This window comes from Schistocerca piceifrons, chromosome 7 (genome assembly GCF_021461385.2).
Source record: "Schistocerca piceifrons isolate TAMUIC-IGC-003096 chromosome 7, iqSchPice1.1, whole genome shotgun sequence".
NCBI classification, from domain to species: domain Eukaryota; kingdom Metazoa; phylum Arthropoda; class Insecta; order Orthoptera; family Acrididae; genus Schistocerca; species Schistocerca piceifrons.
The window spans coordinates 29140361-29284539 of record NC_060144.1 but is presented as its reverse complement, the minus strand read 5'-3'; the positions used below and the strand labels follow the sequence as shown (position 1 = coordinate 29284539).

Sequence of the window (144179 nt, the reverse complement as noted above, 5' to 3'; positions counted from 1 at the left end):
CAAATAATCGAGGATGATTTGTGTAAGTGCTGCTTGAGAAGAAGTGATTGATACAAGAGAGGAAATCATGACAAGCTCAACAAAACATTCAGAAGGCCTATAAGAGGAAAAGAAGGGTCAATCATAGCAAGAATGGAATACACTGAGTCTGTGTAATGACTAGAAGTTATTTTGTTAATATATACTACAAAATGTTCCCTGTTCTCTCAAAGAGCAGTTGCAGTCCTCAACATTGTTAACAGATCTTTAAAGCAAATTCTGTTATTGTATTTCTTCATCATTAATAGTATTTTACCATATTTCTATAAGTGTGTTCATATTTTGTGCATTTATGTTCACAAAATGATTATTAAGTTCATTCTTTCTTTTATCCATTTATTCATTGTGCTGCGTTGATCCCATCATGAAGGTGAGGCCTGAAGGATATAGAACAAGCTAAAGTACACATTAACAAAGTGTAGCAGTTACACATAAGAAATTTTATTTCTTTATCGGTTTCAGGCACCTACTACCCTTCTTCACACAATTAGAATGTACTGTTATCCATAAGAATACAGTACCATGCTGCACACAACAGCTTATTTTTGATGCTCATTACTAATGCAATGGTCCTAACCTTATGAAGAAGTGCTCTAGGTGTCTGAGACTGCTAAAGTCATAAAATTTCTTCTGTGCAGGTGGTTGCTGATTGTTTGAACAAATATACTTACAATTGGTGAAGATAGATTAAGCACTAAATTGAAGCAGTTATTATAACCTATGTTAATCACTAACTCTTTCTTTTACATTTGCTCATTCATTTATTAGTTTCTTCACTCATTGCATTGTGCAAATATCACCAAGAACGAGAACATTCAAGGTCATGGAACAGATAGTCATATATTTACAACACACAAGCAAATCAGAGAATCTTAATGTGTACATTGCATTAATAATAAACTGTCACAACAGTGATTAATGTTATTTTATGTGTAACAGCTGCATATAATCTAATCAATTAAAATGAAAGCTCCTACTTTGAAAAAATTCTGCTGCTTCCTCAGTTATATTAAATAAAATAGTTGCTGTTTATCTCCTATTTGTACATTCATATATGCTTCGCTTTTCTGGTATTACTCAAACAAAATAATTGCCTTAACGGACAAGCCAAAACGTTATGACTGCTGCCCACCTCAAGACTGAATGCAGCGTGATGTCACTACAGACACATGAGGTGGTAAGGTAAGTATTTTAGCGGAGCAGGGGCAAATTGGGAATTGTGCAAGTGATGATACATGATGTAAGTGGGTAAAGCCACAGATAAAGAGACTTTGACAAAGAGTAAATTGTTGTTGTGTTGGCTGAAGAGCCAACACCATGTTAAGAGAGGAGGCCGAAATGCACGTGTCTTAGCTCACGCAGGCTGGTGTGAGGAGGGAAGAACTATACTGGCACGAGGTCTGGAACATGACAAGGAATGAGAGTTCAGAAATCGGACATAATTAGTTTGATACTTAACTTTAATCCATTAATGAGGAACGTCGCTTTTGACGGTACATGATTCACAATCTTATCTGTTCAGAAGACATATAGCAACTGAATATGGCGCCTTGCTAGGTTGTAGCAAATGACGTAGCTGAAGACTATGCTAAACTGTTGTCTCGGCAAATGAGAGTGTATGTAGTCAGTGAACCATCGCTAGCAAAGTCAGCTGTACAACTGGGGCGAGTGCTAGGGAGTCTCTCTAGACTAGACCTGCCGTGTGGTGGCGCTCGGTCTGCAATCACTGATAGTGGCGACACGCGGGTCCGACGTTTACTAACGGACTGCGGCCGATTTAAAGGCTACCAACTGGCAAGTGTGGTGTCTGGCAGTGACACCACAATTGTTATGGCCTGGCACCTGGGAGTGAACATCTTGGATGAGGTGAATCTGGTCAGTTATTCTCATGCTACTTTCATGAGCATTTATGGAAAGGGGTTAAAAGTCAGTGTGAGTGAGACCATAACTGTCAAACACTTCTGTATTTAGTAAAAGTTGTCAGACTACCAAAAGATACTTCTTAGTTATTTGTTAATTTGCAACTCTACTAAAGGAGTAGCCCAATAACTTGTAGAAAAATGCATAATTTATTTTTCTCTTAACGTACAGTGACTCTGACTTGGACTGAGTCCAAAATTTAATTGATAAAAATGAATTCCATTGCAAATAACATCAGCTTCCTCTAGTGTCATGGAAGTTATTCCGTGATGTTTCATTCTTCTGTATAGTATTGTTGTCACCAGCCTAGATGCATGCGCCATTACACTGATTGTGCAGTAGTTTTTGCCCTTAACTACCCTTGCTATCTTTGGATTTATGTGAATGACATTTGTCCAAAACTGATGATATGTTGCCAGTCTCATAGATTCTACATACCAGTCTGTATAGTCATTTGATTGCCATCTTCCTCAATGTTTATAGTAATTCTGATGGAATGTTGTCTACCCCCTCCACTTTATTTGATTTCAAGTCTTCCAGAGCTCTTTTAAATTCTGTCTCTTAATACTGGATTCTCTATGTCATCCCTAATGGCTTCAGTTTCTTCTTCTAACTGTCCCTTGGACATTTGGGTCATCGATGTTCCTTGGAGCAGTGTATGGCATAGAGGTCTCTTTGCCATGCTTGTGCCAATGACAAGTGCAGATCAACTGCTCTTGTCCCACACTATGCCCAAAAGAAATACCTCAGATGGAGAAACATAGCAGCAACAAAACATGATCTATAGTAACATTCATACCAAATAAAAATAATTTTAATTCTCGAGAAGGTGATCGTATGTAACTTCCAACCAACTTTCCACTGATATGAAACTCATAACACTTGTTAATTTGTTGACACGTACTACAGTATGGGAGTTTCCTAGCAACCAACTAACTCTGACTAGATATGTTATATTACTGACAAAACTAAGGAAAATTGCCTATCCTCTCAGGTGAACCCATGAGTAGGCAGCAAGATGATGTGTTATAATGCAACAGATTTAGTTTTAGTACTGGAGTATGCAATAACACCTTCTAATACACTTCTCAATACATTATATTGAATATTATGTTATATTCACCTATGACTGCATTTATTCCTCTCACATTTTTTATTCAGTATTTAACATTCTTTTGAATGCTTGAATGTTGTCTGTGTATCAAAGTTGAATGTACTATTTTAGTAACAAAACCATGAATCTGGATAAACTGAAATAGTGTATTTATGCATCTCCATTCATTTAAAACAATAAAGTTGAGTTTTAAAAAAATAGTAATTCAATTGTGTAACAGTTTCTGCATAAAATATAGAATATTATCATACAGCAAGTTCAGAAAAACACTATCAAAAAACAAAACTTGTTACTGAAATTGTAAACATACCTACAGTTATTAATGTATAACATAATGTACAAAGCAACTAATTGTATTGGAAGATGTATAAATGTTATAATTATGTAATTTAATAGAAATTTGTATAGTATAATAGCAACTGTTATACATTAATATTTTGGACAATTTTGTATAAAAAACGAATTGTCTAAGGAAACAAATAACTTCAAATGTTTATATCTGTAATGTAGAACTTACTGACACAGTCAAGTTTTTGTGAACATATAATTTCTCATAATAACATTGATAAAGCATGAGGTCTAATAATGAATTTAATATTGTGCATTTTAAATTTTTATATAAGAATGGCGTAAGGTCAAGTTAATCAGTCGTCATTAAGTTATTCATGACAGTTGTTGTTAGCCATTCACAATTACATAAAGTTATGAGAGTGTTTGCCATGGAATATTAGTTGAGCAAATATGCAGTTGAAACGAAACAAATTATATTCATGAATGTAAACATGACTTGGAAAATTTTGATAATACAAGTCTACTAGTGCATCAAGTCATTGTCTCATTCTGTAGTTTGAAAAATATGATCTGTAACTCTTGAAAAACCCCTTGACAATAATCATATTCAGTCAGATAAGTAGGTAAATTTTTGTAATCAAATGCCTTACATATATCACTTATTGAAATATTACATGCTTAATATGTTTACTTTAGATAAACTACAGCATCATTGCAGTCATGTACATTGCAGCATACTTATATTAAAATAAATTTATAGTTGACATTTTGACATGTCAAGTGATGGGTGCCAGCCACTAGCCAATCAGATCTTTCTTGAATGCCACATGATCACTGTGTTGCCTGATTTATAGGTACGTGCAGAGCTTTCCCAAGCATGTCTGGCTGCAAGCCTAGTGCTGTGCTCGTCACTGCAATCAGTCAATTACAAATTAATTTTATTTGAGGAATTGCATTATTTGATTTGCATTCATGGTGAAAGTGGTTGCCAATACATTATCTGATCAGAAGGCAATCTTCCTAGCAAAATACTAAGACAGAAAGGGACTATACATTGTTGTTGTTGTGGTCTTCAGTCCTGAGACTGGTTTGATGCAGCTCTCCATGCTACTCTATCCTGTGCAAGCTTCTTCATCTCCCAGTACCTACTGCAGCCTACATCCTTCTGAATCTGCTTAGTGTATTCATCTCTTGGTCTCCCTCTACGATTTTTACCCTCCACGCTGCCCTCCAATACTAAATTGGTGATCCCTCGATGTCTCGGAACATGTCCTACCAACCGATCCCTTCTTCTAGTCAAGTTGTGCCACAAACTCCTCCCCAATTCTATTCAATACCTCCTCATTAGTTATGTGATCTACCTATCTAATCTTCAGCATTCTTCTGTAGCACCACATTTTGAAAGCTTCTATTCTCTTCTTCTCTAAACTATTTATCGTCCGTGTTTGACTTCCATACATGGCTACACTCCATACAAACACTTTCAGAAACGACTTCCTGGCATTTAAATCTATACTCAATGCTAACAAATTTTTCTTCTTCAGAAACGTTTTCCTTGTCATTGCCAGTCTACATTTTATATCCTCTCTACTTCGACCATCATCAGTTATTTTGCTGCCCAAATAGCAAAACTCCTTTACTACTGTAAGAGTCTCATTTCCTAATCTAATTCCCTCAGCATCACCCAACTTAATTCGACTACATTCCATTATCCTCGTTTTGCTTTTGTTGATGTTCATCTTATACTCTCCTTTCAAGACACTGTCCATTCCGCTCAACTGCTCTTCCAAGTCCTTTGCTGTCTCTGACAGAATTACAATGTCATCGGCGAACCTCAAAGTTTTTATTTCTTCTCCATGGATTTTAATACCTACTCCAAACTTTTCTTTTGTTTACTTTAGTGCTCGCTCGATATACAGATTGAATAACATTGGGGATAGGCTACAACCCTGTCTCACTCCCTTCCCAACCACTGCTTCCCTTTTGTGCCCCTCGACTCTTATAACTGCCATCTGGTTTCTGTACAAATTGTAAATAGCCTTTCGCTCCCTGTATTTTACCCCTGCCACCTTTGGAATTTGAAAGAGAGTATTCCAGTCAACATTGTCAAAAGATTTCTCTATGTCTACAAATGCTAGAAACGTAGGTTTGCCTTTCATACATAGACAAGCAAAAAATTTTAACCATCAGCCACATTATACAAATTGAATCAATCATACAACTTGAGAAAGATCATGGTTGACAAAAGATGTACAATAAAGACAGCATAGGGTGTTATGATGATAAGAAATTCCTGCAAACATCTTATGATGTGCATTTTCACAGAATAGACACAACACAAATGTAGAAGTAACAGGCAGTCATTGTGTATAAGGTATTTTCAGAAAGTAAGTGTACTAGACATTTATATATTCTTTTTTTACAAATAGTATGTTTGAGAAAAATTACAAAATATTTTTGATACACTTGTTGATTATTTTTTCACATAATCATTGTCCAATTTAATGTGCGTGGTGAGCCATAGCACAAGCTTCTTTATAGCCTCCTCGAAGATCTCTCCTACCAGCTCCTTTCTCCACTTCATAACCTCTTTGTGCACCCACTCATGAGTTGAAAATTTAATTACATTCATGTCTACCTTTGGGAAGGTGAAAATATGATAATCCGAAGGCACTAAGTTGGGGTATATGGGGTTTGGTTCAAAACATCCCAATCAAATGAGTATATGGGGTTTGGTTCAAAACATCCCAATCAAATGAGTCCAAGAGTGCCTTAGTGGCTAAGGCTGTGTGGGGGGCAGGTGTTATCATGCAACAAGCACACACTTCTCATCAGCATTCCCCTCATTTTGTTTGAATGCTCCTTTTGAGTTTCTTTAGGGTCTTACAACATCATTTTGCATTGATGCTCTCCCCCTGAAGCAGAAATTGCCCCGAGGCAGAAACTGGGCGAAAATTGTGCCTTTTCGGTCCCAAGACACTGAGGTTATGATTTTTTTTGCCCAAAATTGTGGTTTTGAATTTTTTGGTAAATGGGGAATTGGCGTGATGCCACTGTGATAACTGTCTTTTTGTCTCAGGCATGTAATGTTCCAACCAGGTTTCATTTACACTCACAGTAGAGCTCAGAAAATACTCACCTTCCAATTCAAGTTGCTCAAGAAATTGAAGGGCACTGTTAACACTTATTGTTCTTGTGTTGCTCTATCAGCTGTTTTGGGACCCATCTTGTGCTTATTTTTCTGGTATCCCAGTGTTTTTGTGAGTGTCTCACATAAGAGAGTACTGGAGAGTGGTAGAAATATTGCAGAAATTTCATCCACTGTCAATCAGTGATCTTCACAAACAGTTTCCTCTATTTTTTGCATCACCTCATCAGTCAAAATGAAAGGTCTTGCAACTCCCTGGTTCATCATGAACATTTGTTCTGCCTCCACCAAACTCCCTATACCACTTAAAAACACTCATTATATTCCTAACACCTTTGCTGTAAACTGTTTCAACTTCCAAAAAAATTGTGGCAGATGTTGTTCCTTCCACAAGTAGGAAGTGGATCATAGCACATGGCTCACACATGACAGGATTTTTTACCAACATCTTCCACGCAAGTTGCCTCTACAATGTGAGAGTACATACTACTATTTTCCTGCAATGGTTGCTCTGATCAGGGAACCCCCCTCTACTAGTCAGTGTTGCCATCTCACAAAAAAACTCATTCTGTAATGGTCACAGTACACTTACTTGTTGAATATGCCTCATATTATGAAAGCTCCTAAAGTTTCCAAAACAAGAAAGTGGAAAAGCTGCCAGAGTTAACAGAAGAATGAAGAGCCATCTTGTTATAGAGAACACTCTGTAGTACAGAAATTAAGAAAGAGAGAGCTGTACTTAATCCATAGGACAAACTTTACTCAAAAGTTGAAACTCCATAACCGCCAGTAGTGTACAATTTTGATTTGCAAAAAAATTTTGGCAGATGTTATTCCTTCCGCAGGTAGGAAGTGGATCATAGCACATGGCTCACACATGACAGGATTTTATACCAACTTCTTCCACACAAGTTGCCTCTACAATGTGAGAGTACATCTACTATTTTCCTGCAATGGTTGCCCTGATCGGGGGATCCCCCTCTACTAGACAGTGTTGCCATTCCACAAAAAATCTCATTCTATAATGGTCATAGTACACTTATTTGCTGAATATAACTCGTATTATGAAAGCTCTTATCGAAAAATGAAAATATTTGTATTATTCACAAACAATAGAACACTCCAAGAATAAAGCAATAGGAATTTGAAATATAATTGAACAAGAAATAAAGATAGGCAGAGACCTGAATGAAATTCACAGCCTCGAAAATAACTGCAGTGGAAATGATAACACATTGAAATCAGTGGCCAGCAGATTCAGTGAATACTTTGTCACAGAGACAGCAAAAATTGTATCCGTTTATAAAGCTAATGATACAGATTTACTAGACATTTCATCAGATACTGGGTACACTCCAACATACATTAGTTTTAAAAAGATACAACGTCTAAGAAGACTACAAAACTAAACTGGTCATTGAGGAGTGATAATTCCATTTGCTATGATGTTTCTAGCAAAGAATGGAAATTTTGTGCTGACTTAATAGGCCACCCCTTATACTATTTTTATAATCAGTCAATGATGTAAGGCATTTTTTCTGATAAATATGCTGCAGTAGCATCCCTCTACAAAACTGAAAATAAATGCATTATGTCTGGTTAAGTCTCATTTGGCTCCATTCAGTCTTTTCAAAAGTTTTTGGGGTGTGATAGAATACTGACTTATTTTTCTGGTTGACTGCTTCTCATTTTGGCTTAAATACAGGATTCCCCATATGGTCCATAGGAAGATAGAAAAACTCCACTTGCCATGGTACTCGGACCGAGTTTAAGGTTGCCTGTCTAATTGTTTCCAGAGGTAACAAGTGTTTCATATCATTAGCAAACAAAATAAAATGCTGTCACAATCTACTTATTAAGACATATAATCTTTCATTAAAAATTTAACACAATAAATCAAGTATTACAGTTAGAAACTGTGTATATGTCTTGAGGCAGCATAACTCACCATGAACAAATTATCCAGAGTACGTTTATTGTGTATTTGAGAATGAGAGCACTGATTGACTTCCAACAAATTTTACACATAATTTCAAATCTTTACAAAACTTTTTCTCACTGACACCCCCAATAAAAGGAAAAAAAGTTTATTGCTTACCACCATTTTACTTTTCATGCAATAAAACTGCCACATTAGGCACGATGATTTGATTTATTATTTCTTTAGTGCTAACTCTGTTTGCTACTAATTTTGCAGAAGGTATACACATGCCCTACTGAAGCCACCCACAAGAATATTTCATTGTAAACACATAGTTTGGTAGAAAACTAGCTCTTCAGAAAAATGTAAATAGTTCTTAATAGCCAAAATTAATGAAACCAACATAATTAGGATTTTGTATCGTCAACCATAAATGTTTCACATACTTTATGTGAAATATTTAAAATGTTACTCCAGAAAGAAGTGCTACAGTGTACTGCAGAATGTAACTGAAAGAAACATGCAGTGAGATGAACAGAAATGACACGTTTATTCAAAACAATAATCACACTAATTCATTATGGTTCCCTAGACATTACAGAAGGTGGGACATTCTTCATAATAGTGCTTGTGATCAGAAAAGAACAGCAATGCATGCTCTGCAACATGCTCCTCAGTTGACCATGAGGTTGGTAAGGAGTTTTTGTGGTAGGGCTTTTCATTCCTCCATCAGCACTGTTGACAACAGCTAGATGGTAGTTAGCACATGCAATACACCTCTTCAGTGCATCCCACACATGCTCAATGGGATTTTAGTCACGGGAATGAGCATGCCAGTCAATTGGCCAAATATACTCTCATGCCAAGAACCGTCCCTCCTCCTATGTTGTTTAATGCAGTTGAGCATTGTCATCCATAAAAATGAAGCCAGGACTGAAGGTGTCCCTGAAAGACTCACATGGAGAAGAAGTATAGTGTTACATTAACATTGGAGGTTAGTACCCTCATGCCTCCCCACAAAATAACACTTGGACCACCAAAATGACAATTTTCGACAATGATGGATGTGTTGTTGTTGTTGTGGTCTTCAGTCCTGAGACTGGTTTGATGCATCTCTCCATGCTACTCTATCCTGTGCAAGCTTTTTCATCTCCCAGTACCTACTGCAACCTACATCCTTCTGAATCTGCTTAGTGTATTCATCTCTTGGTCTCCCTCTACGATTTTTACCCTCCACGCTGCCCTCCAATACTAAATTGGTGATCCCTTGATGCCTCAGAACATGTCCTACCAACCGATCCCTTCTTCTGGTCAAGTTGTGCCACAAACTTCTCTTCTCCCCAATCCTATTCAGTACTTCCTCATTAGTTATGTGATCTACCCATCTAATCTTCAGCATTCTTCTGTAGCACCACATTTCGAAAGCTTCTATTCTCTTCTTGTCCAAACTATTTATCGTCCATGTTTCACTTCCATACATGGCTACACTCCATACGAATACTTTCAGAAATGACTTCCTGACACTTAAATCAATACTGGATGTTAACAAATTTCTCTTCTTCAGAAACGCTTTCCTTGCCATTGCCAGCCTACATTTTATATCCTCTCTACTTCGACCATCATCAGTTATTTTGCTCCCCAAATAGCAAAACTCCTTTACTACTTTAAGTGCCTCATTTCCTAATCTAACTCCCTCAGCATCACCCGACTTAATTAGACTACATTCCATTATCCTTGTTTTGCTTTTGTTGATGTTCATCTTATATCCTCCTTTCAAGACACTGTCCATTCCATTCAACTGCTCTTCCAAGTCCTTTGCTGTCTCTGACAGAATTACAATGTCATCGGCGAACCTCAAAGTTTTTATTTCTTCTCCATGAATTTTAATACCTACTCCGAATTTTTCTTTTGTTTCCTTTACTGCTTGCTCAATATACAGATTGAACAACATCGGGGAGAGGCTACAACCCTGTCTTACTCCCTTCCCAACAACTGCTTCCCTTTCATGTCCCTCGACTCTTATAACTGCCATCTGGTTTCTGTACAAATTGTAAATAGCCTTTCGCTCCCTGTATTTTACCCCTGCCACCTTTAGAATTTGAAAGAGAGTATTCCAGTCAACATTGTCAAAAGCTTTCTCTAAGTCTACAAATGCTAGAAATGTAGGTTTGCCTTTCCTTAATCTTTCTTCTAAGATAAGTCGTAAGGTCAGTATTGCCTCACGTGTTCCAGTGTTTCTACGGAATCCAAACTGATCTTCCCCGAGGTTGGCTTCTACTAGTTTTTCCATTCGTCTGTAAAGAATTCGTGTTAGTATTTTGCAGCTGTGACTTATTAAGCTGATAGTTCGGTAATTTTCACATCTGTCAGCACCTGCTTTCTTTGGGATTGGAATTATTATATTCTTCTTGAAGTCTGAGGGTATTTCGCCTGTTTCATACATCTTGCTCACCAGATGGTAGAGTTTTGTCAGGACTGGCTCTCCCAAGGCCATCAGTAGTTCCAATGGAATGTTGTCTACTCCGGGGGCCTTGTTTCGACTCAGGTCTTTCAGTGCTCTGTCAAACTCTTCACGCAGTATCGTATCTCCCATTTCATCTTCATCTACATCCTCTTCCATTTCCATAATATTGTCCTCAAGTACATCGCCCTTGTATAGACCCTCTATATACTCCTTCCACCTTTCTGCTTTCCCTTCTTTGCTTAGAACTGGGTTTCCATCTGAGCTCTTGATATTCATACAAGTGTTTCTCCTTTCTCCAAAGGTCTCTTTAATTTTCCTGTAGGCGGTATCTATCTTACCCCTAGTGAGATAGGCCTCTACATCCTTACATTTGTCCTCTAGCCATCCCTGCTTAGCCATTTTGCACTTCCTGTCGATCTCATTTTTGAGACGTTTGTATTCCTTTTTGCCTGTTTCACTTACTGCATTTTTATATTTTCTCCTTTCATCAATCAAATTCAATATTTCTTCTGTTACCCAAGGATTTCTACTAGCCCTCGTCTTTTTGCCTACTTGATCCTCTGCTGCCTTCACTACTTCATCCCTCAAAGATGTACCCTCACAATATGAGAGTTGGGAATACCCCCAGGAATAGTGTCAAACATTATTATTTTAATGGCCCAGGTGTTATGGTTTCGGGAGGCATAATGCTACATAGACTTATTGACCTCCAAATCTGTGAACATGGTACATTCACCGGTCAATGTTATTCTGACACTGTACTCCTTTCCAAGGTGTGACTTTTCAGGGGTAAATTTGGTCTTGACTTCGTTTTTATGGATGACAATGTGTGACATCGTTGAGCAGTGCCACAGATGGGAGTATCTCTTGGAATGGAGGTTATTTAGCAAATGGGGTGGCATGTCCAACCCCCAACCTAAATCCCATTGAGCAGGTGTGGGATTCATTGACAAGACATATCACAGCACATCGACATGAACCAACTACCTTCCAGCAGATGTCAACAGCACTGGTGGAGAAATGGAATGCCCTACCACAAGAACTCCTTACCAACCTTATGTATGGAATAAGAGTGCATTGCAGAACATGCATTGCCATCCATTGTGATCATGCACCCTATTAAGAACCATGTTCCACTTTTTGTAATGTTCAGGAGACTATCCTAAATCGCAGTGGCTTCAATGTAATTATGGTCTTTGAATAAAAGTGTCATGTCTGTTCATCTCATGGCATATTTCCTTCAGTTACCTTGCATACTATATTGTAGCCATTCTTTCTATGTATTGTTCAAGTTTCATGGGGCTATGTTACTTGGCAGAGACATATTGTGTGAAAGTTACTTTGTCCTCAAGTTTCTGAGAAGCAACTATGTTGTCATCACCAGGTGTTTTGATGAATTGTTTGGGTAGGAGATGACACAGGGCTTATATCTCCTTCCCCTGTCCCTCTGACCTGGTTCTCAGAGTGTGGTCCACACTTAGTTGCCAGCGTGTGTCCAGCATTTTCTCTCCGCTACTCCTGCCAATACATGCTCCTTCTGAGATTCATGACCAGGAATGGCTGTTGGCAGTATCTCTGCTGTTGCTTTGTCTACCCCAAAGTCAGTTCATTGTGGCCTATCTCCTTCCTCTTCTTACTCAGACTAAGTGCAGTTTCCCAGGCCCTGCTACGGATGTAGCCACTATCATTTTCGATCAGCAGCTTCCATACTTTAATCTATATTGAATCTTACATCACATAACTCCAGAAGTTCAACATCTGTATCAGACCATTGTTATAGTCGCAATCCATTCCATCCAGTTCTAATAGGGAGTGTCCTATGATTGCCAACTTATGAAACTGCTGCAGTCTGGTGTGCCATTGGTGTTCACAGCTGTGATTTTCAGCAGTGTGCACCATCTCTCCGTCTGACCTATGTACATTATACCACATTGGCAGGGAATCTGGTAAACCCCAGACTTGCATAGCCTGATGCCATCCTTGACACTACCAAGCAGCGTACATGTTTTAGCTGATGACCAGAGGACTGTCTTCGGTTTGTGTTTCCGGAGTATTCATCCTGTCTTTCCAGATAATAAACCACGAAATGGATTAAATGCAATGGCTGCATCCTTCAACATTCCTCTTCCATTTCCACCTGCGATACAGTCAGTGCAGGACATAGCATCCTCAGAATTTGTGGCTCTGTGTAGTCCTTCCAGAATACTGTCCTCAGGTATTGAAGTTCTCGGTTGAGACTCTTATTGTAAGAGAGAGTGCAAGTCTTATGTTTGAATGTTTGGAGCACCCTCTTCCTCTGCACTGGATGGAGGCAGCTGTACACATGTAAGTATAGGTTGGTGTGCATCTTCTTACAGTACACACAGTAGCACAACCTGTCATCTGCTATTTGTTCTAACTAGGCATCCAGAAATGGGAGCATTCCATCTACTTTGAGTTCTACAGTACAATGGATGCTCTAGTGTATGGAATTGAAATCTATGATGAGATCCATTAGCTTGTCACTCCCATGTGGCCATATAATGAAGGTGTCATGAACATATAGTGAAAACAGGTAGGTTTCTGTTGGGATGATTTTAGGGCTTTCTACTTGAACTGTTCCCAAGACATGTTGATGACCTGTTGAAAGAGGACTCCCCTTGGGTACTCCAACCCTCTACTCATAGTAACCACCTTCATAAAGGAAGTATGTCAGCATCAAAACATGCCTTGTGTCAAATACCTGGCCAATAAGTTAGAAGGATTCTTGTAAAACCAGTCTGGTGAAAGGAGAAACAATGTCAACACTCACAAGAATGTCAGATCCCTTAGACTGAAAGTTTTTAAGGCACTCAACAAGATCCACAGATTTGGCAATATGATGTTGACATTTTTTGATGGATTGCATTTATTCCATTTTGTAGCACATCAGCTGGAAAAAAAATGATGAATGCTCTGGTAACACCAACTGAAGACTGTTTTCCACCCACCAAATAAAATATGGGCACTGTTTGGTTGTGTCAAGGATGACCTTAGACTAGGGAAGTCTGGAGTCTTACCAGATTCCCTGCCAATTTCGTATGACATACACAAATTAGATGGTGCTTCCTCTTGCAGATTGTTGCGATAAACGTCAATGGCACATTGGTAACACCAACTGAAGACTGTTTTCCACCCACCACATAAAATATGGGCACTGTTTGGTTGTGTCAAGATGACCTTAGACTAGGGAAGTCTGGAGTCTTACCAGATTCCCTGCCAATTTCGTATGACATACACAAATTAGATGGTGCTTACTCTTGCAGATTGTTGCGATAAACGTCAATGGCACATTGGAATGCAGCAGCCTAACAAGGCACACTGCCTATCAGAATTGCACAGAGTGGATTATGACCATACTAAGGTTCTGATACAGACATCTAACTTCAGGGAGTGTGTCGTTAAAGAACCTATTGAGATTTGAGAAAGGAATCGTTGATCTATCATGATAGTTGCTACATCCTTAGTAAGGTCTTTGAAAGTGCACTTTGTGTTATTGAGATTGAGGCTTGAAACTATTAGCTTTGAGCCACTTTTAGATCTGTTCAGATATCATAGGACATATGTCTGCCAAAACCGAGTTGAAATCTTTCCTTGTGTCATCAGCAGACATTAAAGTTTTTCAGCTGCCCAATAAACTCATTTGAAGATCATTTATGTAGGTTAAGAACAAGAGTGGCCCCAGTACCGATCCTGTTATGATCCCTTATTCCGAGGTTAGTTTCATGCCTGTAAACAATCAGTCAGTGAGGCCCTCTGCTTTTTGTTATGAAAATAAAACTCCATTCACATAAGAGAGATGCCATTTACACTGTAACATTTTAGTTTGCCAAAAAGAATTTTGTGATCAACATAATAAAAGGCTTTGGCAAAACCATGAAATGTACCAGCAGGATAAAATATTTCTTGTTTAGTTCTGCTAGCAGTCCATTTATGAGGTCTTATATTGCTTTCTCTATGGATGATCCTTTATGAGTGGCAAACTGTTGACAGGTTAAATGAGCCAGTATTGTACCACAGGCCATTTCCTCAAATAGGTCCATAATTAGAGGGGACTAGCATAACCCTAGATTTATAGATGGTCATTACTGCAACATATTTATTTAAATCTACCAGTAAGTAAGCCCTGATGTATTGATTGATTATGAAGATTGTTCAAAGCTAATTGTATCAACTCAGCATGACATTTTAGTATTTTGCTGCAAACACTATCACAGCCAGCAGAATTATAGTGACATTCAAAACTAATATTTGTTAGTGGTGCATGCAGAGTCTGCAGAAGTAAATTTATATTTGGCTATTTATCAGTAGGTGAAACGTCTGCTGCTGTTGTGGGGAAATATATATTGGATTTGATGGCTAATGATTTGAAAGGTCACTATTCTGCCAGAACTATTTTCTGGGGTTCAGTTCTATTTGGGTAACTGTTTTTATTTGTTTCTTGTGTAACAATGTTCTAAATTGCTTTTGCTTTATTCTTGAAGTGTGTTATGTCTTTGACAAGTATAAGAGTTCTGCTATTTAATGTCAGACTAGAGGATATTACAATACTTGAGGTAATAGAGTTTCTTCTGTATGCCAACAGTCGTGGAAAAGATCTATCCAAACGTTTTCGCGAAAGTATGCCTTCAAAGCATTCAATTTTCGCGAAAATCAAACCTGGCGCAATGTTAAATGCAGTGGTGGAGAATATTACAACAGAAACAAGTCAATTGGGCAAAGATGCTCACGTTGTGATTACTGGCGGCGGCAACAATGTATACAAAAACGAAAGCAAGACAGCCCTGCAAGGCTTCCGTAACATATTACCAAAACTATTTCAAACGAACATTGTCATCACAAATGTGCCAGTGCAACATGATTTACCACTGTGGTCGTGTGTAAACAAAGAGATTCGACACTACAATTCCGAGCTAAAGAAACTGTGTGATAAATTTAGCCATGTACATTTGATAGACTTAAGTAAGATGAGTCGTGATGAACATACAAAACATGGATTCCACTTAAATAGGAAAGGGAAGGCAAAGCTAGTTTCCCACATAAGCAAGCTGTGCGAGAAAGACAGTGTGGAGAAAGCTCCACTTGCTCTGGGCTACAACAGTGAGACTTTCTTAGAATAAAGGACCGTAATAATAGTTTTCAGGGATGTATTTCGGATATGACTGAGTCCTGTGTGCACAAAGAAAAGCCAGGCTGTGATGTAAGTGCTCATTCATTGCAGGTCAGTTCCAAAACACCGGTGTATGCAAAATGTCATAAAAAGTTTAACTCAAACAATTTTGATTCGTGCAAAATGGTAAATAAACAAGAAAGGATAACACCCTTAAAGTTAATGCACCTAAATGTGCAATATCTCAGAAACAAACTAGACATTCTACAAGTATCCATAGAGGAACACTTGCCACATGTACTAGTAATAACAGAACATGGGCTAAAATGCAGTGAAATAATATTCTATAGATTAGAAGGTTACTTACTAGCAAGTAGTTATTGTAGGCAAAACCATAAAGGTGGTGGTGTGGCAATTTATGTTAACAACGATGTAGAAGCTAAAAAAATTTCCTTTTTCGAACACCACACCAAAGAAGGATCAATTGAAATGACAGGTATTGTACTCCACAGTAATGATCTTAAGTTACCAAAGCATAAAGTGATTGGAGTATATAGGCCACGAAATGCTGATGTAATGCTGTTTATGGATAAACTTAGCAGTGTTGTTGATCAGGCCTGTTCTAATGACCTTACTATATTAGGTGACTTTAATATAGATGCAAACTCAAATAGTATAGTAAACTTGAAACTCAGTGATGTACTGACTTCATACAACCTTGCAAATATAGTGAACTCTTGACACCAGAGTGACAGACACATGTTCCACTAGAATAGATTATGCTATAATCAACAAAGATGTTATAGATAAGGTAAATTACAGTAACTTAGATTTTATTTTTCTGACCACTTCTGTCAGGTGATAGAATACAAAAATTCAGTTGTGCCTAAAATAACAAAAATTGTGCTACAGAAACGAATGCTGAATGCCTCAAATATTAATGCCCTTAAAGACAAACTAGCGAATGAGAAGTGGGATTCTGTGTACCAGGTAAAAGGGTCGGATGAGAAATGGAATGAATTCTACTCAACCCTATTGCGTCATTATGAATATAGTTGTCCAGTCAGAGAAATCCAGAAGGTAGTTAAACACTGTCAAAATGGAAGTAATCCTAGACTAAAACTCCCAACAAATCTGATTAGGCTCAGGCAGCAAGTAAATGATCTAAACCAGCTTTATAAAGCTACTACTATGCAGGTTTTCAAGGAAAAATACAATATGGCCAAGCAAACTTTTAAAACTGAAATTTTCAATTTAAGGAAGCAGATTAACAGCAAAACAATAGAACAGTCTGACAACATAAGCAAAGCATCTTGGAAACTGATTAACAAATACCGAAAAGGTCCTAACAAGATGAACATGGAGCCACTCAGCATAAAAAACCCAGATACTATATGTAATATTTTTAATAACTACTACATTAGATAGAGATCAGATGCCGTCTCACCCAGTGTACAAAATTTGAATTTGTGGAAGTGAATGAGCAGGAGGTTCGCAGGGCAATATACCTGCTAAAGAAAAAATTTTCATCTGGATGGGATGGCGTATCCAGTGCTATTACTAAAGCATGCTTAAAAGAAATTTCTAAACCTCTTACTCACCTGATTAACTGCAGCATTACAGAAAACATGTATCCAACGGTTCTAAAAATGAGTGTAGTGAAACCAGTGTATAAAAAGGGAAGTAAGGTAGAAGTCTCCAACTATAGACCAATATCATTAATTCCCACTTTTAGTAAGATATTCGAAAGCATTATCCTTTCTCAGCTAAGTGCCTTTTTCACTAAACATAAACTGCTTGTAGATTCACAGCATGGCTTCAGAAAAGAGCTAAGTACAACCACAGCAGTTACACAGTTCAGCCAAGAAGTTTACTGTCTGTTGGACCAGAAGATGCAGACTGCAAGTATATTTTTGGACCTGACAAGAGCATTTGATTCAGCAAACCATAGGGTACTTCTTAAAAAGCAAAAATCTTATAGTATTGGGGATCAAGCCATGAATCTTCTAACCATGTACCTGTTGAACTGTAAGCAAAGCCCTAAATTGTCATACAGACTAGTTAATAAAATCATGAACTCCCAGTCCACCAGTGAACCTGTATGACAAGGTGTACCACAGGGCTCAATCCTTGGACCCTTTCTCTTCCTTATATATATTAACGACATTGCACAACCCATTAACTCCCATATTGTAAGCTATGCAGATGACACGTCAATCTTATTCTATGGGAGCGAATCTAAAGAGCTAGAATCTCTTGCTACTAGTGGTGTAACAGAAGTAACAAAATACTTCAGTGATCAGGGACCCAAGGTGAATGTCACCAAATCTCAACTACTGACTTTTAAAACAGGCAGTTCTCATCATAACAAGATGAATAGTGTGTGTAATATCTCTGCAACAGAAAATGGTAACTGTAAATTCCTGGGTGTATATGTTGATGAAAATTTGCGGTGGACATGCCACATTAATTTCATATGCGGAAAATCCAGTAGTGCCATATATCTCCTTAGCCAGCTCGCAAAGATAGTTCCTAGCCAAGCACTGAAATTAGTATATTATGGAACACTTTACCCCTTTCTCAATTACGGAATTGAACTACGGGGCTGTGCAGCTGATGTACATATAAAAATACTACTACTACAGAAAAGAGCAATAAGACACATACATGGGATGGGACATAGAGATTCATGCCGTGAAGTGTTTGTGCAGCACAAATATCTGACAATATATTCTCTGCACATCTTCAAAATAGTTGTATATTTTATAAGTCAACCAACAGAAGCTATCAAAGGCAGTGATGTACATGATCACAATACTAGAACAAAGTGTAACTATTTCCGTAACAGAACAACATTAAAAATGACTGATAGAAGTCCATATATCAGTGGTTTGATTTGGTATAACGAGCTACCAAACTCTCTAAGAACGTACACGGGAAATGTTTTTAAAACAAAATTAAAATCTTTTCTAATAGAAAAATGTTTATATTCTTTTAATGAATTTTAAGATAGTGATTGTAACATAAGGCATTAGCATATCAGTTGTAATGTGATAAATGTAAAAAATAGACATAAGAAGCAACAGCTACAGAATATGGTGTATTTTATAAGTATAAATATAACCATAGTATTAAGTCTGACGCTTGCAAAAGCCATCATTACGATGGCCCCACCCAAAGAAAATGTAAATAAATAAATAACAATAACAATAAAACTTTTGACTACAGCTTGTCCTGAGAATTAGGTAGAGCAATTCTAAAACAGTCTGAAAAAATTATATTCATATTATGCACAGGGGTCAGGAGTTAAATGAAGCTGAACATGTTAAATTCTTAGGAAAGCAATTTGGCAGAAAACTATCATGGTCCTCACATACTGACTACCCGTAAAATAAATCAAACAGCCTGATATTTGCTATGTCAGTCTTAGCCAATGTAACCAGTACAGACACAAAAAATAGAGTACAACAGCTACTTTGAGGCAGTCATGAGATATGGAATTGTCTTTTGTGGAAATGCTAGCAACTTGACAAGAATATTAACCTTGTAGAAAAAAAATTGTCAGACACATTGACATCAGTACTCCGCAAGCCACCTGACAGTGTGTAACACCACTAATCTATCTCCTCCCTTCCCTGTCCCACTCTTGAATGGCACAAGGGAAGAAAGAGTGTCAGTAAGTCTCATTATTAGCCCTTAATTTCTCATCGGGGTCATTTCCAAAAACGTGTGGGAGGAAGTAATAAGTCCCAAAAAATAATGAAATTTACAAAATGTGCTTGGTACCCTACAGTTGTCAATAGGAAATTTTTGCAGTCATGACAGAGCTACAAAGAAAAATCTTCTGTGTTTATGTGCCGTCAGTCACACATTTTCAGTAAGTGCAATGGATTCCAGTAAGCAAGTACAAGAACATTTTAAAGCGTAACAGCGTATCTTTTGTTACAAAAGCTGCTGCAGGGTTTCCAATTGTAAATTGAGTGCCAGTCTGCGCTGATGTTCAGTAGATTCAAAGCATTACAGTGAAAGACTGTCAAAATAACATGGATCCTAAATTCAGAGCCTCACATGGTCGACGAGATAAGTTGAGTTTCTGCACACTGAAGGACAGTCCAAGATAATAGTATTTTGTATCATATTTCAAGGGGACAGGGCAGTGTACTTCTGAGAAAAGCAGCCACTCTTTTGCAAGAAAAGTACTGGTGTTCTGTGCAAGCTGGTTCATAAATAAATGATTTCAGAGTGACTGTGACAAACCTGTTTTTTTCCAAAGATAACTGTTAGTAGAACAAAGGATTGATTGCAGTACATAGAACAATGTCAAGTTAACTGATCCAGAGTTCTAATTTCCTTGAAGGAATTATGTTCTGTTAAGTGTAGAATTTTATCCTTATATTCAGTGATTATAGTTGCTCTGTAGAAAATCTCATCCTCAAAGAGACAGAGCTGGGTTGGTTTGTGTCATTCCAATAACAATCTACTTTATGTGCATGTTTGTCACTAGCTGGTAGTCTCAAGCTTTGCTAAAACCAACACTGATGCTAAAACTATCTTGAAAAGTTTTGGAATCTAGGAGCACTGATTCACTTATAGAACTAAGGAGGAAGACAGGTTTGAGGCACATTTGTGAAATACATGACAAGGGATTTCTCAGGAAGGTTTGTTGTGTGTCTACCATTTTGTGATGATACAGGTTACCTTTTGCATAGCAGCAAGATATTTTTCTTGTGTAGAACAAAGGTTCACCAGGCATCCTAAACACAAAGATGGTTACACAAATGTTATGATTAGTACAAAGTGTTGGGCGACATGGAACCAAAGAACCCTCAATGACAGCCAGCCCTTACTGCATGCTTCATCATATTATTATCAAGTAATTTGGATCCATGTCCTTGACAACAAACTTGTCTGAACGTTCCACCAAGTCCAATAATGACATTTTACTGACCAGCTTGTTAGACCTGTAATTCTGCTGTTCTGCACCAGTGTGTTTTACTTGCAGCTAGTGTAGATAACATGTATAGACAAGTTCTTCGAGTTGATGAATATCAAGCTTGCCAATGTATATTGTAGAGAAGCATCTCTTCAGTAGTATCAGCCAAAAACAATTATATGTGAGACAGCAGCAAATATTCTTGCCAATGATTTTTATAATGATGACTCTACATCTGGTTGTGGAATGATAATGGAATCAATGTACAATGCAAGACCAAGAAAACCTTGTTGTCCCTGCTAAGAGATCTAAATATAACTGTTCTCTCTTTCTACTTACATGACATAAATCTGTTCACAAATATTAATGGTGACACACAATATTAGTTAACCTGAAGGGCTTGGAATTAATTCCAATTTTTGCATGTAGAGCCATCCCTTTTTCTTCTTATTAGCTCAGTTTCAGTGATTTGCAGGTGATACTCTGATATGCAGAGCAAGTCTGGTTTCATTTCATCAATTCTTTCATTTTCCTGCAGAACAAGTCTGATTAAATTCCATCAATTCTTTCATTTTCCTGTGTGAGTATGAAAAGTTTGCGCTTTTTATTGGTAATGCTTCTAATTTGTTGAGAGAGGATAATAAATACATATGCTATAATATCTTTGGCTTTGTCCAAGCTGTAGTATGCTGTAGTATTTTGTTTTACTAAGATCTGAATAAATTGTAATTATATCTACTCTACAGTTCTGTCTAACAATGGAAAATCCAAGATGGAATATTATAACATTATGAAAAGGGTAGTTGCTACCCACTACATAGTGGAGATGCTGAGTCACAGATCAGCACAACAAAAAGACTGTCAAACAAAGCTTTCGGTCAAACAGGCCTTCATCAGAATTAGACAACACACACACTCATGCAAGCACAGCTCACATGCACATGATGAATTTCTCTGGTTGCCAAGGCCAGATCTGTCTTGTGGATGAATTTATCCTAAAAAACAAAGACCCAGTGAACACAATGGAAATCAGTGGGATAGAATGAATACTGCTTGGGTCAGACTGGGTCCTTCTGGCAACTAGTAGTGCATATCAGAGGCATTCAGAAGGACTATGTATGTTGCAATTGAATGAGGAGAGCTGCATCAATCACATTTATGTGTGAATGACCTTCTCCCTTGCGTGTTTTCCCAGTAACATTGTACTTAGCTTTGCGGATTGAATTAATAGTTGCCTGGATACATAATTAATACCATAATGAGGCAGCTGAATGTGTTTTATCTTCTGTTTATTAATTGAAGTAGCACCAAATTGTAACAACACTGTTCATTTGCACATTCCAAAATCATAGCATAACTTTTCATAATTTCACAAATTAAACAATGCTTGATCTTGAATTACCTAAAACTAAACACACAACTCCAAGAACCATCAACTGCCACTGCTGCTGCCACTGTGGCCACATCAGTTCAAACATGGATATGAATATAGCAATCAATATCTTATGAGGCAATGTTAGAATGATAACGTAATTGAATCTTTAATTTTTTAAAAAAGATTGATAGAGCATAATACTTCATAAAATAGAGGACATAATTTTGGTACTGGTCAGTGTATATTTTCAATCTGAAAATTAACAAAACATGTTCTGCAAACAGTCAGGCCAGAATAGCTCTTAATTATGTTTTAACTGCATAATTATTAATTGTACTATAATGTACATGAATTTTGTTTTATCTTTCAACAATATTCATCTGTCATTTCTAGGATATACAAATAAAAGAAGCAATTTCAGAAACTGATGACTTGTCAGTCTTTTCGGACTTTTCTATAAAAGTAAATTTATGTAAAATAATGAACTGCAAGTCAAAAACATGTCTACCTGACCACAAAGTAATTATGTACTCACATCCAAGTGGAAACGAGGTTGAACATGTTAGCAGTTATCTACAGAAATATCTGTTTCATATGCGATCGGTGTATCGGAATGATCACCATCCCTGGCATCCATAATTTTGTAGCGTTATCTTCTCATCTGCCATGTTACAAGCTTATCATATCACTCAAAGAATAACACAATCTTCATGCTAATGTGAGGAGTATTCTAAGCAATGTGCATGTGGCATCCTCCTACTTAACCTGTACCACCACAAAATGGTAGAGACACAACAAACCTTCCTGAGTCCCTTGTCATGTGTTTCATAAATGTGCCTCAAATCTGTCTTCCTCCCTAGTCCTGTAAGTGAGTCCATGGCATCCCAGAATGTTACACGCAGCTTGAACTGTAACTGTCTTAGACACTCCATTACAAATTATCAGTCACAATCTTTGATGAAAACCTTGATATTGTCATGTAGAAGAAGGTGTACTTAGATGAATGATGAACACTAACTTCACTTAACAATTGTTTATTCAGCACTTGCACATACAAGAGCACGCAGCAAACTGCCTCCAGCCAGAACACATACAATATATATACAGCTACAAAACACTCCAGTACAATGATTCCTAACATTTCTGGACACTTCTAGAATGTACCCGAACTGAATATAGAAATTAAAATGGTACAGTCCAGGTGAGTTTTGAACTCACAACCCTCAACAGTTTAGTATCATAACCAATACACCATGGTACTACTCAGCTTCTTCTCCGACATTGCTTCCTCCTTAAGAGAACAGCATCTTGATGTTACGTCCTCCTAGTCCAGGAACAAGTCATCGGTCCTGCATACTCTGACTCCTGATGACTGATTCTCACCCTGGTGGTAATCTTCTTAGAACTTCTTTTGCTGCTACACTCTTCATCATCTTTCTGCTTGTTGCCTGTCGCTGGAGCTTCGAATTTATCCTGGGTTGCAGGATCGTTATGGGGCTTCATTCAAAGGACGTGGACCGTATCCCTGATCTGTCGTCATCTTGTGTCAGGGTCGAAATCTTCAGCTTCATAAGTAACATCAGACAACTGTCTTACAATCTTATAAAGTCCAGAGTAGTACCTGAGGAGCTACTCAGAGATACCAACTGTCCAAATAGGAGTGAAGATCCAGACGAGGTCACCAGGCTGGTAGACAACAGGGCCGTGGCTCACATTATACCTTCAGCGATCATTTTCTTGAGCCTGCAGCGTGCGGAGTCGAGCTAACTGCTGAGTTTCCTCAGCTCTGGTTAACACCTTGCCAATGTAGTTGTTGTCCACATTATCAGGATGTAACGGAAACACAGTGACCATCGTTGTAGTCACTTCACACCCATGCACCAGGAAAAATGGTGTAAATCCTGTGCTGTCTTGTTTGGCAGTGTTGTAGGCAAATATCATGAAATGTAGAACCTCATCCTAGTTGCTCTGCTCAACATTGACAAACATTGATAGCATATCGGCCAAAGTCTTATTAAGGCGTTCAGTAAGCCTGTCAGTTTGCGGATGGTAGGCAGTTGTCGTGTGATGAGTAATGTTTGTCTCTGTCACAAGATTCAATTGAAAAACTTTCCCTTGATCTGCAATTAATAACATTGGGGCACCATGTTTTAATACAACATCTTCCACGATGAATTTGGCTACCTCGGATGCTTCGGCTGTTTTCATGGTTTGTGTAATGGCACAGCATGTCAGATAACCAGTGCAAACAATAATCCATCTCTCGCCACTAGCAGGCATTGGAAATCGTCCGAGGAGTTCAATCTCAAAACGCTGGAAAGCCATTTTGGCTAGTGGAATTGTTTGAGTCGGCCAGGTGGTTTCTGAGGAACTGCCTTTCTCCTCTGGCACTCCTGACAGTGTGACACATTGTGACGGACACTCCTAAATAAACCTGGCCAGAAAAATTTCTTGCAGATTGTATTGTAGGTCTTAACAAATCCTAAATATCTGGCCTCAGGTGTGTCATGGAATTTCTGTAGAACATATAAGAGCATGTGTTTAGGAGTCACTGGTAGCCACCTCTTTCCAAATGGATCAAAGTTTTTCTTACAAAGTAATCCATTAACTGCCTTAAATTGTCCTTTCACATCCTCTGACCAATTTAAGGCAAGCATAATTTGAGATATCTTGCCGTCCTCCTTCTGCTCAGCAGAGAGATCGTGGAGTGCAGCGAGACAGTCACTATCTTCATCAGTCTTCATGGTCTTGCACAGGGTTTCTTGAGAGACAGTCAGCATCTTGGTCTTTTGTTCCACTTTTGTACACTATGGTGTAAATGTGTGACTACGGCCTCCCGTCGGGTAAACTGTTCGCTGGGTGCAAGTCTTTCGATTTGAAGCCACTTCGGCAACTGGTGAGTTGTCCTCTTGGAATCTTAAGACCTGTCAACCAACAACTATGAATGGCCTTCCAGAGAGATACTGTCGAAATTTGCACATGGCCCAGATCACAGCAAGACATTCTCTTTCTGTAATTGAGTAGTTTCTCTCATCTTTTGTAAGTGTCCTAGAAGCATAGGCTGTAACCTTCTCTTTTCCATCTGAAATTTGCATCAGAACAGCACCGAGCCCATACCCACTGGCATCTGTGTGTAGTTTTGTAGTGCTCTCTCATCATACAGACCAAATACGTGGTCAGTCATCAGAGCTTTTCACAGCACATCGAAAGAATCTTGTTGAGCACCACCCCAGATAAATTTAGCATCAGCTTTTAACAACTCTTGGAGTGGCCTGGCTTTGATACAAAAGTCTTTGATAAAATGACGGTAATAAGAACATAATCCAAGGAAGCTCCTCACATCTCTAATACTTTTAGGAATAGGAAATTCCATTATAGATCTCACCTTTTCTGGATCTGGCCGCACACCTTCATTTCACACAAGGTGTCCAAGTATTTTGATTTCTTTTGCTCCAAAGAGACACTTTCTTGGATTAAGTTTCAGTCCACCTTGTTGGAGACACTTAAGAATGGCCCTCAGCCTTTTTATATGTTCATCAAATGTCTCTGAGAACACTATAATGTCATCTAAATAACAAAGACACATTGTCCACTTCAGGCAATGTAGAAGGCTATTGATCATCTGTTCAAAAGTTGCTGGCGCATTACACAAACTGAACACCATTACCTTAAACTCATACAGGCCCTCAGGGGTGATGAATGCAGTTTTTTCACGATCAGCCTCATCTACTTCGATTTTCCAGTATCCCGAGTACATGTCCATGGTCAAGAAAAACTCAGCCCCCTTCAGACAATCTAGAGTATCGTCAGTTTGTGGAAGAGGGTAAACGTCATTTTTAGTTATCTTATTAAGCTTCCTGTAATCAACACAAAAGTGCCAACTGCCATCCTTCTTGCTGTCAAGGACCACTGGTGATGATCACGGGCTCTGAGAAGGCTGAATGATGTCATTCTTCATCATTTTCTCTACATCGTCGTGAATTATTTGATGTTCCATTGCTGACACACGGTATGCTCTCTGGCTTATTGGTTGATGGTCTCCAGTGCTAATCTGGTGCTTCACCATCAATTTGTCTAGTTTCCTCTTCACCTGTGTATTGAAGCATTCAGAGAACTCTTGAAGAATGGCAAGTAGCTTCTTCTGTTGTTCCTTCATGAGATCTGGTGATAGTCGAGCTAGAAGATCTTGTCTCATAGTGGTAGCACTAATTTCGCCCACAGACTTGGCATGAAAGGTTTCTATGACGCTCAGCTGTTCTTCAATTAACGGCTCAGTGTTTGCTATGCACATGCATCTTGGAACGATTTGCGGTTCATGGTAACGGTTAACTATCCATAATTCACTGAATCCATTCTTAAATGAGACGATAGAGGCTGGAATGACCAAGTTATTCTTCAGTGATATGCTTCTCTTACATTCCACTACAAGATCCATGGGTTGATGCATGGCATGACACGTAACAGTTACCTTTCTAGTACTGACTGCAGGAATGATCACTTCACCCAGCATACATAGTCTCCACACACTCAGATACGCATCTTCCTGTCCACAGTGTCTTATCTCATCTAGCATAATCTTCAAGCGACCACAATCTATAATGGTCTGAGAAGCTTTCAAAAAGTCCCATCCGAGAATTATGTCATGACTACGCTCTTGTAAGATGACGAATTCTAAGGACCACATGAATGGTACATCTTCCGGTAGGTTTTACATATTTCCCATTAGCTACCTTCAGCAGAGATGTTTTGTTGTTGACAAATACAGTTTTCTGCAACTGGCGATGGTACTTCTCCAAAATGACTGAATATGATGCTCCAGATGCCACAAGAGCTTGGGCTGGTCAGCCATCCATGAGGATATTGACGTAGTTTCCTATCATTTTAGTAGTGATCAATGGCGGAGGATTTTTCTCTTCAGCACCCTCACCTCCAAGGAAGGTCCACACTTTAGTTCTCCAGGTTGTGGTGGCTAAGTGATTGGCTGGAGCTTCTAAACAGTGGTGGAGACCTTGATTGGTGTGTTGGAGAGCATCCTCTCCAGTGGCTAGCGTGCGGTGATGGTGACCTACGTCGTCCTGCACCTACATCTTGTTGTTCATCTTCATCGTCCCAGAGTTGGCGTCGGCTAAGATCTGTCTGCTGTCTTCTGGTGCAGGCATCATCAAATATCCACCACCTTTCTCAACAATAGCGCACCACATGTCCCAGTCATCCGCAGTGGAAACATACTGATTGGTTATCCTGGGTCCTCCAGATGTCAGTCTTCCTTCTGCCCAAACAGGTTCCTCATGCAGAATTGTAGGAACATAACTCTGCCTGGGTCTCGACTTTTTCACCATTTTAAAGGGAAATGAAGGACGACGGATTGGGTTCAATGTCTGTTCCACTTCCTCCCTTAAGACCTCTTGAAGTGTCTCAGTTTTTCGCTCGCCATGCAATCCAAGTGCCTTCTCAATTTCCTCTCTCACTATCTGATGAAGAACACTTGTGAAATCATTTGCTTCCTACATCACAGACATGAATACGATGTTTGGAAGCTGCTCAAATCTCTTGCGTGTAATTCTTTATTTGATGCATTGTCTCCATATACTGGCACCATTTTATGAAGTCATCTGCTGTCGAAACCTCCTTCAGAAGTAGGGCTCGATACATGTCCTCAGCAACACCCTTCATGAGATGTGCAACGTTATCTTCCTCCTTCATTCTAGGATCCACTATTTTACAAAGCTGCAAGACATCTTGAATCTTGGATGCTGTAGTTTCTCATGGATGCTATGCCCTACACTTTAATTTATCATCAGCCTTGCACTTCTGTCATTGTGTGTCGCTGAAATACTTGCGCAGTTCTGCCTGGAATACTTCCCAGCTTGTGAACTTCTCCTCATTGATCTCATATCATTGTTTGGCAGTGCCCTTCAAGTAGAAAAATATGTTAGCCAAACACACGGTGTCATCCCATATTTGGCCATACACTGATATACCTTCAGCCACTTGTTTGGATCTTGGCCATCGTCTCCAGAGAACCCAGAAGGATGTCTCATGTGGTGGCACACAGTTGGTGTCATCATAACATCCTCTTCTTCTGCTGTCTCTGGTAGATTGCGATCTGTTGAATATGGCTTGAACTCGGGTTTCTCACCAAGTAACCTGTGGCTCTGTCGTGGCCTGATGGGAGCTACTGTGTCGTCGATAATGTGCGCTATCACAAGTTCCAGTACCCAGTGCCTCCATCAGAATAATGTCACATAGAAGAAGGTGTACTTAGATGAATGATGAACACTAACTTCACTTAACAAAGGTTTATTCAGCACTTGCACATACAAGAGTGCGGAGCGAACTGCCGCCGACCAGAACACATACAGTATATATACAGCTACAGAACATTCCAGTACAATGATTCTTGATATTTGTGGATACCTCTAGAATGTACTTGAACCAAATATAGAAATTAAAATGGTACAGTCCATGTGGGTTTTAAACTCATGACCCTCCATTCAACAGTTTAGTATCATAACTGCTACACCACAGTACTACTCAGCTTCTCCTGCGACAATATATTCGCTTTTATAAATATTGTAACTTCTCATTTCATGGCATTGATATACAATCGTGAATAGAAAATAGACACTTTTGGTTGGTAATTTGAGCATTTTGTTTAAGTCTGTAATTAAGAATCATAATAGGTAAAACTAATAATGTATGATAAAAATATCAATGAAAGGGGCAACAAATTGTTTGCATCATGTTAACTGTGGCACTTTCTATAAATTATTTCCTTTGTAGACTAGTGACTGGAAAGGAATTTTACGTGATGTTAAGTTGTTGTATACCTAATATCGAAAAAGGCTCTTGGTCTTGATAACATCATTCTGGAATGGATACAAAATGGAGGTATATTCTTGAAGACTAGCCGTTTTACACTCATCCTCTTAGTTTGGGAAACTCGGGAAGCACCTGATGATTTGAAGAATACTGCCACCATCACTATCCTCAAGAAAGGTGATCACAATGTATTTGGGAACTACCATGGTATATTGCTGTTTCCAGCTGCAGATAAAGTTCTTACAAGAATTCTATTAAATCAACTCCAAATCATTTGAGAGACAATTTTACCTGAATTTCATTGTGGCTTCTGAACCTTCAGAGGCCCAACAGATATGATGTTTCTGTGCTAGACGACTCCAGAAAAAATGCAGAGAGCAACAGAGGTCTCTACATTTAGTGTTCTATGACTTGGAAAAAGCCAGCTCTGGCATGAAACACTTTGTCCTGAATGCTATGTGGAATTTGTTCAAGCTTTCCATGATGGCATATCTGGGTGGGCCCTTCATGTTAACTCTGCATCAGTTTTGTTCTCAACCACTCAGGGTTTGAAACAAATCTATGTGCTCGCTTCAATGCTCTTTGCAGTGTACATGGGTGCCAGGTTGTATGAATCATCTGCAAACAAGCAACGCATGAAGATGAAGTTTTGTTTTGATAGAGGTCTCTTCAGTCTGGCAAGACTTTATTCACAAAAAAGGACACAGGTTACCTGATGACACCACATTTCTGCTTCAAAACCTGCAAAGTTACAATAGTCAGTTGACCGCTTTAAAACTGCATGTGATCACTTTAGTCCTATCAACAATGTGAAAAAAATGAAGGTACTCACACAAACTGCCCCAGGAATAACACTCCCTGAGTTCAATATCTTCATCTTAGAAACAATACTGGAACATGTTGATCGCTTTTCATATCTTGAAAGCATCTTGTCTGAATGGTGTCCCTGTGAACAGGATGTCAATAAAAGAATGGGAGTTGCTCATGCAGCATCCAGATGTTTAATGTGCAGAGTCTTCATGAATAAAGACCTAATGATGTGTATTGAAATCCTGTTGTGCAGAGCTGTTGTCATTTCTGTGCTACTACATGGCTGTGAAACTTGACACTCTATCGCTGTGATATCAAAAAACTAGAGCACTTCCACTAACCGAAAATGAGATACATGTTGGGCATTAAGTTGGAGGGCTATGTGACCACTACTATAGTTCTGGAAAAAGCACAGCATTGAGGCAACCACCATCCCTCATCAGATGAGATGATTAGGCTATGTTCACTGCATGACTGATACCAGGCTTCCCCTCTAAATTTTTTATGGAGTACTCTGCTTTGGCCTTAGACCTCATGCAGCCCCTCTTAAGTGTTTTGACAACCATCAGAAACACATCATGAAGATGACTGGTTTAAACATACAACCATGGGAAGAATGTGCCTTGGACTGCTTACTGTGGAGGAAAACTATATGCACACTGTACACTGCAGGTATGAAGAGGCCAAGCAACAAGTAATAAAGCTCCATCAATTAAAACCCCATCCTCCTACAACCATTCACTGTAATTCATATGAGTGCATGTTTTATGGCAGGATTGGCCTGCTCAGTCATTGGAAACACATCCTTTTAAGCTGAGTCAGAATCCTTCCCTGTGCAGTAAGAAGTTATGCATTCTCGGAATGAAGCTGCAGCCAACAACGAGCTATGAAAGAGAATATTAACAAATAATTTGTAGTTTTCCACAATATGAAAGCAAATGAAATTCAAATAAAAACATCACAAATTTGTAACTAAAAGCTCATATTTGTAAAAAAACTGTGATGCAAAGAAATTTAAGTGAGATTGTTAAAGTAGTCATGACATCAAGACTGTTAAAATGTTGTAAACTAGTAATAAAATTAACTACACCTTAATACATAACAAAGATAGGAATTTTTAAAAACATAAATATTTTTGTGACCAGATGCTTTGGTATTATTTCAGTTTGTTTACTTTGTTTGGCAAACTAATTTGGCTCACATTGTCATTTCCTTGTAATTGTAAAATAAACCCCAGAGATGACATATTTGATTTAATAATATTAAAACCTGAGGACCATCCAACTTCATTTTCACTTCACAGAAGAACTGAAATTAGACTTCACAGCAGTTAACATAAAAGGGAAATGTTCATTCCCAACTTTGCATGACATGTATATAACTTATAGCAATTGCAGTGAAATATAAACACCAAGCAGAATAAATGAAAGTTATTGTTGATTAAATATTTCATAGTTTAACAATGGTAGAAAACTTAAGGAAGCAGTATGTCAACCCCTCGCTATTATTACGTGATCTTCTTTTTCGACATCATTTCCCAAAGAGCCTAATTCACATATGACACGTCTAAGCCCTGCTCTTAACTTAAAAATACTAGTTACCTGGTAATCACTTCATGTCTGACATTCCCCCCCTTGTGACTTCTACCCAGCAGTAAGACTTTCTTATTCTTCTTAAAAAATTTATACTTGCACTTAGCTCTCAACTTATGCCCTATATTGTCAGACTATTTCTGAATTTCTTGGGTTGTATGAATGCTTTTGTCCTCAGTCCCCAAAGTGCTGTAGCTATTGGACACAGCTAGATTAAAACTATCAGGTTAAGTACATCTCCTGAAGCTTTTCACTGACCTGAAAGACTTGCCTACAATCCAGTCATCTGATCTAGCTGCAACATTACTGCTGCAGACTGTGGTAGCATAACTGCCAGTTCTTCTAGTTCCTGTATAAACATTTTCTTTAAGGAAAATGTTCAAAGTTTATAGTTCAATTAATTATTTGTTTTGGGACTACTATAACATGCATGAACAACTTTGTATCCTTCTTGCACTGAACATCTTATCTTCTCTGAAACATAAGTAACTGAGGAAATGTCTTTATTCAAAATAATTGTTATTGTAAGTGCCTGGAGACGACAGTGCCCATGCATGTGTGTGAGGTGTGTGCTACTCGATCTGACGAAGAACTTTGTCTGATAGTTTATCCAACAGTCTACTTTTAAATGTACCTGTCCACTGCTCTAGGGCTCCTCTACATTGTGAATAACAGTCTATTCTGATTCTTATAGTACAGGGTTTATTCAGTAAAAGTGAGCAGTAATAATATTGTATAAAGTAGATAATTGTATAACTTGCAGAAGCCATGTTAAGGACTTTGGAATTCTTACAGTCACACCCCAAAATATTTACTCCTTGATGGTTTTGTTGCCCATGATAAAAATCATTTTCAGCTGAACTTTGGTTTACACAGCCACAATATAAGACATAAAAATAATTTTCATGTGGACTTTGCCTACTCGTCTAGCACTGACAATGGAGTTATGTACTCTCATGGGAAGACTTTCAACAAGCCCCTCTCTAACACAAGCAAGAAACTGGAAATCTGTACCAGTTAATTAAAATTAAAATATATCTAGCTAGCCATCTTTTCCACAAACTATCTTAATATCTAGGTTCGAAGATCCAAAAGTTCTGTTAACTACAGGGCAGTTAGTAGCGTTTGTTATAAAGCTGCGTGACAATTAAAGTACTGTACATAGGACTCAGTATTTACAGATGTTAGAAAATTTTTTGTTTGAAAAATAGCATTGTATTCTAGTAAATGATAAGTTATTAATAGCAGATAAACAGAAACTATATTGTAAAACTAAGAAAGCAGAAGCTTTTTTGAGACTAGCAACTTTCTTACTGATTTACTCAGTTCAGTTTAGATAGCATAAGTTAAGATAATGCTAAGCAGCACAGTAAAACTTATTGTTTATATAGTCTACAGACTAAGTTTCTATTATGTTCTTGTATTGTGCTGATGTATACCTTGACTTATTCCACATCCCTGAATGTTCTCGTTCTTACAGTACACAGTCAATGAATGAGATGTGACAAATGTTAATTCCAAATTTAATGAATTTACAACTGGGTTTCTATAAATTGTTAGAGTTGCTTACCCAAGAAAGCCCTGGATTCCGAAGCAAATCAAGATATTATGTCCTAAGAAAAGAAAATTCTTTGAAATGGTTAGGACAAACAAAAGAGCAGAACTAATTACATATTATAAGTAATACTGTGCTGAGTTAAAGAAAGTGATTAAGAAATTAAAAAAATTCTTTATAATGAGTGAAATCAATAATTCAAATAATAAAATTAAATCTGAATGGCAACAGCTAAATCTGATTTAGAAATGTGAAGACTATGTTTTTAAAGAAAACAGCCAAATAAAAAATATTGCTAATGTGTTTAATAATCACTTCCTTGAAGCAGCTCAGAAGATTGCCATGGGCTATTCATGGGATAAAGTGATAGAATATTTGCAAGGGGAAATTCCTCATTCATTCTGGCAAATTATGATTATTCCATGCACTGCCAAAGAAACTAAGAACACAATAAACTTTCTCAAAATTCAAAACTTCCATGGAGTTGACAATATCTCAAGTAAAGTACTGGTGCTAAGATACACAATGTATTCAGTCACATTTACAACACATCATTACCACAGAGGATATTTCCAGACATACTGAAATACACCACTATCAGACCTCTTACAAGAAAGGTAGTAAGTCAGATGTTAATAACTAACCAGTCTCAGTACTCATCTCCTTCTTGAAGGTACTGGAGAACATTATGCATGCAAGGACCATAACACACCTCTCTCAAAAGAAGATACTTAGTTGGTCTCAATTTGGATTTCAAAGTTGACTCTGTGCAGAATACCTCACAAATCAGATTACACATAATTTAAATTACAAAATATTGCCAACAGGTATTTTTTGTGACTTGTCGAAAGAATTTCATTGTGCAATATGCTCTATTCTCCTAGAGAAGTTCAAACATTGTGGTACAGTAGAGTGTTGATTAGCCGAACGTCAGTCAACCGAATGACCGCTTAACCGAATTGTGTACTCACTCGCACCTGTTACTCTCCCACCCTACCGTCCATCATCCCCCTCACTTAAAACCAAGTTTCCCACAGTCGTCGCCGCACTGGGCCACCGCTGGCGGAACATTGTTTCTAATGGGGCCTTCACAAGGCTCTGCTGACCAGCCAAGCCGCCAGTCGCTGTGTTTCAACAATCAGCACACTTCTGTTGGCTTGGCACTGGCAGTAGAAGTAGCAGCAGAAGAAAATTCACAAGGTATGATTGAAAATGACAAACAGAACGATATGTCCAAAATTCTCGGTATGCTAAAAGAAATAGATTGCCACGAATGTGATGAAGAAGACGTTCATGAATGGATGAATATTGATGATGCAGATCCAGGACACCAAATCATGCAGGACAGTGAGATTGTAAACGTCATCACTGATAAAGATGATGCCGCCAGCATCTCATCAATCAGTGCTCCAGAAAGTGCAGATGAAAGTATACCAACAGCTTGTGAGGCGTTCACTTGATTACATACTGCCTTGCGATGGTTTGAAACCCAAAATGAAAGTGACCAGTTTCAGATATCTGTAATGAAAAAAGGACGTGACTTAGCTGCTCGTGCCAGCCAGAGTGGCCGTGCGGTTCTGGGCGCTACAGTCTGGAACCAAGCGACCGCTACGGTCACAGGTTTGAATCCTGCCTCGGGCATGCATGTGTGTGATGTCCTTAGGTTAGTTAGGTTTAATTAATTCTGAGTTCTAGGCGACTGATGACCTCAGAAGTTAAGTCGCATAGTGCTCAGAGCCATTTTTTTTTTAGCTGCTCATAAGTGTGTAGGTTTGCTTAGACAGACCAAAATAAAGGACTTTTTTAAATGTTAATTTTGTATACTGTGTGTATTGTTCATGCAAAATGCGTATGTAATATGTATATATTTTTGTTTAATAAACTGTGTCACACTATATATTCCTACTGAAGTTGCCTTTGTATGTTACTTTGTAATACTAAAAGAGATGCCTGTTTTTATGAATAAATTTACTGTACAGTACTTCTTTTTGGCAAATAAAAATGTACAGTTCGATTATCTGAACAGACCAGTTTTCCAAACACCCATGTCCCCCAATTACTTCGGATAATCGACGCTCTACTGTATTATGAAAAGGATAGTTGTTGCTCACCATATAGCAGAGATGCTGACTAGCAGATAGACACAACAAAAAGACTGTAACAAAATGAGCTTTCAGCCACCAAGACCCTTCTGACTTCAGCTGCTAGAGACTGTGGTCATGCGTGTGTGAGTTGCATTTGCATGAGAGAGAGAGAGAGAGAGAGAGAGGGAGAGAGAGAGAGAGAGAGAGAGAGAGAGTGTGTGTGTGTGTGTGTGTGTGTGTGTGTGTGTGTGTGTGTGTGTGTGTGTGTGTTTTTGCGAAAGGCCTTGGTGGCCAAAAGCTCATTTTGTGACAGTCTTTTTGTTGTGTCTATCTGCAACTCAACATCACTGCTATGTGGTGATAGGCAACTATCCTTTCCATAATATTACTACAGTCCATCCTGGAGTTTCCATTGTCTACACATTATGGTACAAGAGATAACTTGTTTTCCGTCTGTATAACAAAAATGATGCAAAGTGTTGCATTAAGAAAATCAGGAAGTGCAATCAATAAAACCGCATCTTCTGAGTGAGAAATAATCACTACCGGTGTACCAAAGGGATGAATATTGGGCCTACTCTTGATCTTGTTGTATGTAAATGATCTTCCATCATAGATTCAAGACTCAGAAATAGTTCTCTTTGTTGGCTATGCAAGTATTATAATTAAGCCTATTTGAGTAACTTCAACACTTGAAATTGTAAATAATATTTACTTGAAAATTAATAGCTCTCTGTAAATGGACAATTACTGAACTTAGATAAAATACAATAAGCGAAATGTGAGCAATAAACATCAGTTCAAACAAGCAAAGAACAGAAGCTTTTGATATGTGCTGTTACAAAAAATGTCTTATTGGTGTAGGTTGAAGTAATTATTCAGAGATGAAGAGTCCTGCACCGGATGGACTAGTATGGAGAACTGCATCAAAGCAACAACTCAACAACCTGTCATAGACATTCACCCTTGCATGTAAAATTCTGTTCTCAACCACAGTAGAGATGCATATTCTATACAGAAATTCTTTTTACTTGTAATATTATGGTTGTGAAATTTACAGATAATCCTAAATTCATTCTTATTATTAGCCACAAATACCATATGGAATATTGGCATGTAAGTGTCAGAATATCAGGATCCCTGGACCCCCAAAGACACTTCTGCATGATGTTCATTTATTAACTGTTGAAAAAATTCTTATTCCACACTACTCTAGAATAAAACTTTATTGACCTTAGCTGCATTGCCTCAGAAGATTGTGTCCTAGGACAGTACTGAGTGAAAGTATGCAAAGTATGCCAGCAATCCTGTCTGAAGGTCAACAGTACTAATATAAAATGGAATGACCTTACAAGCTCAGTCATAGTTCTCTGATAGTGCCCTGAGAAAATGCAGTGAGTCTACAAATGATACAGCTTAGAAATCACTTTGCATCCCATCTTAGATTATTGCTCAGGTATGTAGGAATCATACAAGATGATATAAATAGAGGATACTGAACATATACAAAGAAGTGCAGCACAAATGGGCACATGGTTGTTTGACTCATGATACAATTTTACAGGAATGTTTGAAAATCTAAACTGGCAGTCTCTTGAAGACAGCAACTATTGAAAGAAATCCTACTTAAAAAGCATCCAGATCTAATATATATCAAAGAATCTAGAGATACTCATCACTGCCTGTGAATTGTTCCCATAGGAATGGGAAGAGATAATTTGACTAATTACAATACAGACAGAGGCATTTAAGCAATCTTTCCCCCTGCGCAACTGGGATTGGAAATCTTAACTTGTGATACCTTGGTAAGTGCTCTCTAACATACACTTCATAGTAATTCGCATAGTATGTATGTACATGCAGATTTACTGTTCACCTTTTAGTCCTGTCATAAATTTCTATTCTCTGCAATAAAATTAAACACCTCTTAGTTATCTGGCCTCCCCGTCCAACGATCAGCGATTCTCTGTTGCACCAAATTTCAAAAGTTTCTGTTTTAGTTTATTTGAACTGTTTATTGTCCGCTTTTCACTTCTGTACACAGCTACATGATAGGCAAATACCTTCGGAAAAAGACTTCCTAATACTTAAATTTATATTCGATATCAACGAATTTCTCTTTTTCTGAAGGACACTCTTGGAATTAGAGATGATCTAATATATATGTACTTAAGATATCCTACAGCATTTCGGAAAACATAAAAACATGTAATTGGCATGTTATTTTATATCTTTCACTACAATTTCAAAATCAATATAGTTAATATTGTACGCCTCAAAATTCTATTTCTCAGTATTCCTACAAGTTTCAGACATCCTTTTAAGTTGGATTCTATCGTCTTCTACTTTTTGAAATAATTAAAATACTGGCTACTTGTATGTACGGTTCATAATCAGTTTCATATATACCGCGTACCATTCTTCGAATTATGTCGATGTTTGGTTTTTAAGATCGATTAGCTGCAACAGTGACGCCAACCATAGACAACGAATTGATGTAACAACTGCGTTGCAGTTAAATATTAACTGTAGAAATATTTTAGCTGTTGCTTTATGACATGCAAGTGCTGGTAGAGGAAATCATTTTCAGCAGTGGTAAATGTTCTGGATTTGAGTAATACCAGCTCATGGAAGATCTAATTTCCATGTGTCCGAAATTAGGGACTACAGTTTTATCGACATAATTACATAACCTTTAAACTGACAGTAATATTCGATTCTCAGAATTTGTTAATTTTGCAAACAATTCTCATGCTGTGTTGGTAGTTGTTGTTTGTCGCAAAAAAGAAGTGTTAAGCTGTAGTCGCATGTAAGGTTTGAAACAGCTATATGATATTCATTTAATGTATGAGCGATTTAGCCCATCTGTTATGAATTTAAGAATTTCTATTACTGTGAAAAATGAATTATTGTATGGGATGCCTACATGCAGGTTAGCCGTACATTGTTTGAATTTAAGACACCTTCTCGCTGCAAACATCTAGCTGCGACTAGAGAAAATTAAGTTCATCGGATTTCACTATAGGGCTAGTTGCATTATGTAGGTTTGTTGTAACGTGCTTCCATAGTATATTCGTACAGCTGTCCGTGAGTACTAACGTCATTCTGTTCTTCACACACCTTGCTGCCAGCTTAAAGAAACGCAAAATTAACCCAAAACCAATTTCATTGCCCTTGTTAGTTTTTCGTATTTCATGTGCTCGACGTGTAGGCCGACTGATTTTCAGCAGTGATTATCGTGTTTTACTAGGAGTAAATTCATCTCATTCCGTTTTGATGTCTGAGGGGGTAAACGCAAGAAAGTGCTGGTCCATAATAGTGTATTCCGAAATATTGCGTGTTATATGCGAAGTTAGATTTGTAGTAATCATGTTAGTTGAATGCATACTTGCTAAGAAAAACCAACGGTTGAAATGTACTCTAATGGAAATTAATCTTTCTGATGTTACACTCTGGTTCAGAACTGTGGTGTCGGAATCCATAAATTAGGACAATGGTGGTAGACTTCGTTTTCCAGACTTGTAGCATATTTTACTATCACTGCTGACACACAAAAATTTATAGTTGGTTATCAGTATTGTTGACTACATGAACCGTTGTTCCATGATTGGTCAAAGTTCCACTGATACATTAGCACCGGCTATATTTTTGTTTTTATCTAGTGTTATAATGTAACTGTAACGTTCATGTACTTAGTAAACAATAATAAATTTCATAATTTCTTTATATATGTGGACAATACTAGTGGATCTTCAACACACATTAATCCCCATTCCATGTTATTGAATAGAAAACTGACACTGTTACTAAAGTTGGACAAGAAGCGTCTGTTTGATTAACTATCTGTTCATCTGTCTTTCTGCCATATCTGAGAATAGTTTCATGAGATAAAATAAGTGTGTGCACTCACAGGTGCCTTTCAGAAAAAATGCGTGGCCACATACTTGTTCTCAACACATTCACTGTAGGCCTACTGCCCTATGAAACATGACAGTAGTAACAAGATATTACAGTTCAAAAATAACAACACTCAAAAATGTGTCATCCTGAGTAAAAATATCCCTGGCACAGAATTGAAAATTGTGGAACAATTATAACGTCAAATGGGAATCTTTGCCCACTGTCGACTGATATGTATTAGAATTTTCTAAAATATATTAGTTGGTTAACGTAAATAGAACAGTTATACACATACTGATAAAGTTTGCCTTTTGAAAATAAGATTTTGTCTGTGGATGCATAGAATTTGCTACCAAATTATTTACTTGGAATATTTTTCCATTTGTTTAGATGGGCATTGAATTAATTACCAGTACCTAAAGAAATTTAGTGTAATTATAAATTGTGCAGATATTTTTAATTTTTAGATGCTCATACTTTGTAATTATCAAACTTTTCTGTAGACTGAACAATATTCATGGCACATACTTCATTGGAAACTTTTTATATTATGTTAAATAATTCTTCCATCTCTTCTTGGTAAGGGTGTCCATATGATAGTTTTTAGAGGGTGGCGGGGAGGGGGGTGGGCTCTACCTGTAGGTAGTATTAATGTTTTGAAAGGTGAATGGCTTCTTATAGACAGACATAAGAAAAACTGAAAGTTACAACTCAGTTAAAGACATACCTAACACCAACTTCTAAATCATTTTCTTGAAAAACACTTAACTACACTATATGTTTTCCTGTGTCTGTGGGGAGGGGACGGCAAGCACTCCTCCCCCCCTCCCCCTCCACCCCAGGTATGGGTCCCTTGATTCTTGGTAGATCAGTTTCTCAATTATGAATAAAAAAACACGGTATTGTGTGTGTTTTGTAGTATTAATTTATACTGTTCACCATGTTTTCAGCTTAGGTTTTATGCAGATCCCCACTCTAATTTATCTTGTGAAAACCTGAATTACTGCTGCAGTCTACATCCATTTGAGCCTCCTTACAATATTCGTGACCAGGTCATGCTCTAAAATTTTTATCCACCACACATCCTTCAATTCCCAAAGTGGCCATTCCTTGATGCCTCGATTAGTCAGTTTGTGCCATAAATTTCTTTTTTTCTCCCAGTTTCATTCAGAACCATCTCTTTAGTTGTTCAATCTACCCATCTAATCTTCAGAATTTACAGCACCACATTTCAAAAGCTTATATTCTCTTCTTGTTTGAACAGCTTATTGTACATGTTTGTCATGTACAAGGCTACAGTCCACAGAAATACTTTCAGAAAGGACTTCCTAACACTTAAATTTATATTGACTGTTCACAAATTTTTCTTTTTTAGAAATGCTTTTGTTGCTTTTTCCTGGCTGTAATTTACATCCTCTTTACTTTGGCCCACATCACTTATGTTGGGGCCCAAATAGCAACCTTCTAATACTGTGTGTGTCTAATTCCCTCAACAACACCTAATTTAACTTGGCTATGTTCCATTACTCTTGTTTAACATTTGTTGATGTTCATCTTATATTCTCTTTCCATTCTATTCAACTGCTTTTCCAATTCCTTTGCCATCTCTGACAATTACAATACCAACATCAAAGTTTTTATTTCTTCCTCCTGAACTTCAATTCCCTTTCTAAATTTCTGCATGGTTTCCTTTACTGCTTGTTAAATATTCAGATTGAATAACATTTGGGATACAATACTGTCCCACTCCTTTCTCAGTTACTACTTTCCTTTCATGTTGATGGACTTTGGTAATGGCAGTCTGTGTACTGTACAAGACGTAAATAAATATTTGCTCCCTGTGTTTTATCCGTGCTACTTTAAAAATTTCAGCGTGTAGTCCAGTCAGTATCGTCAAAAACTTTCTCTAAATCTACAAATGCTACAAAGGTTTACCTTTCTTCTACCAATCTTCTCAGATAAGACATTAGGTCAGTATTGTCTCATGTTTTTCTACATATCTCGGGAGCCCAAACTGATCTTCCCCAAGGTCTGCTTCTACCATTTTTTCTGTTCTTCTGTAAATAATTTGTGTCAGTATTTTGCAGCCATGATTTGTTAAGTTGATGGTTCAATAGTATTCAAACCTGGTAGCAAGTACCTTCTTTGGAACTGGAATTTTTACATTCGTGAAGTCTGAAGGTATGTCCTCTATCTCTTATATCATGCACACAAAGTGGAATAGTGCTGTTATGACTGGCTCTCCCAAGTCTCTCCCTGATTAAAAAGGAATGTCATCTACTACAAGGTCCTTGTTTCCACCTAAGTCTTTCAATTCCCTCTTAGATTTTCACAGTATCACATTTCCCATCTCATCTTCACCTTCTTCCTCCCCTCTTTTTTATAATATTGTCCCATATTTGTTTCCCCTATACAGACACACTACATATTTCTTTCAGCTTTTATATCTTCCTTGATTAGTACTGGTCTGCCACCGGAGCTGTTGATATTCATACAGCTGCTTCTGGTGAAGTTTTTATATACTGTAACCTCACTTTCTTCCACAGTAGCACAACATACCATACCCAAAATTACGCATTTTGGAGAGATCTTTAATGCAGTACACTAGAACTGCATAATTTCATAACTTACTAGCATAAATTTGACAGCCACCAGACTCAACGTACTAACTTTGTAAGGATTGAAATCAGGATGGTTGCTGCTTGATTTGTTTCTGTCAGCCATTCACAGTGAGTACAGGTGACACGGTCTATTCAGCCAGTCACAAGTGAGCGAAGAACCCATGATCTAGTCATCCAACCATGACTTTTCTGTCACATGATGTGAATATATACAGTTTAAGAACAAGCATATCTACGCATTGACATACAGGGTGGTCCATTGATCATGACCAGGCCGAATAACTCACGAAATAAGCATCAAACAAAAAACCACAAAGAACAAAACTTGTCTAGCTTGAAGGGGGAAACCAGATGGCGCTATGGTTGGCCCACTAGATGGCGCTGCCATAGGTCAAACGGATATCAACTGTGTTTTTTTAAATAGGAACCCCCATTTTTTATTACATATTCGTGTAGTACGTAAAGAAATATTAATGTTTTTGTTGGACCATTTTTTTTAGCTTTGTGATAGATGGCACTGTAATAGTCACAGACGTATGGCTCAAGATTTTAGACGAACAGTTGGTAACAGGTAGGTTTTTTAAATTAAAATACAGAACATAGATACGTTTGAACATTTTATTTCGGTTGTTCCAATGTAATACATGTATCTTTGTGAACTTATCATTTCTGAGAACGCATGCTGTTACAACGTGATTACCTGTAAATACCACATTAATGCAATAAATGCTCAGAATTATGTCCATCAGCCTCAATGCATTTGGCAATAAGTGTAACGACATTCCTCTCAACAGCGAGTAGTTCGCCTTCCATAATGTTCGCACATGCATTGACAATGCACTGACGCATGTTGTCAGGCGTTGTCGGTGGATCACAGTAGCAAATATCCTTCAACTTTCCCCACAGAAAGAAATCCGTAACATCAGTAGAACATTACGTAGGAAATCAGCATACATTGCACCATTTAGATAGCCATCGATGAAATGGGGGCCAATTATCCTTCCTCCCATAATGCCGCATCCATACATTAACCCGCCAATGTTGCTGATGTTCCACTTGTCACAGCCATCGTGGATTTTCCGTTGCCCAATAGTGCATATTATGCCATTGTTGGTGAATGACGCTTCGTGCATGCATGCAAAAAATATGTCATCTTCCCATAATTTCTCGTGTGCCCAGTGGCAAAACTGTACACGAAGTTCAAAGTCGTCGGCATGCAATTCCTGGTGCATATAAATATGGTACGGGTGCAATCGATGTTGATGTAGCATTCTCGACACCGACTTTTTTTAGATTCCTGATTCTGGCGCAATTTGTCTGCTACTCATGTGCGGATTAGCCGCGACAGCAGCTAAAACACCTACTTGGGCATCATTATTTTGTTGCAGGTCGTCGTTGACGTTTCAAATGTGGCTGAACATTTTCTGTTTCCTTAAATAACATAAATATCTGGCGAACGGTCCGGACACTTGGATGATGTCGTCCAGGATACCGAGCAGCGTACATAGCATGCCCATTGGGCATTTTGGTCACAATAGCCATACATCAACTTGATATCGACCTTTTCTGCAATTGGTAAACAGTCCATTTTAACATGGATAATGTATCATGAAGCAAATACCATCCGCACTGGCGGAATGTTACGTGATACCACGTACTTATACGTTTGTGACTATTACAGCCCCATCTATCACAAAGCGAAAAAAGTGGTCCAACTAAAACATTCATATTTCTTTACGTAATACATGAATATGTAATAAAAAATGAGGGTTTCTATTTTAAAAAATGCAGTTTATATCCGTTTGACCTATGGCAGCACCATTTAGGAGGCCAACCATAGCGCCATCTGGTTTCCCCCTTCAAGCTAGACGAGTTTTGTTCTTTGTAGTTTTTTCGTTTGATGCTTATTTCGTGAGATATTTGGCCCGGTCACTATCAATGGACCACCCTTATATTATGTATACAAGGTATCCCAAAAAAGATAACAACACATAGTATATTGTGCAGGAAGGCACACTAATCAGTTTTCAAGAAGGAACCCATATCTGGAAACACACGGCTTCGGCACTGGAGGGCATCAGAGTCTCAGATGGGTGTGTGTTGCACATTATGTAAATAAACCCAACATGAGTAGAACATCGAACTGTTTTCATTAAAAATAGGCTTCGAACTGTGTATCTCCTACATCAATGTCGAGTCTACATCAGCAGTGCTGAGCCTCACGCACATGAGACAGTATTTGCCTCTATCTTTGATGTATTTCAGTTGCTTTGTGGATCCTACCGTTAAGGTCTTCTGGGTCATTCCATGGTAACTCACGTTACTAAGTGATGTTTATATTAAAGTTTTGGGCAATTAACAGAAGGAAATGTTTCTATTAAATATTTTTATACCTCAAAACATACTTTATACAAAATGCTCTATAAACCTATATCACAATAATTGTTACATCACTATATGATAAATAAAATACTAAAGTCTGCTCTGTTTTATGTGAACATTTCTTGTAAGTTTTACACACAATACCAGTAGATCTTATAAGTATTTTAACAAAGTTCCAAACATTTAATCCTTAATAAAATAAATATTAAAACATATTGAACACACAAATCACATTACGACATACGGTAACTCACGTTACATTGTCACAGATAAGTCAAACTTGAAAAAAAAAAAAAACCACACACATGGGAATTTACACTTGGAGGGTACCACTTTTCTGACAAGCTTGTCTTAAGTGTAGTATATCTCATTGTTAATTTCACACCACTTCCAAAGCTTCCCATCTTTCATCATAACATCAACTATAAACTCACCATTTTCAATTTTAGTAACATTACCTGGAAAATATGAATTGTCATATTTTGCCACCACCCAGTCATCTACTTGTATATCTAGTGATTTTTCTGTTCTGTTATCGTTTTCCTCTGCAGCAGATAAAGTGGTGTGTCCTACAACTTCATTGTTATAGAGTTCCAAGTGATGAATTTTAGAAATGTTCAAGAAAGGCTTGCAGTTCTCGATTAAGGCCGAGAGATGTAGTTTTTTGCTTCTTTGGCTAAAGTCTTCTTCACCCATAAAAACTGTTGTCACATTAGAAGAAGAATTCAACAACGCTTTTACAAAATCTGTTGCATTATTTACAACACATTTCCTGCTTTTCACACGAGACCAAACTTGGCGTTTGACAGCCCTACCAATTCCATCCATTGGCCCCTTCCCATGAGAAGTTGCAAAATACTTCCATGATATTCTTTTGGCATGAATCTTGCTTAGAACTTTTATGTTGTAGTTGTTGTTGTTGTTGTTGTTGTTGTTGTGGTGGTGGTCTTCAGTCCTGAGACTGGTTTGATACAGCTCTCCATGCTACTCTATCCTGTGCAAGCTTCATTATCTCCCAGTACCTACTGCAGCCTACATCCTTCTCAATCTGCTTAGTGTATTCATCTCTTGGTCTTCCTCTACGATTTTTACCCTCCACGCTGCACTCCAGTACTAAATTGGTGATCCCTCGATGCCTCAGAACATGTCCTACCAACCGTTCCCTTCTTCTAGTCAAGTTGTGCCACAAACTCCTCTTCTCCCCAATTCTATTCAATACCTCCTCATTACTTTTGTGATCTACCCATCTAATCTTCAGAATTCTTCTGTAGCAGCACATTTCGAAAGCTTCTATTCTCTTCTTGTCCAAACTATTTATTGTCCATGTTTCACTTCCATACATGGCTACACTCCATACACATAATTTCAGAAATGACTTCCTGACACTTAAATCTATACTCGATGTTAACAAATTTCTCTTCCTCAGAAACGCTTTCATTGCCATTGCCAGTCTACATTTTATACCCTCTCTACTTCGACCATCATCAGTTATTTTGCTCCCCAAATAGCAAAACTCCTTTACTACTTTAAGTGACTCATTTCCTAATCTAATTCCCTCAGCATCACCCGACTTAATTCGACTACATTCCATTATCCTCGTTTTGCTTTTGTTTATGTTCGTCTCCTTTCAAGACACTGTCAATTCCGTTCAACTGCTCTTCCAAGTCCTTTGCTGTCTCTGACAGAATTACAATGTCATCGGCAACCTCAAAGATTTTATTTCTTCTCCCTGGATTTTAATACCTACTCCAACTTTTTCTTTCGTTTCCTTTACTGCTTGCTCAATATACAGATTGAATAACATCGGGGACAGGCTACAACCCTGTCTCACTCCCTTCCCAACCACTGCTTCCCTTTCATGCCCCTCGACTCTTATAACTACCATCTGGTTTCTGTACAAATTGTAAATAGCCTTTCGCTCCCTGTATTTTACCCCTGCCACCTTCAGAATTTGAAAGAGAGTATTCCAGTCAACATTGTCAAAAGCTTTCTCTAAGTCTACAAATGCTAGAAACGTAGGTTTGCGTTTCCTTAATCTATTTTCTAAGAAAAGTCGTAGGGTCAGTATTGCCTCACGTGTTCCAACATTTCTACAGAATCCAAACTGATCTTCCCTGAGGTCAGCTTCTACCAGTTTCTCCATTCGTCTGTCAAGAATTCGCGAAAGTATTTTGCAGCTGTGACTTCTTAAACTGATAGTTTGGTAATTTTCACATCTATCAACACTTGCTTTCTTTGGGATTGGAATTATTATATTCTTCTTGAAGTCTGAGGGAATTTCGCCTGTCTCACACATCTTGCTCGCCACACGGTAGAGTTTTGTCAGGACTGGTTCTCCCAAGGCTGGCTGTAATTCTAATGGAATGTTGTCTACTCCCAGGGCCTTGTTTCGACTTAGATCTTTCAGTGCTCTGTCAAACTCTTCACGCAGTATCATATCTCCCATTTCATCGTCATCTACATCCTCTTCCATTTCCACAATATTGTCCTCAAGAACATTGCCCCTGTATAGACCCTCTATATACTCCTTCCATCTTTCTGCTTTCCCTTCTTTGCTTAGAACTGGGTTTCCATCTAAACTCTCGATATTCCTGCAAGTGGTTCTCTTTTCTCCAAAGGTCTCTTTAATTTTTCTGTAGGTAGTATCTATCTTACCCCTCATGTCATGAGATAAGCCTCTACATCCTGACATTGTCCTCTAGCCATCCCTGCTTAGCCATTTTGTACTTCCTGTCGATCTCATTTTTGAGACGTTTGTATTCCTTTTTGCCTGCTTCATTCACTGCATTTTTGTATTTTCTCATTTCATCAATTAAATTCAGTATCTCTTCTGTTACCCAAGGATTTCTACTAGCCGTCGTCTTTTTACCTACTTGATCCTCTGCTGCCTTCACTACTTCATCCCTCAGAGCTACCCATTCTTCTTGTACTGTATTTCTTTCCCCCATTCCTGTCAATTGTTCCCTTATGCTCTCCCTGAAACTCTGTACAACCTCTGGTTTAGTCAGTTTATCAGGGCCCATCTCGTTAAATTCCCACCTTTTTGCAGTTTCTTCAGTTTTAATCTACAGGTCATAACCAATAGATTGTGGTCAGAGTCCACATCTGCCCCTGGAAATGTCTTACAATTTAAAACCTGGTTCCTAAATCTCTGTCTTACCATTATATAATCTATCTGAAACCTTCTAGTATCTCCAGGGTTCTTCCATGCATACAACCTTCTTTCATGATTCTTGAACCAAGTGTTAGCTATGATTAAGTTATGCTCTGTGCAAAATTCTATCAGGCGGCTTCCTCTTTCATTTCTTAGCACTACTCCATATTCACGTACTATGTTTCCTTCTCTTCCTTTTCCTACTGTTGAATTCCAGTCACCCATGACTGTTAAATTTTCGTCCTCTTCACTACCTGAATAATTTCTTTTATCTCATCATACGTTTCATAAATTTCTTCATCATCTGCAGAGCTAGTTGGCATATAAACTTGTACTACTGTCGTAGGCATGGGCTTCGTGTCTATCTTGGCCACAATAATGTGTTCACTATGCTGTTTGTAGTAGCTTACCTGCACTCCTATTTCTTTTTTTCATTATTAAACCTACTCCTGCATTACCCCTATTTGATTTTGTGTTTAGAACCCTGTGTTCACCTGACCAAAAGTCTTGTTCCTCCTGCCACCAAACTTCACTAATTCCCACTATATCTAACTTTAACCTATCCATTTCCCTTTTTAAATTTTCTAACGTACCTGCCCAATTAAGGGATCTGACATTCCACGCTCCAATCCGTAGAACACCAGTTTTCTTTCTCCTGATGACGACGTCCTCTTGAGTAGTCCCCGCCCGGAGATCAGAATGGGGGACTATTTTACCTCCGGAATATTTTACCCAAGAGGATGCCATCATCATTTAATCATACAGTAAAGCTGCATGCCCTTTGGAAAAATTACGGCTGTAGTTTCCCCATGCTTTCAGCCGTTCGCAGTACCACAACAGCAAGGCTGTTTTGGTTAGCGTTACAAGGCCAGATCAGCCAATCATCCAGACTGTTGCCCCTGCAACTACTGAAAAGGCTGCTGCCCCTCTTTAGGAACCATACGTTTGTCTGGCCTCTCAACAGATACCCCTCCATTGTGGTTGCATCTATGGTACAGCTATCTGTATCGTTGAGGCATGCAAGCCTCCCCACCAACGGCAAGGTCCATGGTCCATGGGGGGAGGGGGGGGGGGGGGGGAGGAACTTTTATAGTCTCTGCAATATATCTGTTTTTAAACTGGGAAGCAGGATCATCTGACCAGATTGTAACTTACCTAATATGTTCTGGTAGTTCTTCAAGAAGTCTATCAACATAGGTAATGACAGTGTTCTTTGTGTGATTCAGATTATCAGCTACCAACACATAGGGGTGAGAAGTACCTGAATGCCAAATCATGACAGTAAAAATACTAATTTGATTCTGCTGCCAATGTGCACTTTGTATATCATCTTGACTTGCACATGTAAAATTTTCAGAAATATCGATTTACATCATGGCAGTTAGCATCGCAGAAGGCAGTGATTCCTTATCACTCTGATAGTTCTTTGATTGTTCTCTCTTAAAGTAGCAGTGCTCTAAAAATTTAGGTCCCATTGTAAGAATATGATCAATAAGATTCTGTAATTTACCTTCTTCCTCTACTTCCAAAATTCTGCCATCACTCTCCTGCCACACATACCACTTCAGGCCATACTCTTGTACACCAGTACATAAATCAAGAAGTTTAGCTGCCAATAAATCTTTACATTTCATGCACTTTCCCAACCAACAATCGGCTGTAGGCTCTGCACACACACAAAATTCTGGCCAGTTACTGGTGTACTTAGCTATTTGAGGTACTATGCTATGAAGAGAGTTAACTGCACAGATGAAATTCTCATGATATCTGCAGAGACACACTGCAGTAGCCACCAGAAAGATCGCGGGAGGCGCAAGTAGAGTCCCGTCCACCAAAGGGCATGCGAGAATCCGGACACGACCTCTGCCGGCGTAACAACAACAACAACAACAACAACTGAGGCAGCACGGGCCGTGTCCAGTCAGTTAACATCGGCCATGCCTAGGACACAGTCCCGGTCTATGCTAAGTGAAGTGCTACGTAAACGTGAACAGTGTTATTACACAATTGGCGACGAGTAGGGTCGTTCTTTCGCGTGTTGGGTCGTTGTTCCGGTTTTGCAGCTTCTCCACGGCATGGAGGATTTAGTGCGGGTTTTGGTCGAGCAGCAGACAGAGCTCATGGCCACCATGAAACAAGTGCTTCCGGTGTTGCTCTCCACGCAGTCTGCTCCAGCGCCGTTCCCTCCTCCCTTTCCACCGTGTGACGAGACGGCAGAGGATTGGGACGCATATGAACATCGCCTTCGGCAGCATTTCCAGGCGTTTCATGTTGCCGATGTGGAGGTATGTCGTGCTCTCTTCTTGTCTTGGATATCTCCCTCGCTGTATCAAGCTAGGGCCGTTGCAGGAACCCTCGTCCTTGTCTTTTGACGCATTGTGTTCATTGCTGTCTTCATATTATTGCCGCCGCACGCATGTTGTGGCGGCTGGGGTCGAGTTCTATCAATGCAAGAAACAGCTCCATCAGTCTTACCGGGTTAGGGCTGCTACCCTGCACGGTCTTAGTCGCAAGTGTCATTTTGTCACGGAGCAGTCGCGAGAGTCGTATGCCCACGTTATGGTACGCGACGTCATTGTTCGTTCGGCCCCTGATAGGGAGGTCCGGCAACAGGCCCTGCAGTTAGAAGACCCTTCCCTTGAGGAAGTCCTGTCCATTGCTCAATCGTATGAAGTCTCTCATGCCGCAGGTCAACAGCTGGAATTGTGGTGCGATGTCGCGGCGGTTCAGGGCGGCGCGTCCGCGTTCACTGTGTTCGGGGTGGACGACGTGCGAGCGGTACAATCCGGCCGTTACGGCCGCTCCCGCACGGCGTGTAGACAGAATTCCGGCCGCCGGCTCTATACCTTGCAGGCGGGGGACCGGGTGGTACGTCGTCACCAAAATCAGCTACGTCCACGTTTGGGCACCCACCCTCCGACCTCTCGGACACCGGCTTCGCCATTGCCGGCACACGTGTTGGTTTCTCAGGGGACGTTACCGCCTCTCCCTGCTGTGACTCTGCTGCACTGCGATGGTTCTCAGCCTTGGCAGTCTTCAGTAGCTCCAGCACCGGCATCGCCATCGTTTGAGATGCCCCAGCGAGAACCGGCCCCCCTCGCAGGCCCGGTTTCTCAGGAGGCTGGTTCACCTGTGGTGGTCCCTTCCCCATCGTCCCCGCCACTGGGTCTTGCTCCTCCCGAGGTGGAACTGGATCGGGAGTTCGACAGCTTGTCACTCGTTCTGTCCCGGGCTCCGGTGGTGGGACGACGGGGGCCTCTTCGTGTGGGTCACTTCCAGCCGTATTCAAACGTTCCGGCTCGAGGGTTGGCAGATCCCCTCGACTCCGGCCTTCCAATGGATGTGGAGGTCATCGCTCCTGCCCGACGCTCCACCTTCCGACGCAGTGGATCACAGTGGCTTCACCCCCCGAAGGAGGAGGAGTGCAGTAGCCACCAGAAAGATCATGGGAGGCGCACATCGGCACAGCGCGTCATGGACGGTAGTTGCCGCAAGTAGAGTCCTGTCCACCAGAGGGCACACGAGAATTCGGACGCGACCTCTGCCGGTGTTACAACAACAACTCAGGCAGCACGGGCCATGCCCAGTCAGTTAACATCAGCCATGCCTAGGACACAGTCCCAGTCTATGCTAAGTGAAGTGCTACGTAAACGTAAACAGTGTTATTACACACACATTGTGTGGAAGTTTATTGGCAAGCATGACATGTTTGGGTACTAATTCTGCGAATTTACTTTTACCAACCACTTTGCCATTTTCTTTACAAAACATTGCATGGGTTTCTTTCAAAGGAAACATCCAGTGTCGTACTAGCAAGTTACTCTTACCTTTCTCATCATTTACAGTCACAACATCTTTGCGTCCAGGGGCCTGTCTGCTAATGTCATCCCTTTCATAAGATTTGCTTACTGCACTTAGTATTTCATCACTTATTTTTTGTTTAGAGATTCCTTCTACTTCTAAAGGTTCAACAAATGTATGATACAACCTTCTAATAACACATTTTTGTTTTGTGGGTGATGCTGGAAGTACACGTTTCTCTTTCGATATGGCTTTTCCCAATGAAGACCATATTTTTATATGGTGGAGAGGCAGAACTACTTGGTGTAGCTGAAGATGCTTCCTTTAGCCGCTTCATGTACTTGGCAACTCTTTCTTTAATATTCCGTTTCCTGTCTGCAGCAGTCCTTTCTTGTTCTCTTTTACTCAAAAATTTTTCCTATTCCTGCTTCTTTTTCTGGAATTTTCTCATAGTTTCCTTGTGTTTGATTTTACACTCTTCATATCTGCCTTCATCTTTCAATTTCTGCCTTCTTCTTCTCCTCATCTTTTCAGCTGCACTTACAGGCATTCTGCAAAAATTGCAAATTGTTGTAAAGTAGAAATAGCTATTCCCTATGGGATTTGGAAGGAAGATTGAAGGAATTAGAAGAAGAGGACATTAGAGGATGAGATGGATCGATGGCATCACAGAAGCAATGTGTTCCAACCTGGAAGGTCTACGGGAGAAAGTGCAAGACAGGAAAAAGTGGCGTGATTTGGTTCATGGGGTCACGAAGAGTCGGAACCGACTAAACGAATAGAGAGAGAGAGAGAGAGAGATGGGATTTGGAGATAAATATACATTAAATATGTTGAAATATATTGTTAGTTGTGTTGTATGTAATTGAGAACCAATCTGACTGCTCAAAATTATAATTAATCCTACAAACATTCTGGTAACTCATGTTACATAAATAAAGGTAACTCACATTACGTGAATTAAATATCCTATACCAGGAGAAGGCTTCCAGGAGGAAATTTATTTGAGACACCAAATTATCGGGTACACTTATGTGAAGGACAGCATGGCATATAAGTTTCTACACTTTAATGTATTTTGTGAAAATCGTTAAAAAATTGGCATTTGGTAACTCATGTTACACTTTTGGGTTAGGTTATATAAATGTTTTTGTATTTATCATGCATAAATTGTTTGCTTCTAAAAAATATACCAAAAAGAAGAAGAAGTTATGCACTTTAAAGTGATACATAAACCAAAAGAATTATTACAAATTTCATGATTTTTTTCTTTCCTTGAAATTGATCAAATCTTCTGCATGAACAAACTCAACAATATAGCCTTAAAAACAATGGCTCCCACAAGTAAATAGTAGGTTTTGGAGGGAAAAAATCAATCTTGCCAACAAAATTCAATGCCCAACCTACATATGTAACAGGGGAAAATATTTCCACAGAAAAATTAATTTTTTGATAATGATTCCTCGTTTACATGGAATGACCCTTCTGTTGATGTTATATGTGTACCATACTCCATACTCTTCATACTGCACCACAGAAAATAAGGAGTGTCACATCAGACAACCATGGTGGCTGTGGAACTGGTTCACCTGTTGGTACAGGTCAACCAGTTCCACAGCCACCATGATCACCTGATCTGACACTTCTTATTTGGTATATCCATTGACTGGTATAATGTATACGTTGGGTAGATAAAGAAATCTACTCACCAAGCAGTGGCAGGAAAACACACGCAGGCTTTGCTTGTGCAAGTTTTTGGAGCCATTGGCTCCTTCTTCCAGAAGAAGGGGTGAAGGGAAAGAAACTGGAGAGGTTTAGGAAAAGAGGTAGAGTTCGGAAAAGATACCCAGAATCTCGGGTCAGAAGAGACTTACGGACTGTAAGTCTCCCTTGACCCAGGGTTCTTCGTGACTTTTCTGAACTCTACACCTTCTCCTTTCGCATAATCTTTAGAGAATCTTACAAGTATCTCATCTGGTCCTGATACCTTTCCACTACTAAGCAATTGTAGTTGTTTTTCTATTCTGCAATCAGTTATCTCAATATCTGCCCTTTCGACATTCATACCACTATTGAGAGGAGGAACAGTGTTACGATCTTCTGTGTCGAAACAGTTTCAGAGGACGAAATTCAGTATTTTGGCCTCCTGTCTTCGATCTTCCATTTTGGGCCAGTATGGTCACTGTAAGACCCTTTGGTCTAGGGTTAGCGTCTTTCATTCGTAATCAAAATGTCTTCAGTCCTGGGTTCAAATCCTGCCGCTGCTTAAATTTTGATTAATAATCAGTATTTGCAGCGCAAGACTTCCGGCATAAGAAGTCACCCTCATTCTGGCAGCTGCCTTGTCAAAGAGGGTGGAGGAGTGGACAGAGGATCAGGGCACTCTCTTAACCTTGGGGTAGGAAACTGCCCCTAAAGGCAGAAGAATCAGCAATGATCAACAGCATGAGGGTGCAGAAGGCAATGGAAACCATTGCATTGAGGACATATAACACGTATTCACAGGACATGTTGCCTGTAATTGAAGTGTCATGATGATCTCTCCATTGGCAAAATATTCCGGAGTAGTTCCCCATTCGGATCACCGGGAGGGGGCTGCCAAGGGGGATGTTACCACGAGAAAAAGATTGAATAGCCAGCGAAAGGATAACATTGTACAAGTCGGGGTGTGGAATGTCAAAAGCTTGAACGTGGCAGGGAAACTAGAAAATCTGAAAAGGGAAATGCAAAGTCTCAGTCTAGCTATAGCAGGGGTCAGTGAAGTGAAGTGGAAAGAAGACAAGGATTTCTGGTCAGGTGAGTATAGGGTAATATCAACAGAAGCAGAAAATGGTATAACGGGAGTAGGATTTGTTATGAACTGGAAGGTAGGGCAGAAAGTGTGTTACTGTGAACAGTTCAGTGACGGGGTTGTTTTTATCAGAATCGACAGCAAACCAACACTGACAACGATAGTTCAAGTATACATGCCAATGTCACAAGCTGAAGATGAAGAGATAGAGAAAGTGCATAAGGATATTGAAAGGGTAATACAGTATGTAAAGGGGGATGAAAATCTAATAGTCATGGGGGACTGGAATGCAGTTGTAGGGGAAGAAGTAGAAGAAAAGGTTGCAGGAGAATATGGGTTTGGGACAAGGAATGAGAGAGGAGAAAGACCAATTGAGTTTTGTAACAAATTTCAACTAGTAATAGCAAATATTATGTTCAGAAATCAAAAGAGGAGGAGGTATACGTGGAAAAGACTGGGTGATATGGGAAGATTTCAGTTAGATTACATCATGTTTCATATGTTTGTTTATTAGCTGTTCAGCATGTTTACCACACAATTGGCTGTGTCAAAATACATTTTACGGATTTTATAAAAGTATAGTTGTTACTAATTTTTACATTTTACATTCATGCACATACATCTTTTTAGTTGGTAGTAATTTGTACGAAATTGCTGTTTAAATTTCGTTAAAGAATAAAATTTGCTTTTAAGTTAATTTTCTTTACCTTACTTTCTTTGCGTGCGAACTTTGTTGTAGAACCTCTCTCTTATTTACGTGTGGTAATAAAAATTTTCACTTTCAAAAGAATTACGTACATTTAAAAATTATGTGAACTCATATTAACTGATTAAGAATATTTGGTTGAAAATTAAATTCTTTACATCATTCGGCCTTGGCACACATTTTCTAAATGCAGTGGATTTTTTGTTAAATATTTTTACTGAATTCTTTCCCGGCGTTAGCTTTTGAACACGAGATTATCACTATTAGCGGAAAATGGTTAATTATTACCAAGCCGACATTTAATTATCACTGATCAAACCTACTTCGCTATACATTAAAGTTATTTGAAAGAACCAAAATTGTTAAATTTCAATGTTAACTATCCGTCTAAGAATGCACAAATGTGTAACTATTTTTTAAAATCTCCTAACACTCAGTCTCTGGATCGCTGTAAAAGCAGTGGTTGGGAAGGGAGTAAGACAGGGTTGTAGCCTCTCCCCGATGTTATTCAATCTCTATATTGAGCAAGCAGTAAAGGAAACAAAAGAAGAATTTGGAGTAGGTATTAAAATCCATGGAGAAGAAATAAAAACTTTGAGGTTCGCCGATGACATTGTAATTCTGTCAGAGACAGCAAAGGACTTGGAAGAGCAGTTGAACGGAATGGATGGTGTCTTGAAGGGAGGATATAAGATGAACATCAACAAAAGCAAAACGAGGATAATGGAATGTAGTCAAGTCGGGTGATGCTGAGGGTATTAGATTAGGAAATGAGACACTTAAAGTAGTAAAGGAGTTTTGCTATTTGGGGAGCAAAATAACTGATGATGGACGAAGTAGAGAGAATATAAAATGTAGACTGGCAATGTCAAGGAAAGCGTTTCTGAAGAAGAGAAATTTGTTAACATCGAGTATAGATTTAAGTGTCAGGAAGTTATTTCTGAAAGTATTTGTATGGAGTGTAGCCATGTATGGAAGTGAAACATGGACGGTAAATAGTTTGGACAAGAAGAGAATAGAAGCTTTTGAAATGTGGTGCTACAGAAGAATGCTGAAGATTAGATGGGTAGATCACATAACTAATGAGGAAGTATTGAATAGGATTGGGGAGAAGAGAAGTTTGTGGCACAACTTGACCAGAAGAAGGGATCGGTTGGTAGGACATGTTCTGAGGCATCAAGGGATCACCAATTTAGTATTGGAGGGCAGCGTGGAGGGTAAAAATCGTAGGGGGAGACCAAGAGATGAATACACTAAGCAGATTCAGAAGGATGTAGGTTGCAGTAGGTACTGGGAGATGAAGAAGCTTGCACAGGATAGAGTAGCATGGAGAGCTGCATCAAACCAGTCTCAGGACTGAAGACCACAACAACAACAACAATTTGTACATTTACTCATATCATCATTTTACATATACATAAATACTTATAAATACATAAACTTCTTACTAATCAGACAATTTCAGCAATAATCATTATACAGTTTACGTTCAAGAATTAATTATACGGTTTTACGCGTTTAGTTAATGGTAGTTACATTATCTCTTTGTTTATGCATTCCTTCCAAATTACTTCCAAGTTGAGTAGTATGCTTAAATTTAAAAAGGGTTAGGGTTTTGACGGACTGTGGCAGTTTATTATATAACTTTAGACTTAGGTGTTTGTGACTGTTGTGTGTCAGTGACAGCCTAGAATGCTGTATATCAAGGATGCAGTTGTTTCGATTGCTGTGCAAATGTAAATTCATTCTCTGTGTAAATTGTTGTACATTTTCTTTTACGTATATTAAGCAGTTATACATATAGAGACTTGGGAGTGTCATTATGTAATATGCTGAAGTGCTCCTTACATGTTTCTGTTGGACCCAATCCTTGTATACATCTAATTGCTTGTTTTTGCCATTTGAAGACACAGTTAGTGCCTGGTGAATTACCCCATAACTGAATCCTGTATTGTAGCTGTGACTGAAAGAATGCATAGTAGCAATGCATCAATAAACTTTTACGGACAGAATATCTTAATTTATATAGCAGGAATATTGTGTGTGCAAGTTTGCCCGTCAGATAGCTTATATGGTCATCCCTTGAGAGTTTTTGGTCTATTCCTTGTCCCAGTAGTTTGACACGGTGATTCTCTGTTTTCTGTACCTTCAGATTAAAATAAATTTCTTATGTTTTTGTGTTGTTTATACAGAACTGGTTAGCAATACACCACACCCTACATTTTTCAAAAAGATCATTATTTTTTGTTTACCACCTTTGGAGATCATGGTCATACCATCAGCATATAAAACATTTTTGCAGGCTGTGTAGTTTGAGAAATCATTAACGTAGATAATAAAGAGGAAGGGTCCAAGAACGACGGGCGCTGATAACCTCGTTGTTGTGCGCCCTAAAACACTAATAATCATCATCCAAGAATGGAGCCCTGTGGAATTCCTCTTTTAATTTTCATTAGATCTGACCTTTCATTGTTCACATACACTGTTGCCTGTTATTTAGGTATGACTTAATCAAATCAAGTGGTTTGTCTGCAGTACCATAATAGTATTTTTTTTTAAATAATTATCTCATGTGATACTGAATCAAATGCTTTGCTTAAGTCTATGAGTGTTGCACAGGTGGTCAGTTTCCTTTCAAAAGTGTCGTGGATTTCAGTTATCAGGCTTTCAATAGCTTTTATGGTCGACTGATTAGTTCTAAATCCAAACTGGCTGTCATTAAGTAATTTATTGCTCTCAAAATACGTGTAAATCTGTGTTTGTGAGCAGCTCTCTATGATTTTGGCTAGTGTAGGGACAACTGATATTGGTCTATAGTTATCTGGCATTTCTCTGTCACCCTTTTTGTATATGAGGAGTGTAACCGTAATTTTAAGGCAATCGGGGAAAATGCCATCATCAAGGATTTTATTTGCAAGGTAGAGTAGAGGAGTTCTAATTTCCTTTCTTACAAAGTTACTGAATCCATTGCAGTCTTCTGTTCTAGAGTTGTTCAACTTGTTTACAGAGTTATTTATATCTGCAGCAGTTATATTCTACTCCAGTTAAAACTTTTCTCTCTTTTATTCTGTGATTGTGAAAGAAAAACTTCTGCATCAGTTCAGTCATCACTTTTTGGTACATGGGCATTTACTGAATTTATGAAGTGTTTGTTGAGAGTGTTGCAAGTAATTGGGTTAATGATTTCTTCTTTCCCCATGTTTATCTCACTTTTGACTATGTTCCAGGCAGCTTTACGTTTGTTTTTAAGTCAGACAGACATTCCTAAATCAGATACTGGATTGTAGGGTGTACCCAGGAGCATATGTAGACTCAGATCACAATGTAATAGTGATGAAGAGTAGGCTGAAATTTAAAACAATCAGGAAGAATCAATACACAAAGAAGTGGGATATGGAAGTACTAAGGAATGACGAGATACAGTTGAAGTTCTCTTAGGCTATAGATTTCAGGGAGAGCATAAGGGAGCAATTGACAGGAATGGGGGAAATAAATACAGTAGAAGAAGAATGGGTAGCTTTGAGGGATGAAGTAGTGAAGGCAGCAGAGGATCAAATAGGTAAAAAGACGAGGGCTAGTAGAAATCCTTGGGTAACAGAAGAAATATTGAATTTAATTGATGAAAGGAGAAAATATAAAAATGCAGTAAGTGAAACAGGCAAAAAGGAATACAAACGTCTCAAAAATGAGATCGACAGGAAGTGCAAAATGGCTAAGCAGGGATGGCTAGAGGACAAATGTAAGGATGTAGAGGCTTATCTCACTAGGGGTAAGATAGATACCGCCTACAGGAAAATTAAAGAGACCTTTGGAGATAAGAGAACCACTTGTATGAATATCAAGAGCTCAGATGGAAACCCAGTTCTAAGCAAAGAAGGGAAAGCAGAAAGGTGGAAGGAGTATATAGAGGGTCTATACAAGGGCGATGTACTTGAGGACAATATTATGGAAATGGAGGAGGATGTAGATGAAGATGAAATGGGAGATACGATACTGCGTGAAGAGTTTGACAGAGCACTGAAAGACCTGAGTCGAAACAAGGCCCCTGGAGTAGACAATATTCCATTGGAACTACTGACGGCCGTGGGAGAGCCAGTCCTGACAAAACTCTACCATCTGGTGAGCAAGATGTATGAAACAGGCGAAATACCCTCAGACTTCAAGAAGAATATAATAATTCCAATCCCAAAGAAAGCAGGTGTTGACAGATGTGAAAATTACCGAACTATCAGCTTAATAAGTCACAGCTGCAAAATACTAACACGAATTCTTTACAGACGAATGGAAAAACTAGTAGAAGCCAACCTCGGGGAAGATCAGTTTGGATTCCGTAGAAACACTGGAACACGTGAGGCAATACTGACCTTACGACTTATCTTAGAAGAAAGATTAAGGAAAGGCAAACCTACGTTTCTAGCATTTGTAGACTTAGAGAAAGCTTTTGACAATGTTGACTGGAATACTCTCTTTCAAATTCTAAAGGTGGCAGGGGTAAAATACAGGGAGCGAAAGGCTATTTACAATTTGTACAGAAACCAGATGGCAGTTATAAGAGTCGAGGGACATGAAAGGGAAGCAGTGGTTGGGAAGGGAGTAAGACAGGGTTGTAGCCTCTCCCCGATGTTGTTCAATCTGTATATTGAGCAAGCAGTAAAGGAAACAAAAGAAAAATTCGGGGTAGGTATTAAAATTCATGGAGAAGAAATAAAAACTTTGAGGTTCGCCAATGACATTGTAATTCTGTCAGAGACAGCAAAGGACTTGGAAGAGCAGTTGAATGGAATGGACAGTGTCTTGAAAGGAGGATATAAGATGAACATCAACAAAAGCAAAACAAGGATAATGGAATGTAGTCTAATTAAGTCCGGTGATGCTGAGAGAATTAGATTAGGAAATGAGACACTTAAAGTAGTAAAGGAGTTTTGCTATTTGGGGAGCAAAATAACTGATGATGGTCGAAGTAGAGAGGATATAAAATGTAGGCTGGCAATGGCCAGGAAAGCGTTTCTGGAGAAGAGAAATTTGTTAACATCCAGTATTGATTTAAGTGTCAGGAAGTCATTTCTGAAAGTATTCGTATGGAGTGTAGCCATGTATGGAAGTGAAACATGGACGATAAATAGTTTGGACAAGAAGAGAATAGAAGCTTTTGAAATGTGGTGCTGCAGAAGAATGCTGAAGATTAGATGGGTAGATCACATAACTAATGAGGAGGTATTGAATAGGATTGGGGAGGAGAGAAGTTTGTGGCACAACTTGACCAGAAGAAGGGATTGGTTGGTAGGACATGTTCTGAGGCATCAAGGGATCACCAATTTAGTATTGGAGGGCAGCGTGGAGGGTAAAAATCGTAGAGGGAGACCAAGAGATGAATACACTAAGCAGATTCAGAAGGATGTAGGTTGCAGTAGGTACTGGGAGATGAAAAAGCTTGCACAGGATAGAGTAGCATGGAGAGCTGCATCAAACCAGTCTCAGGACTGAAGACCACAACAACAACAACATAGATAACAGCAGTAAGGAATAGCTCAGTAGGCAGTACAGTTGAAGAGGAGTGGACATCTCTAAAAAGGGCCATCACAGAAGTTGGCAAGGAAAACATAGGTACAAAGAAGGTAACAGTGAAGAAACCATGGGGTAACAGAAGAAATAAATCAATTGATCGATGAAAGGTGGAAGTACAAAAATGTTCCGGGAAACTCAGGAATACAGAAATACTAGTCACTGAGAAATGAAATAAATAGGAAGTGCATGGAAGCTAAGATGAAATGGCTGCAGGAAAAATGTGAAGACATCGAAAAAGAAATGATTGTCGGAAGGACAAACTCAGCATACAGGAAAGTCAAAACAACCTTCGGTGACATTAAGAGCAGGTGTGATAACATTAAGAGTGTAACGATAACTCCACTGTTAAATGCAGAGGAGAGAGCAGATAGATGGAAAGAATACACTGAAAACCTCTATGAGGAAGAATATTTGTCTGATGTGACAGAAGAAGAAACAGGAGTCGATTTAGAAGAGATAGGGGATCTAGTATTAGAATCAGAATTTAAGAGAGTTCTGGAGGACTTATGATCAAATAAGGCAGAAGGGATAGATAACATTCCGTCAGAATATTAGTTTCATAACACAGCTATTAAACCACGATGGGTCTTTCCCATCCCTTAAGACCTTACTTGGAACACACTTGCCAACAGTATATTTCACAATGCCTTTGAATTTTTTTCCATTTGTTCTCCACTTCTTCATCCTCATCACAAATATTTGATGCTGACTGCTCAGATACTCTGAAATTTGTACCCTGTCACTCTTGCTAAGCAAAATTATCTTCCTACCTTTCTTTGTAAGACCGATTGCTATAGATGCTATCACAGCCTTGGATCACTGATACCTTCCTCTATGTTAACTGATTCAGTAATTTCAGCTCTGTTTGTTGCCAGGAGGTCTAAGATTTTACCCTCACGAGTTGGTTCTCTATCTACTCAAAGTAATTTTCAGACAAGACATCCAGAACAATGCCACATGAATCCCTGTCCGTGGCACTAGTTGTGATAGCATGACACTCCTAATCTATACCTCGCAAGTTGAAGTCACCCCCTATTACAACTGCATGAGCAGGAAATTTTTTTGCAATATTCTCCAAGTTCTGTCTGAAGCGCTCTACTGCTAGAGCTCTAAACCCAGGTGGTCTATAAAAGCATCTGATTATCATTTTTGACTGATCTTTGATACTTCATCCAGATTAATTCACAATCGGATTCCGTGATACCTCGCTAGATTTTATCGAACTCTTTACTGCAATAAACACACTGCCACCATTGGTGACTAAACTATCCTTACGATAAATATTCCAATCCGAATGTATGGTTCCATTGTCTTTAACATCTGGTTTCCACCAACTTTCTGTTCCTGATACTATCTGTGCATTATAATCTTTAATAAGTAATAGTAATTTGAGACCTTTCCTTGGATGCCCCTGCAGTCTACTAAAATCATATTAACCTTTTCTGTCTCTGATCTGTGCGGACGAACATTCTCTGAGGACATTGGGGACTAATGTATCAGGCAAATAACCTGTGATCCCAAGGGAGGGTTTCTCTTACCTAAAAAAGCCCCATGTGCATGTCACGCCATACGTACTCCGCTACTGTGGTTGATGCTTCCCGTGTGTTGATAACCCTGTACTGAGCTGACAAGAAATCTTGTTCTTCCTGCCATTGCCCTTCACTAATTCGCACTATATCTAACTTCAGCCTATCCATATACCATTTTAAACTGTTTAATCCGTGTACCCATTTAAGAGATGTAACATTTGATCTGCTCCAAACCATAGAATGCCAGTTTTGTTTTTCCTGATAACATCCTCCTACATAGTTCCTGCCCATAGATCTGAATGGGGGAATTTTTTACCTCCAGAATAGTTTACCTAAGAGGTGGTTGTTATAATTTAACCATAAAGTAGAGTTACATGCCCTTGACAAAAGTAGCAACTGTAGTGTCCCCTCGCTTTGCCATTCACAGTATCAGCACAGCAAGGCCATGTTGGCTAATGTTACAAAGCCAGATCAGTCAGTCATCTACACTGTTGCCTCTGCAACTATTGAAAAGGCCACAACCCCTCATCAAGAAACACGTTTGTGTGGCCTCTCTACAGATACCGCTCTGATGTCGTTGCATGTATGGTATGTCTGTCTGTATCATTGAGGCACACAAGCTACCTTCACCGCAGCGGGATACACATTTGATAAGGGAGGGGAAACATACAAAGATTAAGCTTATCCATTACAAACAAATTTTACGAATTCTTATCGGGTTGAAGAGTGATAAATTTGGCCATACTAGTGTAAAATTCCTTGAAATTAATCAAAAGTAAATCAAGTATGTTGTAATAAAAGACACTATTGATAAGTGTCTCAAAAAAATCTTAGTGTTTTATCCAGTTTAGTTTTACTCTTGTAATTTCACCAAGCTAAGAGTACTTAGTTTTGTTTCTATTATATGTATCTTTTAGGGAACTCTCAGTTTATAATGTAACATATTGTCATTTGTAGATGGCAACAAAGTGGGGAATTGCAAGTGCAGGCAGAATCAGCCATGATTTTGTTGTTGCCTTGAACACATTGTCTCATGATGAGCACAAAGTAGTAGCTGTAGCTGCCAGGGAGTTTGAAAGAGCACAGATATTTGGAAATCATCACAAAATACCTTCTGTGTATGGATCCTATGAAGAGCTTGCGAAAGACCCAAATGTTGGTGAGTGTGCATGCCTATTTCAATATTGTTACAAAGTGCCATCTTTACCATTTATAAGCCAAGTTCCTATAAATGTAAATACATTGTGTTCTGTATGTTCCTTCATAGAGGAAGACTTTTCTGCAATATTGAATGCTTCAAAGTATACATGAAGAGAAATCTGCTATTGGGAATTTACTCTGTATGCTTGTTAATAGTCAATAATTAACTGTAACTTACTTCTTACAAAAACAGCAAATGTGGCTACCAATATTTGCTGTACCAAGTAGCTTGTAACTTGTTAGTTACATGTTCCATAGATCATTTGAATGAAGCTACTTCAGGGTGTATACGACCCGGGACAACTGGGAGATCCGGGAAAAACCCGGGAATTTTTTCATCCGGGAGAAAACCGGGAAAAACCCAGAAATTTTTGTAGGATTCCAGGAATTTTTCATTGTTTTAGTTTTTCAGTAAATTTTTGTAATTTTGACTGGTAAGAACCGATACTCTACCAAAGGATTTGTGAAGTTAATCAGCAAACAAATTTTGACAGTGGCAGAATAGCTACAGAATTCTTGATGGCCGGCCGGGGTGGCAGAGCGGTTCTAGCCGCTACAGTCTGGAACCGCACAACCGCTACGGTCGCAGGTTCGACTCCTGCCTCGGGCATGGGTGTTTGTGATGTCCATAGGTTAGTTAGGTTTAAGTAGTTCTAAGTTCTAGGGGACTGATGACCTCAGAAGTTAAGTCCCATAATGCTCAGAGCCATTTTGAATTATTGATGACAAGGTTGTTAGAACGAGGAAGGAGAAGAAACAGGGACATCACACAAATTATGGAAGAATAAGACGATTCCAAATTTTATATAATTTTTGTAATACTGCTTTTCGATCTCGTGCTTGAGAAACTGGTGCGTATGAATGAAATGTAAAAATATTTCCTAACATAAAGCTTTTTGCTTGTATTAGGCCTTATAGGTATCTGAGATTGGTACTTCGTGAATTATTCTGTCATGTTATAAAAATGACCATTTGTGCCAAAACAGTCTCGTTTATTTGGTGTGTGTTACAAACTTTCTGCAATATTAGAAAGGCCTATTTTGTTTTATCTAGCAGACAGTGACAAAATAGACGTAATCAGATCGAGAAACAACACCAGTCTTGAGTATTATTTGTATTAATAGCTTTTTCAGTATTTGGTAACGGCATTTTGATTTTTCGTGTAGCAAAACATTTGACGAACTTCGATGAAGTAACATAGTGTTGCAGAAAGGAAAGCACGCCATGTAAAGCTGTAGCAAGCTTAGAGAGAAAAAAAATGCTAGGAGCTGAGGATTGAAGAAATGTGCACTTTCTTGCTTGTCTCTTGTCGTTATTGGTTTTATGTATCCTATATTTAATTTTGTCACACAAAACAGCAAGTTATTAGCTAATAGACAATGAAGAGTGCACATTTTCTGAAGAGTTCTTGTTCTCCCGATTACAAATAATCCCATTCGCTTTTAATTACTAGATTTAAAAAAAAAAAGAGGGGCGGGCTGTCAAACGAGCCGACTAGGAGCAGGAGAGGCAACACAGGACATTTGAATTTCTACTGTCCTGTGTAGGTTTGATGGCATCCATTACAAAATCTACACGTTTCAGTTCCACAGAGCAAAATACAGTGACATGCTATAGAACAACATTGTATGAAGAGGCGTGTCACTGCACTTTGGCACACTTAAGACCAAATAGCTTGTTTTACACTTCCTCGAACACACGTTTTATGCTTCAGACTTTTCAGAAAAATGTGCACTACAAGATGAACATATTTTTGAAAACTCAATTTTTTTTTTAAGTATTGACCCGGTTCGCAAATATCATAGATCCGGGGCTGATGCACAGAGCAGTCTGAGTAATAGTGGGTAGTCTCCGCGTGACCCATGTTTACGTTTAGTGATTTTGCTGTTTCCCCTTTGTTTACTCTCACGTCAAATGAAAACAAAATGGATATATGTGGTCGGGAGCTGTCAAGTGAATTAAAATACATTAACATAATTACGGAAGGCTAAAATATATTATTAGTTTCAGATTTGATTTTATTTCCACCTTTCTGACAGTCCAGCATTACTCGCCTTGCAGAACACTGAAGTTATTTTTGTCTGTTTACTGAAGAAATTTAACTTTTATTGACCTTCACTGCAGAGGCAGTCAATGTATTTGAGACGAAATGTTTAATTCCACAGTACTGACTAGTTTCAACTGTTCGCTGCATTTCAAGTGCACGTTTTCATCTTCTAGCACGTATGGCATTGTGCCACAATAAAGAATCAAATATGGTATAATACATCTACATCTACATCCATACTCCGCAAGCCACCTGACGGTGTGTGGCGGAGGGTACCCTGAGTACCTCTATCGGTTCTCCCGTCTATTCCAGTCTCGTATTGTTCGTGGAAAGAAGGATTGTCTGTATGCTTCTGTGTGGGCTCTAATCTCTCTGATTTTATCCTCATGGTCTCTTCGCGAGATATACGTAGGAGGGAGCAATATACTGCTTGACTCTTTGGTGAAGGTATGTTCTCGAAACTTTAACAAAAGCCCGTACCGAGCTATTGAGCGTCTCTCCTGCAGAGTCTTCCACTGGAGTTTATCTATCATCTCTGTAACGGTTTCGCGATTACTAAATGATCCTGTAACGAAGTGCGCTGCTCTCCGCTGGATCTTCTCTGTCTCTTCTATCAACCCTATCTGGTATGGATCCCACACTGCTGAGCAGTATTCAAGCAGTGGGCGAACAAGTGTACTGTAACCTACTTCCTTTGTTTTCGTATTGCATTTCCTTAGGATTCTTCCAATGAACTGGTGCTCCAAGAAAATGTACATCCCAAAAACCACACTGAAAAGCTTAATATCAGGCCGAGGTCTACTTCATTGGGAATCTGGACGTACGAATGTGCACTTTAAGAATGCACTTTAAAAGTGCACATTTTAGTATGGTTCACAAAATTCCAATGATGTCTTATTTCTTTTGTGACAATGTATGATCTTCTAATGTTTTACATGTATTTACATACGGGCTTTGTATGTCATGGTAGCTGCACAAGCGCGGTGTCGCCTGTTATCTGTGCTCTCTGGCAATTGCTGAAATCAACCTATTTCTAACAGGTCTCGGGAAAATATTGCAAATGGTGGTTTGAAATGCGTTACTTTCAAAGTAAATAACCATTTACGTAAGTTGAACTATGTGCTAGAATGTACCATGAATTTCTTAAATCAAAGAGCGTTGATTTAAAAATCAATTCTTTGATGACGAGTCATTTAGAAGAATTTCGAACCCTGAAGATCATTTATGTCATTATTAAAAATTTTACTGGTATATTTGTATGATATATCTTAAAGTGTAACACGCGCAAAAAGATCAACATTACATGCAAAAGCTTAGCTTCTCTTGCAGTTTATTAACCTTAGAGACCAATTTTATGTGTGAAAGCTTTGCTTTTCTTGTAACAGAACTATGTATATATTTAAACTATTAACTTTCCCTGTTTGTGTATTTGTGCTACTTAACAGTGATGTTGCTGTTAGCTGACTACATCACTTGTCCTATGCTCTGAATACCTGCTGTCATCGGCTTGCGAGATCACGTGGCATGAGCTAAGACTAGCTTACAAAAGCGCATCGCAATCTTGATTTCAATGATTCAGAAAGTAACACGCGGTGTTTGGTGGTGATCCTATGTATACTTTCGTAATACGAAAATACGCAGTGTACATGTTGCTGTACATCAAAGATATTTCCAATACATGTCTTTTTCCCTAAGTTTTGTTTCCTAAAGTGCTGGGAAATTCTACGCCCGTATATAAAACCATAACCATTCAATGGACTGATAAGTTTTGTAGTTCCGAGGGAAAATATACCGTCGCTTAACACGGAAAAAGTGTGTTTTCACTCGGGAGAAAGCGTATTTTTAACCGGGAAATCTGGGAATTTTTTTTCCTTGTCTGTGTATACACCCTGTACTTGGTGTAGCAAATATTGGCAGCCACATTTGTGATGTGCGGCAAATCAGTTTACAGGATGTCTACCCTAACATTAATGAACATATTATTTTTTAGTCCTGAGTGCTCACTTTCGTGCAATCAGTACTTTCTTTATAACTGATGAGCTATCCCAGAAAATTATTCCATAAGATATTATTGGGTGGAAATACGTAAAATATGTCAGGAAGTTGATTTGTTTGGTTCCAAGACTAGTAATCATTTGTGGAGCAAAAGTAGCTGAAGAGAATTGTTTGAGGAGCTCAGTAATTTGCTTCTTCCAGTTCAAGTTTACATCAATATGTAAATTGAAGCATTCTACCCATTTCACTAATTGTTGGTATGACCGTTGTGCAGAAATGTATATAGTGTGTTTTCTCAAAAGTAAGGGAGAGTCCATTTTCAGAGAACCATTTAATAATTCTTTGAAAAACATTATTAGCACAAAATCTATTATTCCTAATTGAATGGAGTACTATAGCTTCTTTATGTTATTCTGAAAACCAAAATTGTCACAATTTATAATTACAAATTAAAACTGCCTCCCCTGCAGTTACAGCCAAAATAAAATCCAGGAATTATTTCATCCAGGAGAAAACCAGGAAAAAACCTGGGAATTTTTCATTTCTTTAGTTTTCAGTCAAATTTTTGTAATTTTTATTGGTAAGAATTGTTAGTATAGCAAAGAACATTACTGTATCCTGCTACTGGAGAATAACACTGCAGCAATAAAACATAAATGAGAGAAAAAATAAAACTTTATTTACAAAGGAAATGCCCCATTTACAGCAACAAAACACCATGCATGCACAAGCGTCTGCAAACAGCAGAAATGTGTCAAAGGCCTTAGGGCGAAGACTATGTAATACTTTGTAACAGTAAACTCCTTTCTATGAGCGTAACGTCACAACTGTTTACATTAGTTCCCTGTGAGCAGTTGCCAGCGGGCTCATGGTGCATGCGCAGTTGACTCGCATATGAGCCATTTCCGGCTACTTGAAGTGTGGCTGTTAACTGTATCGGCAGTGGCAGGAAGCAGCCAGATGCTAACGAGAAAAATTTTTCTCACGCACCCTGGCTGCCAGATTCGTGCATGTGCAGAGTTGTCTCAGTTGTAGTGGGGAGGGGGTTAGTCTCCACATGACCCGTGTTTGCGTTAACTGATTTCACTGTTTCCTTTTCGTTTACAGCTCCCACGTCAAATGAAAACAAAATGGATTTCTGTGGCTGGGTGCTATCAAGCGAATTAAAATACTTTCACATAATTACAGAAGGCAAAAATATCTTATTAGTTTCAGTTTTCTGATTTTATTTTATTTCCAAGTTTTTGGCAGTCGAGCATTAATCGCCTTGCAGAACAGTGAAGTCATTTTTGTCAGTTTGCTAAAGAAAATTGGCTATATTAATCTTTTCCACTTAGGCAATCAATTTATTTGAAACAAAATGTTTCATTCCACAATCTTGGCTAGTTCCAATTGTTCGCTGAATTTAAAGTGCACGCTTTCATCTTCTGCCATGTATGGCATTATGCCATAATGAAGAATCAAACATGAGATAGTACACTACTAGTACTCCAAGAAAATGTATATCCCAAAAACCACACTGAAAAGCATAATACCAGGTGGGACCTACTTAATTTTGAATCCGGACAAACCATTGTGCACTTAAAGCCGAATTATGCATTTTAGTATGGTTTAGGAAATTCCGATGCTCTTATTGACGGGAACTGTCTGCAGTGGTCCCTGGGTTTCCATTGATACCTATTCTTCCGAAAGAGACATGCTGCCCCCTAGTAACTTGTGACCGGATGTAGGCATGATCTTTCGATGTGATCAAGACCTCTTACTGTTGCCTGGCGAGGTACCTGATGGTCTGTAGCTATTGGTATGCCTCCTGGTGATGTCCCGTTTCGTTTATGGCCTAATGTAAGCTCTCTTAATGCATTATACATACAAGAATTTAGAGTCCAGAAGATCAGATATTTATGTCATTATTGTAAATTTGACTGGCACATTTGTGTTATGCATCTTAAAGTGTAACACATGCAAAAAAAGACCAATATTACGTGTGAAAGCTTAGCTTCTATTGTAGCTTATTAATCTTAAAGAACAATATTACATGTGAAAGCTTAGTCTTTCTTGTAGGTACATTAGCTGTATCAATGTACACCAGCTTCTCTTGTAGCTTATTAATCTTAAAGAGCAATATTATATGCAAAAGCTTAGTTTTTCTTGTAGCTACACTATCTGTATTAATGTACATCATTAGCTTTTCCTCTTTGTGTGTTCATGCTACTTAACAGTGATCTTGCTATTGGCTGACTACAATACACGACATATGTTCTGAATATCTGCTGTCATTGACTGGCGAGATCATGTGGCATGAGATGTGATTGGCTTATAAAAGGGAATCACAATCTCGATTTCAATGCTCCGGAAACTAATGTACTGTGTTTGGTGCAATTCAAATATGAAAATATGGAGCATATATGTTGCTGCACATCAATGGTCTTTCCAAAACTTCTCTCCCCCCCCTCCCTTTTTTAATTTTTTTTATTTATTTACTTATTTATTTATTTATTTTTATTGTCTCTCCCCCTAAAGTGCTGTGAAGTTCTACGCCAATGTGTAAAATGTTAACTTTTCAAAGGATTGATAAGTTTTACAGTTCCGACGGAAAACCTACTGTCACTTGGCACAGAAAAAGTGTATTTCTGCCCAGGAAAAAGCATATTTTTTAACTGGAATACCCAGGAAAAATCTGGTAATTTTTTTTCCTTATCCACGTATACACCCTGGGCCTCAGCTAACTCTGTGGAGCCATAACTAAACACTGAAATGACCATCACTCAAAGAGCTGTTTTCCAACACCAAAGCTTACTTGTCAGTGTTAAATTGTTGTCATTGATGGCATGATAGAGAGAGCTTAATTGAGGGAACTGCAAGCAGTTAATGCATGAATCGGTCACCTCTCATTGATGGGAACTGTCCGCAGTGGTCCCTGAGTTTCCCTTAATACCTATTCTCTCGAAAAAGACATTCTGCCCCCTAGTATATCGTGACCAGATGTAGGCACTTAGTTATTGGTATGCCTCCTGGTGATGTACTTGAAAATTCTGTGTGGCTGCTACAGACCATGTGAACAATGCTTTCTGCGACACGCACGTGCATCACAGCTGTCATGCATGTTGTGGCTGGTGCCCCTTGGTACCGTACAGTCCTCTTGCCTATTGGTGTGTCGAGGCACGGTAGGCCTCAGAGGTCTTGACAGTGTTGGAGTCTTCGCCACCTTTGGGATGGGAGGTCAGAACTGGATCTACCCCTGTTAGCGTAGGATGAGTGTCACAATGAACTGCATCTGGCCTTGGGAGGTCTTATTGTGGAAATCTGGAACTGAAGAAGGAGTTAGTGTGTCCATTGTTACATTGGATCTGTGACAGGCCTGGACTTGATTGATATGCCGGCAACAGTGGCATTCTTGCAGCAGCTGGACTTTGACAATCACATGTGTAGTCTGCCACTGCTGATGATCTTGTTCGTATAGCTGCACCTACATTGGATCCTGCAGAGAAAACCAATGCCATCCATTAATCCAAAATGGTTAAGGCACTGTTCTAGTAGTATAACATTTGAGGTACAGAAGTCCCAAAACTCTGACGGTGTAAATTGGGGGCCATTGTCAGCGACCACGGATTTTGGGATGCCTTCGAGGGCAAACAAGCAGAACAGCACCTGGATCATTGTTACTGAAGTTGTGGACTGTATGCAAAACACTAAGGGGATCCACTGCTCACATCCGCAACCAGGGGCCACATAGAGCTGAGGAATGGGCCAGCAAAATCCAAATGGAGATATGGAGATATGACCAAGGAGGGATCGTGGCACCATGGGTGTGTAATGGAAAACACCTACCGAGGCAGGATGGGGCCGCCGCTTGCTTGCTTTGAATTGTGCAACACTCCTTCACCGTTCTGGCAATATTTTGCATTGATACCCCTCCAGTAGATGTATTGCCAGGTGAGGCACTTTTTCAGAATGGTTCACAAGTGGTCATCACAGAAAAGCCAAAGAACATTATACCAGTGTGTGCTGGGAGTGAGTACCTGAGCACGGCCCAAGGCACCCTTATCAACGTAACACAACACAACACGACACAATGCAAGGATGACGCCTCATGCAGCCTGGTCCAGAAGGCTTGGAGTCTGATATGTGAGATGTTTAATGTCCGTGGCCCATCCTTGTGTTGTATAACACAAGACCTCCTGGAGGACAGGATCATTCAGCATGTGTTGTCCCATGAGATGTGTGTCAATTGGGAGATGGGCTAAGACATCTGCAGCCTCACTGTACACATGAAAACATACTTCTGGAGTCTCACTGAATTCCGGATTGTGACCAACAGGTAATTGTGATAGGAAGTTGGCATTGGTATGGACAGCATTAGGGCGATATTAAATATCACTGGCAAATCCTGAGAGAAACAGAGCACCCATTCCAGCCACTGTGCCATGTGGGTCGGTATTGTTGCTGAAGACTAGAAGAGGTGCAGTATAGATTTATGATCTCTCACGAGTGTGAAATGGCAGTCATAGATGTAATCATGGAAGCGTTTGATGCCAAAGATGATGGCCAAATCTTCCTTTTCTATTTGGCTGTGGCTCCTCTGTGTTGCCATGAGAGTCTTGGATACAAATACGATGGATCGCTCCATGCCATTCCCAGTGTGGGACGAAACTGTGCGGATATTGTAGTCAGAAGCATCAGCCGTTAACGCCAGTGGTTTCGTTGGATTGTATGCCATTAGGCAAGTAGGCTGGAAGAGGGCCTACTTCAGATCATGGAAAATATCATATTGGGAAGGCTACATCCATGGCACGTTCTTATGGAGCAAGTGGTGTAGTAGCTCCACAATGGTCACGGCATGGGAAAGTGAACCATATATAGTAGTTCAGAGTCTAGCTGGTACGCATCTGTGGAAGCCAGTAATTGTTGGTTGACAGACACGTGCTGCAGCATATGCCGTATGCCGGACGCGGTGAAGATATGTCATAACAGGGTGTATACGACCCGGGACAACCGAGAGATCCGGGAAAAACCCGGGAATTTTTTCATCCAGGAGAAAACCAGGAAAAACCTGGGATATTTTTAGAATTCCGGGAATTTATCATTGTTTTAATTTACAGTTAAAGTTTTGTAATTTTGACTGGTAAGAACTGAATCTCAAACAAAGGAACAAAGGATTTTACTGTATCCCACTACTGCAGAATAATACTTCAACAATAAAACATAAACGAAAAAAGAAAACCAAAATAACTTAAATTGCATAGGAAATGTGCCATATACAACAACAACACAGTGCTCATGCAAGTGTGTGCCAATTGAAAATGTGCCAAAAGCTTTAGGAAGACTATGCAGTGCTTCATAACAACAAATTGCCTCCAATGAGCGTGAAGTCACAACTGTTTATATTGGATTCGTTTTAGAGTTACGAGCGGGCTTGTGCGCATTCGCAGTTGAGTCACGTTTGAGTAGTAGATTCTCCCGCTTCTGGCTGCAGGAATGTGGCTGTTGGCTGTACAAGCAGTCGCAGCAAGCTGCTAGATTCGACCAGCAAAAGGGGGCATCAAATTCATATTCTTGAGGAAAAAAATTTGTTTCACAAAACGCCTAGCATCCAGTGAACGTTTGTCTATCGATTATTCATATGGTTTTGAAATGCTTCCCTGTTGGTTTTGTAACAACATTTTAAGTTGATTTCTGACTGAATCATAAGTTGACTTTTGAATGCATGCATTGTGTACGTGATGTCTCTGTCAGAAGAATCCTCGTCACATCTAGAAATAAATTTTCGCAGACAAAAGGGGGCGGGGCTATACGAGCTGAGGGAGTAAAGCTGAACGGATGAATGACAATCGCTGTCTGATTATGTGGTTGATTGGGTTTGCGAATGATCAGCATTGTTATAATTACTAGCGAAATCCATAGATTCAGACTACCAGAATGGAAATAAACGACTGACAGGAATAACAGGTGAGAAAGATTACGTATTATCTTCTCGGTGTATCCAAGAAAATGAAATTTTGACAGATCGCTACACTAGTAAGGACCAGTAGTACAGTCCCCGGCTAGCCGATATGTTCTATTCTGGAAGTAACGCGGAAAACGTTGTTCGAACACGTAATAACGCATAACCGGAAAATAATCGCGGGATAACTAAACATGTGATTCTGGCAGGGTTAGTGAAGTTGATCAGCGAACAAATTTTGACAGTGGCACCAATAGCTACCGAATTGATGACAAGATTGTTAGACCGAGGAAGGAGAAGAAATGGGGACATCACACAAATTATGGAAGAATAAGACGATTCCAAATTTTTATAAAAATTTCGTAATAATACTTTTCGATCTCGTGCTTGAGAAGCTGGTGCATATGAATGAAATGTGAAACTATTTCCTAACATAAAACTTTTTGCTTGTTGTAGGCCTAATAGGCATTTGATATTGGTACTTTGTGAGCTATATTCTGTTGTGTTATAAAAATGGCCATTTGTGCCAAAACAGTCTAGTTTATTTGGTGTGTTACAAAATTGTTGCCATATTAGAAAGGCCTATTTTGTTTTATCTAGCAGACAGTGACAAAATAAACGTAATCAGATCGAGAAACCACACCAGTCTTGGGTATTATTTGTATTAACAACTTTTTCAGTATTAGATAACGACATTTCGATTTTTCATGTAGCAAATCGTTCGACGAACTTTGATGAGGTAATAGATTCTTTCGTAGAAAGAAAAGCACGTCATGTAAAGCTGTAGCAAGATAAGAGAGAAAAAAATGCTAGGAGCTAAGTTTTGAAGAAATGGATAATTTCTTGCGTATCTCTGGTCAGTATTGGTTTTATGTATCCTATATTTAATTTTGTCGCACAAAATAGCAAGTTATTAACTAATAGGCAATAAAGACTTAAGATTTTCTGAAGCGTTGTTGTTCTCTCTATTACAAGTAATCCCATCCGCTATTAATTTCGAGATTTTTTTTTAAGAGGGCAGGCTGTCAAACCGGCCGACTGGGAGCAGGAGAGGCACCACAGGACATTTCAATTTCCACTCCCCTGAATATAGTTTGCACTGCACTTTGTCATACTTAAGACCAAATAATATGTCTTACATTTCCTCGAATACATATGTTTTATGTTTCAGACTTTTCAGAAAGATGTGCGCAACAAGATGAACATGTTTTGAAAATTCTATTTTTTTTTTAGTATTGACCTGCTTCGCAAATGTCGTAGTTCCAGGTCTGATGCACAGAGCAGTCTGAGTAATAGTGGGTAGTCTCCACGTGACCCATGTTTAGTGATTTTGCTGCTTGCCCTTCACTTACTCTCACGTCAAATGAAAACAAAACGGATATCTGTGGCCGGGAGCTATCAAGTGAATTAAAACACATTCACATAATTACGGAAGGCTGAAATATGTCATTAGTTTCAGATTTTATTTTATTTTCACCTTTATGTCATAATAAAGAACCAAATATGATATAATACAGTACTGGTGCTCCAAGAAAATTTACATCCCAAAAACCACACTGAAAAGCTTAATATCAGGTCGAGGTCTACTTCATTGGGAATCTGGACTTACGAATGTGCCCTTTAGGTATGCACTTAAAATGTGCACACTTTAATATGATTCACGAAATTCCGATGCTCTTGCAGTATCCTCTGATGTCTTGTCTTTTATGCCATAATGTATGATCTTTTAATATTTTACACGTACCTACATACAGGCTTCCTACGTCATGATACCTACCCAAGCGCGGTGTCACCTGTTATCTGCACTCTCTGGCAATTGCTGAAACGAACCTATTTCTAACAGGTCGTGGGAAAATATTGCGAATAGTGGTTTGAAAAGCGTTACTTTCAAAGTAAATATCCTTTTACCTAAGTTGAGCTATGTGCAAGAATGTACCATGAATTTATTAAACCACAGAGCGTTAGACTCTCGTTTGAAAATCAACTCTTTGATGACGAGCCATTTGGAAGAATTTCAAACCCTGAAGATCAGACATTTCTGTCATTATTAAAAATTTTACCGGCACATTTGTGTGATATATCTTTAAGTGTAACACGCGCATAAAAGATCAACAGTATATGCGAAAGCTTAGCTTCTCTTGCAGTTTGAGGCCAGTATCGTATGTGAAAGCTTTTCTTTTCTTGTAGCAACACTATGTATATTAATTTAAACTATTAACTTTCCCTGTTTGTGTGTTCGTGCTATTTAACAATGATGCTGCTGTTGGCTGACTTCATTACGTGCCCTATGCTCTGAATATCCGCTGTCATCGGCTGGCGAGATCACGTGACATGAGCTACAAACGCTTACAAAAGCGCATCGAAATCTCAGTTTCAGTGATTCGGAAAATAACATGCAGTGTTTGGTGGAATTCCAATGTATACTTTCGTAATACGAAAATACGCGGCGTACATGTAGCTGCACATAAAGATATTTCCAAAACGTGTCTTTTTTCCCTGAGTTTCGTTTTCTAAAGTGCCGGGGAATTGTACGCCCGCATATAAAACCATAACCATTCAAAGGATTGATAAGAAGAAATATACTGTCACTCGGGAGAACGTGTATTTTTAACCGGGAAAAATCGAGGAATTTTTTTTCCTTGTCCACGTATACACCCTGCATAAATACTCAACCTGGCGGATGAAAAAAGAACATTTGTCAAGGACCGCCGCTGTGAATGTGGAGAAGAGCTTGTTGAGATTCCGGACGAGATCTGCTGTATTCTTTCCAGTGACCAGAATATCACCGAGGTAGCTTATTGTCTCTGGGACATCCTTAACAAGTACATATGGAAGATTGCTGGGGCACTGGCAATGCCGAATGGAAGCTGCATATATTGTAACAATCCCAAAGGAATGTTTATGACTGCAATCTGCTGGGAGTTGGTGTCCAATGGGAGCTGGTGATAAGGATCCTGAAGATAGATTTTAATGAACACCATAACCCTCCCCCATCCCCCTCATGCTCTCCCCAGTGAGACAGGAAACAATGTCCTCATGCTTGGGAATGGGATATGCAGCATCTAAGGACTAGGTGTTCACAGTGTCCTTGAAGTTACCACAAATTTGGACAGCACCCAACAGTTTTTCCACAATCGTGATGAGGGAAGCCCATTGGCTATGCGTGACTGAAATGAAGACGCCCTTGTCCTGGAGGCATTGAAATTCCAGTTGAAGCTAATCCCAAAGAACAAACTCAACACAGCAGGCCTTAAAAATTTTTTGACCGTAGTGGGTAATTCAGTATGTGCCTGGAATCTCGAAACCCCCACCGATGACTTCTGGAACAGTGGCCCAAATTTCACTAGAAGGTCAGTGGTGTGGGGTCAGAGGCCCAGGGTGTGGACAGTTTCAGAGGTGTTGTAGATCTCAAAGCACAAGATATGGAATAAGTCTTGGCCAAGCAGTGTACAGGCTGCAGGGGACGCAACTTCCAGAATCCTCGCTGTGGTTACTGTGGCGCAAAGACGGAGTCTAATCCGAAAGCATCTTGCCATGGAAATGAGGTCATTACTAAAACTACATAACTTTGTTGTGAAGTGGCGCAGTGGAGGGGATCTGTTGATTATTGTAGTCGATGACCATGTATCAGTTTGGAAAGTGACTGGTTTGCTTACTAGCTCAACCTGTTTTGACAGCAGCTGATTAGAATGTGGGAGTATAGCATGTACCAGTGGCACATCTGGAAAATTTGGATGGGAAGGATCCCCCTGGTGTCATCCTGTGCCCAGTCCATGGACATGGAAGTGGATGAGTGACAAACTTCATCTTTGTGGCTGGACTTACCGCAGGCTGTACACGTTGCCTTATGGAAACGGCATTGGTGTTGCGGATGGGTAACAAAACATTATTTACAAGATGGAAATTGTTTGAAACGACATGTCCTGGACGGTCTTTTTCGGACTTTGACACCAACTGCTGCTGCTATGCTTCCAGTTCATGATGGAAGACAAATACCAGAGCTGGATCTTGGATGGAAGCTGCTGCTCTGACTGATTGCTCAAGAGCCTGAATGATGTGAAAACATGAGTCGAGTGACAGATCTTTGATCTTCAAGAGATCCTGCCAGAGACTTCGTCAGGTGTATGAACTAAAATCATGTTGTGGACCAGAGCTGATGCATAAGGGAGCTTGCATTGTTCGTTAACACATCGTAACCAGCATTCCTGGGAGAGACCCTAGTTAAAAATCGTGTGTTGTGCTGCAGTAATGTGTGTCTGAATGTCAAAGTAATCGGCTAAGCTTTTCTTCACTAAGTGTGGTTGCTGGGAGATGTGACTGATGACCTCAGCAGTTAAGTCCCATAGTGCTCAGAGCCATTTGCTGGGAGATGTAACTGTTGTAGCAACTGGTAGGTTGCGGGTCCCACATTGGCCATTAGAAAGCGCGCTGCTGCTGATTGCCACAGACGTTGTAAACTGCAAAATTATGTTCTAATCGGGCTTTGTAGCAGGCCCAAGGCTCAATTTTCCTGTCAAAGGGTTGAAAGGGCAGTCGTGCCGATGCACCTGAGCATAGCTGGACCCCAGGCTCCGCAGTATCTGTAGGGGCACCTTCAAAGCAAGAACATCTGGATGTGTAATGTCTACGTTCGGTGGCAGGGACATTATTTGTTCCTGATCTACCTGGAACGTGGCACACATACTCTAATCAGTTCAGTAAAATCCTCATCGCCACTGCAAAATCTGTTTATGGTTCCTAATTGAAAGAAAATCCCAGTAGGAGTGCAATAGCTTCTTTTTACCTTCCAAAAATGAAAGAAACTGCTCGTTGCAATTTATAATTACAAATTAACACCACCTCTCCTGCAAATACAACCAAAATGCAATTCTGTGGATTTGATTTCAACTAACTCCCTGGAGCCGGAAATAAACACTGAAATAACCAACACCTGAAGATCTGTTTTCCAGTGCAGAAGCCTATTTCTTAGCGTTAACTTGTCTTTATCGATGGCATGTCACCAAGGGCTTAATTGAGAGACTGCAAACAGTTGGTGCATGGATCAGCCAGTTCTCGTCGATGGGAACTGCTTGTGGTGGTCCTTGGATTTCCTTCAATAACTGTTCTCCAGAAGAGATGTGCCGCCCCCATAATAACTCGTGAACGGATGTAGTCATGGTCTTGCGATGAGACCAGGACCTCTTGCTGCTACGTGTGAGGTACCTGGGGGTCCACAGCTCTGAGAGCGCCTGCTGGTGGTATACTTGAAAATCCCTTATGGCTGCTATGGACCGAGTGAGCATTGCTTTCTGTAACACAAGCATTATAGCCGTTTTGCGTTTTTTGGCTGGTGCTCCTGGGCACCACAGCAATTAGCAATCTCTTCTGTTGCTTTCTCTGTAATTGTGTTTTTTATAACACTAGTATTGTGTGAAAAAAGTATGTTGTGCTTGCTGAATGTTAAGGGGACATCATTTACATATCTAGGGAACAGGGCTGGACCAAAAATTGAACCTTGTGATTTCTTCCCAGTCACAAAAATTTTCTCTACTTTCAACATTGTTTGAATTATTCAGCGCAATTTTTTGCATTTTGTTTGTCAAGTATGATTCAAACCAATTGTGCGTAAAGCCATCAGTTCCACAAAGCTTAAGTTTTTTCCAAGAGAGTAATATGATCTTTGCAATCATCTTCAACGGGAAAGATCACAAAAAATTCCAACTGGTGATATTTTATTATTTAAGGCTCAGGATATTTGATTAATGAATGTAGAATTGTATTCTCAGTTGAGTAGCTCTTCTGGAATCCAAGTAAATTAATTCTACTTAACTGTGAGACCACTCTAGAGCTCATCACTTTTTGAATATTTTGGAAAAAGACATTAGTAAGGAAATCAGATGATAATTACTTACTTACTTCTTGTCATCTTTCTTGTAAAGAAGGTTAACAATTGCATATTTTAAACATCCTGGAAAAATACCCTGAGTCAATGATGCATTGCATATATCACTAAGGACATTACTTATTGAATTAGAACAGCTTTTCAGAATTCTGTTTGAAATTCTATCAACAGCATATGAGATTTTGTTTTTAAAAATTTTGTAATTCTATTAGTTTCTGTGAAGGATGTTTGGTGCTATTTAAAGTTGCTTAAATTTTTGTAGACTGGTGATTTTAATGTTATTTTCTCTTGCATCGTCAATTGACCTGTTTTATCGTCTTCCTGTTACCGCAGTTAGAAAGTGAGTGTTAAAAATACTTGCCAGTTGTGAATTATCAGTCACAACATTGTCATTTAGTTTAACTTTTGTGGTTGTCCTGTCTCCCCTTTCATGATATCCCTTATAGTTTTAATTATACTGTCTGCATTATTAATTTTTGTTAGGGTGTGCATATTTCTGGAAAGTTTAAGGACTTTACTTAAAATATTACAGTACTTTTTGTAGAAGGTAAGTAACATCGGATCTTAACTTATTCTGACCTCTATTTAAATTTCCCTTTTCCTCTTATATTAAATTTTAATCCTTTTATTTATCTGTGGCTTACTAGTCTTTTAATGGACTTTCTGGGCAACTTCCTTGGATTGTACAGCTACTAAATGTGGCACAAGAGCTTTGGTTCCTCTGACTTAGCTGTTAGGTATTACCCATTGTGTTAACCATCATATTAAAACGATGACAGTGATTCTAATTGTCAAATGACTGAAGATAAATTTTCTGAAAGACAGAAACATGTGCCTCACCTGCTCACTTGAAAAAGTGGAAGTAAGCAAGTAGACACAAAACTCTAATCACACCTTACAATTTCTGGAGAGAGGGAGGGAGAGCGAATAAAGGCTTATGTTATAGGGTCACCATGGCAGTAACTTGCTAACTGCTTCTGAGTTTTGCCATGACTAATGGTGTTCTACAAAACGATCTACATTTGATTTCACTTAGTAAGACTGACAAATAATTAAAAAAAACTGTTGACGCTTCTTGCAAAGATCCAAGATTGTGTGCATGAAACAATTTTGTTAGACATGGCGTGGTAGGACTTTTTATTCCATGGCTAGAGTCTTATTGCCATAGAAAGCAATGAATCATATTACACAATCCATAAATGAAACAAAACTGAGGCTGAGACAACAATGATATTGTGTTTACAGAGTCAGTACTTGTTTCTTCTTGCACAAAGATGTGGAAAAGATGAAAACTTTTTTAGGGACTGCAACATTTGATCATATCACACGCACGCTAATTGGGGGCTTGAAGATAATCGGTATGTGGCAAACAGTTTAACAATAGATGCTATAGAATCCCACGTGATATAGATTCCCAAATAAATTTAAATGATTTATAGAGTTAATCTTAATAGTAACGTATTAACCTTCCAAAACAGCAAGGAAATGTATGTTTCATAGAACACCAGTTCAGACATCAGAAATATGTACGTAATCTACTTTAAACGGTATGCTAAATGCTAGAAGTCAGTCTCAGGGGTAAAAAGCCATATGACGCAAACAGTACTGTCTGACTGGAATCTGGGCAGTGGACATACACAAGAGAGTTGGTTGCAGCACCTGTCTTAAAACACTCACTTGGAGTATGCCTGAAGTTACTTTTATGTCCAAAGATTTCTCTTTGTTAGTAATGGCAACCTATGTTCCATTTGCTAGGAACTCTTCAGTCACAAAACTGGTATAATATTCTATAGGCTAATATTTTATTCATTAGGAGACCATTTGGAACTGAGAGTGCCTTCTGGATTTCAAGGAACACACCATGAACCCAGGTGCTGATATCTGCCTTCTGAGTCTCATGAATGAACAGAACAAGCCGAGTTGTGGTTTTTTTTTTTTTTTCAGAATCCACGTTGGTCTCGAGAAAGGTCACAGTGTGGGAGCATGAGAAGTTTTCCAAAATTCTAAAATGCACTGACATCAGCAATGTGGGCCTATAGTTTAGTGTGTCTGTTCAATAACTCTTCCTGTAAACAGGAATGACCTGCATATCTCTCCAGTCACTGGCTATGCTTTGCTCCTTCAGCAACTTCAGGTTCCGTCACCTTACCTCTCTGGAGTGATTTCAATTGATTTTGTATTATGTAGTCACATTTTTCATTATCTGCCATTTTGACATTCATGCAATGATTTAAGGGAGGAACTGTGGTGTATCTTCCTCAATGAAACAGTTGTGGAAAAAGGACTGTGGTGGTTTGGATCTTCTCTCTGTCACCCTCCATTTCAGTGTCATTATGGTCACCATGTATCTGGACAGATGACTTTGATTCATTTAGTAATTTAACACAAGACCAAAATTTCTTAGGATTTAACGGTCAAATTGGTAGGTAGAACCCTACTTTTACATTCATTGAATGCATCGCACATAGCTCTCCTTATGCTAAATTTGCCTTCATTCAGTTTCCTTTTCTTCCTCCCTCTCTGTGAGGCTTTGGCTACATTTAAAATTCCATTGAATCTCTCTTTGCTTTCAGAGTAGCTTTCTGACATGACCGTCAAACCACAGCTGGGCTTCCCCATCCCTCACAACTTTGTTCGGCACTTTTCAGTCCAAGCATATTGTACATTATTGCTTTAAACTTCGTCCATTGATACTCAACCTTTTTAATATGAGAAATGAATGTTTTGTGTTGACCACTGTGGTAATCTGCTTCTTGTCACACTTGCTAAGCCAAAACAGCTTCCTCCCTTTCCTTTGTACTGTTTATCTTCACCCAAATTATTTTGCATTCAAAATCTAAACTAACCTCGCTAAATGTTATTGTATTATTTATGGCTACAATTCCCTCAACAACCAGTGTTCACCTATCTTTTCAATATACACTCATCAGAATTTAGAATGTCATTGCTATAACATGTGGTTTCAGCCAGATTTTTGCCCCTAGTGCTATGAGAACATTAGTGCCATTTATAAGTAAGGCTAGTTCTGGAAACTTTCCATAGATGTTCTTAAGTTAACTGATACTTATGTAAAGTTTCCTTTCTCCGATTTCCTTTCTCCTTTCTTTAATTAATGGGATTTATAGTCTTCTGTGTCTGAAATCAGAATATACCTCATTGTGCAATGATGTATTTATATTGAAAAACCACATGTGCATGTCCTACATACTTTGCTACTCCAGTAGCTCCTTCCTGCATATAGTGCAGCCGGCCGAAGTGGCCGTGCGGTTAAAGGCGCTGCAGTCTGGAACCGCAAGACCGCTACGGTCGCAGGTTCGAATCCTGCCTCGGGCATGGATGTTTGTGATGTCCTTAGGTTAGTTAGGTTTAACTAGTTCTAAGTTCTAGGGGACTAATGACCTCAGCAGTTGAGTCCCATAGTGCTCAGAGCCATTTGAACCATTTTTTGCATATAGTGCACACCTGGTCTAATAAGAGGGATCTTACAATACTCCATGCAATAGCACAATAGCAGAGGTCAAGAAATCTGCATCCAAGACATCATAGCAATGTCAGAACCTTTTGTTTAAGCTTTCCACTCATACCCAAACCAGAGGACTGTAAACTGTTCTGACAGTACTACACAGTGCTAATCCTGCATGCGTGGCTAGCTCTTTTCACCCAAGCAGCCAGCCACAAATTTAGGAACCAAGGGCGACCTCTGAACCTAGTTGCCAGCCTTCATTTGTGCAGCATGAACCATGATTTGCAGTCAGGTACACCCAGTGCACTCAGTCACTGCTCCATATCTTGGACTAACCTTCTGCCATGCTAACAGTGGACACTGTTCTTCCTTCCTGACATGCTAACTATTGCCATAAAGGGACTTTTCAGTTTGATTGGCTCCAATTCCAACATGGCATCCCTTGCTGGCCTAGATGTATTTCAGCAGTGGCCAATGCCTCAAATCTGTTTTTAAGGTGTACTGGAGCAACTGTGTAGCCAACAACTACTTTCATCTTCTGCCCAAAGATTTGCATACTCACCACTGTTCACCATTCATCATCAGGTGAGTGTTGACAGGCCAGGATGAGAGAATCAGAAGCTGCTGCAATACATCTACATCTACATGACTACTCTGCAATTCACATCTAAGTGCTTGGCAGAGGGTTCATCGAACCAAAATCATACTATCTCTCTACCATTCCACTCCCGAACAGCGCGCGGGAAAAACGAACACCTAAACCATTCTGTTCGAGCTCTGATTTCTCTTAAATTTGATGATCATTCCTACCTATGTAGGTTGGGCTCAACAAAATATTTTCGCATTCGGAAGAGAAAGTTGGTGACTGAAATTTCGTAAATAGATCTCGCCGCAACAAAAAAGTCTTTGCTTCTTGACTTCCATCCCAATTCGCGTATCATATCTGCCACACTCTCTCCCCTATTACGTGATAATACAAAACGAACTGCCCTTTTTTGCACACTTTCGATGTCCTCCGTCAATCCCACCTGGTAAGGATCCCACACCGCGCAGCAATATTCTAACAGAGGACGAACAAGTGTAGTGTAAGCTGTCTCTTTAGTGGACTTGTTGCATCTTCTAAGTGTCCTGCCAATGAAACGCAACCTTTGGCTCGCCTTCCCCACAATATTATCTATGTGGTCTTTCCAACTGAAGTTGTTCGTAAGTTTTACACCCAGGTACTTAGTTGAATTGACAGCCTTGAGAATTGTACTATTTATCAAGTAATCGAATTCCAACGGATTTTTTTTGGAACTCACGTGGATCACCTCACACTTTTCGTTATTTAGCGTCAACTGCCACCTGCCACACCATACAGCAATCTTTTCTAAATCGCTTTGCAACTGATACTGGTCTTCGGATGACCTTACTAGACGGTAAATTACAGCATTATCTGCGAACAACCTAAGAGAACTGCTCAGATTGTCACCCAGGTCATTTATATAGACCAGGAACAGCAGAGGTCCCAGGACGCTTCCCTGGGGAACACCTGATATCACTTCAGTTTTACTTGATGATTTGCCGTCTATTACTACGAACTGCGAACTTCCTGACAGGAAATCATGAATCCAGTCGCACAACTGAGACGATACCCCATAGGCCCGCAGCTTGATTAGAAGTTGCTTGTGAGGAACGGTGTCAAAAGCTTTCCAGAAATCTAGAAATACGGAATCAACTTGAGATCCCCTGTTGATAGCGGCCTTTACTTCGTGCAAATAAAGAGCTAGCTGCGTTGCACAAGAACGATGTTTTCTGAAACCATGCTGATTACGTATCAATAGATCGTTCCCTTCGAGGTGATTTATAATGTTTGAATACAGTATATGCTCCAAAACCCTACTGCAAACCGACGTCAGTGATATAGGTCTGTAGTTCGATGGATTACTCCTACTACCCTTCTTAAACACTGGTGCAACCTGCGCAATTTTCCAATCTGTAAGTACAGATCTATTGGTGAGCGAGCGGTTGTATATGATTGCTAAGTAGGGAGCTATTGTATCAGCGTAATCTGAAAGGAACCTAATCGGTATACAATCTGGACCTGAAGACTTGCCCGTATCAAGCGATTTGAGTTGCTTGGCAACCCTTAAGGTATCTACTTCTAAGAAACTCATGCTAGCAGCTGTTCGTGTTTCAAATTCTGGAATATTCCATTCGTCTTCCCTGGTGAAGGAATTTCGGAAAACTGTGTTCAATAACTCCGCTTTAGCGGTACAGTCGTCGGTAACAGTGCCATCGGCACTGCACAGCAAAGGTATTCACTGCGTCTTGCCGCTTGTGTACTTTAAATACGACCAGAATTTCTTCGGATGTTCTACCAAATTTCGAGACAATGTTTCGTTGTGGAACCTATTAAAGGCATCTCGCATTGAAGTCCATGCCAAATTTCGCGCGTCTGTAAATTTTAGCCAATCTTCGGGATTTCACGTTCTTCTGAACTTCGCATGCTTTCTCCATTGCCTCTGCAACAGCGTTCGGACCTGTTTTGTGTACCACGGGGGAACAGTTCCATCTCTTACCAATTTATGAGGTATGAATCTCTCAATTGCTGTTGCTACTATATCTTTGAATTTGAGCCACATCTCGTCTACATTTACATAGTCAGTCAGGAAGGAATGGAGATTGTCTCTTAGGAAGGCTTCTAGTGACACTTTATCTGCTTTTTTAAATAAAATTATTTTGCGTTTGTTTCTGGTGGATTTGGAAAAACGGTATTGAGCCTAGCTACAACGACCTTGTGATCACTAATCCCTGTATCAGTCATGATGCTCTCTATCGGCCCTGGATTATTTGTGGCTAAGGATTCTGGGTGCTCCATAGGCACTGGAGGTGTCAGTACATTCATCTCGGTTTCCTCTGCACCACCATGGCCCAGAGCAACAGCTATGGGCAACACAGCTTCAGATTGTTTCCAGCTAGTGACCAATTCCCCTTGTATCCACACTCAACAGTTGCAGTCCCTATCCATCTGTACTGTGTGTTCATATGTACAACTTGGAATGTAACACCAACCCAGTCACTAGATACAATCTTTAAGTCCACTGCTCCACTTGTTTTTGGTTATCAAATTACACTAAAGTCAACTTGTGGTACACTGATGCTCAACAGATATGCATGTAGAATAAGTTAGCCAACAGTAGTAAACATAGTTAAATACCCAGATAATACTCATTTCTCCACAAAAAAGGCAGAGAAAAATGCTAAACTGCGAGGGTCATTCAATAAATAACTCCACCCCATTTTTCTTCCCGACCATTAACATACATAAGAAAACGTCCTTTTATTTGCTTCAAATTTGATATCTCTCTCTCTCTCTCTCTCTCTCTCTCTCTCTCTCTCTCTCTCTGTGTGTGTGTGTGTGTGTGTGTGTGTGTGTGTGTGTGTGTGTGTGTGTGAAGTTTTGAACAATTCTGACATACGAGAGAGCCATAGTTAACATCAAAATGGCGTCTACATAAGACACTTGTTCCAAGCAACTTGCTGTAATTAAATTCTTGGTTGCAGGAAAAGAATCCATGATGAACATCCATAAGTGTTTGTGTGCAGTGTATGGTAATGACACAGTTGATAGGAGCACTGCTGGGCGATGGATAGAGAGAGTTAAAACATCAGGAAGTGCAGAAAGTAAGGTACTTGATTGGCCACATTTGAGACATCCCATTACAACCACTGCTCCTGACATGGGAATCCTGCTGAAGCCATTATTCTTGCAGACCAGATTTATAAGGCCATGCATCCCCCAGCATTTGCTACCTCCTGTGCTTTGGTTGTTAATCAGCCAGTACAGAAAACCAATGCTGCTACACAAACAGAGGTAGTTTGTGTTAGCACTAGTACCTGTATTTGTCAGTGCACTTGTGCTGCTGCAATTACTTCACAGCCTACAATTCCTCTCAAAACATCAGACGAGTCTGTGGTTGCTAACATTGCAGAGCACCCAGGTCCTCAAAAGGTTCTCTGGTCCACTGTCCTGTGCTGCCACTACCACTACAACTACTACTGCTGCAGTTTTGGCTCTGAAGCCTACCCATGGCAAAAAATCAAAGGCCAACCATCCACCACTGATGGAGTTGGAAAGTAAACAGTCCAATGATGTCAATGTCATCCTATCGGACATCTCTCTTGACTCTTCGGTATAGAGCTGATGGGCCTTGATGTCGGTCTGGGCCAATCATTTTGCCCGAGGAATGAGCCCACAGCCATTAAGGAATGCCCTCCCCAATGGAAATATAGGGCGAAAGTACAACCCCACAATAGATGGTTTCCATATTACAGTGGAACATTATTGGGTTCATGACACACATAGAGGAACTGAAACTGCTAGCACTGCTATGCCCCCCTGTACCTGTGTTTAGAAGAAACACATTTTAAAGCCATTGACCCCCCTGTGCTACAGTGCTGTGCCCTTCGCCGAAAGGATGACCTGAGGACAGTGCCAAGGGAGAGGTTGCTGTGTTTGTCAATAATGTGCATCACTCTGCTACTCTCCCCCTGGCTACTGACCTGCAAGCAGTTGTTGAAATTCATGTGTGTCAGAGGATCACTATTTCCTTGCTATACCTACCTCTATTGCAAGAAGCAATAGACTCTGAGGCCCTAATAGATCTTGTGAATCAACTCTCATGACAATTTTTCCTACTGGGGACTTCAGTGCCCATCATGTCTTGTGGGGATCGACCTCTACTTGCCTTTGGGGTTTGGTTTTGGAAAGCCTCATTTTTCTTATGAGCTGTACATCCTCAGCCCAGGTATTCACACTCATTTCTGTACTACTACTGGGTCATTCTCAGCCATGTACCTCTCTTACTGCTCTCCAGCCCTCAGTTCAGTGGGAGTTCATTGATGAACTGCATTCTATTGATCATTTCCCACTCTGCATTCACATACTAGATGGAGCATTCCCTGAAGAGAAGCTACCAAAATGGATGGTCAGCAAGGCTAAATGGGTGCTATTCAGCCAGTAGGGTGTGTTTACACACTGCGAAAACGTCCAGGGATGGGTGGACCATATCACACAAGTGGTCTTTGATGCCACTGACCTATCAATCACAAAGTCCTCAAGTCGTCTTTGGAGGCAACCTGCACCTTGGTGGACAGAGGAGTCCCGTCCAGCAATGTGGAAGAGGTATGCAGCTCTTTGATGGTTCAAATTCTGCCCGATAGCAGACAACCTCATAGTCTCTCTAGTCACAAGAGCCAAGGCTTGACGGGTAATTGAGGAGAGCAAGAAAAGGTCATAGGAAGCGTTCCTAGACTCTTATCAATTGTTCTCCTTGTTCTGCTTAAGTATGGGAAGCCATCCAGAGGATTTCCAGTAAACACAGTCATTTACCAATAGCAGCAATGCTAAAACAGGGGTGTCACCAAACAATGCCTGGAGACATCGCTCAGACGCTGGCAGAGCATTTTGTGAAAACTACTGCCAGTGCCAGCCAAGATCCAGCATTTCACCGCTACCGTGCAACTGGACTTCAGCTCCCACAATTCTGAGTCTTACAACTGCCTTTTCTCCATGTTGGAAGTGGAATCAGCACTGTCTGAGACTCATGAAACTGCACCCAGTCACAATCAAACCTGGTACTGTGTGCTTTGACATTTGGCAGCAGTGTCAAAAAGTAAATACTCATCTAATGCTTTAATGTGATATGGCACTCAGGTCATTTCTCCAGCTCGTGGAGAGAGGCAATTTTGATATGTTTCCTTAAACCAGGAAAACCCTTGGTTATCAGAGTATCTCCTTAATGAGCTGTGTAGGAAGGATCCTGGAACGAATGGTTAATTGTCATCTGGTATGGTTGTTAGAGACCAGAAAATTCATTAGCCATTCTCAGTGTGGATTCTGGAGATTTCAGTCAACAGTCTGGCTTTGCTGGAAGCAGCTATTCAGCAAGCTTTCCTATGTAAACATCGCTGTATCGGCATATTCTTTGGTATCCATAAGGTGTACCATACTACTTTCAGACACTGTATTCTTGTACAGCTGCATCTATGGGACTTTTGTGACCACCTCCCCAACTTCATACGATCTTTCCCGTCTCAGCAGTTTTTTAGGATCTTGGTTGGTAACACACTGTCCGATCATTTTGAGCAGGAGAATGATGTCCCTCAGAGCAGTGTTTCCAGTGGTACCCTCTTGGCCATAGCCACAAACAGTATAATGTGCACAGTAAGGAGTCCTGTAAAGTGCTTCTTATTTGTGGACAATGTTGCGGTTTTCTGTTCCTTCTCCAGTGTTGCAACAGCAAGCCATCAGTTGCCACTTGTCACCCGTATACCATACTGTTACATGTCTCCCTGTAGCAATGCAAGGTGTGCCAAATTTGTTATAAGAGTCAGTAAATTACTCAACAGACAGTATTTTTCAGTACAGGTATTTCGTTCATTCCAAACAAGTGTCGATTTGTGACATCATCCAGACACAACTTGACTGTAATCTGGATCTGTTTTAGCAAACTAATAATTTCTCTCAGGCGATAAAATTTTATTGATTATGAAATACAAGTTCTTGAAGTTTATTCAGAATTAATGCCATAATTTATTTGTTTAATGTAAAGGTATTTTGAATTTTGTATGCATAAAAAAAGTGTGAATTTGTGTGTGGCTTTTACTCTGAGACGAGTTATCACTTAGGGTGCTAAAAGTGCGCGTGTACATTTCGCAGACCTATGTGGTGAATTTTATTTTGTGATCTTGACCCGAATGGAGAGTAAATTCAGTTTCATTTAAACTTTACATGAGATAGACACATCACATTATTACAAAAGAGTCGTTAAGCCCATTAGAGAAAAGTGAAACCTGCGCACTCGATTTGAAATACGTTACACACCAGTGTGTGATTGAGCTGTCCAGTAAATCGTGTATTATAGTTGCAAATGTGTTTGGACTTAATGCATATTTAAAGGACCAAACTAAAAAATTAGATGATAATCTTTCTGAGTGGAGAAGTTAAAAATAAGGAAATCGAAGAGAGTCAATACCACTCTTGAGTTGAAATAAGCTGAGGTAGTTAAGGAAAAGTTTCAGGCTATTAAAGATAAAGTAATTGAACAGTTAACCTAAGTGGCATAGTGAAACAAATTGTAAATTGTCAGAATTAGAACAAAAATCTTCACGAAATGTTTTGACTAAAGACCACTATTCGAAGACAGGCTTAGGAATAATAAATCCTGTAGTGAAGTAAAATGTAACTGTTGTGGGAATCCACCCAATAAATTTTGTGACTGTTATGGAAATGAAAACGACACTTTTGTCCAAAGGGGGTACTTGTCGTCTTTAAAGGTTTAGACAAGCATATTCAAAAGCAGACAGTTTCCTACCTTTTCGACTGAAAAAGATGACATCCATCCAAAAATTTTCATCAACAATTTTAAGCGTATTTTTCCTCGCAGTTGGTGTGAACATGATAATAGACTTTAATTTATCGTGTCCCAAGATCAAAGGTGAAGCAGCACTGTGGGCTGCAGAAGCAAGTGAGAATTGTAAAACACGTGCGGAGTTTGAACAACTTTTCCTAGCGAAGTACTGGTCGAGCAGCAAACACAAGAGGCTACGAAAGGTGGTGTATCAACCGGAATTTTATTATGGTAAATAAAGATCCATTAAGACAGTATTTCAAGAAGTACATTAATAAAACGAGGTACTGGAGTGATCCTACTTCCCATAGAGAAGTGATACGTATTTAAAGGAAGATAACCTATTCATATACGTTAGAAACTTACAAATGTCCCTATGACATGGAACAGTTCCTGTCCGTGGTCGATTCGGTCAATATGATACTAGAAGATGCCCAAGTATGGAATAATAATCAAATGTCTACCTCACAACGTAATAATAATAATAATAATAATAATAATAATAATAATAATAATAATAATAAAGCAACAAACCTAGGAACCAACACAACTGGATACAGATCACAAGTATACACAACATTTATTACCAGATACCCAGAATTAAAATTTTTAACAGAACAACGACTAGCTGATCAGATCCGTGTAATAATAAAAAATAACAGGATACCCCAGTCAGAATTAGAAAACATCAAACAACAAGTACAACAAATACTGGAACAAAATAATGTGCAATCAGAAGAAGAAGAAGAAAAAAATACAGTAATGGACTCAAACATCCCAGAGCAAACAAACCAAGAACAACACGCATCAATTAAACAGTCAGAGGAAAACGAAATCTTAAGACAGGCACCAGAACAAGCACAAATAGAACACGAAGTGACACACATGTTAGATATAGAAGAAAAATTTCAGCTGACATATATAGAATACAAAGCACACAAATACAGACATTAGACCATTCTTGCATAGACCGCCAAATAACCCACAAGTCGAAACAACAATAAAAACTATCAACACAATCATACACAACAAAATAAATGAAAACACAACTATGGAAGAGTTAAAACTACTGGTTTATATAGGAGCACTCACTACACTAAATATACACACTAGGCAGAGATCAGAACCAACCAACACACAGAAGAAACCCACAAAACCAGCATGGCAACACAGGCTACAGATCAGAATAGAAAGACTGAGAAAAGACATCGGACAGCTAACACAATTTATAAGAAATGAAATGTCAGAAAAAAAACGAAAAAGGTTAGGTAAAATCTCACAACAAGAAGTGATAGAGCAATTAGATGAAAAGAAGCAGAAATTACAAGCATTGGCCAAACGACTTAGAAGATACAAAAAAATTGAAAATAGAAGGAAACAAAACCACAAATTCAACACAAACCAAAAGAAATTTTACCAGACAATAGATAAAACACACATTATAATAGACAATCTACCAAACATAGAAGACATGGAACACTTCTGGAGCAACATATGGTCAAACCCGGTACAACATAACAGGCATGCACGGTGGATACAAGCAGAAACAGATACGTACAAGATGATACCACAAATGCCTGAAGTGATAATTTTGCAACATGAAGTCACCCAAGCAATCAATTCTACTCACAATTGGAAAGCCCGTGGAAAAGATAAAGTAGCAAATTTCTGGCTAAAGAAATTCACCTCAACACATTCACATCTAACTAAATTATTTATGTCTGTGTATGTGTGGATGGATATGTGTGTGTGTGCGAGTGTATACCTGTCCTTTTTTCCCCCTAAGGTAAGTCTTTCCGCTCCCGGGATTGGAATGACTCCTTACCCTCTCCCTTAAAACCCATATCCTTTTGTCTTTCCTTCTCCTTCCCTCTTTCCTGACGAGGCAACCATTGGTTGCGAAAGCTAGAATTTTGTGTGTATGTTTGTGTTTGTTTGTGTGTCTATCGACCTGCCAGCGCTTTTGTCTGGTAAGTTTCATCATCTTTCTTTTTAGATATAAATTATTTAACAGTTACATTGCAGACCCATACACATTCCCTGATACACTTACACATGCAATAACTTATCTGAAACCTAAAGATCAAGCAGACACAGCAAACCCAGCTAAATATCGCCCCATAACATGCCTACCAACAATCTACAAAATATTAACTTCAGTCATTACACAGAAATTAATGACACATACAACACAGAACAAAATTATAAATGAAGAACAAAAAGGCTGTTGCAAAGGAGCACGAGGATGTAAAGTGCAACTGATAATAGATGCAGAGGTGACATATCAAGCTAAAACTAAACAAAGGTCGCTACACTATGCATACATTGATTACCAAAAAGCTTTTGATAGGGTACCCTACTCATGGTTACTACAAATATTGGAAATATACAAAGTAGATCCTAAATTGATACAGTTCCTAAACATAGTAATGAAAAATTGGAAAACCACAATTAATATCCAAACAAATTCAAATAATATCACATCACAGCCAATACAGATTAAGCGTGGAATATACCAAGGAGACTCATTAAGTCCTTTCTGGTACTGCCCTGCTCTGAACCCACTATCCAACATGCTAAATAATACAAATTATGGATACAATATTACTGGAACATACCCACACAAAATCACACATCTGCTATACATGGATGATCTAAAACTACTGGCAGCAACAAATCAACAACTCAACCAATTACTAAAGATAACAGAAGTATTCAGCAATGATATAAATATGGCTTTTGGAACAGACAAATGTAAGAAAAATAGCATAGTCAAGGGAAAACACACTAAACAAGAAGATTACATATTGGATAACCACAGTGACTGCATAGAAGCGATGGAAAAAACAGATGCCTATAAATATCTAGGATACAGACAAAAAATAGGAATAGATAATACAAATATTAAAGAAGAACTAAAAGAAAAATATAGACAAAGACTAACAAAAATACTGAAAACAGAATTGACAGCAAGAAACAAGACAAAAGCTATAAATACTTATGCTATACCAATATTGACCTACTCATTTGGAGTAGTGAAATGGAGTAACATAGACCTAGAAGCACTCAATACACTTACACGATCACTATGCCACAAATATAGAATACATCACATACATTCAGCAACTGAAAGATTCACATTAAGCAGAAAGGAAGGATCTATCGACATAAAAAACCTACATAATGGACAGGTAGACAATTTAAGAAAATTCTTTATAGAACGAGCAGAAACTAGCAAAATACACAAAGCAATCACTCATATAAATACATCGACTACACCACTGCAATTTCATAACCACTTCTACAACCCTTTAGATCACATAACATCAACAGACACGAAGAAAGTAAATTGGAAAAAGAAAACACTACATGGCAAGCACCCGTATCATCTAACACAGCCACACATCGATCAAGACGCATCCAACACATGGCTAAGAAAAGGCAATATATACAGTGAGACGGAAGGATTCATGATTGCAATACAGGATCAAACAATAAACGCCAGATATTACAGCAAGCTTATTATTAAAGATCCCAATACCACAACAGATAAATGCAGACTTTGCAAACAACAAATAGAAACAGTAGATCACATCACAAGTGGATGTACAATACTAGCAAATACAGAATACCCCAGAAGACATGACAATGTAGCAAAAATAATACATCAACAGCTTGCCTTACAACATAAACTTATAAAACAACATGTTCCCACATACAAGTATGCACCACAAAATGTACTGGAGAATGATGAATACAAATTATACTGGAACAGAACCATTATAACAGATAAAACAACACCACATAACAAACCTTACATCATACTCACCAATAAAAAGAAGAAATTAACACAACTAATCGAAATATCCATACCCAATACAACAAATATACAAAAGAAAACAGGAGAAAAAATTGAAAAATACATCCAACTGGCTGAGGAAGTCAAGGACATGTGGCATCAGGATAAAGTTGACATTATACCAATTATACTATCAACTACAGGAGTCATACCACACAATATCCACCAGTTCATCACTGCAATACAGCTACATCCAAACCTATATATACAACTACAGAAATCTGTAATTATTGATACATGTTCAATTACCCGAAAGTTCCTAAATGCAATATAACACATACCATACAGTTAAAAGGAAGTGACGCTTGATCAAGGTCCGCGTCACTTCCCATTTTTAACCAGACTTAACGTCTGAGAAAGTAAAGAAAGAATGAATAATAATAATAATAATAATAATAATAATAATAATAATAATAATAATGACAATAATGACAACAGAGATAGAAATACTAAACCTATACTACACGCAGGAGGACAAGTGACATCTTATGGCTATAGTAAAGTCAATAATAATAATAATAATAATAATAATAATCAATATAAACGTAACACCTGTTATACTAAAGAAACCTATGGAAATAATAATAATTAGGTGAATCAGATTAATGCGGGAAAACCAAATCACAAATGCAGGCAGAATGATTCGGATAGTCAGTATGGTAATTCACGCAGACGTGATATATACCCAGAAGACAATCCTGGTAGTATACAGTCTTGGAAAGACCCATCAACACCTGAAGTTTGATGCGTAGATGCAAATATAACTCAACAAGCACAACAACCACAAGGACCGATACCACCTGGTAACGGACCAATGAAGTCGCGAAGGGAACAACTACCAAATTCCGACCACACTGTATGTATTGTTGAAGTACATGAACCACTGAATATGACATCTACCGAAAGATTAAACTAGAACCTGTCACCGAAAGCCTTCCTAGGATGACTGGAGAGGATGAGAAGGGAAGGCATTATTTTAAAGTGAATGTACTGAGGTATAATGATGATTTGGATCTAAGGGAGGAACTGATTGATGAAACAGCTTACATTTCAAATAAGTGTGGATGAATAATGCAGGCAGTAGTTCAAGCAGTAATAAATGGTATTGATGTTGAAATTTTGATTGATACTGGAGCAACTATTAGCGTAATGACGCAAGGTTGTTTTAAACAAATAAGTCGAGGAGTAAAAGTGCTTACATTTCCTGTTACTGGATGTACTGTACCTGAAGCATTTAGTGTGAAAGCGCAAAAGGTCTCAAAGCAGGCATGAGTCAACATTATAATGTGGGGGGACTTAATAGAAAGTACCTTTTTAATTGTTCCAAGAATGACCGTACCATGTGTTTAGGGTCTAGATTTTTTGTGTAATGCTGGAGCAGTCATCAATTTAAAAGAAGGAACATGTACCTTGGACTCTGAAGGTGACATTTTGACAGTCTCTATGATAAAGGGCAAAATAGTCCTGGATCAGTATTGCATGAAGTTAATGGTTAGCTATATTGGTATTGACTGTTATTTAGTTGGTGATATTTTCTATATTGAATATACTGGAGAAGAAATAAGTCAAGTTACACTCGAGGAGAAAATCTCCAAATCTGAATACCTATCTGCAAGTCAACGAGAAGATTTTTGTTGCTTGTTAAGTAATTATCTGCCCGTATTTAGCAAACGTTCTGGAATAATCAAATGTTTTCAATACTGCATTAAGACGTATCCACACCAATCTTTTTGTCGCACTTCCTATCCTGTTCCTTGGTCAAAGAGAGAGGCAGTCAAGAAAGAAATTAACAAAATGTTAGGGTGGGGAACTATAGAGCCCTCTCATTCTGAATATTGTAGCCCTTTCTTGGCAATCCCCAAAGCGAATGACATCATCAGATTAGTTCCAGATGCCAGAGAAATAAACAAAATTATTATACCGGTACAGACGAGACCTGAGAATTTGGATGAGTTAATTCAGAAATTCTGTGGTACCCGCTTCCTGACATCCCTTGATATGAGAAGTTCATTCTGGCAAACAAAAATCTCTATTGAATCTTGAAAGTATATTGCTTTTACTTTTATGGGCAGAAGTCTCCAATTCACTGTTATGCCATTTGGACTAAACATTAGTGGAGGTGTATTTATATCGGTGCTAGACACTGTACTTGGACGAGATTTGTTCGATAGTTACCTTGTATGTGGAAGACTTATTGATCACTACCGAGACGTGGTAGGAGCATCTTGATCTGCTTGAAAAAGTATTTGCGAAATTTGTTGAGTATGGAGTAACAGTAAATTTAATGAAATCATTTTCCAGAAGTCAACTGAAGTTCCTATTACATATAATTATACTGGACTGCTTTATGCCAAATCCTAAGAAAATGAGTGCTATCACAGAGTGTCCCTATCCTAAAAATAAAAAAGAATTAAAATCTTTCATGGGATTAGCCTCATTTTTTTAACCAATTTTTGCGTAATCAATTAATCAGACAAGAATGTTTATTACAGTTATTACGAAAGAACATCATGTGGAAATGGACCCCTGACTACACCCCATTGTTACATCATCCGAAACTTGAACACGATTTTTGCATTGCCACTGATGCTTCTGAAACAGGCCTAGGCACTACACTTTTCCAAATGGATGATCCGCAAGATATGAATACCATTAAGATTACAGGATTTGCAAGTAGAATGCTCTCTAAAGGTGAAAGGGCATATGTACCACAGAATTAGAGGTACTAGCTGTGGTATGGGCGCTTAAAAAGTGTAGATATGATACACACATCGATGAGAAGATTCCTAACCTGCAGTAAGCAACTTCAAGCTGTGAAACAAACAACAAATGCTGTAATCCACATTTCAAGGAAATAATCTTTATTAAACAAATTATGGAACACATTCGCTGAATAACTGGAAGAATTGCGCATTCACTTAGTTTTTCTGTTGACAAAACAATATCAGGCAAAGACACACTTGCTCCAGAGAGAATCGGAAGGCACATGGTGGAGAAGCAGAGATGATGTTACCAGCTGATACGTCATTCGACCCAACACTGTATGCGTCTCGTTTGAAAAGCAAGAAAGAAGAAGACAACCTAGCTGTCTATAGCTTCATATACGGCTCGGTGGAGGTCGCAGTTCTATCCATTTTCCATCAGAACTGGCTGCAATCCCCGCCTTGTGCAGCCAGTTGAAAGGGATTCTCACCAAATAGTAAAGTGTTGTGTAGCCAGTGTGAAGTGCATCATGTCAGAAAGTGAAATTCAAACAAATTCATTGACTTTTGGAGATTCATTTAAATGGGCAATTTCTGTTAGGCCCCCAGGCCCCCATTTACAATTATTGGTGTAAAATTTAATGTAAAGTGTGTGTTACAAAGTGTGGTATGAATCCTGGGGTGGCTGAACTAAGCTATAACAGCACAGTACACAACCCTAGCACGCTTCAGTGAATCCTGTAACGTCTTCGATCTTATTGTGACATTACAGATTGGGGGGGCAGTGTAGCGATGCGAGGGGTACCAAATTTGTTATGAAAGTCAGTAAATTACTCAACAGACAGTATTTTTCAATACAGGTATTTCGTTCATTCCAAACAAGTGTCGATTTGTGACATCATCCAGACACAACTTGACTGTAATCTGGATCCGTCTTAGCAAACTAATAATTTCTCTCAGGCGATAAAATTTTATTGATTATGAAACTAAAGTTCTTGAAGTTTATTCAGAATCAGAAATGTTTAGTTAGTAATTAAATACCATAATTTATTTGTTTAATATAAAGGTATTTTGAATTTTGTATGCATAAAAAAAAGTGTGAATTTATATGTGGCTTTTACTCTGAGAGGAGTTATCACTTCGGGTGCTAAAAGTGCGCGTGTACATTTCGCTGACCTATGTGGTGAATTTTATTTTGTGAGCTTGACCTGAATCCAGTTTCATTTAAACTTTACATGAGATAGACACATCACATTATCACAAAAGAGTCATTTAGCCCGTTAGGGAAAAGTGAAACCTGTGCGCTCAGTTTGGAATACAGTACACGCCAGTGCTGATCGAGCTGTCCAATAAATCGTGTGTAATAGTTGCAAATGTGTTTTGACTTAATACATGAAGTTAGAAATTAATTTTGAGAAAAGTGCTGATGTTTGACCAAAAAGTGAACTGAAAGTTTATTCAAAATATCGTTGTCCAGTTTTAATTGAAACACACATCACCATGTTGATTACATTGCCTAACAACACTGTAAAGCAGCTTAATTAATTCATTAGAATGATTTGCAACGAAGTACGGCCCATTACACACACAAAATGTTACAGGAAGTTTACTGACCGCATGAAAGCATGAGTGTGTTTTTCTTTCCATAAATGCCAATAAACTGGCAGTTTCAAAAGTTAAATTATGAACTGTTGTGTAACTTCATGATTGTCCGATACCACTACGGAACTTGTTGTATCGTATCTCTTCACAAGGCATCTCAAGAAGCCAGGATAAACAAGAAGAAGAAAAAGACTAAAGAAGAGGCATCGGTATACCCCTCTGTTGCACCTATTCACCCATTGTGCGCGAGCAACAAGGCCGTTTGGGATTCATGTGCTGGAGTCACTTGGAGTAGAGCAAGTCCAGCCTAAATTCCAGGGTTTTAACCATCTGCTACTGTGCACTCCTGCTTCTGTTTTTAATGCAATATTTTCTGACAATTTATATGAGCACCACAACTGTATAGCTGTCCTTACAGGTGTTCATTCATTGCTCTGTTGTTTTCTGGGATTGTGTCCTTAAGGTCCATATGACTCAAGCCTTGCTGTCTTCCATGCAGAATTATATGTGATCTTGCGGGCACTGGAGCAGATGAGATGTTCTTCCAGTGCTAAATTTCTTATCTGTTCAGAGACTCTGAGTGCCCCTCACTCTCTACAGTGTTTGTACACAGCAGATAAAGTAGTCCAGAACATACAGGATGCCCTCCTCCAACTACAATGATTGGGGAAGATGATGTCTTTCTGCTGGGTACCAGGGCACATGGGTACAAAAAGGTGGATCTAGCATCCAAGGAGGCATGTCGTGATCCTCAGCTATTTCAGTGTGCCATTCCTCTGCATGCTATAGCTTCACTGTTGAGATCCAGTGTCTTGCATCAGTGGGAAATTGAGTGGCTTGAGTAACAATAAGCTCTGACTAATACAGCCCACAGTGTGACCATGGTGTACATCCTTTCAGCCACATCAATGAGACAAGGTTCTCCTTCCTTGTCTTTGCATAGGCCACAGCCCCATGATGCATGGCTTCTTGCTCCAACGAGAGGACTGTCCAATGTTTGGTGCTTATGGCAAATAGATCCCTGTGTGTCCCATTTTATTGTACAAAAATCAAACAGTGGAAAGTCCAGGATGGAATGTAACAATATTATGAAAGGAAAGTAGCTACTCATCATATAGCAGAGATGCGGAGTTGCAGACAGGCACAACAAAAAGACTGTCACAAAGGCCTTTGTCAAAAATAGATCCCCTCCCCCCCCCCCCCCCCCCCCACACACACACACACACACACACACACACACACACACACACACACACACACACTAGGGTAGGGCGGGGGACACTTGCTGGTGGGAAGCACACAGGGATGAGATGGAGACAGGGTAGGGCAGATATGTGCAGTTGGGTGGTTAGATGGAAGGAGAGGGGGGGAGGGGGGTAGTGAGTAGTGGAAACAGAGAGAAGTAAAAAGACTGGGTGTGATGGTGGAATGAGGGCTGTGTAGTGCTGGAATGGGAACAGGAAAGGGGCTGAATGGGTGAGGACAATGACTAACAAAGGTTGAGGCCAGGAGGGTTACAGGAATGTAGGATATATTGCAGGGAAAGTTCCCACCTGCACAATTCGGAAAAGCTGGTGTTGATGGGAAGGATCCATATGGCACGGGCTGTGAAGCAGTCATTGAAAAGAAGGATGTCGTGTTGGGTGGCGTGCTGTGCAACAGGGTGGTCCACTTGTTTCTTGGCCACAGTTTGTCGGTGGCCAGTCATGCAGACAGACAGCTTGTTGGTTGTCATACCCACATAGAATGCAGCACAGTGGTTGCAATTTACCTTGTAGATCATATGACTGGTTTCACAGGTAGCCCTGCCTTTGATGGGATAGGGGATGTTTGTGACTGGACTGGAGTAGGTGATGGTTGCAGGATGTATTGGACAGGTCTTGCATCTAGGTCTGTTATACAGGGATATGAGCCATGAGGTAGGGGTTGGGAGCAGGGTTTGTGTAGGGATGGACAAATATATTGTGTAGGTTCGGTGGACGGTGGAATAGCGCTTTTTTTGGGGGGGGGGGGGGGGGGGCATAGTGGGTAGGACATTTCTCATTTCGGGGCACGATGAGGGGAACTCGAAACCCTATCAGAGAATGTAATGTAATTTTTGTTGTGCCTGTCTGTGACTCACCATCTCCGCTATATGGTGAGTAGCAACTTTCCTTTCATAACATTTTATTGGACAGTGTTTTATGTTCTGACCAGCGAGCCGCGGCAGATTTACCAATGGATCTACCATCTATTTTAAGTAATGTTCAAATGAATGTGGTTTGAGTTTTACACTTTTGTGAATTGTGCAAGTGTATTTGAGATGGGTTGATTGTGTGGTCAATTTTAGTTCATTGGTATGCAAGAATTTTAAAGGTTCTATTTGCATTCGTTTGCTTTAATGAGTGTAAGAGTGCTGAAAACCTGCCTGTTCAGCATCCATAAAACAGAGTGGCACCATTTTAAGGCACCTCCCTCTGCTGGCAGTCATGGTGACAGTGTTTTGGGATAGTGCTGAGGTCATTCTGGTGGATGTGTTGCCAAAGGGGTCAACCATTAATTCAGAGGCATGTATGAAGACAGAACAAATTCAAGAACCATTTCTGAAGTGTTGAGTGTGACAAGAATCTAAACAAAATCGTGCCTCAACACAACCATGTATGCCCACACGGAAGCCTCAGAACCAGGAAACACACTGCAGAATTGGGTTGAACATCATTGCCTCATCCAACCTGTGGCCTAGACCTGGCAACAAGAACATTCAAACTGTTTGTGCTCTGAAGGATTCTCTATGTAGAATACACTTCAAAGATGATGAGAGTGTATTTCATGCAGTGAAAACATAGATGCAAGCACAAGAAAAGAAAGTATACTGACAAGGAATTACATGCTCTCAAGCAATGCTGATGTAAGGCCACAAAAACATGATGGGAATACGTAGAAAAATAGTACATGTAAAAAGGAATATTTTTTTTATATTGTCATCAAACTCTAATGCCTAAGGACAAGCATGAACTGAGACAAAAATTGTGGAGCAGTGTTTATTGAATGGCAGTAGTAAATCCTTTGTGTAATTGAAAACTCTGCTTGCTAGCAAATGTACTCAACTCCACAATTGCTTCTTTCTTTACAAACCCATGGTGAAACTTCTGTTTCGTTCTTTTTGCAACAAATTTATCATGAGGAAATTGGCATGTTAAACTTCTTACTATCTTTATTCAATGTTTGCCATAGTTCCAGTCATTCAGTTGCTCAGAGACAGAGTTTCTTCGCAATATCATTAGTTTTCAGGGTTTTCAGAATGAAATTTTTACATTGCAGCAGTGTGTGTGCCATCTGAAACTTGCTGGCAGATTATAACTGTGTGCTGGATCGAGACTTGGAACTTGGGACCTTTGCATTTTGCAGGCAAGTCCTGTACCAGTCTACTGCGAAATGCAAAGGCCCCAAATTGAAGTCTCGATCCAGCACACAGTTTTAATCTGCCAAGAAGTCTCAGTTTCCAGAGTGTGTATCACTTCTTAGAGTTACTGGTTGCTTGGGACTTGGTCACTGACTTCTTTCTAATGTTAAGGAAACACTTTGTGTTGTAATGGTGACTGGAGCAGTCGCGGGGTTGAAGTAACGGAAAGCACTGTGGGACCAGCGGAGTGGCCCGCGAACAACAACACAACGGAAGAGGAGGGATATGACCAAAGAAGGACAGAACAAACATCGAAAAGATCGAAACAACTGAGTCACAAGAAAACCTAACAACCACGTCCACTCGTACACACAACAAGAAAGTAAATAAGCGGTCTAAGGTGAGGCGATGTGTCCAGAGACGTACGCAAGGTTACACTGGCTGGCTGAGCGAGAGACAGGCACTTATGTACTCTATCGGGGGCACCACTATTGGCCGGTGGAACCATGTGTTCCACTGTGGCGCCCTCACACTAAATGCGGGCAAAGAGGCACACGCCGCCACAGCTTACGGCACGATGGTGCAGGGACCTCTAGGGGTCTTCGACGTCCATGATGTCTGGCGGGGATTCAAATTCCATGGCACGTGGTACCAGACTTTGTGCCATAAGTTTATATTTATTGTATTATTGTTAGTCACCTTTTTTAACAGTTGCAAATCTTTTATTAATTTCTTAAGAAATTTAAGATTAATGCAATGCTAAGTGCTTATACTAACCATGATATTGGTGGGACTAAATGAAAAATACTCAGTAGTAAACTAAGGCAGATTGAGACACAAATGGAAGAGGGATGTGCCATGATGGTATCAGTTTCAACTATGTCGCAGTACTATTTCCATGCACACATCTCAAAGGTAGGGAGCATGTTGTATCACTTTTAATTATCATACCTCAACATTCTGTTCTTTTTTTCTTATGGTGCCTGAAATCTGTTACATTGGTTGTAGTAACCTGGTCTCACCCTAACAGAGGAGAGAGAAAGCAGCTTTTGTCATTGGAAAACCTTTCTAGTTTTCTGAGCACTACACTATACTGCAGAAACTTAAAATGACATTTGGGAAAAATAAACATTGGTTTTTAAGCAGATGGTATCAGTTTCACATCACTATCTTAAGTATATAAGTTATAAAGTAAGTTTATAATCAAGGAAAGAGTTTTTCAGGTGAAATTTATGTACACTTTTCCATTTAAAATGTTTTGTATAGTATAATACAAAACAAAACGCACATTAAGTACCGTACCTAACAAAATTATCAACATTTCCTGTAAATCTATAGTGTACGTTGCTGAAAGCAAGGGTAAACTACAGCTGTAATTTTTCCCGAGGGCATGCAGCTTTACCGTTTGGTTAAGTGATGACTGCGTCCTCGGATCTCTGGGCAGGGACCACTCAGGAGATAGAAAACTGGTGTTCTACAGATCGGAGTGTGGAATGTCAGATACCTTAATCAGGCAGGTCGGTTAGAAAATTTAGAAAGGGAAATGGCTAGGTTAAAGTTAGTTATAGTGGGAATTAGTGATGTTGGGTGGCAGGAGGAACAAGACTTCTGGTTAGGTGAATACAGGTTTATAAATACAAAATCAAATAGGGGTAATGCATGAGTAGGTTTAATGATTAATAAAAAAAAATAGGATTGTGGGTAAGCTACTATGAACAACATAGTGAACGCAGTATTGTAGCCAAGATAGACACAAGTTCAAGTTTATATGCCAATTAGCTCCGCAGATGACAAAGAGGAGCTATTGAATAGGATTGGGGAGAAGAGAAGTTTGTGGCACAACTTGACTAGAAGAAGGGATCGGTTGGTAGGACATGTTTTGAGGCATCAAGGGATCACAAATTTAGCATTGGAGGGCAGCGTGGAGGGTAAAAATCGTAGAGGGAGACCAAGAGATCAATACACTAAGCAGATTCAGAAGGATGTAGGTTGCAGTAGGTACTGGGAGATGAAGAAGCTTGCACAGGATAGAGTAGCATGGAGAGCTGCATCAAACCAGTCTCAGGACTGAAGACCACAACAACAACAACAACATGACAAAGAGATTGACGAAATGTATGATGAGATTAAAAAAAAAAAATTTCAGATAGTGAAGGGAGATGAAAATTTAATAGTCATGGGGGGACTGGAATTCAACAGTAGGAAAAGGAAGAGAAGTAGTAGGTGAATATGGACCGAGGGTAAGGAATGAAAGAGGGAGCCGCCTTGTAGAATTTTGCACAGAGCATAACTTAATCATAGCTAACACTTGGTTCAAGATTCATGGAAGAAGGTTGTATACATGGAAGAGGTCTGGAGACACTGGAAGATTTGAGATAGATTATATAATGGTAAGGCAGAGATTTAGGAACCATGTTTTAAATTGAAAGATATTTCCAGGGGCAGATGTGGACTCTGACCACAATCTGTTGGTTACGAACTGTAGATTAAAACTGTAGGAACTGCAAAAAGGTAGGAATTTAAGGAGATGGGATGTGGGTAAAGGAGGTTGTAGAAAGTTTCAGCAAATACAGGGGAAAGAAATACGGTAGAAGAAGAATGTATGAGTAGCAAGAGCTCAGATGGAAAACCAGTCCTAAGCAAAGAAGGAAAAGCAGAAAGGTGGAAGGAGTATACAGAGGGTCTATCAAAGAGCGATGTACTTGAGGACAATATTACGGAAATTGAAGAGGACGTAGATGAATATGAAGTGGGAGATATGATACTGTGTGAAGAGTCTGACAGAGCACTGAAATTCTTAAGTTGAAACAAGGTCCTGGGAGTAGACAACATTCCATTAAAACTACTGATAGCCTTGGGAGAACCAGCCCTGACAAAACTCTATCATCTGGTGAGCAAGATGTAAGAGACAGGCGAAATACTCTCAGACTTCAAGAAGAATAAAATAATTCCAATCCCAAAGAAAGCAGGTGTTGACAGGTGTGAAAATTGCCAAACTATCAGTTTAATAAGTCACGGCTGCAAAATACTGACACGAATTCTTTACAGACGGATGGAAAAACTGGTAGAAGCCAATCTTGGGGAAGATCAGTGTGGATTCCATAGAAATGTTGGATCACACGAGGCAATACTGGCCCTACAACTTATCCTCTAAGATAGATTGAGGAAAGGTAAACCCAGGTTTCTTGCATTTGTAGACGTAGAGAAAGTTTTTGACACTGTTGACTGGAATACTCTCTTTCAAATTCTGAAAGTGGCAGGGGTAAAATACAGGGAGCAAAAGGCTGTTTACAATTTGTACAGAAAGCAGATGGCAGTTATGAGTCGAAGGGTATGAAAGGGAAGCAGTGCTTGGGAAGGGAGTGAGACAGGGTTGTAGCCTATCCAACATTGTTCAGTCTGTATATTGAGCAAGCAGTAAAGGAAACAAAAGATAATTCAGAGTATGAATTAAAATCCATGGAGAAGACATAAAAACTTTGAGGTTTGCAGATGACATTGTAATTCTGTTAGACACAGCAAAGGACCTGGAAGAGCAGTTTAATGGAAAGGACAGTGTCTTGAAAGGAGGAAAAGCAAGAGAGGAGACTGGAATGTAGTCGAATTAAATCAGGTGATGCTGGGGGAATTAGATTAGGAAATGAGACACTTAAAGTAGTAAATGAATTTTGTTGTTTGGGGAGCAAACTAATTGATGATGGTCAGAGCAGAGAGGATACAAAATGTAGACTGGCTATGGCAAGGAATGCGTTTCTGAAAAAGAGAAATTTGTTAACATCGAGTATAGATTTAAGTATCAGGAAGTGATTTCTGAAAGTATTTGTACAGAGTGTAGCCATGTATGGAAGTGAAATGTGGACCATAAATAGTTTAGACAAGAAGAGAATAGAAGCTTTCCATATATGGTGCTACAGAAGAATGCTGAAAATTAGATGGGTAGATCACGTATCTAATGAGGAAGTACTGAATAGAATTGGGGGGAAGAGAAATTTGTGGCACAACCTGACTAGAAGGAGGGATCGGTTGGTAGTACATGTTCTGAGGCATCAAGGGATCACCAATTTAGTATTGGAGGGCAGTGTGGAGGGTAAAAATTGTAGAGGGAGACCAAGAGATGAATACACTAAACAGATTCAGAAGGATGTAGGTTGTAGTAGGTACTGGGAGATACCACATTGCGACAACCAACATCTTGTGTAGATGTACTGAACTTGTTACACAGGTATTGTCTTATGTGTTTATGTGCTCAACAAAAGTGTGAGGTGCTCATCCGGCACAAAAACTAAGAAAGGATATCTGAACACAAGGCAGTAATTTTTTGTCTTCCGGAATTTGTTGATTTCAATGACCTGAATCTTCTTGAGCTTAAGCCGGGTTTCCATTTATAATTTCTTAATTTCATAGTTCAGTTTTTCCCTCCTATCTCTCCTAAAGATAGTAGCTTAAGGTGAATTGTTTATAGGATGTGCACCATTCTACATTTGAGAGAGATTCAGCAGTTGGTTTCAGATCTGACCCACTGCTGAGGTAGTTTGTGTATTTTAAGATGTTTTGCAGAAATATTCGACAACCCATCAGACTCATTTTGTATAGTTAAATGCATCAAATTGTTCTGTCATTTTTTTTTTTTTAGATGTTGTGTACATTGGAGCAATACATCCACAACATTACCATGTTGGAAAATTGATGTTGGAGAATGGAAAACCTATACTTTGTGAAAAGCCACTCACTATTAACTCTAAGCAAACAAAAGAACTCATTGCATTGGCAAGAGAGAAGAAGCTATTTTTAATGGAAGCAGTTTGGTCCCGTTGTTTTCCTGCTTATGCCATGCTTAGGAGGGAAATGAATGCAGGTACATTGGGTGACATTGTCCAGGTCATAGCGAATTTTGGTGTTCCTTTGGAGAAGGAAGACCGCCCAAGGTAAAAATATTGTTATCCTTACTGCTGGTACCTTTTATTATTATTAAGTGTTAATTGCATAGTTAAATAAACAGTTTTAGCAGTTGTTTTGAACATTGTGCGTTGTCTTTCCCACCACCCGTCCCACCTCTCCTACGGGTCCTCCCAGAAAGCTGCATGTGAAAGCCTCAGCCTAAAATTTAAAAATCTTAGGTTTATTGTGCACACTATAGCCAACATATTTATCACAAGAGAACAACTGTAAAACAATTCTCATTTGTCATTGATCAGAACCTCATTTTGGTGTACAGTACTCCGATATAATGTTCTGACATAGATCTGACATGTTTCTGGTGCAAATAAATAGATCTGAAAATGATTCAGAGAGGATCAAAACATGTCCTGTATCAAAAAATGTGCTACTGAGACTAAAAAATAGATTAGAATTGTTATAAATTCATTGCTTACATTTTGAATTTTTAAGGCTTTTTTTAATTCAAAATTGACTCAAGAGAATACTGTACATTAGTTAATCAAAGTTCAGTTCAACTCACTCAATCACCTTTCCATATCATATGTAGCACTTTGTTTTGAATTAGCTTTCATTATTAAAATCTGATCCTGTTAGGAAATATATGTTGTAGTGGTGTGTCAATATTGCTACTCTTACACCCTGTGACAATAGCCAATACTAAATTAATGAGCTAACGTGTCAGATCACTCTGGTGGCATTTTAAAGGTTAAAAATATCCTTTGGCTAACCCTGGATGAGATACCGTAGGACCTAATAGGATAAAAATTGGCAAATAAATCTTGGGTGCACAAGTATTTCAGAGAGTATTCTTATGCAGAAGCCAGCAGAACTTTGTTTCTATGAAATTTTCATCACTCCAGTATTTTAAAGTGTTTGATTTCCCTGCTTATTAGATGTAGTGTATGCTCAAGCTCCATGTCAGAAATTGTCTGCTTTTATAAATGTTGTGTACTTGCATTTACCAATGCTGATACAGCATATTACACTGGGCAATTGATGTAAGACTTGGATAGAACATGTTGTGTCTGTGTTTGCCATTCAGTGAAACTCAACACAGAAACTTAGCGACTTTATGAAGTGTTATTAACTTACTTTGAGAAGATACAGTCTTTCTAAAGAAAGACACATCATTACAAAATGTTGATTGTTGGATTATTAAATTAAATGTTATAGTACAATGGTTACCAGTCTGGTGTTAAATACCCCCTTGAATATATTATGAAATTTTGTAAGGGGTAAAAGCACAAAGCGTTTATGATCGAGAATGTGAAATTCAAGTCAAAATCCAATTCCTTGGTCTCTGCAAGGACAACATACCAAAAATAGATTGACAAGTGGTAACAAGTTTCGTGAAAGGTTTTTGGTGAAAATCTATTAAACCTTCAAGTATATGGATTCTATATGCCACAACTAAGATATGTGTTAGTAGATTTTCGAGTGATGTACGTTGGCTGAGATCAAACTGATAATACAGAAAAAGGAGAAATGGACATTACCAAATGTCCCAAGTGGTCACCATTTCCTTGCTCATTAAAAAAGCTGCAAAAGCGTAGGAGCTATATTTGTTTGAACATTAACTAAATTTTAGTTGTATTTCATAGCTTCAGAATTAGTGGTGTTAATTTTTTTCCTTTGATCTAGCAGTTAGTTGTGTACTAAGCTTTGTTAGGATATTAGTTGACATGCAGTCTTGTTCAGGGGTAATGGATCTGAGAAAGGTCAAGAAACATTGTTCTAGAATGTTGTACAATGTGTGATAGAAACATTAACCCATTTTGAACATTATATTTAAACATAAAGAATTTGAACTTCATGTCAGTGTACATTATTTGAAAGACCGTGTTATTCCAGCAGTAGTCACAGCTTTGTAGACTGCTAATATTTAAGCACTGTTATTGAAAGCAGATTTTATCCACCTTGGCAGTTGTGTTGGTTTGCGACCCACCTGTAACCAATGCATTTGAAGCATTGGATGAATGCACATCATGCTTTTGCAATTGAAACATCTTTCAAATGTGATAATAGTTTCATAATAATACAGAATTTGTTTTGTGGACACTCTGACATCAGGTGGATGGGACCAATTTTGTAGTAGAAGGCACTTATAAGTTGAGCCTAGCAGTTCAGGTAAACAGCTTCTGCTTAAAACATCAGTTTTCCTGGTAGTCCTCGTATAGTTCACAGTCCAGATAACTTTGCAGCAGTGAGAGCTACTATCAAGGTAACTCCAGCAAGATCACTTTGTTGGTGAGGTCTTTAACTATCTCTTCCAGCAAGACTGGAGGATAGATGTTGTGTGTGGATACTAAATGGAGCCCACAAAAGATAAGTTGCAAGTGACTCAACAGGTTTTGCCTGGAGATCTGGAGGTACATTGCATTTTATGTACGTAGCTTCTAAAGATAACAAACGCCTAAGCTGATTCTCTCAAAAAATTTCATGATATGTGAGGAGACCACTTTTCATTTTTGCGCTACGCAGACAATCAACCTTAAAGTATTGCCCCTATATACCCTTAACAATTTCAAGCGTCATCACTTCATAATGCCAAAGTTACTGTGTGGTGTGGCATGTCTGAGCAAAATATTTTTTACACTATTGTTTTAAGAATGGAGCAGGCGATGCTCTGTCTTATCAGTTCGCTGTGTTGCAACAATTTGTAGTGCTATAAGTGAGCCACATGATGATCCATTTGTAGGTGTGGTTCCAACAGGATGGAACAATTGCTTACACGGCCAGAACACCCATGGGACCTTATGCTGAATGTCTCCAGAGTGCCGTGTTTCTTAATGTGGTAATGTTAAATGGCCACCCCATTTTCCCACTTTATCCCCATTTTCCCACTTTATCAACGTGGGATTTTGTTCCCTCAAATCTACATTTACATCCATATCCAGCAGATGACTATGAAGTACTTGGCATAAAGTACTTCCTATCATAACAATTAGTACAGCTTGTTCCTGTTCCATTCAATTATAAATAGTATTAGCATGTTTTGCGATTCCTGAGGGAGCAGTAGTATATTTGAAGAGTCATCACTTAAAAATGGTTCTTGACACTTTGTGACTAGGCTTTCATGGGATAGTTTGCATCTGTCATGAAGAGTCTGCCAGTTCACTTACTTGAACATCTCTGTGACACTCTCCCACAGATCAAATGAACCTGCAACCATTCATGTTGCCCTTCTGTGTATATGTTCAATATCCCCTGTTAGTCCTTTTTGGTATGTGTCCCATCAGTTGAGCAAAATACTAGGATGTGTCACACAAATTATTTGTAAACAATCTTCTTTGTAGACTGATTGCATTTCCATACTATTCTACCAATAAACCATATTATGCTATTTGCTTTATGTATGGCTGAGCCTGTGTGATCATTCAATTTCATTTTAAAACAGGTTGCCAATCTTTGCACCACTGACAAATCTTATCAATGCTGAATATTTGTAAGGCCTTTTTTCAGACAGTATTTTGTTATAAATAACCACTACACAATCAGTGAAAGGTCTGGGGTTACTATTAATGTTATCTGCAAGGTTGTCAATATGTGACATGAACAGCAAGGGTCCCAATACAGTCTTGTGGTGCATGCCTAAATTTACTTCTGTTTCTGCCGATGACTGTCCATGCAAAAAAACCTGTTGCATCCTCCTTTAAGAAATCCTCAATTCAGTCCCAAATTTTGTTCTATATCCCATATAATGATGGTTAATTAACAAACTGTGGTGTATTACTGTCAGATTCTTTTTGAATGTCAAGAAATACAGCCCACAACTGATTGCCTTGGCATATGGCCTTCATGATGATGTGTGAGAAAAGTTCAAGTTGGGTTTTGCACGGTCAATGTTTCAGAATTCATGCTGGTTCGCATGGAGGTCATTCTGTTACAGATAACTCATTGTATGTTGTAGGATTCTACAACAGATGGACATCAGTGATGTTGGGCAGTAGTTTAAAAGATCATTTCTGCTGCTGTCTGCAGCTCGTGGTCACGTTCTCACTTCCCGAGCAGGAGGTCCCAGGTTCAGTTCCCGGCGGGGTCAGGGATTTTCACCTGTCTCGATGACTGGGCGTTTGTATTGTACTCATCATTCATGAGAGTGGAAAGTTTGGACTGAGCAAAGGTTGGGAATTTGTACAGGCACTGATAACCATGCAGTTGAGCACTCCACAAACCTAACATCATCACTTCTGCTGCCCTTCTTGTAGATAGATGTCACCTGAGCTTTCTTCAAACTTCCAGGCATAGTTTTTTGTTTGTGGGATCTACAGTACGTTAAGGTTTAAAAAGAAGCTAAGTCAGCCACAAATTCAGTGTGGAATCTGATAGAGGTTCCATCAGACCCTGGAGCTTTACTTGGTTTTAATAATTTCAGCTGTTTTGCAACAATATTGACACTAATGTCTGTGTCTATCGTCTTTGCTGCTGTAGTGTGAGAATTAAGATGGACACAGGATTTTCCTCTGTAAAGAAACATTTGAAAACTACTGATTTCAGTATTTTTGCTTGACATCAGGAAATTGTTGTGAAAACTGGGTTAGGTGTTTGTTATTTCTGGAAGCTGTGCACAGAAAATTCAATGTAGCACCTGATATTTGGGCAAACAGTGTTGCATCTTTTGCATTTTCTGCTACAGCAATTGTTGAAGGATTCATGCATTGCATTTCCCTATTTATAGCCACATGCTGTATTTTACATCTATTGTGTAGTAGTCTGTTATTTTTTAAGTTTCTTTATAGTGACTGTTTATCGTAGAATGTCCCTCCCATTCATGAACTCTTGTACTATATACACATCTGAACAGTGCATAGTCAACTTTTCATTTAAACTTGAGCAACAGTTCTCCTACTTGCTCTTGTCCAGAGCTAAATGATGACTCTACCACCTCTTTATCTAGTTAGCAAAACGTTTAAATCTTTTTACTTGTTTTAGCCCCCCTTCACACTTTGGTAATCATTGTTGCTATAACTGTCTCATGGTTACTAATTTCAGTTTGTGTGGATCTGCCCAAAGAGGTTGGGTCTCCTGTTGCCATCGTGGAGTAGACTTCTGAACTATCCATTCTAGGTAGTTTTCAGGGAAGGCATTTAGCAATGTTTCATAGGATTTTTGTCATCCTCGCTACTTACAAAACTGTAATTGTCCCAGTTGAGTGTTGGATGATCCATCCAATGAAGATACTATAATTAGGGAAGATTGATTATAGCAAAACTGAGGTTTTCTCTAAAGTTTTGAATACATCTGCAGCAAATCTGGTGATCAGTAAAAAGAGCCAGTTACATGGCTGTTAGTTATAATGTATGCTACAGTAACAGTAACTCATAAACATTGACTTCTTTTGAACTATCTTATGTGCAGCACTCATTTCTTTCAAAAATTTGCAAAAATATTTGATAATACTGATGATACATGTAGATATACACTAAAATTTTGGGCGAACCCTTTTTCTTTATTAGGTTACTACTAGTAAAATTATATGTAGCACATATATAGATTTCAACTGATGGTATGTTATGAAATGTTTTATGTAACACGCAGTGGTCAAAATGCTAAATATATCATGACGTTTATGAGCTTTGATACAATTAACACAAAAACAAGTTTGAATTTGAGTTGAAATTACTTAGGTTTTTGAAATCAAACAATGGAAAATACAAGATGGAATGTAACAATATTACTAAAAGGAAAGTTGCTACTCACCATATAGCGGAGATGCTGAGTCGCAGATAGGTGCAACAAAAAGCAGTTTTTGTTATGACTATCTGCGACTCAGCATCTCCACTATATGGTGAATAGCAACTTTCCTTTTCTTAATATTGTTCGGGGTTTTGAAACCAATTCATGTCACACACACAGTAATGAAATACCAGAACTCAGCTAGTAAACATAATAAGTAAACACACAGGCAAAAATGCTTGCATTGAGCACTTAGCTGCTTTCAGGACATCTTGTACACTAACATGCCAAAGGTGAACTCTGTAGTAGCAAACAAAATCTAAAGCATACGCTATCAAGCCAACAACCATTCAGAACTTGTCAAACATCATTTACACCAAAGTGGAGACCATAAATAGAAATACTCTCTCATACAATGTTCACTAATTCTTCATCTTAATGGTTGAAGTTCTTGTAAGAGTGCAGATTACCTTTGTTTATTTATATGATTCTGAAATACATCTAACACATTGCCAGTGTGGTGCAAATTAATAACACATTTAATTATTTTTCATTGTAGATCAAAGGAGCTTGGTCGTGGTACTGTACTTGATTTGGCAGTTTATTGCCTACAGCTCGCTATATTTGTATTTGGTCCTGTACACCCAAAAAATATTGTTGCTCTTGGACACTTGAATGAATTTGGATGTGATGATAGCATGGCCTGTGTATTAACATATGAAGGTGGTAAAACAGCAGTGCTGAGTACAAATGCTCGAACGTATCTCCCTAATGAAGGATTTATAGTGGGGACCAAAGGCAGTTTAAAGGTATGTAATTTCATTGCATTCTACAGTAGCATGAAGTAGTATTGAAAGACAGGCATGTTTTATATCTTGCAGGCTCTTATCATCTAAAGTAGCATCCAACCAGAGCATATCTGATCTAGTTTTATGAAGTAGCTGAACATAAGAGTTCACAGTGCCAGCAGCTCAACTGAAAGCAAAAGTATCAAAGGATATCTAGAAAGAATGACTAGGTCTGTTTAAATAATTCTCGTAAAAGGCACTGTGCATACAAAGAAAGAGAACATTAAGCAGCATGCACTAAGGACTCTCTTTTTAATGTGTCCCCTTAAGTGTCTTCAAACAAAATAGGCCCCACCCACTGGACAGTGCTGCATGTACAGTGGTGCCATGTAAGCAAGTGTGGCACCCTCAATACATGTTTCATTGTCATCAGTGCCTGGCTGGGACATGAGAACTCACAAACCTGTAGATAACATGTGGAACTGAAATCCTCCACCTTTGTCCTAGCTGTGCCAAGGGGAAGCACGTCAGGGGCGGACTAGATGGCTTGGGATGTTGGTTGGTAGCCTCTGTCAACCACATTGCTGCTTGGTTGTTACGCAGCAGTGGTGGAGATGGCAGCAGTAACTCCTATGTTGGAACCAGTGATTACCATCCAGTTATTGCTGGTAGCAATCCTTATGACCTATTCATATGCTGCTAATTGTCATAATCCATTAGTGGCTTACACAGCTAACTAATTGGGATGGCAGAGGTGACTCTGGCAACTCTGCAGAGTTTCCCTGCCAGTACACTATAGTGACCAGCATCCACCCTAGGTGCCCACCCCTGCAGGCCCTGGGGTTAGAATAGGCCTGAGGTATTCCTGTCTGTTGTAAGAGGCAACTAAAAGGAGTGTCACACCTTTCAGTCTTTATGTGATGGTCCCCTGTAGGGTTTGACCTCCATTTTTCAAAATTTTCCCAAAGAGCGAGCCAGTTGGGAAAGGGCGTCTTATGTGGTGCATTGAGATTTTTAGCCCACTTTCTCGTCGTGGCATTGCAGTCCTGCTCATCCTCCATCTCTTGAGCGAGAGCACCTTCCTGGCTGTGTTTTCCTCCACCCACTATGCAGTGTCGTCTTGTGCGCCAATGAGGACCATGGAATTCTTTGCATCTCATATCCAGCGCGGTAGCCAGTCCGTTGTGGCAGGGCCGCCTTGTACCCTGTTGGTTGTAGCCTCCTGACTATGTAGGGATCGCTCTGCTGATGCCTGCGCCGTTAACTCCCGACGTATGCCACAGAGTAAATGCCTGTCACACTTGGGGCAACGGGACGCCCGGCAATGGCCATCCTGCCACGTGGCCTTTGCTGCGGCTGGGTGTGCCCATGAGGAGGGGCCCTGCTCTGAGTAGGTGGCATCAGGGTGGATGACATGCGATGGAGCATACCACATCATCACTTGCTGGTGATCAAATGCCAGCAGTCTCTAAGTATTCCAAGTCTCAGTACAATGCAAGGAAGTATGATCCTAAATTGTTCCCCTCCCTGGCCACACCATGGGAGGAACACCAGGCTAAGGATGGCGGTGAACCTTCTTCGCCCTGGTACCTCATATGTACGAGAGCTGATGGGGACTCCTTTGTCTCAACGAAGCCTCAGTTTTTTGTAGAGCATTTAGAGGACAAGTTTGGGGAGATGGAGGGCTTGTCCAAAATGCGGTCAGGGCAGTCTTGATAAAAACAGCATCCTCTGCCCAGTCACGGGCATTACTTGCTTGTGACAAGCTACGGGATGTTTCCGTTACCATCACGCCTCATACAGGCGTAAATATGGTCCAGTGTATAATATTCCACAGGGACCTTCTTTTGCAGTCTGGCAACGAGCTGCACGCCATCTTAGAGTGACGAGGAGTTCATTTCATCTGGCGCGTCCATCTGGGTCCAAGGGACAATCAGGTTCCCACCAATGCCTTCATCTTAGTTTCCGAGGCTGACACATTACCCGAGAAGGTCAACGTGATGGTCTACCTCTGTGATGTCAAGCCATATATCCCTCCCCCAATGCGGTGCTTTAAGCGCTGGTAGTTCGGCCATATGCGTTCCTGCTATACTTCCAGCATCACATGTCGAGATTGTGAACGTCCATCCCATCCCATCCCAATACTCCGTGTGCCTCGCCTCCCATCTACGTCACACTGGACTCGCATTCGGGAGGATGACGGTTCAATCCCGCATCCAGCCATCCTGAGTTACGTTTTCCGTGATTTCCCTCAATCACTCCAGGCAGATGCCGGGACGGTTCCTCTGAAAGGGCTCGGCCGACTTCCTTCCCGATACTTCCCTAATCCGATGAGACTGATGACCTCGCTGTTTGGTCTCCTTCCCCAAACCCGACCCACCTGTGTCAACTGCGGAGAGCATCATTCACCTTGCTCACCAGATTGCAGGATTTTACAGCAAGAAAGGAAAATCATGGAATACAAGACCCTGGACCAACTGACTGACATTAAGACCAAGAGGAAATTTGAGCACCTACATCCTGTGGCTATGACCTCCTCTTTTATGCCGCTGCTACGAGAACAGTTGTAGCCCCATCAGTTCCGCGAGTTCCAGTCGGCTCTCAGAGCCGGAAGCCTACACCTGCCCCCTTCCCTGTTGCTCCCACACCACCTACCTCAGGAACACTGTCCCCCCAACCATCGGGGACACCAGTCCCCACTTCTCGGCTGAAGCAGCGTAAGTCTTCTTTGGCTCCTCTCTCTATGAAGGGGTCCCTTGAGTTACTCCCTTCCCACATTTCTGCTAGTGGGAAAGATAACACCCGCCAGTGGTTGAAGTGCCCAAAAGCAGCTGGTCGTAGGGCTACACGATCGTGCTCAGTCCTGCAGACTGAAACAGTGAAACCGTCCCAGCCAGAGAAACCCAAAGATCATCGAGAGAAATCCAGAAAGAAGACCTCCAAGACCAAGGGAATTACGGTGGCACCCACAACACCGCTGCCTACGAGCTTTGTGTCTGAGGGCGAGATGAAGATTGTGGCGTCTGCTGAGGACCTGGTTCTTGCCAGACCCTCAGACACAATGGATATAGCCTGTTCAGGAAATAAGTCAGTGGCAGCAGGTGACCCTGAGGCGTAGACTACCTCATTGAGTGTTTCGTGCCTTCCCAGTCTCACGATCACGTCATCCTCCGGTGGAATTGCAGCGATTTTTTTTTTCCACCACCTGACTGAGCTATGGCAACTGTTAAGCTTTACACCTGGGTCATTCCATGTGAAGTGTCTTAGGGCTCCCATCTCGACCATCTTCAATTTTGATGAAATTTGTACAGGATGTACCTGAGGTCCCTGCATGAACTTATGCAAAGTTTCAGGCTCACCCGTAACTTGGTTGAGGTACTAGAGCCATATTCGTGAAGACCACTTTTACAGACACCGAAAAGTTGTTAAGAAATCGTCAAGTTTGGCATTCCACTGTTCCTAATGTAAAACAGCTAGACTCTTGCTTCTGGGTGTAGTGGTACAACTTTGTGTGCTCTACTTATAAATGTTGCAAGTAGAGTTCAGAAAGCAATACATTTGGCATAATCTCAGTTCAAAGTGGGCAACAAATCATGTCACGAGAAATTTTCACCATAGTTTAACGAGGCATAAGTAGTGGAGAAAGTGTGCTATGGACCTGGTCTTTTGCCAAACTACCGTCTGTCCGGGTGTTTAGTATATCACAAATTTTGGCCTGGCTTGTGTGTTTAATTACTCTGCTACCATCCTGTAAATTTGCTAAAAAACATGAATGTATCAAAATATACCTGTGTTCAGTCATGTATCTCAAAATGGACACCTACCACATTACATTCATTAACACCATTCAACAGAGCGCATTTCATTCTATTAGAAAAACTTATTTTCATTTTGGTTTCTCTTTGGGTAAGGTGCAAAAATGTCGCCTAAAATTTGGAATTTTGTTGCTCATGTCTTCACTGTTTAAATATTCATTTTGCTGTTTATTCAGTGTTTTTAAACCTGTTTGTGACAAGTTCACTGCTAAATTTAACCACTTAACTGTACTAGAGATTGCTACATAATTTTGGGGAAGCTGAATGCTTATTAATTTTATTTCTTTTCTTTATTTAGGACTCGACAATTAGATTTTAGTGTCTGAAGCATATCAAGTTGTTGCTAAAATGGAAGAACAAGTTAATATATGCAGTTTCGGAAATACTGATTCCCCATGCCATTTAACAACATATAGTGCCTTGAAAGGACTGAAAGCTGTAAAGCAACTTTCCTTAGAAGAACAAGAATTACTTACTAGACGGAGTGGTTTACACTCTACTGAAAATACTAAACTATGCTTCCATCATCATGAAGCTTTACTCCTAAAAAGATTTGAATTTTTGCAAAGATCATGCTGCAACCCATTTGGCAAGAAAAACCACACTGCACGAAAAAGCTTGTGCTCAATCAACATAGTAGCACCTGACCTACTAAAATGGATAACCATGTCTGATATTAAACCAGGCTAAAAATGTGCCCTTCCTGTAGAAAAGAATTACACTGAAATATTCACAAATGGACGATACATATCAGTCGGATGAAGATGATTAGACTAATGTTGGTCACAATTTTAATACAAGCTTAACATCTGTTGGAATATCACCATTAACATTTCAATGAATTGGTGCAAGGATTACAAAAGGATATGCAAAGAGCAAAATACATGAAGTTGAAGGTGCAATTATTAAGAAAATTGCAGAAGTGGGAGGACTTGATCCCAGTGAATTGGAGCAACCATCCATAAGCAAGCAATGCTTGACTTGTTCAGATTACATTGAGCTGATCCAAGAATTGAAGGAAAAATTACATATACCAAATAATAACGAGAAAATTCAAATTTTGACCTTAGTTCCCCAAAGCTAGTCTATCAAAAGGCTATGGAAGAATTTTGTGTTTCAGAAAGAATGGTAAGGAAGGCTAGAAAGTTAAAAGCTGAACGGGGAATATTGGCACAGCTCAATGGTAAATGTGGGAAAAAGCTTTCGGAGGATGTGAACGTAAGAGTGATAGAACATTTTTATGATGAAGAGTTTAGTTCGATTTACCCAGGAAAAAAGGACTGTATTACTGTAAGGATAGATGGAGAAAAGGTTAAAAAACAGAAATACTTATTACTGAGCAGCTTAAAAGAAGACCGGAAATTGGATTTTCCAATTTTTGTGAATTAAGGCCAAAGTTGTGTGTGACTGTAGGCACAGCTGGTTGACATTCAGTTTGTGTCTGCACAATACATCACAATATGAAACTAATGTTGGCACATAGCCCAATAAAAGAAGATTATAATAGCCAAATAAAAGAAGATTACAAAATTTTACTGAGCAAAATTGTCTGTAATTTGGAAACAAAGGATTGCATGCTTCATCGCTGTGAAGTATGTCCAGGAACAGAAGCTCTAAATGAATATTTGGAAAGCGCTTTTGCAGATATTGATCCTGACAATACGATTCAGTTCAAACAATGGACTCACACTGATAGATACACACTTGAAACCAGAGAAATGACGGCTGAAGAATTCATTAACTATTAGTTACAAAACTGTTGGCCCTTTCTACTCACCACTACATTGCAAAGCATCAGAGCAAGCATTTGCAGTTCACTAAAGAAGGTCTCAAACGAGGAGAATTGATTATATTAATGGATTTCACAGAAAAGTATTCCTTTAATGTCCAAGACGCAGTGCAGGGATTCCATTGGGAAAATAGTCAAGCTACAATACGTCCATTTGTCATTTACTACAAAGGTAATGAAGACCTAAAGAGTGTCAGCTACTGCATAATCAGTGATTGCCTCCAACATGACACAGTTGCAATGCATGTGTTTTTAATGTACTTTATCAAATCCCTCAAGTGCATTTTTAAAGAAATTAAGCATATTCATTATTTTAGTGACAGTTCTGCAACACAGTACAAATATTTTAAGAGCTTCCTAAATCTTTGCCATTATCAAAAAGATTTTGGCATTACTGCAGAATGGAAGTTTTTCAGAACAAGCCATGGGAAATCACCATGTGACGGAATTGGGGGCACAGTAAAGCGTTTAGTAGCAAGAGCTAGTCTTCAACACCCAATTGACAACCAAATCTGAACACCAACTGATCTGTTTGAATATTACAAAAAAAGTTCATGGCATTGAATTTATTTATATTAAAAAAGAAATTATTGAATATGCAAAAATTGATCAAGAGAAACATTTTGAGGATGGATGTACAGTGTCTGGTACAAGAGACCACCACCATTTTGTGTCAGTTGATGAAAAGCGACTTAAGATTCACAGAGCATCAAATGATACAATGTCCTTCATAGCAAATGTTAACCGACATGCTGAAGTTGCTACTAAACATGTTGCCATTAGGAACTACAGCCTGGCCATTATATTACTTGTGCTTATGATGGAAAATGGTGGATAGGAAATATCTGTGAGGTTTCATGTGAAGAAAAAGATGCCTTGATTAATTTCATACATCCTCATGGAGCTGCTCAATCATTTCATTGGCCTACTAGTAGAGACATATGCTGGATCGCAGAACAACAGATGATTGCAGTCATCCAGTCCCAGCTGCTTCAGTGATGGGGCGACGATACAGTTTGCTGGAAGCAATAGTTTTGGACATCAGCAAAAAATTTAAAACATTTAACAATTGAAGAATTGGGAACCACAGAGACCCAAAAAAGGCTTGGGAACGCGCTATATATCCACATTCAGACTTGGGAACCTGCTAGATATTTGCATTCCAGCTTGGGAACGTGCTAGACACCCACTTTCAGGCTTGGGAACCTGCAGTAAAGAAATCCACCCATGGCTGACCTTGCATGGCTATCGGGCGTGGCCCCTTGGTGATGGCGTTACCAGTCTTGAGATTGGTAGTGACATAGCCACCATGGACCAGTGCAAGGATTTTCCAAATTACCAAAAAAGTCAGTAGTTTAGGCGAATTTTTTGCACCTTACCCAAAGAGACACCAAGATGAAAATAAGTTTTTCTAATAGAATAAAATGTGCTCTGTTGAATGGTGTTAATGAATGTAATGTGGTAGGTGTCCGTCTTGAGGTACATGACTTTGAACACGGGTATATTATGATAAATTCATGTTTTTTAGCAAATTTACGGGATGGTAGCACAGTAATTAAACACACAAGCCAGGCCAAAATTTGTGATATACTAAACACCCACACAGACAATAGTTTGGCAAAAGACCAGGTCCATAGCACAGTTTCTCCACTACTTACGTCTCGTTAAACTATGGTGAAAATTTCTCCTGACATGATTTGTTGCCCACTTTGAACTGAGATAATGCCAAATTCATTGCTTTCTGAACTTCATTTGCAACATTTGTGTGTAGAGCACACAAAGTTGTACCATTATACCCAGAAGCAAGAGTCTAGCTCTTTTACATTAGGAACAGTGGAAAGCCAAACTTGACGATTTCTTAACAACTTTTCGGTGTCTGTAAAAGTGGTCTTCACGAAAATGGCTCTAGCACCTCAACCAAGTTACAGGCGAGCCTGAAACTTTGCATAAGTTCATGTAGGGCCCTCAGGTACAGCCTGTACAAATTTCATCAAAATTGAAGATGATTGAGCTGGGATCATCTTATAAACTGGGATACTTGACTTGGAATGACCCACCTGCATTTTCTGCATTGCCCTCTAGGAAACCTGGTTCCCGGCAATGTGGACCCCTGTCCTCCACAGGGAATATTACAAGAACCATATAATAGTGTGTCGGGTGGAGTTCGCGTTTACGTCCTGAACTCGGTATGTAGTGAACCTGTGCCCCTTCAAACTCCTCTTGAAGCTGTGGCTGTCAGGATACAGACGATGCAGGAAATAACTGTCTGCAATGTATATCTCCCTCCAGATTGTGCGGTACCCCCGAACATGTTGGCTGCACTGACTGATCAACTCTCTAAACCTTTCCTACTTTTGGAAGATTTTATCGCCCATAACCCCTTACAGGGTAGCACCATGCTTACTGGCCGTGGCAGAGATGTCGAAAAGTTACTGTCCCGAATCGACTTCTGCCTCTTAAATACTTGGGCCGCCACACATCTCAGTCTGGGTAACGGTAGTTACTCGGCCATTGATTTATCAATTTGCAGCCCAGGACTCCTCCCATCTATCCACTGGAGAGCACATGATGACCTGTGTGGTAGTGGCCACTTTCCCATCTTCCTGTCACTCCCCCAGCGTCATACCCATGGACACCTACCCAGGTGGGCTTTAAACAAGGCAGACTGGGTAGCCTTCACCTCTGCTGTCACCATTGAGTCTCCCCCACATGGTGCCATTAATGTCGTGATTGAGCAGGTCACTACAACAAAACTTTCTGCAGCAGAAAACATGATCCTTCATTCTCTGGGGTGCCCCCGGCGAAAGACAGACCCTTGGTGGTAACTGGAAGTCGCTGAGGCAATTAAAGAGCATCGGCAAGCTCTACAGCGACATAAATGGCATCTTTCCCTAGAACACTTAATAGCCTTCAAGCGGCTCCATGGCCGCGTTCGCGTGCTTATGAAACGACGGAAACAGGGGTGTTGGGTGAGGTACGTGTCGACCATTGGATGCCATACGTCACCTTCCCAAGTCTGGATGAACATCAGACGTCCTTTTGGGTACCAGACCCCCAACAGGTGTCCCTGACATTAACATCAATGGCGTGCTCTCTACCGACGCAAACGTGATTGCCGTGCACTTTACTGAGCACTATGCTCAGCCTCTGTGTCGGAGAACTAGCCCCCCAGCCTTTCGCACCCTCATACGGTGCATGGAAAGGAAAGTCCTCTCGTTCACTACATGCCACAGTGAACCCTATAATACCCCATTTACGGAGTGGGAGTTCCTCAGTGCCCTTGCACATTGCCCTGACACAGCTCCCGGGCCGGATTGGATCCACAGTCAGATGATTAAACAACCCTTGTCTGACTATAAGCAATATCTTCTCGTCACCTTCAACCAGATCTGGAGCGATGGCATCTTTCCGTTACAATGGTGGGAGAGCACCATCATTCCAGTGCTAAAACCCGGTAAAAATCTGCTTGATGTGGATAGCTATCGGCCCATCAGTCTCACCAATATTCATTGTTAGCTGCTGGAACATATGGTGTGTCAGCAGTCGGGTTGGATCCTGGAGTCACGTGGCCTACTGGCTCCATGTCCTGGCGGCTTCCACCAGAGTCACTTTACAACTGATTATCTTGTGTCCCTCGAGTCTGCCATCCAAATAGCCTTTTCCAGACATCAACATCTGGTTGCTGTCTTTTTTTACTTACATTAAGCATACGACACAACTTGATGGCATCATATCCTTGCCACATTGTATGCATGGGGTCTCCAGGCCTCACTCCTGATTTTTATCCAAAACTTCCTGTTGCTCCGTACTTTCTGTGTCCAAGTTGGTGCCTCCCGTAGTTCCCTCCCCCGTATTCAGGAGAATGGCGTTCCTCAGGGCTCCGTATTGAGTGTGTCTGTATTTTTAGTGGTTATTAACAGTCTAGCAGCAGCTGTAGGGCTGTTGGTCTCCCCTTCTCTGTATGCGGATGAGTTCTGCATTTCGTATTACTCCTCCAGTACTGGTGTTGCTTAGTGGTACCATTGATCTGGAACCTGAACTTTATCTTAATGATGATCCACTCACTGTAGTGGAGACGTATTGATTCTGAGGACAGGTTTTTTATGCCCGATTGACTTGGCTACCTCACTTTAGTCTGCTTAAGCAGGATTGCTGGCAGCACCTCAATGCTCTCCGCTGCCTGAGCAACACCAACTGGGGTGCAGACTGCTCTACGCTGCTGCAACTCTACAGAGCCATTGTTCAATCTTGTCTTGACAATGGGAGTCTGGTTTGTGGTTCGGCGGCAGCCTCAGCATTGCATTTACTCGACCCAGTGCACCACTGTAGTGTTCGCCTAGTGACGGGAGCTTTTAGAAAGAGTCCAGTGACCAGTGTCCTGGTGGAGGCAGGAGTCCCTCCACTGCAGACCCGACATGTACAACTTCCAGCTATGTTGCTCACATTTGTAGTTCTCATGGGCGTCCGAATTACCATCTCCTTTTCCCATCCGTGGCAGCTAATCTCCCGCATCGGCGGCCCAAGTCAGGGCTCACGACTGCGGTTCGTGTGCGATCCCTTCTCTCTTAACTTGAGATCCATTCACATACACCTCCATGGTGTACACTTCGGCCGAAGCTTCGTCTGGACCTTTTGCATGGCCCTAAGGATTCCATTAACCCCACCACTCTCCGCTGTCACTTCCTGTTGATTCTTGATGTGTTATGGGGTTCTGAAGTTGCTTACACAGACGGCTCGATGGCTGATGGTAATGTTGGCTTCACCTGTGTCCACAGAGGCAATATTGAACAGCATTCCTTGCCCGCTGACTGCAGTGTATTCACTGCAGAGCTTGTGGCCATATTTTGTGCACATCAGTACATCTGTTCTTGTTCTGGTTAGTTGTTTCTTCTCTGTTCTGACTCCCTGAGCAGCTTACAAGCTGTCGACCAGCGCTACCCTCGCCATCCTTGTGTAGCAAACATCTAGAGGTCCATCTTTGGCCTGGAACGGTCCAGTGATTCAGTGGTGTTTGTCACGTAGGGTAGTTGGGCAGTCTGAGACACCTTGTCACGGTTCGTGCATCTGCCCCTGTCAGAGGTTCAAGTCCTCCCTCGGGTCTGCAGCCCGTGGTCTCACGGTCGCATTCTCACTTCCCGAGCCTGCCTCGAGATGACTGGGTGTTCGTGTTGTCCTCATCATTTCATCATCATTTGTGAAAGTGGCGAGATTGGGCTGAGCGAAGGTACAGAATTTTTATAGGTGCTGATAACCGTGCAGTTGAGTGCCCCACAAACCAATCATCATCAATCATCATCTCATCCTCTCTCGGGCATGAATGTGCATGTGCTTGTCTTTAGCATAAGTTAGTTTAAGTTAGATTAGGTAGTGGTAAGCTTAGGGACCGATGACCTCAGCAGTTTGGTCCCATAGGACTTAGCACAAATTTCCAAATTTTCCAGTGTTGTTTGTGTGGACCTCAGATCACATCAGAATCCCAGGCAACAAACTTGCTGACAGGCTGGCCAAACAGGCCACATGGAAATCACTCCTGGAGATGGCATCTCTGAACTGCGTTGTGTCTTACGCCGCAAGGTGTTTAGGCTTTGGGAGACGAAGTGGCATAACAGTATGCGCAACAAACTGGGTGTCATTAAGGAGACTGCAAATGTCTGGAAGCCGTCCCTGCGTGCTTCTCGCAGTGAATCTGTTGTCCTTTGTCGGCTCTGCATTGGCCATATGTGGCTCACACATGGCTACCTCCTTCATTGCAAGGACCCACATCAGTGTCACTGTGGCTCCCAAATGACAGTTGTCCACCTCTTGCTGGACTGCCCACTTTTAGCCATTCTGCGGTGGACTTTTAACTTTCCCAGCACCCTACCTTCGGTGTTGGGCAAGAATGCCTCAACAGCAGCTTTAGTTTTACGTTTTATAGTTTGATCTGAGTTTTAGCACGTGTCCTTCATCCTTTTGTGTCCTCAACCCTAGGGCTTTTAGGGCGGAGGTTTTAATGTGTTGCAGAGTGTTGTTCTCCTTTTCTATTCTTATGGTCAGCCAGCCATGGTACTCTGCTTTCTTGTTTTTAATCTCTTCTCCCTGTTTCTTGCGTGTCTCTGTGGTTTTCATGTCCTGTTTTGTCCATTGTAGTGTTTGTTGTCCTCCTGTCTTCTTCTGGTTCTTCCTTTCTCCTTTTACTGTGCCGTACGTTGTCTTTGTTTCCTTCTTTCCCTTGACTAATTGTTCTATGGGGAACAAGGGACCAATGACCTTGCAGTTTGATCCCTTTCCCCCCCTTTTAAACCAATCAACCAGACAGGTGCTCTTTGCTGGAAGTGTGGCTGCTGTGATTCAGTTGTAATCTGCTGTGTTGCATTGCCATCCATAGTGTGCTTCCATTGAGCTGCAACCATTGACAGTTAGTGATTTCTATATACTAAGAGACAGGTTTAATACTTCCACTGTCACAGTGTCAGCTTTGCAAGTTTTTCTCTTGAATGACTTTCCACCTTGTCATTTGATTTGCCATATATTCATGAAATGAAAAACCTCTTTACAAAGTACTTCTTTATCTTGGGTGTCAAATTTATACATGCAACTAATGCCTCTTGCTTAATCTTTATTTAGAACTTAGATATGAGTAGTTAATAGCTGTCTCTTTCGTGAGCAGGAGGGCAGATTCTGAATATTTCTTTCACGGTTGTACATATTTTGTTTGCCTTGGACATTAGTATGGAGCTAAAATAATGTCAAAGCATGTTCCTTCCATCGTCTCGGGAGGGTACACCTGATGGATCTATGGTGTCCTGACTATGTAGTATATTGCAGTTGATAATTATTATAGCTCCTGTATATTCACTGTCTTCAGTGTAAACTACCAGTATTTTTCAAAGTAACCTCTTCCATCCATTCTGAGAAGGAAATATAACTTCTTGTGTCTTGGATATTATTAGGCAGTGAATTGAATATTTTAACACTGTCATAGTTAACTAAGACAATGCCTTGACTGTGAATATTTTATGGAGTGTTTTAATGATTTGTAGAATTGCCTCACAGGCTACTCTTGTGTTGTTAGTAAACCACAGTTTTTAACAACCATGTAAGTTGGACTTTGTATGACGTTTTAGGAAATACACTGTAACTGCACCCCTTGTGTTAAAATGTTTCCATCACTATGCTTGAAATCAGATTACTTAATTTGTTTGATGTTATTTGTACAGATACCAAATTTCTGGTGCCCTACAAGAGTGGCAGCACCAGACAAGACATCTGATTTTATTCTTCCAACAGCATCAAAGGCATTTAATTTCATAAACAGTGCAGGGCTACGCTACGAGGCTATGGAAGTTAGGCGATGCCTGAGAGAAGGTATGATATATTTTAAGCACTTCACACAAAAGAAAGTTTCCATAAGTTTTCAGGATTGTTTTGCCATTTTTTATGAAACCACATATAGGCAGGCAAATATATATGTAACTGTGTTTAGCTTCTAAGAAACAAGATTTTGAAGTTGATAACATGAAATGGAAAAACTGCTTCATTTTATCAAAGTTGTGTTTCAACTAGAATATAAAAGGCTCATTTTAGGTGTACTTGCCTTTTGATTTTTGAAGCCAATTTCTGACATTGTAAATGGAGTGGTAGTTATTTTTTTGTTAATGTCATCCACTTAAATGCCTGGTCATGGTCTTTACCTGTACCACAAATTATTTATTAGATAAGTGCATAAGTTTATAGCATGTATGTTAATTAGTGTGGCAATATTTTGCTAAGACAATTTATCAGCTATCATTGTTTATTTGGTATGTTGCACTTGTAAATGTACTTTAAAGCTCTACATTCAAAGAGGTTTTTTTATGCCGTATCGAGTATAGAACAACTAACATTTTCATTATATTTGCTTTTTGAGACTTAATAGAAATGCAGAGGTTGTGGTAGTGTCTTCAAACAATTGTTCTGTTTACTGTGAGATTGCCATGTCAAAGGGGACCACTGTTATGTGAGTGATTAAACACAATGCAGAAAGGTCACCCATAGGATGTTTAAGAATACATTCTAATTATGATGATACACTTTGGTCATCCCTCGAGTTCCCCCCAGGGGGTCCACAACGCTTTTGTGGGTACGTGCGTAGCGAGCACGGGACCCCGAGCTAATGTGGCCCTCCTTCCATTCCGGGCTGCATACCTTCCTTTTCCGCATCCTTCCCTATCCCCGATCTTCGCCCCCCCCCCCCCCCCCCCTCCCCTCACCTCTGGCTCTTTCCTTCCCTTTCTCCCCCTCTGGGAGTATGGTTTGTACCTACGTCCGGAGACGGACGCTCGTAAATGTAACGCATTCTTCGCCTTCTCTGCTTGTATGTCTTCATCCTTCCTTTGTCCTTCTCTTTACGCTTTTCTCCACTGCGGAGTTTGAGACCCCTCTTCTTTCCTTTCCCTTTCTCTTTTTTCCTCCCTGTGTGTGTCTGAAGGCCGACCCACGCATTTCCATGCGTAGCCGGTGACGGGGTAACGCGTAATTCCCCGCCCTGGGCAGACAGGTAGGACACGTACGTACCCCCTGGTAACGGCCAGGCCCAGGGAGGGGTGATTACCCAAGCTGATACCTTCCGAAAGTGCCCATTGGTCCCTCCATCTGTTTGTCGGGAGGTGTGACCTGAGGTGTGAACAATCACCTAAGGCGGGAGTGCTCTCAGAGAGGGCCCCCACAAGGGAGGAGCGTGCCATCGGAGACGCTGGTAATCATGGGGGATTCTTCCGCAATAGTTTCCTCACCTTCCACTATGTCTGCTCACAACGTAAGTTCACTGAGTCTCAGCCACAGACAGTTCTTCCATTGTTGCCACAGTTCCTTGTTGTTTCTCGGTCTGACGAAGGTCACGACTTCTCCACGGTCAACCCTTTCATTATTCAGAAAGGTGTCGACGCAATTGCAGGTCCTGTAAAGTCTTGTTCCAGATTACGGAATGGCACCTTGTTGTTAGAAACAGTCAGTGCCCTCCAGGCACAAAAATTGCTGCATACTTCACTGCTCCACACCTTCCCTGTGCAGGTTGAAGCACACCGCACTTTAAATTCCTCGCGTGGAGTTGTTTATACACGCTCCCTCGATGGATTGTCTGACAAAGAAATTCAGCACTACCTGCCTGACCAGGGCGTAACGGCTGTTCATAGAGTTATGAAAAGGGTTGACACGAACATTATTCCAACCCGCACTGTCTTCTTGACATTTGACAAAGTTCAACTCCCATCGAAAATCAAAGCAGGCTATGAGATAATTTCCATTTGCCCTTACGTCCCAAACCCTACGCGTTGCTATCTGTGTCAGCGGTTCAATCACACCAGTCAGTCCTGTTCCAATCCGGCCAAATGTGTTACGTGTGGCAAGGATGCCCATGAGGGTGCTTGTCCACCTCCATCCCCTCGCTGCATCAACTGTATGGGTGACCACACTGCTTCCGCTCGAGATTGCCCCATTTTTAAGGACGAAAAGCTCATCCAGGAAATAAGAGTGAAGGAAAAGGTGTCGACCTTTGCTGCTCGAAAATTATTCGCCAGTCGACAGCCCACCGTGCCTCAGACAGGAAAATACAGCACTATCCTTGCTTCTCCTCGGCCAACAAAGGAGGCGGCCACGCAAACTTGCGACTTCACCTTTAGTACCACGGTCGTCAGATCGGCCAGCGCAAAGATCGCCCGTTCAACCTCACCACTTTCGCCTGCCCACTCTATGGATCACCCTTCATCGGGTTCTGCTAAATCTCGAGCCCAAAAGTCAGACACCAAGACTTCGAAAAAAGAGCATACTCATGAAGATTTTTTACGTACCCCAACTTCACAACCATCAGTTCCTCCTTCATCTAAACATCGTATTTCCAAGAAGGCTAATAAGAAGCCCAGTTCATCTCCTTCTCCGCCAAGGCGTGTCCCATCTACAGCACCACCTGGCGGAAATCGCCCTCGGCTGTCTTCCGTGTCGCCGAGGCGCACTGCTGGCGGCCGATCAACTGGCCGATCGCTGGTGGCAGGAGCTGCTCCTGAACAACCTATGTATCATGATCTTCTGCCTTCGGCTGAATGCCATTCCATGCTGTCGGTCGCAAGCTCTGAGCAGTCGTTGAGTTGACGGCAACCTTGGTCACATGCCTTCATTTTCTGTTCCCCCTATGTCCATTATCCACTGGAATATCTGCAGCATTCGAGCCAATCGGGATGAATTGTCGATCCTCTTACGATCCTACTCACTGGTCATCTTCTGTCTTCAGGAAACAAAGCTGCGTCCCCATGACCGCTTTGTTCTCCTGCATTTTCAGTCCATCCGATTTGATCTCCCCTCTGTTGAAGGCACTCCAGCCCATGGAGGACTCATGATTCTTCTCCATGATACTCTCCATTATCACCCAATCCACTTAAACACTTCCTTCCAAGCTGTCGCTGTCTGTCTTTCCCTTTCTGGATATACCTTTTCTCTTTGTACTGTATACATTCCATCGTCCACACCAATGGCACGAGCTGATCTCCTTCATCTTCTTGGTCAGCTTCCACCCCCCTATTTGCTGGTTGGGGACTTCAATGCCCACCACCCGCTTTGGGGATCTCCACATCCTTGTCCACATGGCTCACTATTGCTAGACGTCTTCCACCAAGCGGATCTAGTTTGCCTCAACACTGGAGTCCCTACATTTTTGTCTGCCTCCACGACAAATGTCTCTCACTTGGACTTTTCGGTCGGTACCGTTCCGCTAGCTCGGCGCTTCGAATGGTTCGCCCTTGATGATACACACTCAAGTGACCACTTTCCATGTGTCTTTAGACTGCAGCCTCAACTGCCATATATGCGCCCGCGACGCTGGAAGTTTGCCCAAGCCGATTGGACACTTTTTTCGTCTCTAGCGACATTCGATGACCGTCACTTTCCTAGCATCGACGATGAGGTCACACATCTTACCGACGTTATTCTTACAGCTGCGGAACGTTCAATACCACGCACCTCCGAATTGCCCCGGCGCCCCCCAGTTCCTTGGTGGAACGAGGCATGCCGTGACGCAATACGTGAGCGGCAACGTGCTCTTCGTGTTTTCCGCCACCATCCTACTTTGGCCAACTGTATCCGCTATAAGCAGTTCGTGCGCGATACCGTCGCGTCATCCGCGATAGCAAGAAGGCAAGCTGGAAATTCTTTACTAGCTCATTTAACAACTTCACTCCCTCCTCGGAAGTTTGGAGTCTAATTCGACGGTTATCTGGCGCGCCTAGTTTCTCCCCAGTCTCTGGGCTCACTGTCGCGCGTGATACGTTAGTGGACCCCGTCGGAATTTCTAACTCCTTGGGTAAACACTTTGCTGTGATTTCGAGCTCTTCAAATTACCCGCCAGCGTTTCTCCCGAAGAAACGTGCAGCGGAAGTGCAACCTCTTGCTTTCTTCTCTCAAAATCGCAAAAGCTATAATACTGTTTTCTCCATGCAGAAACTCCAACAAGCACTCTATTCTTATCGCTCCTCCGCCCCAGGACCGGATGGTATCCACATCCAAATGTTGCTGCATTTATCAACCCATAGTCTGCGTTACCTCCTTCGCATTATAGCTGGTTACCAAGCCCCCACAGAATGTATCTCTGCCTATGTAGATCAACACCTTCAACCCATTACATGCAGTCTCCCATCCTTCATCAAAGACACCAACCACTTTCTCTAACGCCTGGAATCCTTACCCAGTCTGTTACCCCTGAAAACCATCCTTGTAACCATTGATGCCACGTCCTTATACACAAATATTCCGCACGTCCAGGGCCTTGCTGCGATGGAGCACTTCCTTTCACTTTGATCACCTGCCACCCTACCTAAAACCTCTTTCCTCATCACCTTAGCCAGCTTCATCCTGACTCACAACTTCTTCACTTTTGAAGGTCAGACATACCAACAATTAAAGGGAACCGCCATGGGCACCAGGATGGCCCCCTCGTACGCCAACCTGTTCATGGGTTCCTTAGAGGAAGCCTTCTTGGTTACCCAGGCCTGCCAACCCAAAGTTTGGTACAGATTTATTGATGACATCTTCATGATCTGAACTCACAGTGAAGAACAACTCCAGAATTTCCTCTCCAACCTCAACTCCTTTGGTTCCATTAGATTCACCTGGTCCTAGTCCAGATCCCATGCCACTTTCCTTGACGTTGACCTCCATCTGTCCAATGGCCAGCTTCACACGTCTGTCCACATCAAACCCACCAACAAGCAACAGTACCTCCATTATGACAGCTGCCACCCATTCCACATCAAACGGTCCCTTCCCCACAGCCTAGGTCTTCGTGGCAAATGAATCTGCTCCAGTCCGGAATCCCTGAACCATTACACCAACAACCTGAAAACAGCTATCGCATCCCGCAGCTACCCTCCCGACCTGGTACAGAAGCAAATAACCAGAGCCACTTCCTCATCCCCTCAAACCCAGAACCTCCCACAGAAGAACCACAAAAGTGCCCCACTTGTGATAGGATACTTTCCGGGACTGGATCAGACTCTGAATGTGGATCTCCAGCAGGGATAAGAGTTCCTCAAATCCTGCCCCGAAATGAGATCCATCCTTCATGAAATCCTCCCCACCCCACCAAGAGTGTCTTTCCGCCGTCCACCTAACCTTCGTAACCTCTTGGTTCATCCCTATGAAATCCCCAAACCACCTTCCCTACCCTCTGGCTCCTACTCTTGTAACCGCCCCCGGTGTAAAACCTGTCCCATGCACACTCCCACCACCACCTACTCCAGTCCTGTAACCCGGAAGGTTTACACGATCAAAGGCAGAGCCACGTGTGAAAGCACCCATGTGATTTACCAACTGACCTGCCTACACTGTGAAGCTTTCTATGTGGGAATGACCAGCAACAAACTGTCCATTCGCATGAATGGACACAGGCAGACAGTGTTTGTTGGTAATGAGGATCACCCTGTGGCTAAACATGCCTTGGTGCACGGCCAGCACATCTTGGCACAGTGTTACACCGTCCGGGTTATCTGGATACTTTCCATTAACACCAACCTATCCGAACTCCGGAGATGGGAACTTGCCCTTTAATATATCCTCTCTTCCCGTTATCCACCAGGTCTCAACCTTCGCTAATTTCAAGTTGCCGCCACTCATACCTCACCTGTCATTCAACAACATCTTTGCCTCTGCACTTCCGCCTCGACTAACATCTCTGCCCAAACTCTTTGCCTTTAAATATGTCTGCTTGTGTCTGTATATGTGTGGATGGATATGTGTGTGTGTGTGTGTGTGTGTGTGTGTGTGTGTGTGTGTATATACCTGTCCTTTTTTCCCCCTAAGGTAAGTCTTTCCGCTCCCGGGATTGGAATGACTCCTAACCCTCTCCCTTAAAACCCACATCCTTTCGTCTTTCCCTCTCCTTCCCTCTTTCCTGACGAAGCAACCGTTGGTTGCGAAAGCTTGAAATTTTGTGTGTGTGTTTGTGTTTTTTTTTTATTGTGTCTATCTACCAGCACTTTCCCGTTTGGTAAGTCATGGAATCTAACTTACGAAACAAAAGCGTTGGCATGTTGATAGACACACATACAAACACACACACACACACACACACACACACACACACACACACACACACACACAAACGTGGAATGTTTCCCTCTACACTATTTCAGTTAACATAGGATGAAGAACAGCCACTTAATTTAACCACTTACAACAATCGTACTTCAAATGACTTTGTTGTAGTCTCTCTCATTATTTTTCAAATAAGTGTGTCATCATGCCAGATTTCTTTATCCTGTCTTCAATTTCTTGGAAATGTAAATAAAGTTTTAGAAAGTTTCTTCTTACTAACTCAATATGTAATATGCATTCATCTGAACAACTTCTGTAAGAAGTAAAATGAATGTACTGAAAATATGTTTATTGATCCTAATGTTACAACTAGATTCACCTCAGGAGATATACTAGCTCTATAATTAGTATTTTGTTTCTGTAGTTTTTCTGTAATAGCTGTGAGAGGGATGTCCAATGATGTTACAGTTATTTGTAGTAAGCAAAAGTTTGTCTGGGAACTGCTATAGTTCTTTGTACAACATGAATTCAGCACAGTCACATCTCTCACAACTAATACTATGTACACAGTTCATAATTTCCGTAATAATTCATATTTCAAAGAAATACTTTCTGCCAGAAGCATTTTCTGACTCAACACTGGAAGATACATTTCAGTGGTACAAGTGAGCAACACACCTGTAGTGACTGGCATCAATGCTCTGGTGTGGCCTCAGAGCATCCAAGCACTTAGCAAGTCACGAGGTACCTAGGAGACAAACGAGTGCATATGGTATGGTTGTAGTCCAAGACAGCCATTGAATTATAAGCTGTGTATGCAATTGTACCAATCTGTTGAAACCATACTTTCCTCATTGCACACATGTGTCATCAAGGTTCTGGGAAGAACAAGGTTTTGAGCATTGTAATGTAGCATTCTAAATAGAAAACCACAGTAACTCGCCTGAGGTATAGTTTATCTCATTAAATCTAATAACTGCACCATTGTCAAAAAATCACACACTATCCCATTTGTGTGTGCGTTTGTTTTTGTTGATCTGTTAGCTCTGAGGAATAGTGTCTGACACCTTAGCATCAATTTCAGTCTTGTTATGTGTATATCAACTGTTCAGTGCCCCGACTCTACAGTGATTTGGTTACCTTCTCTCCTTTCACTGCTTCTCCCTGGATTGTCAGGGTCGAGATTTTAGTGTACTTTAGGATGGCGAACATACCCATTTATTTGGCAAATGATGAGCTAGCCACAAGCTATTGAATTAGCTTTTTATCATTAGTTTTATTGTCCTGAACTGAATATTTTAAGCAAGACTATATTAATAATTTTAAATTTTTTATCTTCCCATGTGACTGTGAATGGATATTTTGAGGAATGTGCGTACAATTGAGTGAGCAAGTAAAATTTTATCTTTCCCATGCATGAATTTTAGATTTTTTAATGTCTATCATCTCCCAGTGTAAGCACTCCCAGTATGCACTGCTCACCAAATGGCATTCCAGCCGCTCTGAGATACTTATCGTCAGGTTTGAAGAAAGCTATTCACTGAAAAAATTTGATTTTTGCACATCTTAGTGTCAGATATCTTCACACAATAAATAACTAAATTTCTATTCATTATATGTCATGGTTACTCTGCTGCATCAAATGAAGTAAAATATTGCATGAAATTTTAAAGAGTTTGCTGAGGTAAGTATGCAGTGCATAAACTGTGTATGGCTGATTTTACCTCATACATTGCAGTATACAAAATGTAGATAAGATACTGAAATTTTATTTAATATTGGGAGTAGAATCATATCTCATTTTATTCTCAAGTAATTGATTTTCATACCCAACAGACTGTTGTGCATGATACACCCATTTCTGTCTCTGCAAATCTGTAATAAAGTGGTTATAACAGCAGCCAGAGACTGTGGTTTGTGTGTGTGTGTGTGTGTGTGTGTGTGTGTGTGTGTGTGTGTGTGTGTGTGTGTGTGTGTGTTTCATCTATTTTTGATGAAGGCCTTGTTGGCCAAAAGTTTACTTTGACAGTCTTTTTGTTATACCTATCTGCAGGTCAACATCCCCACTATATGGTGAATAGGAGCCATCCTTTTAACAATATTGGTCACAACAATAGTCATATTTCATAAATGGTTCAAGATATAGAAACTAGGTTTTTTTGAAAATTATAGTGCACAAAGAAACACACATTTTGTATGGTCAATACTCAAAACTTATTTTATTTACTGAGATACGGAAGTAACTTGTCCGCAGCAATGAGAGTTTGCCAGCTCAGGACGCACACAGATGTCAATAGCACAGTAGGAAAACCCTAGAGGCGTGCTTATCCATGTCCACAGCACCTGGGGAACATTGGAACAGGACATGCATACACATCTACAGCAGTGAAAGAGTTAATCTGTTTTTATAATTTCATAGTCCAGTTCTCATTTGCAGTTTTCTCTCATCATCTCACAGTTGTCTCCATTCTTTCCTGATATTAGTGGCAGGTTGTCCATATTAGTTCTGTGCACTACACTTGCATATCTGCCTATCTTGGTCAGGTAGAGCTCAGATTCATGCTTAGCGAAATTCTTCCCTCCCCCTCTTCTTTTTTGAGTCTAGAATTCATTTGTTAACATGCCCTGTGGCTTGCTTATGGCATGGGTGACACTCTGCATCTTAGTTCTCGGCTTCTTGTCCTTGTATAAGTGGACTGCAGACAAAATACATCCTTTGTTCTTGCTAGAGTCTCATCAGTTTTATAAACATGTATTTACAAACTTAATTACATACCTTTGTTTAGTGGAAGGTTTGAAAGGAGTGATATGATTTTATGAGATAGAAGAAGTACATTTTTATTCAGTGTCAATTACATAAGGTCACAGAAACAGCATAACGTTTTTGAAAGAAGGTATCACAATTATGATTTCACCATACACAGAAGCATTTAAACACTCATTCTTCCTGTGCTCCTTATGTGAACAGAAATGGAAATCCCTGACAACATGTACAATGGGAAGGATCCTTTGCCAAGCACTTCATAATAGTTTGTATGTAGATAAAGATAGTAACACAATGAACTATGAAATTCCAAGACAAAATTAACAGCTACAACACTACCATCAATAGTATGGTGTAATAATTTGCTTCATTTTGCATATCTTTATAATGGGTTGTTGTTGTTGTTGTTGTTGTTGTTGTTGTGGTCTTCAGTCCTGAGACTGGTTTGATGCAGCTCTCCTTGCTACTCTATCCTGTGCAAGCTTCTTCATCTCCCAGTACCTACTGCAACCTACATCCTTCTGAATCTGTTTAGTGTATTCATCTCTCGGTCTCCCTCTACGATTTTTACCCTCCACGCTGCCCTCCAATACTAAATTGGTGATCCGTTGATGCCTCAGAACATGTCCTACCAACCTATCCCTTCTTCTAGTCAAGTTGTGCCACAAACTTCTCTTCTCCCCAATCCTATTCAATACCTCCTCATTAGTTACGTGATCTACCCACCTTATCTTCAGCATTCTTCTGTAGCACCACATTTCGAAAGCTTCTATTCTCTTCTTGTCCAAACTATTTATCGTCCATGTTTCACTTCCATACATGGCTACACTCCATACAAATACTTTCAGAAACGACTTCCTGACACTTAAATCTATACTCGGTATTAACAAATTTCTCTTCTTCAGAAACGATTTCCTTGCCATTGCCAGTCTACATTTTATATCCTCTCTACTTCGACCATCATCAGTTATTTTACTCCCTAAATAGCAAAACTCCTTTACTACTTTAAGTGTCTCATTTCCTAATCTAATTCCCTCAGCATCACCCGATTTAATTTGACTACAGTCTATTATCCTCATTTTGTTTTTGTTGATGTTCATCTTATATCCTCCTTTCAAGACACTGTCCATTCCGTTCAACTGCTCTTCCAAGTCCTTTGCTGTCTCTGACAGAATTACAATGTCATCGGCGAACCTCAAAGTTTTTACTTCTTCTCCATGAATTTTAATACCTACTCCGAATTTTTCTTTTGTTTCCTTTACTGCTTGCTCAATATACAGATTGAATAACATCGGGGAGAGGCTACAACCCTGTCTCACTCCTTTCCCAACCACTGCTTCCCTTTCATGCCCCTTGACTCTTATAACTGCCATCTGATTTCTGTACAAATTGTAAATAGCCTTTCGCTCCCTGTATTTTATACCTGCCACCTTCAGAATTTGAAAGAGAGTATTCCAGTTAACATTGTCAAAAGCTTTCTCTAAGTCTACAAATGCTAGAAACGTAGGTTTGCCTTTTCTTAATCTTTCTTCTAAGATAAGTCGTAAGGTTAGTATTGCCTCACGTGTTCCAACATTTCTTCGGAATCCAAACTGAACTTCCCTGAGGTCCGCTTCTACCAGTTTTTCCATTTGTCTGTAAAGAATTCGCGTTAGTATTTTGCAGCTGTGACTTATCCAACTGCTAGTTCGGTAATTTTCACATCTGTCAACACCTGCTTTCTTTGGGATTGGAATTATTATATTCTTCTTGAAGTCTGTGGGTATTTCGCCTGTCTCATACATCTTGCTCACCAGATGGTAGAGTTCTGTCAAGACTGGCTCTCCCAAGGCCATCAGTAGTTCGAATGGGATGTTGTCTACTCCCGGGGCCTTGTTTTGACTCAGGTCTTTCAGTGCTCTGTCAAACTCTTCATGCAGTATCTTATCTCCCATTTCGTCTTCATCTACATCCTCTTCCATTTCCATAATATTGTCCTCAAGTACATTGCCCTTGTATAAACCCTCTATATACTCCTTCCATCTTTCTGCCTTCCCTTCTTTGCTTAGAACTGGGTTTCCATCTGAGCTCTTGATATTCGTACAAGTGGTTCTCTTCTCTCCAAAGGTCTCTTTAATTTTCCTGTAGGCAGTATCTATCTTACCCCTAGTGAGACAAGCCTCTACATCCTTACATTTGTCCTCTAGCCATCCCTGCTTAGCCATTTTGCACTTCCTGTCGATCTCATTTTTGAGACGTTTGTATTCCTTTTTGCCTGCTTCATTTACTGCATTTTTATATTTTCTCCTTTCATCAATTAAATTCAATATTTCTTCTGTTACCCAAGGATTTCTATTAGCCCTCACCTTTTTACCTACTTGATCGTCTGCTGCCTTCACTACTTCATCTCTCAGAGCTACCCATTCTTCTACTGTATTTCTTTCCCCCATTCCTGTCAATTGTTCCCTTATGCTCTCCCTGAAACTCTCTACAACCTCTGGTTCTTTCAATTTATCCAGGTCCCATCTCCTTAGACTCCCACCTTTTTGCAGTTTCTTCAGTTTCAATCTGCAGTTCATAACCAATAGATTGTGGTCAGAATCCACATCTGCCCCTGGAAATGTCTTACAATTTAAAACCTGGTTCCTAAATCTCTGTCTTACCATTATATAATCTATCTGATACCTTTTAGTATCTCCAGGATTCTTCCAGGTATACAACCTTCTTTTATGATTCTTGAACCAAGTGTTAGCTATGATTAAGTTATGCTCTGTGCAAAATTCTACAAGGCGGCTTCCTCTTTCATTTCTTCCCCCCAATCCATATTCACCAACTATGTTTCCTTCTCTCCCTTTTCCTACTGACGAATTCCAGTCACCCATGACTATTAAATTTTCGTCACCCTTCACTACCTGAATAATTTCTTTTATCTCGTCATACATTTCATCTATTTCTTCATTATCTGCAGAGCTAGTTGGCATATAAACTTGTACTACTCTAGTAGGCATGGGCTTTGTGTCTATCTTGGCCACAATAATGCGTTCACTATGCTGTTTGTAGTAGCTAACCCGCACTCCTATTTTTTTATTCATTATTAAACCTACTCCTGCATTACCCCTATTTGATTTTTTATTTATAACCCTGTAATCACCTGACCAAAAGTCTTGTTCCTCCTGCCACCGAACTTCACTAATTCCCACTATATCTAACTTTAACCTATCCATTTTCCTTTTTAAATTTTCTAACCTACCTGCCCGATTAAGGGATCTGACATTCCACGCTCCGATCCGTAGAACGCCAGTTTTCTTTCTCCTGATAACGACGTCCTCTTGAGTAGTCCCCGCCCGGAGATCCGAATGGGGGACTATTTTACCTCCGGAATATTTTACCCAAGAGGACGCCATCATCATTTAATCATACAGTATAATGGGTAAGGAAAGTGGAAGCTGTTGACCGTGGCAGGTTAGTAAGTACAGTCATTTGCTTGGACTGGTTTGGGAAGACCCAAATGAGGATGGCTAGGTGAGATAAACAAGATTGAAGTCTGTATATGTGAACAGTTTTTGCCACTTGTCAGTTGATTTTAGTAAGTTACAATTAGCATGACACACTCGAGCATATTTGAAAGTACTCATTTACGAACATATAGGAATGGAAAATCCTCGGTGGACTATAAATAATTGAGTAATAAAGGCAACAGATCACCAGATGGTGGAGACACTAAGCCTTCACTAGACAGACAGGCAAGGCAGAACTTCACCATAAATATAATGGTCCTGGATACTCCATTGTAGCTGGTTACAATGCTCAGCCCAAAAGGATCTCAGCTCTTGTTAACCAATACCTCCAACCCATTGCCCACAGCCTAGATTCCAATATCAAAGGCATGTCACACTTCCTTCGCCGACTCTCAACTGTCCCCATCTCATTTTTGATATCTAGATCAGTACTTGTCATTGTTAACACCATCTCTGTATACATCATTATCCTCCTCCATGTGGATGGCCTTGCATTGTTGAACACTACCTCCCCTCAGCGTTATTACATCCTCAAACCAATCACCTCATTCTTTACGCACCTAACTAATTAATCCTCACATGTAACAACTTCTCCTTTGAGGAGAAAATAACAAACAAATATACAGCATGCTCATGCACACCTGCTTGGCATCCTCCTATGCCAACCTGCCTATGGACCACCTAGAGAAAATATTTCTAGTCAGGTTCAGCTCATGATCTGGACTCAGGGCCAAGATGTTCTATCCTCATTCCTCCACAGCCTCAACACCTCTCCCATCCACTTCACATTCCTGGATGTTGACCTCCATCACTCAGATAGCTCCATACAAACCATTGTCCATATACTATTAACTATCAACAATATCTGAATTTTGACAGATGCTATCCCTTCCACACCAAAATATCATTGCCTATAGTCTGGCCACACACACAGATGGCACATCTGCAGTGTCAAGCAATCCATTGTCCATGATGAGGAAGGTCTTAGTAAGGCTTTCACTGACAGGAACCATCCTGCCCCCCTCCCACTCCAAACAACCCCAGGAGCAAGCTGCAAAGAAGTACTAGATCATCTCCCAGTATCATCGCGGATAGGAACAACTGAACAATATCCTTCACATAGCCTCAACTACTTATCATTGTGCTCAGAAATGAGAAACACCCACTTACAATCCTCCCCACTCCTCCTAGAGTGGTATTACACACCCCACCCAATCTACACAACATCCTACGCCATCCTTACACATTCTTGCTCCCTATGTAAAACTTGTCCAATACACGCACACCGGTCCCATCTCAGGCTTATCCTATTCTGTCAAGAGACAGGGCCGCCTGTGGAAGCAGTCATGTCATGTACCTGTTTTGCTGTAATTTCTGCACAGCATTTTATGTGGGCATGACTACCAACTAGTTGTCCACTTGAATGTATGACCACCGCCAACCAGAGTTGGCAATCCAGGGATTTAACATGCTACTGAGCACAACATGCTCAATTTCAAAGCCCACTTCATAGCTTGTGTCATCCATACCATTCCTTGCAATACCAGCTTCTCTGAATTATATGGCTGAAAGTTTTCTCTTCAAAACATTCTTTGGTCTAGTAGTTGTCCTGACCCCATGCTGCCCCACATGCAGCACCTCCCCTGCCCCATGTCTATAAGTTAACTCATCCTGCATCTACATCTTCTTCCTCACAGCCTACCTCTTTATTCTATCTCTCCCTGCCAAGCCACCTCTCCACACCACCATATGTTGCATACCATTTTCCCATCTGTGACCAGAATGAACTCATAGATGTCAGATTCCTATCTTGTGCACCTGCTGCCTCTCTCTCTCCCAGCAATCAGCCATCTTTACACTGATTAAAACTGTCTGTCAGACTGGGATTCAAATCTGGGACCTTTGCCTGCAAAAAGACAGGGAGAGACATACTTACAGAATCGTTATTCCTGATAATGTTCAGTTTGACAGTAAAGTAATAATGAAAGAGGCAAATTATTAATCAACACTTCTATTTGATTGTATGCTTATATAACATTAAAATTCTAATGGCATTTGTAGAGGAATCTGTTCAGTCAGTCAAAACAAAAGCAGATACATACAGACACTATCGGTCTGCATGTTTGTGGGAAATGCCTGGTGGCAGAACAATATTGCTGTAGCTGTTTCAGATCCATGTAGATTGCAGTGTGTCTGTTTTTATATCATTAATGCAACTGATTGCAACAAATTCTAGTGTACTGACTTCAAGTTACCATAAAGTGGCCCACATTGTATCAGCTTTCATTCCATTCTTCTTCACCGATTCACATGTCCCGCATCTTATTTTCGTAGTACCAAACCTCACATTATGTAATGTTGTCATTGCCTCCTGCTTTTTCACTTCTTGCTTTCTTTACGTTTTTAATCAATGTTCATTTCCTTTTAAAGCCTTCGTTTAATGCAGTTTTTTTCCATTTTTATGTGATCTTTCTTCTGCCCTTTTTTGTTTTCACCATCTCTCTTCTGCACTTTTTGTTTCATCTTGTGCCTTTTTTGTGTTTTTGTTTTATAATATATGTAAATTTTGCTTTGATGTGTCTTTTACACGCTCAGTATTCTGTAAATGCTTCAAAATTATTGACTCTAGCTGTTAAATTTCAACTCAGGGCATGGAGTGTTGTTGCTGTCTCCTTCTTGCTGTATTTTATTTTTATTGCACAAGTTCCAATATTAAAATGATTCTGACATTTTGCTTTCCTGTAATAAAATCCTCTGTAACTTTTATATAAATTGTTGGGTTCGTAGAGATATAGCAAGGCAAATTGAGATTACTTTTTAAATATTTAAGAGGATTGTCTCTGTATAATGTTGCATTTCTTGTACTTTCATTATTTGTCTGTATTGTGAGTGAAACTGAGATGACTTTCTGCGCAAATATTCATCCTTTTACCTGTGTTTTAAGTAGTTGGAGCAACAGTTAAGATGCTGCAATTTGGAACAAAGGCTTTGTTCTTAACATTTTGGATTTGATACTGAACACCATAATGCTTCTTATATTTTAAATGCAGTTTGTGCATTATCAAACAACTTGTTGTACATGTAGAAATTATAACCATGTCATTTGATATGTTACAGGACTGTTGGAGAGTCCTAAAATAACACATGATGAGAGCATACTGTTGGCAGAATTGGAAGATGAACTGAGGAAAATATTGGGAGTGAAATACGAGTTGTATGAGTAGAAAGTTTTATCACTTAACGTATCAGACAAACCTTTTATTTTGAACATCTGAGGAAGCACTAAATGTTGAATTCATGGGTCAGTCAAAGATAATAGGCACATGTCGTCTTCTGTAATCATGAACACTTTTCATCTCTCACACTTTGTGTAATGTGATCATTTCATCAATCACACTGGAAAAATAGAACAGTATGTGACCTTTTCTCAGTCTTTGTTGTCTTCATAAATTTATTGACTGTCCAGTTTATTTATTGGTTTGTTTTTTGTGTACCTTTAAGGAGAACTGTGATCTGTCCTTCATGGAACCGTGTGTCATTTACAGTATTTGTACAGTGTTATTCTCATGGCCTCTGCATTTATGAGGAGTATGAACTGCTGACTGTCACTAAATATAATAACTGCTCAGAAGTATTTTGTACTAGTATGAATGATAACTTATATAAGAGAAATGTATTTAAACAAATTTCCTTGGTGTATATAAACATTACTATTTTACATTTTTGCTAATAAATTATGTATTGTTGCAATAAATGTGTGTCACAAAATATCAACAATAAGTATGTAAAAAAGTAATTATTTTAATCCATCAGTATTTTGAAAACTTAAATTAGAAGTAAAATGTAACTATGCCTTATTTTCTTGAAAATACCAGTTATTGTTCTAGTAAGGATTTTTTGTGGCATGTGAAGGTTGTGGAGAAGTGTTGATGTTCTTTCTCAGATTATCAGTTTATGTAAGAATGGGATCTCTGAAATGTTCATTTTAGTCAACCACAACAGAAAAATCAATTATCTTACACTGTGCTTCCTGGGCATAGCTCATAACTTGAAGTTTCCAGATACAAGCATGTGTTTCAAACTGTCTTTGCAAGACTGCACGGTATGTCTAAGAATGAGACCCTAAAACAAACTTCCAAAAGCTTGCCAATTACAACAGTCTTTTTATTTGTGTGTTCTGCCGCCACTTGAGTAGATTTTTTTATCTATCCAATTAAATAATGTTGTCAAATACCTTTATTGTTACTTACAACAAGAGATGTTGTGTCGAGCGGGCACAATGAGAAGACTAATTATGGGAGTAGCAAAGGTTGAGGCCAGGGGAGCAAACTATATGTTGTAGGGAGAGTTCCCACCTGCACAGTTGAGAAAAGCTAATGCTGGTAGGTAGAATCCAGATGATGCAGGCTGTGAAGCAATCGTTGAAGTGAAGCACATCATGATAGGCAGCGTGTTCAACAACTGGAAGGTCCAGCTCTCTCTTGACCACAGTTTGGAAGCAGCCATTCATGTGCACAGACAGTGTGTTTGTTGTCAGGCCCATGTAGGAAGTGGTACAGTGGTTGCAGCTTACTTTGTAGATCACATATTTGCTTTCGCAGGTAGCCCTACCTTTGATGGAGTAGGAGATGTCTGCGACATGACTGGAGTAGGTGGCATTGGGAGGATGTATGGGACAGCTTTTGCATCTGTCTGTTGCAGGAAAAAAAGACTGAGGCAAAGGTTTGGGAGCAAGGGTAGAGTAGGGAGGGACTAGGATATTGCATAGATTTGGTGGACAGCAGATATACCACTGTGGGAGAGGTGTAGAGGGTAGTGGGGAGCATATTTCTCATTCCAGGGCACAATAGGTAGTTGAAGCACCAGCAGAGAGTGGCATTCAGTTGCTCCAGTCCTGGGTGGTACTGAGCCAGTAGAGGAGTGCTCCTTTGTGGCTGGATGGTAGGTATGTAGATGGGGGTAGAGGACTGGAAAGAGGAGGCACAAGATATCTGTTTCTGAACAGCTTGTTTTCATTGCATTCTGGACTTTCCATTGTTTGCCTCTTCTCTATTTGCACAAATACACTTTGGTAATGTGTATAAGGCTTCTATGAACTACCATTGAATGTATTTTTTAGAATTAGTCAAATCATTCAGATCTGCGTATTTGGACCAAGGGTGAATTTGCTTGGGGGGGGGGGGGGGGAGGGGGGGGGGGTTGCCACATGCCCACCCTTCAAGAGGTAAAACTAAATTAAAATCAAATGGTAATTTTTTTTGTAATCTGCATCAAAGTTATGCATTCAGATTTATAGCTCAGGTCAGTAGTTTTTCATTTACCTCTGTATTCCCCAAATCACCACACTTCTTGTGTCTGGGAGAATGTCCCACATTTACCAGTGTCATATACCCCCACCCCCCTCTCCTGTTTGATTCTCGAATTTTGCACACCAGATATTAGCAGGTTTCCTTGTCTGCAGCAGGAGCTTCACGTTGTCCATTTGACATTTAACTGTTTCACCCACATTAATGTCGTTGGTACTGTTGTTAGACTGCTTGCCCAGAATTCAGTATTCTATCCAAACAGTTCATCTTGACAGTGTTCAGGGTGGTGGTCTTGTGGAAAACAGGGAATACTCAGGAAATTACATTTTAAGTTGAAAAATCTGGGAAATCCTGGGGAATTTCAGGAACTTCATAAAACCTCATGTAATACTGAGCACTGACTGAGTTTTATAAATTATAAATCACAGATTTTAAAATACTTAATATTACGAAGTGTGGTAATTACATGAATATTATTGCCTATAAAATATCTGTGTTTAAAACCTGTGGTTGAACTGTTGTTTACAATTAGTATATCTCAGCTGTGAGAAAAGAAAGAAAAACCCCTCCCCCCCCCCCCCCCCCCTCCTCCTGCTCAGCAGCAGGAGCTTCTAGACACCATCTTCCTCCTCACATCTGGAAGCCCGAAGTGTGAGTAGCCACCCTGGTGTCAACTTTTTCAGTTTTATACATCATAAAAAGAGCTTCAAAACTAACATTTTTCTTCTATAAAGAACCTGTTGACAAGGTGTAAGTGGCTTCTTACATATTACATGAGCCAGTGCTTTTTTGTTCCTCAATTGCACAATTTCGGAATTTAGATTATTAAATATATTATTTGAAATTATTCACCAATTTTTACACATTCTCATCCAAAATGGACTATTTTGATGTAGCTGCTGTAAAGTCAAATTAGAAAGTAGAGATGTTTCTGCACCAGTCATTTTACTTGATAAGCA

General features: G+C 39.9%; 1 protein-coding gene across 3 annotated transcripts; it reads left to right on the top strand.

Moving 5' to 3' along the window:
* Positions 1-37669: 37669 nt before the first annotated feature.
* LOC124804903 (trans-1,2-dihydrobenzene-1,2-diol dehydrogenase-like) lies at positions 37670-141694 on the top strand. 3 transcript variants are annotated; one of them, XM_047265278.1, is made up of 6 exons: positions 37670-37791; positions 62603-62804; positions 105745-106036; positions 112285-112534; positions 125317-125464; positions 141032-141694. In XM_047265278.1, the coding sequence occupies exons 2-6, from the start codon at positions 62603-62605 to the stop codon at positions 141136-141138; spliced, it is 999 nt and encodes a 332-aa protein (XP_047121234.1). In that variant the 5' UTR covers positions 37670-37791; the 3' UTR covers positions 141139-141694. The 3 variants fall into 3 exon arrangements, with proteins under 3 accessions (XP_047121234.1, XP_047121233.1, XP_047121232.1); XM_047265277.1 differs by lacking the exon at positions 37670-37791 and adding an exon at positions 37811-38005; XM_047265276.1 differs by lacking the exon at positions 37670-37791 and adding an exon at positions 38014-38128.
* Positions 141695-144179: the final 2485 nt, after the last annotated feature.

Excerpts from the sequence above, each read along its gene's own strand:
- LOC124804903 (XM_047265276.1), top strand. Across the intron at positions 106,037-112,284 it reads GAGAAGGAAGACCGCCCAAG|ATCAAAGGAGCTTGGTCGTG; the intron begins GTAAAAATATTG and ends TTTTCATTGTAG. Across the intron at positions 125,465-141,031 it reads TAGGCGATGCCTGAGAGAAG|GACTGTTGGAGAGTCCTAAA; the intron begins GTATGATATATT and ends GATATGTTACAG.